Consider the following 121,896-nt stretch of genomic DNA (forward strand, 5'->3'; position numbering starts at 1 on the left):
TCCCACTAATCAATTAATTTTGACGCTTGAAATTTGATCCAACTACTATAAACAGGTAGCCTTTTTAAAAAGTATAATTTTAACCTTGAATTAAATTTCAAAAGTCTAGATTAATTTATTGGAGAACTTTGGTGGGAGATATTTGGATAAGATCTCTTCCCATATTCCTTTATAACCTACCTCATTGAATGACACGTAAAACATTTTGCGTGCAGAGGATTTGAACTCCTTATTTCTTACCACCACACATTGGTTTGGGAATGCTACATAAGTTGTGGATTTCGATGTCAATGGTGGTGTCCGTAGTGCAGTTGACCTACAAATTTTGTGCACGTCCGCAACGCAAGGATGTGGTTGGATTTTGCATTTGTTTACGTTCACAAACCCAGAATCCAAGAAAAGTGTGCGACTAATGCGTTGGGCTTTCTGTGGGCCGGAAAGCTGTAAGTTTCCTTCTTCTTCACACTGACTGATATTTGCTTGCTCGCCCTTCTGCTGCAAGCAAAGTTTTGAAGACTCATCAAGAAGTTTCAACAAGATAATCATGCACTAGCAAACGTTTTAACTTCTACACAAATTCATTTGTTATATACCAAATAATTTGATGTATTATTGTTCGATTCAATCCAACAAAAAAAAATAATATATATATATATATATGAATATAAGATTACCGAAAAGAAAAATAATTTTCGCAGTATTATTTTTTGCTCCTACGCTTCTTTTATTTTTATCCGTTGATTATTCAATTCAAGGACTATAAAGAAATGAGTGCATAAGAACATAAAAAGAGGATGCGGAAATCATTTTTTCGATGGAGTAAGTTTTCACACTTCATTGTTCTTAATAGACAACTTATATTTGAAGTAAAAAGTTATTAAGATAATAAGACGACCTAAATCTTGTTTAGTGAACAAGCATTGTAACTGCTCAGTGCTAACTTATATTTCAGCTTCTGTTGACTATTCTAATAATTTAGATCGAGAGGAACATCAGGCTCAGTTGTTCACCCGTCTACATAATTGAGATAAGTTAATGCATGTACTAACTAAAATATGTCGATGTGTGAATGTAATTGGGATGTCAACATTTCTTGATCCGTGTTTGAAACGTCACATTTTGGATTCGATTTTTGACACTGATGAATCACACTATGATAATTAAGGATAAGCTAAAATTCCTATATGAGTTTTCCAACCCCAAAAAATAAATTGCCGTGACAAAACAACCTTTGAATCCTTTTAAAAAATAAAAATAAACAGGCCTTACAACATAAATAACGTTTTATTATATGCATGCTGCTAAAATTGCCGTAAATTCCTATACGCATAGGATTCTTCTTCCTCTGTGACCCCTGCATCTCCATGCTAATTGCTTAGAAAAATTAAAAAAAAAAAATTAAAAAAAAATTCATGATACCATAAAATCCCAAAAAGGAGGTTTTTCCGGGGTTTCCATTTTTTTTTCCAATTTCCCATTCCTTTCTCAACTTCGCCGCCGCTCTCTCACTGACACACCACTTCCTTCTTCTGCCATGCACGCACTCTCAACTACCACCGCCTCCGCCCTCCTCCTCCAACTCTAAAAGAGCAATGAAACCCCAGACTCGCCGTCTATCCACCTGTCACCGTCACCCTACCAAACCCATCACCGGATTCTGCGCCCCCTGCCTAAGCGAACGCCTCGCCGGCCTCGACTCCGCCGCCGCCACCGCTCACCATGAACCCCCGACCCAGAACCCCCATTCCGGGTCTGAGCTCCGGAGAAGCAAGTCGTGTTCCGGAACGAGAACCGAATCGTCGTCGGACAACGCACTTGACCCGACCCGGCGCAAGTCCTGCGATGTAAGGGCCCGGAACACTCTGTCCGAGCTCTTCAACATCGACGACGACCGCAAGGGAGTGCCGAGAAAGTTCGATGTCGAAGTGAGAGATGAGGAGAAGAACGAAGGTGGAGACGAAGGTAATGTTTTGGATTTGGATGCGGATGCAGATGCGGAGTTCAAGACGATGAAGGAGTTGATAGATCTGGAATGGGAGAAGAAGAAGGGTGCGGGTAGGGATTTGAAGGACATTGCAGGGACATTTTGGGGAACGACGTCGGTTTTGTGCGGAAAGGTGAGGCAATGGCGGCGGAAGCAGAAGATGAAGAAGGTTGAGAACGAGGGTTTCGTGGCGGAGAAGCGGCGGGAGACCCAGTCGGAGGTTGGAGAGTACGCATTGGGGAGAAGATCGTGCGATACTGATCCGGATCCGGGTCGGATGTCAATGGACGAGCCTCGGGCTTCTTGGGACGGGTATTTGGGTCCGAGAGCCGCCCACCCGAGGCTGACCCGGATGGTTTCGGTTGTGGAAGAAAACTGGGAGCGGAGTCCAGGCGGGTCAGCTCAGACCAAAGACTATTACAATTCGCAGCGGCGGCGGAGCTTCGAACGGCCGAGTTTCGATCGATCCTTGGCGGCGGAGTTTGATGAGCTGAAGTTGGGATCAAATGCCAGAGTCTCCCCGGCCACTTCAGAGTTGTTCTATGGGGCCAAGCTGCTGATTACAGAGAAGGAATTGATGAGTTCGATGGGTTCGAATTCGAAGTTGAAACCTGTTGAAGATGATGAGCGCGCGGAAGAGAGCCGTGGCGGCGTTGGGATTGGCGGTGAACCTGTTTGTAAAAATGCAGCTTCGGAATCAACCAATGGGGTTGATGCTGACCACCAAAAGCTGAATAGGCGGCACAAGAAGTGGAGTTTTTGGGGTTTGATGCAGTGGAGAAGCGAGAAGAAATGCGTGGATGAAGAATCCGCGGATTCTTGGCAAAAGCTGAGGAGGGTTGCCAATGGAGAAGAAGCCAACGCGTCCGTGAGTCAGAAGCTGATTCGGAGTTACAGCGTCAGCTGCCAGAACCAGTGCAAAATGGTTGGCTTGTTAAGCAATGTGCATGGTGTTGGGGCGGAAAACAAATGTAATGAAGTGAAGACTCTGCAGAGGAACAAGAGTGCTCGGTATTCACCAAGCAATCTCGATCATGGGTTGCTGCGGTTTTACTTGACGCCGCTGAGGAGCTATAGGAGGAGCGAATCGGGGAAGAGCAGGCCAGGCAACAACTCACAATCTCTGCCCAAGAATGTCTTGTAGATGTATTTGTTATGTTGTAAAGCCGAATATAAATGCATTTTCTTCTTTTATGAGGAACACACACACTTCCCCCCTAACATGTTCTTACAATGCCAAAATTGCCAATAAGGCAATTTATCTTTGAAATCATTGGTTCACTCTAGTTCAATGAACGAGAAGCGGACGCGGACTCGGCATGTTGGTCAGAGCAGTGTGTTTGTGTTTGTCCCTTGTTTCTTTGCGAAGAGCTTTTGCTTGGTAGGGTTTTGTTAAAACAATAATGAGAATTCCGTAAAATTATTCAAGGTCTTGTACATTTATCTCACAACAATTCTTGAGCAAGCACTCACAAAGTGCTTTTATCCAAAAGCAATGTGGAACAGTAATCACTTTTACACACAAACGTCATAAACCCATAGCCATGCAAAACTTTTACAAATTTCACTCAGCGTCAACGACGTAGCCCTTCTCTTGAAGCTCCGAAATGACCTCAGTCTTCATCCTCACCCACAGCTTCTGAGCTTCCTGCTCCAGCTTCTTCTTCTGCAGCTCCTTCTGATAGTTAAATGCATCTTTGTCTGTCTCGACAAACCCTTTCGGGCCAATTGTCGTGCCGATCATTCCCCCCTTGGCAACAAACTCTTCCATGGCTTCCTCATCCCCAGGGTATGGGAACTCACGACGCTCATACAGGTGCGCTAGCTCTCTCTCTTCCTTGGGTCTAGGCTTCAGCGTCCACCACCCAAGTGGCGATTTCTCGTTGTAGAGCCAGGCCACGCCGAAGAGCGTGTATGTGCACACCAGTGCCTTGCCTATTTGCTTCCAGAAGTAGTAGTCTTCTTTGCCCAATCCCACTTTTTTCAAGTACTTCTCGGCATTGAACGATTTGGCCAATTGGTATCCTGAAATTAGCGCATTCAAAACGGAAGCAAGGGTTAGGGCATTTCACTGAGGCATTTGATCAAACACTTGGAGGGTTGTAAGAAAAATCGAAAGAGAAACACAAATTTTGGAAGCTGGAAGCTGCAACACATGAGGTTGATCAAACTATTACCTGCTTTAGCATCCTGATAGCGTTTGAGAACCATTTGCGATCGTTCAAATCGCTTAGTTTTCTGTAATCTTGCTCCGAGTCGAAACTAAATTTTCAGGGAGAATGACATGGTACACGTTAGATGAAGGGCCTCAAATGGCTTTTGTTTGAGGGTAAAGAGAGAATTGGGCTACGTCTTTAGTTATGACAACTGAGCCGGGTTTATATGACCCACCAACCAAGAAACCCAAAAATGAAAAAGGGCAAACAAGGCTTAACGCATACGTCACATGTTTACTTACTTAGAACAAGTACTGGAATAATTCTATAATTCCTTATTCTACATGGCACATGTTAAATGACAGGCCTCAAATGACATTCATGCGTTTACTTACACATACAAAATATAAAAACCATGCGACTCCCGCACTATAGTTAGTAATGCAATGCAATACCTAAAAAACTACGAATTAATTGATCTTATTCTCTATTCCTAACTTTTCTGATTGAGGGTTTCCCCTATTTCAAAACACAAATGTTTGGAGAGAATGGTTATTTTATAAACCAAAAAATCTACAATACTCCTAAATATTGAAGAAATTTTTCAGTGTGCTGAGAACACGACCTAGTATAAAAAGTATCATAATACAAGTCCAAGTCCAACCATTTGTATTTTGGTATACCAGGCTGTGTTCCAGCACACTAAAAAATCTCTCTAAAATTTGAATACAGTCACTTAGAACTTTTAGATCTAATCCAACGACAATCAAAGAAGATTGAATAGCCGTTGCCGGTGAACTGGATCAAAGGAGACTGAGTAGCCGTTGCCGACTGGCAAACTGTTTAATACTTCTAAGTATTGTAGCCCTACTCCCTTATGCACAAAAGTGTAAAGATTGACTTGTAATTCACTTCATTTTTAACAATTCTTGCTTCATTGAAAGTTTAACATCTCATAAGAACACTCACGTTTAACAGAATTGCATACACAAGACAAACTATATACAAGTGATTGAAGACCAAAGTAAAACCTAAAAATCACCATAGTACAGAAACAGCTTCGTATGGTATCACTTCTTTTCGCGATCAACGCAGAGTCCCGACGGTCTTTTTATACGTGTACCACTTGGCAATGAAGAGGTATACTCCTAGGTTAAGAACACTCAGCACAGCCAATAGCCAGAAGAAATAATCAAGGTGTCCGTAGTTCAAATTTTTCGGTATCCATCCAGGGTTGCCGTCCTTTTTAGTCGTTTTGGTAACGATGGTGATAAGAATAGAGTTGAAGTAGTTTCCTAGTGCAACGGTGGAGAGTGAGAGAGCAGAACACAGGCTCTTCATGGCGTCTGGGGCTTGATCATAGAATAACTCCAGCTGTCCTATGAATGTGAAAACTTCTGCAGCTCCTATGAGGAAATACTGAGGTACTTGCCAAAAGACTGACATGGGCATGTGGTCGCGTGTGTAATAGTTGTTCTGTCGAACACTTCGGAGTCTGATGAGTTCCAAAACTGCAGCACAGACCATGGAGAATATGGAGATGAAGAGGCCAATGCCCATCCTTTGGAGTGCAGTTAGGCCATTCTTGTGACCGGTGTATTTTCTAGCTGCTGGGACAATGATTCGATCGTATATTGGGACCCAAAAAATGACACTTAGGGTGTCAAAGATGGAAAGAGATGCTGCTGGGATTTCAAAGCTAGAGTGGCCAACACGAATATCCATGAGGGTGCCTTGAAACACAAAGAAGGTGCTCATCTGACTGTAGACTGCGGCAAAGATGATACCAGTGGCCCATATGGGAAGCAGCCTTATGATTGATTTTAGCTCCTCCACTTGGGTAACTGTACTGAGTCTCCATGGGCTTTTCGAGTCCTTTATCTGGTCACCTTGTACCTCCACCGCCGCTTTGTCAAAGAACCTGAGCAGTAAAATTTCAGGTCAACAGAACAGCAACAACAACGAAAGTAAAACTACAAAACCACTATTCGTTCGTTCCAATGCTAGAGAAAAAAGAACTCTCAATCTTATAGTTTGATTGCTCAACTGAAGTGAGCCTTACTCCCATCTTAGCAAAATTAACTATTACAAGTAACGAAGATTTTTCAGTTGAAAAACTAACCGGAATTCATTTGTGTGATCAAGCTTGTGGCTTCCTTGGATCGAAGATTCTGCATCTGCAGTCTCATACAAAAGGGACTTGTCTTCCGGTACTTTCAACTTGTAATTTCTAATGGATGCCACAATCACCTGAATTATGCGTGTCAAAGGACTACCTCCAGGCTTCTGATTCCTATACAACCGAGTCCCCGAAAAGAAACTCAGCACAGCAATTGCCATTGCCACTGCTGGAACGCCAAAACCCCATTCCCAACCCACGTTTTCTTGTATCCACACCAGCACAGAACTAGCAATCATAGCACCAACATTGATGGAAAAATAGAACCAGTTGAAGAAAGAACCCTTGTGCTTCTTCTCAACCTCATCGTCATCATCAAACTGGTCTGCTCCATAGGACGAGACACACGGCTTAATCCCACCCGTGCCCAGCGCTATTAGGTAAAGCGCTATGAAAGTTGCTGCAGTTTGTCCACCATTTGCATGGCAAACATCTTTGCTAACACAGGTTGGTTTCATGCCTGGGACCGATGCTGACATTGTCAAAAGTGTCATCCCCTATGAAAATTATCACACAATCCATAAATTTCTATTGATCGAGAAGATAAAAACGCAACAAAACCAAACAACAACAACAACCAGGGTCATATGTTTGGAAAAATTAAGGTAAAGGGTACGGTTGGAACCCTGCTGTAAGCTATGATTTGACTTAAGGGGCCACTTGCAAATCTCTTGGGATAAGCAAAATAGAAGTGTCGGCTTGATAATCATTTCATTTTTAGTTTTTAGTTTTCACTTTTATCTCTCGTTTCTCACGTATATTTTCCTTATATTTGTAACAAAAAACTCAATACGAAATAGTTATCAAACTGGCTAACGGCTTTTCCAAATTGAAATAAACTAAAGTAAGAATTTGAAGGCAGAAGAACTTACAATGACATAAATGATTGAGAAAGAGGCAATAGTCTTGTATCTTCCCAAATAGGCATCAGCCAGAAAAGCTCCAAGCAATGGAGTAAGGTAGCAAGTTCCACTCCAATTCGAGTTATTTTTCGCAGCAGCAGCATTCGTCTGGTTCAATTGAGTATTGAAATAAATCACCAGATTTGAGCTCATCCCATAATATGCCAACCTCTCACAGCATTCATTCCCTACTCACAAATCAAACCCAAAAACATCAATTAAAAAAAAAATTAGCATAATTAAAAATAAAAATAAAAACCCAATATTTGATACAATTTCCAGTACTAAAGTTCATGGGATGCTAGTTAGAGATCTTCAAAAAGTACCTAGAATAAAAGGGCAGGCTTTCCAGGTTCCTGTTGCATTTCTCTTTGCTGGGTTTCCACGAAAATCCACAGTCCCATCTTTGGTATACACATCATTTTCTTCTGCTACTGCTGCCTTGGTGGGCAAATCATCTTCTGCCATGGCTTCTGGACTCTCTTTTGCTCTTGCCCTTTTGGGGTACACCCAAAATTCACAAAGAATCAAGCTGCAAACCCAGCAACTGCATTAAACAAAAGGGTTAATCTTTTTCATCAATTTTTTGTCCAAATTATAGTAGAACATTACGTACCAGAGAAGCAAGGAGCAGGCTGGCAAAGATTCAGATGGATTTAATGAAGCCCTTTAAATGTAATTCTCTGTTATTGGCTAAAAGAGACGCTAAGGCAGTATAATGATGAGTACGGTGGTCCATTATATACGCTCCTATGGCGGAAAAGATTTTGCAAATGGCCAGTTGGTTGCATGGACTTGTCCCCAGAGGATGATGAGCAAATTCATCGGCTCATCAGTGCGGGTCCTACAGTGTGTGGACGTATATTTTGGATTTAAGGACAGATCCCTTGAACATAAAGCTGTGCCGTGGGGTTAGGGTGGAGATTCCAAGTTTTCGATAGCCGTTTGAAGTACAGTGGGTGAATATGTATACACCACAACCGTATAAGTTATTATTTAGCTATTTTCTTTTGGGAATGAGAACCTTCTCCGGATCCTCTTTGTGAGGATCTTAAGAATCTTCAAATCGTGTTTATTTATCATATATTGTGTGATCAGTTTTCGTCAGGTATTGTTTAGGTTTAATTTTAAATAAAAATATTTAAAATGATTTCTGATCGCACGATGTACGATAAACGAACATAATTTGAAGATCCCCAGGATCCTCATTCTTCTTTTGGCTTAGTGGTTGGGTTGGAGTTTCAAGCTTGTACTATTTTACACGGCATGTTTTGAGTTTGATTTTTGGCATCGATGAATCACATGATGATGGCCTAAAAATGCTGAAATATCTTTGTAAGTCTTTTCAACTTCCAAAAGAATGAACTACAATGTTGAAACCACTAACTGATCCACTTACTCGCACACTAGGTTGTGAGCGTTACATCCCATTTAAAGTGTGTCATGTGTTGGATGATTTACATCACTAAACTTAATTTTTATAAATAAAGTGTTTATTAATATGAGAGAAACAATGACTTTGTAAACAAATTTTGAGACGGATGCTCTTGTCTTCTGACAACTGGTCTTGGTGACATACCCTTCCTGTTGATGCTGTTGCTAGGGTGTGTTCTTACAGATGACAATGGACTTCATCCATATAATTTCCTTCTGCCGCTTGACAGACCTCCTCTTTAGATGGTAACTGAACATCCGTAAGTAAGTTCGACTCTACCATCAATGGAAAATTCAAGAAACACCTTAGTGCATAGAGTTCAGTTGCCAAAGAGGAAGAGCAAACTAGGTGCTTAATTTCATAGCTATGACTCTTTAAAATCTCCATAACAGTCTTGAACTACAACCCCACACCATTGTATATGTCTTTACTTATAAGTCGGAGGTCTTAGGTTCGAATCTCGTAATTAATAAGTTTGTAACCAATTCATTCTCCCATCTTTTAGTGAGTTAGTGTAAATGTACCGTTGTATTAAAAGAAAAAAGAGAAGGGACCAAGTTGACACTAAAGGAGAAACCAAGTTATATGCTACACTATTCTACACTAACGCAAGGAAAGAAGGTTTGAACCCAAAAACAGTGAGTTGAAATAAAAAGTATAACCACCAGAGCAATCCACCACTTGCAAATTTGAATTTCCTTTTTAATAAGACAGTTGTGTGACTTAATAGTTTTTATTTTATAAAATGCTACGATATTCATTAATGACTTAGTAAAATATGTACAAGAAGAAGATAAGATAAACCTCAATGGACTTTCTTTAAAAAATACTAACAGAGATTTCAACTTGATTGAAGAAAAAAGAATGCTGCACAGACAATTATACGACATTACACACCATTAATATCCTCTAATAAGAGATCCATAACCATTATCCATGCTCATGCAATAAAATGTACACTTTTAATGAAAAGTAATGGGCAGTGATATCTGCACACCTATTATTACTTCTCATACCTTTTTCAATTTTTGGTGATCAGGTTGAATGAATTGAAAAAAATTAATAATAAAAAATTAATAAAGATGTATCTGAGATAAATATGAATGTGTTAAAAACATTTTTCAAAATAATGTATTCATTTTTCCAAATAAGTGTACACGTGTGTGCTGTGATTTCTCACGTAGAGAAATATTACCCTTTTTAAGAAGCCGAGCAATATTGTTCCGCACTAATTAATACAAAATTGAATCTAGTACAAATCCTCGAGAGTTAATTATGGATTTTATATTGTGGCCTCTGACTCTGTTAGACGAGAGGAGGAGAGTGGAATGAAACGCTGAACTCAATGCAAGTAAAGTACTTTTATTCTTGCAAGTGGTCTTTTACCACAGTAAAGGAAAAATGTTGAGTCATTGCATAACGATGTAAATTCAAGCCCTGTCAATAACTAATCTAACATCTAATCTAACAAAGGAAAAATGTTGAGTCATTGCATAACGATGTAAATTCAAGCCCTGTCAATAACTAATCTAACATCTAATCTAACAAAATCTATTGTTTGACAAAAAAAAAAAAAAAAAAAAACTACTTTTATTCTTGTTCTTGATGGCTAATTAAACAGTTTTAATATTGTTTTAAGGAAGCGTATGAAACTATGCTATATCATTAATCTGTCACACTCATAAAAGAATAGGTTTACTCCGTGACGTTGTCTTCACAAATATAGTTGTAATAATATATAGGAAGAAACGGCCGTTGGGAGATAATTCAATGGAAATATATCTGTCACGCTTAAATACCTCTGTAAGTCTTTTAAGCCCTCCAAAATAGAAGGGTAGACTGTCGTGGAGAAGCTATCAGCTGATTCTCTTTATAAAAAAAGGAATAAAAATCATTTCTTTAAATCAATCCATCTTTCAAGCTAAAAAAACATGGGTTATAATGTTATAAAACAAAGTAGAGACGAAGAATTCAGAGTTAATCTAAATTCTATTGGCTAAGGAAAAACAATATGGACTCGTTTGAAAACACTTTTAAAATGACTGAAATCGCTTTTAAAGAAAACGTTTTTGGATTCCCAAAACACTGGAAGTGGTACATGGAAGAAGCACCAACTTTCATGAAGCATTTCAAGTACTTTTTCAAGATTCACTTGCGTTTTTACTAATAATTGATTCTAAAAATATTTTCACAAAAAATACTTTCAATCATTTTAAAGCACCTTCAAACTAGCCCTAAAATAATATAACAAATAAGTAGATACGCCTCATACTTCCAAGTCAAGTGTGAACAAAAAAATTGTGGCCAGCTTTGTACGTTGAAATCTAGCCCAAAATGACAAGAGATCATTGTCTAGTTGATGTTTTTGCATTATTCCTAGTTTCAAAGACAATATTAAAAAATAAGAAGTAGATACAAAGTAAATAAAGAGACTTATCTAGCTACAGGATATTTTGGAAGGGCTAGCTTGTCTCACTCCCACCCCTCTCTTTCGGTTATAATAATTTAGCATTGAATTCGTTACGTGTAATTCGTAACTTTCGATTAGCAGTCTTACACTTAATATCATAATTTTCGATTAGCAGTCTTACACGTAATATCGATCTAATAGTAGTTATCTTCTGATTGTATATTAAAAGAGAGAATTTTGAAGAAATAAGAGATTTTGTTATAAAACTAATTAGTAATATAAGGAGTAGTATAACTTGCTTATAAATTCTAAATTCTATTCCTATTTGTTAAAATAAATCAACTTCCCTCGTTATATACATATATTGTGTTTCATACATGCAAAACAAACACCTTGAAGTTGAGCTTGGCGAGACGACGACTACAGGTACAGGTTGCTTGCAGAGATACACACCAACCATCAACCAGCCAAATGCATGCCAACTTCCACCGATGCCCAAATCACTTGATCCACAAAGATTACCGGATCAAGTGATTTGGACTTTTAAAATTTCATCCAACGGTCCACCTGTTTTGATTCCTTAAAAGTTATAATAATTTTTTACCATTAGATGAAATTTCAAAAACCCAAATGACTTGATTCGGTAACCTTTGTGGAAGAGATTCGGAGAGAATTTCTTTCCTACCTCACAAAATTCGAGACAGAGGTTTTGGTCAGTTGAAAGATCTAAATGTTGATGGAGGGTCTGAATTGAAGTTTGAAAATATAGAGCACTGGAGAAAATACGAATTATTAGATAAACTGTAGATGTCATGTTGCTGCTCAAAAACTCCGGGCCTGGGCATATTTGTTCCAAACAGAACCCCGAACTTTACCCAAAAACAAAAAAAAAAAATCAAAAACAGAACCCCGAACAACTTTATGACATGACAATTTTTTTCGCTCCTCTACACCATTTTGTTGAGGAGTACACAGAGTAGACTTCTGATGAATTATTCCGCGATAATATCGTATGCCAAATCTTATTCATGCATACAAGTAGACCACGAAAGTGTGCAATATATACTAATGTTGTTTTTGTCAGACACATCCCGTACGGCATTTTCCATGACTAATCTCACAGTATTTCTTCCTGCTTAGGAACTTCTTTGGGGCTTCCATGACATATTACAGAATGCCGATCTTTGTTATGACCTTCGTTTTAAGGAATGCCAATTTGGAATGAAGAGGTAAGCAACTTCCTTCTTCGCTTTCATACCATTATCCCATCCAGGTCAACTGAGATTTTCCAAAATGCAGGTTTAAGGAGACACAGAGATGTGTTTGAACGGATGTCAGGAGGTTATACTAACATGCACACGGTAGTGCAGATGATACGGTGAATCGTCGGGGCACGCTAGTTACGGCTGCATGCATACCAGTTAATTGCTGCGCTGGAAATGCTGTATCAAGTTTTCTGTGCTACAGTGAATCGCAGACACAAGTGGAATTGCGGTATGTGTCTCTGCCGTAACTGCTGATGACGATTGTGAGAGTGGAAGTTATGGCAGAGACATTTCTATTAGGGGCTGTGCAAATACCACCCAAAGAATTGTTGTTGCTGGCAAAATGCCACTGAGGCTTCAAAATTGTTTAAATTCAACACCGAATTTGAAGCATTAAGGTGACTTTTAGTGATGTTCTTCTGCCACCATATGACGAGTGGGTTTATGTTAGTGTATATTCAAAATAAGAATTACTACAAAGGCCTTTTCTTTGAAAAGGTCTTGGGTGTGGCACCTGCAGATGATGGGTCATGGGGGCGGTGTGAAAGGAGGTGAGGTTATTATAAGGGGTAGTGGCAGGTTTCAAAGCAGGAGGTGGAGAACCATAAGAGATAGTTTTGTGTCTAGGATCACACGACATGTGGTCCGTAAGAGAAGAATTTGGTTAAGTCACACAATTGATCAATTATAATAATTTGGTATCAAATTTATTATTTATGAAATAAAATTAAGACATCTTATTTATAAGCAGAGAGAATACCACTAGATAATAATTTTACTTGAGAATTAGGCAACGTCAAACTAATTGTCTATACACTCAGTTGTTCTCTTCTCACCACTCATTAAAAGAGGTTTCAAGTTTGCATCTCAAACCCATCGACAAAAGGATCAATTAAGCCGGCCAAAATATATGGTGCGTTATCAATTTTTTGTGGCAACAATCGGGTAGGAGTTGTGGCGGCTGCCCCCTCATTGACCGCTGTACATGAGCCATGGAATGACTGCAGCTCCGCGACAAGTGATGATGGTGGCAGATCGATCCAACCCGGGAATTAGCGGGTGAAATCCAATATGCGGTTTCTCATGCAATAGTTGAACATCATAAATTGATCTTTTTTTTCATGTTATAACGTGTGTATCTATTTATTAATACTATATTTTAATTCTGTAACATGTCAATATTGCCGTCCACTCGTATTATACATAACGCCACATGATGAATTAGTAACACCGCCAAAGGTGTGATTGTACTATACTAAGAAATTTTTATAGGCCAACTCCAAGGGTTTGAAGCCAATTTGTCCTTCTTAGTTCCAGTTGTGGACATCCTGGATATATTTTCTTGGTGATTGTTTTGTCCTTTTTTGTCCTTAGATTCTTACTTTGAGAGACCAATGTCATAAATCATATTTTGTACACAACATAATGTAGTAATTGATGATTAGATTTTTTATTTAAATCATTAAAGAAGGTAATCGACTATTACTCGCCACATCAAGGTAATCAACCATCACCCGCCACATCATATAGTCTATAAAACATAGTCTAAAACATGATCTCTCTAGTATTTTCCTTTCATTCATCACCAGATATCCCATTCATCGTATCCTATATATTTGGAATTTGGATATGTTAAAATCTAATATTTTCCTGACATTTGACCGCGACCTAAGGAATAGTAGTCTGCAATTTTTACCTAATAATGGCATGCCCAAGAATCACCATCTAATTTGTGGATCACTGCCCTAAAAAGAAAAAACTTTGTCAATCACTAAAAGCTGTCACTGCAGTAACCCTTCTTAAATAAGGGAAGGGATCCTCCGGATCCCTTTCCACCTAATTCATGTAGATCAAGATCTGGACCGTTGGAATTTGATCCAACGGCTATAGTTATTATCACTATTAAAAAGACCTTATTTTTGTGGTCGTTTGATCAAATTTTAAGGGTCCGGATCCCAGACTACGTGGATTAGGTGAAAAGGGATCCAGAGAGGATCCCTTTCCCTTAATAAGCATACAAATATAAGACCCTCCAAATATACGTCACTTCCCTATACCCTCTATTACGCAACCCCTTTTTGGAGTTTTTTGTGGCAACATTTGGGTGGGAGTTATGGCGGCTGCCCCCGTCAATTACAGCCGTACACGAGCCATGGAACGTAAAGCAACTGCCCCTCCGCGGCGAGTAATGGTGGTGGCAGATCCAACCCGGGTATCAGCGGGTGCACACCGTGCACTCCAATTAATATGCGATTTCTCATGCAGTTCTTGAACACGATGAATTGATCCTTTTCTTTGCTGACAACCAAAATACCTGGCAAAACACATTCATGACAGTTACTCAAAATACCTAGCATTGCCTCCGCGGCCATCGCTACCATGTCCCTTGAAGGAACCTTAGAGGAGGACGTGAATTTTCTTGAAGAAATAAAGAATGTGTGCAACCAAAACTACGTGTGCGTGTAGAGAGGGTGGCAAGGGAGGAAGGCGGAGACAAAGCAAACACTATTCTACATCAAAGCGATGTCTTGGGTTTTCTTGAAATTTTGGTTTCAACTTGTTGTTATTTCTTATTAAACTGCTGCAACGGCAGCAGTGTTTTATACACATTTTACATACACGCATGCACACATACGCATGCAATAAACAAATGCAATACAGTGTGTTGTGCTTGCTGTCCATGATGCAGTGTTGTGCTTGCTGTCCATGATGCAGCAACTAGAGAAAAATAAGCAGCAAACCATGTGGTGTCTAGCTGTCAAGGAATATACAACATTCCTTTTCACGTGCAATATTCCTTTCCATACTGTCACTGTCAATACTCCCCCTCAAGCTGGATCAAGGGGGTTGATTGATCCAAGCTTGAACAATAACCGTTGAAACTGTGTAAAATCGAGAGCTTTCGTGAAAAGGTCCGCAAGTTGATCATGACTTTTGGTGTACACAGTTTCGATGACTTTGGATTGAACTTGAGTGCGGATGAAGTGGCAGTCAACTTCAATGTGTTTAGTCCGTTCATGGAAGACAGGATTGGATGCAATATGCATTGCAGCCTGGTTGTCACAGAATAAGGACATGGGTTCCTTGCTGGTGAAGCCAAGATCAAGAAGGAGACTCTTCAACCAGATGAGTTCAGAAGCTGTTGCTGCCATGGCCCGATATTCAGCTTCAGCACTGGACCATGCAACCACTGTTTGTTTTTTACTTTTCCAGGTGACAAGGTTTCCACCTACAAAGGTACAAAAACCTGTGGTGGATTTTCGATCAAGGGAATTACCAGCCCAGTCAGCATCGGTATAGGCCAGAATGTTATTAGACTCATTTTTCTGCATGAGTATGCCTCTGCCGATCGAACCCTTGAGATATCGGAGGATTTTCTTGACAATTTCCCAATGAACCAATGTAGGAGAATGCATAAACTGACTGATAAGGCTAACGGAGTAAGCAATATCAGGCCTTGTGATAGTGAGGTAAATGAGTTTCCCAACCATGCGTTGATACACATTAGGATTTGATAGGGGTTTACCTGGAGCATCCAATTGAAGTTTGCTAGCAAGTGGAGTGCGAGCAGGTTTGCAGTTGACCATATGTGCTTCTTTAAGAAGGTCAAGAACATACCTCCTTTGATTCAAGAATAAACCCTTGGAAGAGGTAGCCATCTCAATTCCCAGAAAATATTTCAAGGTTCCCAAGTCTTTAATGGCAAACTGTTGGTGAAGCGACCTTTTAAGAGCCTCGAGTTCATCCATGTTGTCCCCCGTGATGATAAGGTCGTCAACATATATAAGAACTATGAGCTTCCCTTGGACACCACTTCGAACAAAGAGAGAGGAGTCAGCATGACTCCTTTTGAACCCTGCCACTTCAAGAACGAAGCTCAGTTTGGCGTACCAAGCTCGAGGAGATTGTTTAAGTCCATATATAGCTTTATGAAGCTTGCAAACTTTGGTAGGTTCTTGTTCTTGAGGGTGTCCTGGAGGTAGCTTCATGTACACCTCTTCTTGAAGCTCACCGTGAAGAAATGCGTTTTTAACATCCATTTGAAACAAGGGCCAGTCGTGGTTGACTGCTACTGATAACAACACCCTTACTGTGTTCATTTTGGCGACGGGAGCAAAAGTCTCCTTGTAATCAATACCGTAGGTTTGAGTGAACCCCCGTGCAACCAATCGTGCCTTGTGTCTTTCAATGGTACCATTGGAATTGAATTTGGTCTTGTAAATCCATCTACTCCCTACGGCTTTCTTCCCTTTGGGAAGGTCTACCACACTCCAGGTTTGATTTTCGTTCAGTGCTTTGAGCTCATTATGCATGGCTTCTCTCCACACGGGCATACATACTGCTTCTTGAAAGTTTTTAGGCTCAACATTATTTGTCACCTGACTTAGGAAGGATGCATGAGATGCTGACAGTTTGTGATAAGTAAGAGCTTCAGAAATGGGATGCCTTGCACTGTAAGTGATGTACTCTTGCAGCCGTAGGGGAGGATTGCGATCGCGAGTTGGGTTCCTTTTTGGTGCTGCTACAATTGGTTGTGTGGCAACAACTGGTGCTGGGGCACGAGGTATATCTTCACTGACCGTCTCATCAACTGGGGAATCACTTATAGGGTGGTATGGGGGGGGTGTCTGTATGGATTTCAGCAAGAGTTGGTAGTGGAAAAATATCCATTAGACTCTCCTCCTGAGAACTATTCGGGGAGTGATTGTTGAAGAAAGGAACGAGTTCATCAAACCGTACATCCCTAGAAACAACCAGTTTCCCAGTGTGTGGGTTATAACATTTGTATCCCTTTTGAGAACTCGAGTACCCCATAAACACACACTTGATAGCTCGAGGTTCGAGTTTATCACGATGATTTGCTTGAACGTGAACATAACAAGTGCATCCAAAAATCCTGAAATGAGTTAAATCAGCAGTTCTTCCCTTCATAACTTCAAAAGGTGATTTGGAATTCAGGACACGAGTGGGAAGTCTGTTAATGATATAGGCTGCAGTGAGGAGTGCTTGGGACCAGAATCTCTTGGGAACTTGCATCTGAAACATAAGAGACCTAGTTTTCTCCAATAAATCCCTATTCTTGCGTTCGGCAACACCATTTTGTTGTGGTGTACCCACACAACTAGTTTGATGCAAGATACCATGACTGCTCAAGTAGTTTGACAGATTATTGGAGGTATACTCGGTGCCATTATCTGACCGTAAGGTATATATTTTTTAGGAGAATTGGTTGGTTATTAGCTTATGAAAGTCTTGAAAAGCTGTAAAAAATTCACTTTTAGACTTTAAGAGATATAACCAGGTAACCCTAGAGTAGTCATCTATGAATGTAACAAAATACTTGTACCCATCAAATGACTCAACACGGGTAGGTCCCCAAATATCTGAGTGTACAACTTCAAAGAGTTTACTGGTTCTAGATTTAAAGGGTACAAAAGGTAGCCTAGTGGCTTTTGACATTTGACAGATCTCACACTCATGTGTGTTGGTACAATAATTTGGAAATAATTTAGACATTACTGGTTCGAAGGGATGAGCGAGGCGTTGGTGCCAAAGTTGATGCTTCTGGACATGGCTTAGGGTGGCAATGGGTTCCTTAATTTGATTGAACTCCTTTGAGATGTAGTACAGACCATTTAAGAAAAAACCCTCACCAATCTTCTTCTGAGTGACTCGATCCTGAAACACAACTGTGTGAGGAGAAAAAATAGCAAGACAGTTCAAAGTATGTGTGATGTTTCCTATGGACAGAAGCTGAAATGGAAATGAGGGTACATATAGTGCCGTAGACTCTACATCACTCCCCATCAATTTAATTTTTCCTTTTCCTAGGACTGGTTCCCCTTTCCCATTCGCTACAGACACATGAGTAGGATTAGGTAATTTTTGAAACTCATGTAGACAAGCTTGGTTATTGGGTTATATGGTCAGTGGCACCTGAGTCTACAATCCAAAAATCGTGTGTGAGATTGAGAGCCGTGGAAAGTGCACAAATGATACCTGGGATATTGCCGGATGTAGTGGTGTTTGAATTTGCCAAAAAACCAGCAAATTTTCCAAGCATTTATGTGGAATTTTCCGTGGTGACATTGTTACCCTCAGCGATATCACTCTTCTTTTGGAGAAAGGCGGCAAACTCATTGATCAGGGAGAAAGGGCTTGAGGTGAAGTTTGACATCTCTTTAGATTGGAAAGCTTTAGGCGTAAACCCTTTCCCATCCCTGATCATTTTTCCTTCCTTGTTAAACTTAGGTTTTAACTCAGGGTGTAAAATCCAGCATTTTTCCCGTACGTGCCCCTTGGTGTTGCAGTATGTGCATTTCCAGTCAGCTTTCTTTCCATTAAAAAACCTTTCACTAGTGAAGTTGTGGTTACTGGTGAAAGCCCTAGCTTCTGGGCTAGACCGAGGCTCAACATGCATTACTTTCCTTCGAGTTTCCTCTCTTTGGACTGCATGACACACGTTGACGAACGATGGTAGCTCAGGAGTCATTAGTAAGTGGCTACGCAAGTCTTCATACTCAACTCCCAAGCTTGCCAATAGTTGGAACACTTTATCTTCATTAGCCCTTTTCAAGAGTGCAGCGGATTCAGTGGTGTGTGGACGGTATAGATCAAGTTCATTCCACATAGATTTCATGCTTCCAAGATGCTGAATGAAAGTTTGATTACCTTGCTTAAGTCCAGCGAGGCTTTTCTTCAGTTCAAACACACGGGCAGCATTGTGTTGACTGCCGTACATTTCCTTGATCGATTCCCATAAGATGTGTGAAGAATCTGAGTAGCTGAAGATCTCGGACAACTTGGGCTCCATCGAGTTAAGTATCCAGGACATAACAAGCTGGTCATTTGAGTGCCATGCATCAAAGTTAGCTGAGGAAGAATCTGGAGGCTTGATGGTTCCATTTACGTACCCTAGTTTCGATCTTCCTCCTAGAGCAAGAGATATAGCTCGTGACCATGGCAAGTAGTTGAACTCATTCAACAACACGGAGCACAGTCGTGGGTTGCTCTCCCCGTGTATCATGTTGGCTGGTTTTAGGGTTGAGGAACTTGTAGCCTCAGAACTAAGTGAGATATCTTCTGCCATCACAACAAATGATGAACAGAGGAAGAAGAACAGGCTAGAAGGATAAACAACAGAGGCAGGACCCTATGGTTCCTGCTCTGATACCATCTTGAAATTTTGGTTTCAACTTGTTGTTATTTCTTATTAAACTGCTGCAACGGCAGCAGTGTTTTATACACATTTTACATACACGCATGCACACATACGCATGCAATAAACAAATGCAATACAGTGTGTTGTGCTTGCTGTCCATGATGCAGTGTTGTGCTTGCTGTCCATGATGCAGTGTTGTGCTTGTTGTCCATGATGCAGCAACTAGAGAAAAATAAGCAGCAAACCATGTGGTGTCTAGCTGTCAAGGAATATACAACATTCCTTTTCACGTGCAATATTCCTTTCCATACTGTCACTGTCAATAGGTTTGATATCATAGTTATAGGGCGGCGAAGGAAAACTTCGATGGATATTTTACGGTGAGTTTTCTTTCTCTGTAGATGTTCTAGTTACAATACTTCTGTTTATATATACACATTTAAAATGGAGAAAGATTAGGCGAGATTCTCTTATGTAATCTATGTATATCAACATCATGCATAATGTGAGACTATATCTTCGACCAGTCGTTCGCATAAAAATTTTAAGTAAACCCTAACTGTTGACCGTCTTCGCCCTACCGATTGAATTATTTGTAGGGCAAGCCCTTTTTTTTTTTTTTGGTAGTGAAGTGATTGAAAACCAAAGTAAAACCTAAAAATCATCAAAGTACAGAAACAACCTCTTATGGTAACAATTCTTTTCAATATCAATCCAAGAGTCCCGACAGTTTTTTTATACGTATACCTCTTGGAAATGAAGAGGTATACTCCTAGGTTGAAAACACTCAGCACTGCCAATAGCCAGAAGAAATAATCCAGGTGTCCGTAGTTCAAATTGTTTGGTATCCATCCAGGGTTGCCGTTCTTTGTAGTCGCTTTGGTAACGATGGTGACAAGAATAGAGTTGAAGTAGTTTCCTAGTGAAACAGTGGAGAGTGCGAGAGCAGAACACAAGCTCCTCATGGCATCCGACGCTTGATCATAGAAAAACTCCAGCTGTCCTATGAACGTGAAAACTTCTGCAGCTCCCATGAGGAAATACTGAGGTACTTGCCAAAAGACTGACATGGGCATATGCTCGTATTCGTAATAGTTGTTCTGTCGAACACTTCGGAGTCTGATGAGTTCCAAAACTGCAGCACAGACCATGGAGAATATGGAGATGAAGAGGCCAATGCCCATCCTCTGGAGTGTAGTTAGGCCATTCTTGTGACCGGTGTATTTTCTAGCTGCTGGGACAATGATTCGATCGTATATTGGGACCCAAAAAATTACACTTAGGGTGTCAAAGATGGAAAGAGATGCTGCTGGGATTTCCAAGCTAGAGCTTCCAACACGAATATCCATGAGGGTGCCTTGCAACACAAACAAGTTGCTCATCTGATTGTAGACTGCAGCAAAGATGATACCAGTGGCCCATATGGGAAGCAGCCTCATGATTGATTTTAGCTCCTCTACTTGGGTAACTGTACTGAGTCTCCATGGGCTTTTCGAGTCCTTTAAATGGTCATCTTGTACCTCCACTGCTGCTTTGTCAAAGAACCAGAGCAGTAAAATTTCAGGTCAATTAACAGAACAGCAACAACAACGAAAGTAAAACTACAAAACCACTATTCTCTCTAATGCTATAGAAAAAAGACCTCTCAATTTTGTAGTTCGATTATTCAGCTGAACTGAGCCTTAATCCCATCTTAGCAAAATTAACTTTAATGAGGAAGATTTTTCCGTTTAAAAACTAACCTAAATTCATTTCTGTGATCAAGCTTGCGGCTTCCTTGGATGGAAGATTCTGCATCTGCAGTCTCATACAAAAGGGAAATGTCTTCGGGTACTTTCACCTTGCATTTTCTAATGGACGCCACAACCACCTGAATTATGCGCGTCAGAGGACTACCTCCAGGCTTCTGATTCCTATACAACCGAGTCCCAGCAAAGAAACTCAGCACAGCAATTGCCATTGCCACTGTTGGAATGCCGAAACCCAATCCCCAACCCACGTTGTCTTGTATCCACACCAGCAGAGAACTAGCAATCAAAGCACCAACATTGATGGAAAAATAGAACCAATTGAAGAAAGAACCCTTGTGCTTCTTTTCAACCTCATCGTCATCATCAAACTGGTCTGCACCATAGGACGAGACACACGGCTTAATCCCACCCGTTCCCAGTGCTATTAGGTAAAGCGCTATGAAAGTTGCTCCGGTTTGTCCACCATTTGCATGGCAACTATCTTTGCTAACACAGGTTGGTTTCATGCCCGGGACTGATGCTGACATTGTCAAAAGTGTCATCCCCGAGGAAAATTATCACAGAATCCGTAAGTTTCTATTGATGGAGGAGATAACAACCCAACAAAACCGAACTCCAACAGCAACCAGGGATTGTAAGCCTGCGGTAAACTATGATTTGACTTAGAGGGCCACTTGAAAATCAATTGGGATAAGCAAAATAGAAGTGACGGTTTTTAGTTTTCACATTTATTTCTTGTTTTTTCCATATATTTTCGAATAATTTTGGGTACTCACTAATGAATATTCACTTTGTTATTTTATCCAATAATATTTTAACACATGTATTATTGTTTTAAAAAATAAGTCAAATAAGAAAGTGAGTACTTAAGTATTATCCTATATTTTCTTTATATCTTTAACGAAAAACTCAAAACGAAATAGTTATCAAACTGGTTAAAAACTTTCTCAAATTGAAATAAACAAAGTAAGAATTTGAAGGCAAGAGAACTTACAATGATATAAATGATTGAGAAAGAGGCAATAGTCTTGTATCTTCCCAATTAGGCATCAGCCAGAAAAGCTCCAAGCAATGGAGTAAGGTAGCAAGTTCCACTCCAATTCGAGTTATTTTTCGTAGCAGCAGCACTCGTCTGGTTCAGTTGAGTCTTGAAATAAATCACCAGATTTGAACTTATCCCATAATTAGCCAACCTCTCACAGCATTCAGTCCCTACTCACAAATCCAACCCAAAAACATTAATTAATTAAAAACAATTAGTGTCAGTAGAAATAAAATAAAATCCCAATCCTTGATACAATTTCCAGGACTAAAATTCATTGCATGCAAGTTAGAGATCTTCAAAATGTACCTAGAATAAAAGGGCAGGCTTTCCAGGTTCCTGTTGCATTTCTCTTTGCTGGATTTCCACGAAAATCCACGGTCCCATCTTCGGTATGCACATCATTTCTGATGAGAGAACATTCTGCCATATATGGCTTCTGGACTCTCTTTTGCTCTTGCCTGCACCCAAAATTCACAAAGAATCAAGCTGCAAACCCAGCAACCGCATCAAACAAAAGGGTTAATCTTTTTCATCAACTTTTTGCCCAAATTTCAATAGAAAATTACATACTGATGAGTTTGGTGGTCCATTATATAGGCTCCCATGGCGGAAAAGAATTTTCAAATGGTAAGTTCATTGCATTGACTTGTCTCCTGTGGGTGATGAACAAAGTCATCAGTGTAGGTCCTACAGTGTGTGTATGTATGTGGCCGGGGAAGTGTAAAATATCTGCCTTCATGCATGTATAAAAGAGGTTTCAAGTTTGCATCTCAAACCCATTGACAAAAGGAGAAAAAAGGTCCATTAAGCGGCCAAAATATATGGTACGTTGTCAATTTTTTGTGGCAACATTTGGGTAGGAGTTGTGGCGGCTGCCCCGTCAATGACCGCTGTAAATGAGCCATGGAATGTAAAGCAACTGCACCTCCATGGCGAGTGATGATGGTGGCAGATCGATCCAACCCGGGAATCAGCGGGTGCACTCCAATACGCGCCTTCTCATGCAGTACCTTAAACATCATAAGTTGATCATTTTGTTCATATTATAACATGTGTATCTATTTATTAATACTATATCTTAGTTTCATAACATGTCAACAATGTCGTCCACTCAAATTGTAACACATGATGAATTATTAACACCATCAAAGGTGTGACTATATTATACTAAGAAATTTTTAGAGGCTAATTACTGCAAGGGTTTGAAGCCAATTCGCCTTTTTTTGGTTCCAATTGTGGACATCCTGGATATAATTTCTTTGTGGTTGTTTTGTCCCTTGTCGTCCTTAGATTCTTAGTCCGAGAGACCATCGTAATCATATTTTGCAGACAATATGATGGCAATTAGTATTTTCTTCCATTTATCACCAAATATCCCATTCATCGTATCCTATATATTTGGAATTTGGATATGTTAAAATCTAATATTTTGCTGACATTTGACCGCGTCCTAAGGAATATTAGTCTGCAATTTTTACCTAATAATGGCATGCCCAAGAATCACTAGCTAATTTGTGGATCACTGCCCTAAAAAGAAAAAACTTTGTGAATCAAAGCTGTCAATGCAGTAATCCTTCTTAATAAACACACAAAAATGAGACCCTCCAAATATACGTCACTTCCCCTATACCCCTCTATTACGCAACCCCTTTTGGAGTTCTTTGTGGCAACATTTGGGTAGGAGTTGTGGCGGCTGCCCCATCAATTACAGCCGCAGACGAGCCATGGAACGTAAAGCAACTGCACCTCCGCGGCGAGTAATGGTGGTGGCAGATCCAACCCGGGAATCAGCGGGTGCACTCCAATATGCGCTTTCTCATGCAGTTCTTGAACACGATGAATTGATCCTTTTCTTTGTTGAGAACCAAAATACCTGGCGAAACACATTCACGACGTTACTCAAAATACCTAGCATCGCCTCCGCGGCCATTGCTACCATGTCCTTTGAAGGAACCTTTGAGGAGGACGTGGATTTTCTTGAAGAAATGAAGAATGTATGCGAACGTGTACAACCAAAACTGCGTGTGCGTGTGGAGAGGGTGGCAATGGAGGAAGGCAGAGACAAAGCAAACACTATTCTACATCAAAGCGATGTTCTTGGGGTTGATATCATAATTATAGGGCAACGAAGGAAAATTTCGATGGATATTTTAGGGTGAGTTTTCTTTCTCTGTAGATGTTCTAGTTACAATACTTCTGTTTATATATATATATATATATATATTTTTTTTAAAGTGGAGAAATTAAGATTACGCGGGATTCTCTTATGTGATCTATGTATATCAACATCATGCATAACATAAGATTTCTATGTATATTAATATCATGCATAACATGAGACTATATATCTTCGACTTTGACTTTTCATAATATCGTTCCACTTTTAATTTTTAACGTCATATCTCAAGAACTACTAGGTATCTTAATTTGATTTTTATTAAAAGTTAAGAAAAATGAGAAACGAAAACAAACGGAAATTCATGCAAAAAGGCGATGATATATTGAAAGTGGCATGAGTTCGAGTCATTTGGCTAGCCCAAGGGGTCAGAGAGGATGACAAAATTAAATTTAAATTCGAATTTAATTCCTTCCAATGTAATTGTTCGCTAATTCTAATTTCTGATATTGTGTGAAACAGATCCTATACGTGGCCTGGAGGGCGAGGGGCAAAGGCGATAGACACAGCGGACTACTTGATCGAACATAGCAAACGCACTTGTGTTGCAGTACAAAAAAAGGGGTTAGATGGAGGCTACCTTCTCAACTCAAGAACCCTAAAGAATTTCTGGCTTCTGGCTTAACCTCGCTTGGTAAATGACCATCTTAACCTGGCCGGGACCATGGTTAATTAGTAATTCATCATGTTTAATTTCTCTTGGTTAAGGAGTGACTTCCATTTGCACAAGCGCACCGATTTGGAAATGCTGCTGCCTCTGGGAGAACCTTGGACATATATTTGGAAATGCTGCTGGCTCTGGGGACATATATATTTGACAATGCTAGGTCACAATTACAAACTGTACAAAGTAACCTCCTTGTTAATTCAAATGTGAAGCACACATTTTCAGAACTCTTTCTGCATGCATGAATCTTTCGGTTGGTTCCTCCATTTTATGAACACTATAAATTGTCATATATTTGGGCATGAACCATGCCATTTCTAGATAATTACTAAGTTGTCTAGCCGACTGAGTACGTGTACCTGCCGTTCCTATAACACACATCACGTGATAAACATCTGCTACTTTAGTAGGTCATGAATCGAACAACTATGAGTATCACAAGATCTAAATTTAAAAAAAAAAAACATTCAAATATTGTGGTACCTCTACTTCTAAGTTCTAAGTTCAAGATTAACTTGGCACATACGTAATATGAAATAAAATTTCGATCTGGGTTTGTTTGAAATAGGATATGTTAAAAGATTTTGATCCAAACCCTGGCCCAAAAACTGGGTTGGTCCATTTCGGTTCTATTTAAGTATTGACGCGGGCCAGTTCAAAATATATAGGAAAAAATGACAATGATCGTCCTTTAATCAACTAAAAGAGAGATTGGTTGTTCGCAAGGATAATTGAATTGTTGGAAGACTGAAGGCATGTTTTAGAACATTTAATTCCATATTTTATTTCTTCTTCTTAACCAGTCAAAAAATGCATTTACGTTTACGAATTTTATATCCAGGAAAAGAAGGAATAAATAAAGCCAATTAAACGGCCGATCCAAATATGTGGCCTGAAAGTGCTTGACTGTGGCAACGAGTAAAGTGAAATTCCTCAAAGTCTCTAAGATACGAAAGATGTGGATAATTGTGGTTTGCTACCATATAAAAATAAATAAATTGGTGGCCTGAAAGGGAAGTATATAATAAAAGGAGACAACACAAAGATAATGGATACCATCTCCGACAGAAGAAACTCTTATGCTCTGATGGCATAGGAATTAGGGTTCTTGTGAGTGTATGCGTGGAAAAAATATATATTAGGGTTTGTATTCCATATCAAACTAAATAGCAGATAATTGTTAGTATGACTTATCACTTACATCAGCTAAAGTATAACCAAAATGTTAACAAATCATTTTAGCTAGCCAATTTTTAAGTTGTTTCAGAAGTCTCTTTATATTTTTGTTTTAAGTTCTAATGAGCTAGTTTTTAGCTTGGATAATACTTGGTTCTTTATGTAAAAAGTCATTTCTCATTATATGACGACAATGACATCACTTTACATTACAAACTTTATAATCTGAATTATCCATTTTTTACAATCATCTAAAGATCATTAGTAGAAAATTTAATTAATTTGGAGACTATATATGTCGAACAATTCGACAGTGATGTTAACAAGTAATATCCTCATAATTAACCGTCAACCGTCAACTTGTTAGTTTTCTAGATGATCTTTAGATGATGATAAGCGAAATAAATGGTTCAAATTATGACATTTGTATGGTAATTTGGTCAAATAATGTCACATTGTCATATAAGGATAAATGATACTGTTAAAATATTGAAAAACTGTTTTGTAAAAATGGGAAACGACAGGAATTCGTTAATTAATTTGTTCTTTTCCTTGTAATGTTTAGTGCAGAGAGAGAGTTCATAAATAGGGCTTGACGGCGACAAAGATTAATTTCAAGTGTCAAATTAACTCAACCTATCATGCAAAGGTTAGATGAGCTGTTGCCACCCACCCCAACCCCCTCTCAAAACTTTAGCTTTCAGGAAACAGACTTTCTGATCGATCGATTTGGCAATCCAATGAAAACTATTGCTCAACTATAAAATAATAGTACTGGTTTCTGTTAACATCCCTGTATGCTTGTTTCTATTGTCTACCCACCACTTTCAATTTCAACTTCCACATTCACATTCTTCCCCCGATGATCAAATGCATGGAAAATTATCCATCAATCTTATTTAATTAGTTGTTATCATAACGACAGCAACCCTAATTAATTTATTTGTTTGAAAACATCAATTAGAAATATAAAAAGCAGATTGTTAGTTTTGAAAAGCATAGTATATATGCTAAGGTTGTTGGCATTAATTTGAAAATGATTTATAGTTTCAAAAATAATTAATGAAACTAAATAACTTGATCCTCATTGATTCATAAAAAGGGATCCAAGGAGTCGTCCTAAGGACACCAGGCAACTCCTTAAGAGTTCAAAAACCTTTTATTTGTCAATAGTCTATCGCTCATAAGATTTGTACTCAATACGTCCTTCAACAAAAAGGAGATTGAGTGCAGCTAGACAAAAAATGAATAAGCTCAAACCCATTGAAGCATGTCTCACATTACGAATTCAATGAAGTTAAATTCTCTTTACATTGATGGTTGCACTACTAATTGCGTTGAGCCCTTTTTGTGTAAAACTCAATACATAAGAGTTTGCACAACGATTGAACCCAAGTTGGGACCATGAATTGAAAATCCCAAAGTCTTGATTTGGGAAGCCAGAATTGAGTCCCTGAAATCTAAGTAAAAAAGAGTTAAGTACCACTGTGGAGTTGTCTTTACATGTGCCTCGCTAAAGAGTGGACCCAATTGAGAGGGGTGTGACCCACTAAAGAGTGATCCCACGTGAGGGGGTGTGTTAAGCATGTCCCCACATCAGATCTTCTGGGCCGAACTAAACCTTGCATCGATGCCCTTTTGGATAAAACCCCCCATTTATTAGTTTACACATGTAGTGAAGTTAAACTATATCAATATTGATTAGTAATTAACAGCCCTCCATCTTTCGAACTTTAATAAAACTTCTTTGATTTCTATTGCATTTGAATAATGTGGAACTTTTTCTCCAAGAGTGAAACTGGCGTCGCTGAGGTACAAATTAATTTAGTTTAAATTTTGAATTTCTCGTGAGAGTATAAACAATGAAGTCTATATAATATATGGAAGCTTTTTCTGTTATGTTCTGTTGCCAACTTAATTGATGTAACTGTCTCTATCTAATATATATAGATCTTATTAATTAATTAGTCAATAACAATATAAAGTGGTATTATAAAGCTAAAATATCATAAAGAAATCAAGTGGTTAATTTCTGTTGAGCTTAATTGTGGTTTGTTGTCTATGTCATTTCCTTGACCTTTAGAGATTTCCATGGTTGGAGAAGCAATCCATCCACTTTTTCGTTTGTTAGCTGGGGTTTGGGTGTACTTTACCCCATACGGCGGTTCACCAAACCAGTGGCTGCTGACCACCTTGCCCTTCAGGTAACAGTAGTGTTTTAGTTGACATGTAAGATATAACTACTTCAAGAAGTTTCTTGGCCTTCAGCTACACGTACATTCTAATATATTTATACGTATAGAGAGCTCCATGCTTAAGTATTAATTCATTAATCTACACCTACCAAACTATAAGCAAAAACGACATGGCAACAGAGACTGAGATCCTCTCTCTTTATAAGTAAGGCTTGGTCGTATAAATTTTATTGTAAGAGAGAGAACTAAAGATCAAGAGCAATAATTAAGAGTCAAAGAGAGAGGGAAAGAGAGAGAGAGAGAGAGAGAGAGAGAGAGAGAGAGAGAGAGAGAGAAATAAAGCTCGAGAGAAAATGGCAATGGTGCAGTGGATTCGAGTCGTGCTTCTGGTGGCGTGTTTGTGTTTTCCGGCATCTGTAGAATGTATGGTTCGACATTACAAGTTTAATGTAAGTACACGTTTTCAGTTAATATCTTTTAAATGTTTTCGCATCCTGCAGCAAGCTAGGGTTCATTAGTTGCCACCCCATGCAGCAGACATTTATGGTACCAAATATGTTAGCCATACGATTAGGACTTTTCCACATTTTGGTGTCTAGTTGGGGAAGGGGAGGGCTGTCAATAGTTCAGCGGGGCCGATAAAGATGCTAAAACTACAATAGTAAAAGAACACAAACTATTTAACGGGGTTCACTCAAAATTGGACTGCGTCTAGAAAGTGTTCTTTATTAATTTGTAATTTTGTACGTAGGTCACATATTTCAACTGTATACATGGCTTAAGGGTTTTGGAACCATGCAGTACTAGTACTCTTGGTTACTGGGAATTTGCAAGTTGCCAAATCTGCAGCGCAGTATATATGCTTATATATATATATATATATATATATATATGTATATATATATATATATGTATATAGTATAAATCTGGTGTTTGGTTTTATTTTCTCATTCAAAAGAAGCAATTAATATTAGTTTATTGGTGTCTGTCTTGTAAATTTTATCTTTTGAATTGCTGATAGTCACCGTACCTGTTGATCTCAAATTAAGAATAATATTTTGTATGCATTATCCATACAAAATATAAAACATACGGCCACTATTAGCAATTCATAATATAAAGCCATAAAGGTGACTAGCTTGCTTGTCTGCATGCATGTTCTTGTCGCTGTTTTTCTTGCTAAATTAATCCTAGCTTAATTAATTGACTAAATATCGAGCTGACTAGCCAACTTACAAAATTGAAATATAATTGTGGACAGTACATCATTAGGCATTCTTCTCTTTCTTGTTCTTGACATTTATATAAACAAAATTTGATTCAGCTCTCACCTCAATGCGGGACATGATATATATACACGTTATACAGGTTTAAATTTGAATCGTTAAATAAATAGAAAAAAATAAAACTGATGATTTCGTCACGACAATTTACTCTTTTGGGAGCCATAAAATTGTCTGCAGTTAAAGTTATAAAACATCTAAGGATTTTTTTTTTTTTTTTTTAAAAAGACATATATGTGACACCACTTCTTTTACACAACTTTTGACACATGCTTTTGTAGGGCTCACTTTGTACTGTATTTCAAGATCCAAACCGTCTATCTTTTAGCCCTTCCCTAAAAACTCATGTCTACTTAAATCACCCAAATCTGAAATCATATCAATGTTGGATTAAGGAATTAGGGTTTCTTTGTAGAATAGTATTTGTCTATTTTCTTCACTACACATGAATGTCTAAATGGTTTTGGATTTGTCGAATTTTTTTCCAATGATAATCTATGAAAGATGTTCTAAAAGATAGATAGTTCGGATCGTTAAAATACATTACAGAGTAAGCCCCACAAAAACTTTGTTAAAAAGTAATGTTATGAATCCGCTATCTTTAAAAAAAAATGACAGATAAACATAAGTGGCTAATGTAACATGTAATATAAACAAGATTAATCAATTTAAAAACCCCAAATCTTTATCAAACAGCAAAGTGGGAGGGTATAGTTGAGAAAGCCACCAACCTTGTGTGAGATTGGGCTGTGTATGCCTAATCCTACCTAGTGTTCCAGTTGGCTTGTTTAAAAACATGTGTGCTAGCGCTACTGTGCTACAATCGTACTAACGACTTCCACTATTAACTGCTACACGTCGTTTTTGTAGGTGGTGCAGAAGAACATCTCAAGATTGTGTTCAAGCAAGCCCATTGTCACTGTCAATGGAAGGTATCCTGGTCCCACCATTTATGCTAGGGAAGATGATACAGTGCTAGTCAAGGTGGTCAACCATGCCAAATACAATGTTAGCATCCATTGGTAATGTCCCAAATTTGTCCCGTTGAATTTATTTTATTGAAGATGCGATTAGTAATATGGTTAATAAGTATATAAATATGTCGTAATATTGTTTCCTGTTGATGGAAAGGCACGGGATCCGACAACTTCGGACGGGCTGGGCCGATGGGCCGGCATACATAACCCAATGTCCTATTCAACCGGGCCAACAATATGTATACAACTTCACCATCATTGGGCAAAGGGGCACACTTTGGTGGCACGCACACATCCTCTGGCTCAGGGCTACAATCCATGGTGCCTTGGTCGTCTTACCCAAGCTCGGTGTCCCGTATCCATTTCCTGCACCCCAAAAGGAAGTGGTTGTAATTTTGGGTGAGTCCAAGATCACTACCCTCATATTTCCAGAATCTATATTCTTTGTTCGAATCTTCCTCCCCTACTATCGCTTAGTATAAAAAAAAAAACAAAAAAACAAAAAAAAAAATTATTTTGAAAGAGTCTTTTTCCTTATGATTGTTATAATTTAACTTGCAGGTGAATGGTGGAAATCAGATACGGAACGTGTCATCAGACAGGCTTTGAAATCTGGCTTAGCCCCAAATGTCTCTGATGCTCACACAATCAATGGTCATACAGGGCCGATCTCAACTTGTCAATCACAAGGTAAATATTAGCGCATCTCATTAACTGATCACGTGATGTGATAGTTAATGTGTATTTATTACGTAGATTACATAGATATTATGATCAATTATTTTAATTCATACATAAACTCACATTATCTTTACAGTTTTGCTCGGTTTCTAATCATCAAATTTATAAATGATGTATATCCAGGAGGAATAAAATTACCAGTAAGACCTGGGAAGACATACATGCTAAGAATCATCAATGCTGCACTAAACGAAGAGCTCTTCTTTAAGATTGCTAACCACAAATTAACAGTAGTTGAAGTGGATGCTGTGTACACAAAACCTTTCAAAATCGACACCATTCTCATAGCTCCGGGGCAAACAACAAATGTTCTTGTATCAACAAACCATGGCTCAGGAAAATACTTGGTTGCAGCCTCACCATTCATGGACAATCCGACCCTCGTCGTGGACAACAAGACCGCCACCGCTACATTGCACTACATAGGCACCCTCGAAAGCACGACGACTATTCTCACATTCCCACCTCCTCAGAATGCCACACTTGTGGCAACAAATTTTACAAACTCCCTCAGAAGTCTAAACTCAATCCAGTTTCCAGCTAGGGTTCCATTGAAAATTGACCACTCCCTTTTGTTCACTGTTGGTTTAGGGCTTCACACTTGTGCTTCATGTGCCAATGGTAATAGGGTGGTGGCAGATATCAACAATGTCACATTTGTGATGCCTAAAATTGGACTTCTTCAAGCACATTTCTTCAACATAAGTGGAGTTTTTACCGATGATTTTCCCGGAAACCCTCTGAATCCTTATAATTACACCGGGACACAGCCAACGAATATGCAGACCAAGAAGGGGACTAGGCTTTATAGACTTGCTTACAACACCACAGTGCAACTTGTGTTGCAAGGCACTGGGATGCTTGCCCCTGAAACCCATCCAGTTCATCTTCATGGGTTTAATTTCTTTGAGGTTGGGAGGGGACTGGGGAATTTCAACCCGAAGACAGATCCCAAAAGATTCAACCTTGTTGATCCTGTTGAGAGGAACACAATTGGAGTGCCATCTAATGGATGGACTGCTATCAGATTCAGGGCTGATAATCCAGGTATCTCTTCCTTAATTATGTGTTTAGTTTGTGTTAGAAAAATAATTGGAAGATGATAATTTCATATTACTTCTCGAGTTGCAAAGAACCAGATTTAAACTAACATATTGCACTCCAGAAATAAATAAACAAAAACAATTTCAAAGCTCAAACTGGTTAAAAGCATTTATCCTTCTTAGTCTGATTCCCCTACTCCAATATTGTAAAAACAAACATAAATTATAATCAACAGAAAAAATTAAAGCATGAATAAAGCTGTCGGAGGTAACTAGATACGTGAAATGAGCATAATTAGAAGACAACATATAAGATTTCACATTAGTAGTATGGATTAATAGTCTAATAACATAACGTAGAAGACTTTATCCAGTAGAATATTTTCAATAAAACCATCTCCTTTGTTTTTGTATGCAGGGGTTTGGTTTATGCATTGCCATCTTGAAGTGCACACAACATGGGGGTTGAAGATGGCATTTGTGGTGGACAATGGCAAAGGTCCAAATGAATCTGTTCTTCCACCTCCAAGTGACCTTCCCAAGTGCTAGTTAATTACATCTAAACAATATTTCCACCACAAATTGTTGCCAATTCAATTCTCAATACTCATAGCAATAACAAAGAACAAGCAAAGAGGGCTAAAATTCTGAGATAGGAAGAATTCTTTGGAGCAAGCTAAAGGAAGCTGCTGCTGCATGTTGAATAAAACTTGTTCTAAGACTAGGTCTCTTCTTCTTTTTTTATTTTATTTTTTTGGGGGTTATTTTTTGTCCTGAGACTTTATGTAAGTGTTCCTATACTGCTAATGGAAACAATAAAGATGGCATGTTCTATTTTGGAGTGTGATTGGATTTTAGAAGCTTTTAGGGTGAATTTTTTTGTAAAATATATCCTAACTTCATTTTTGAGTTAAAGAGAGAGTAGAGATGTTGGGTTCGTTTGAAAGTTCCTTTAAAATGACTGAAAGCTCTTTTAGTAAAAAAAAATTTGAAACTAATCTTTAATAAAAATGCAAGTGAATCCTAAAAATGTACTTAAAGTCTCAACTCTATGTCTGGTATATTGTAAATTATAAAGTAACTTACCATAAGGCAAGTTTTTGGTGTAATCGGGGTTTGGGGATGTAACACTTTCTCTCGGTTTCTTTTATTACATGACATGATTAAGTCATGTGATGAAAAAGATAGAGATAGAAAGATAACAAAATCTCTTATGCTAAAGTGTCGGTGATAAGCCTAAAAAGATCAATTCTTACCCAAAAAGGAAATGAAACTGTTATTAGCACTCCAAAAATCTTATTATACACTCTTCAGAAGTGTATTTTTCTTTTTAATTATAGAATTTTAGATTGCAAAATGAGATTTTTAAATTGTAAATAACAATTTCCAAAAGAAAAAGAGAATACAAACCTGTATATGCATTTTGCACCAATTGTTGTTAACAGTGAACCATGTCATTCTTGGCCCAATTGCTACTAACAAATAAGCCCAGCATGTGATGACATCAAGAAGTTCGTGTCTGGGCTTCGCTGGCAAATGGCTCACATTGAAAGCATTTCACAAAAAAGGTTGTTGTAACAATGCGAGTTAGATTAGTTAGTTAGGAGAAGAACACGTATGTTTGAATATTTTTCATGTAAATTAGAAAAATTCAATAATTATTGTCTTCTTTTTTTTTTTTTTTTTTTTTTTTAACAAACAATATTATCTACACTAAGGGGTGACGGAGGTTGGCTTAGTCTCACAATGAGCTAACAATAATGTGATTTAAATTCCTCTTTGGCGAGAATCAAACCTAAGACTTCTCACTTACAAGTGCAGAGAAATATCACTATAATGTAGTACTAAGTGACAATAAATATTGTCTTCTTAGAATAAGTCATTTTTATCAACAAAATAGTTGACTTAGACCTAAAATCTTTTAAATTATTATATAGAAATACGACTTGATTAAGAGCTAGTTTGTCGCATCAATTTCTTACATTGCCAAAAAAAAAAAAGGGATTCAAATTGCATATGGTACAACCAATTTCTTATATAAATAGAGTTTGGGAATTATTATTTCTTTGTTTTAATGGAAAAAATATTATTCCTTTGTTGTTATTGTATTTAAATAGGGCTAGTACTTCAGGCAAAAGAAATTAATTAAAAAAATATATACGTTAAATTCTAAAGAGAGAAATGCTAAGAAGACTCTTTCTTGTATGGGATTCGTTGGCAAATGTATCACATTGAAATCATTTCACAAAATGATTGTTGCACGGATGCGAGTTAGACTAGTTAGTTAGGAGCAAAACACTTATGTTCGAAATTTTCCATGTAAATTAGGATAATTGCAATATATATTGTCTTCTTAGAAAAAACCACTTTTAACATTTCTATCAATGGAAAATTTTTATTGTAATCGGAATATAGGTGGTATACCACGTGTTTTTATATAAGTGATGAAAATTTTTATTTTTAAGTTATTAATTTTTTAACACATATATTCCATTATTTATATAATAACACATGATATAACATCTTATGTACTGATACTGAAAAATTTCTCGAGATGAAGAGCACATGATGCGCATGCAAGCCAGAGAAGTCGCAATATGTCTGACTTTTTGACTTTTATTTGGGGGTGGTGGGGGGAGGGAAGGATCCTTGCGGAATTATTTTTCTGGAGATCCTAGGGATTCCATGATTATGATCGTTCATCATATATCGTACGGTTAGTTTTTATTAAGTACTATTTATATTTAATTTTAAATTTTAAAATAATTTCTGACTACATGATATACGATGAATGATCATAATCACATGATCTCTAGAATTTTAGAACGAGGATTCTTTTCAAGGTGGGGGGCAACACTTTGAAAAGGGAATCTTTCCTTTAATGGTAACAAATTCGTGTTGGTGGCCCTACCTGCCCCAAAACCCCTATTTAATTCAATTATTGGGCTGTACCTTTTCTTTACTAGTTTTTTTTAATAGTTTTTATTTATTTATTTATTTTCATGCATATACAATTTTCCATCATTTTCAAGTTGCATTAGCCAATTTAGAATTAGAAGGACTCCAAATTGAAGAGGTGTTAGGGCAATTAGAAATACTTGAATTTTGGTAAATCTAAATAGAATAATTATTCTTTCTATTTTTCGTTTCAAGCTACTTGACTTTATTTTTCGTTTCTATTTTTTTCTTTCTATCTTGTGATACAATTAGATTAAATGTTCACTGAAAAAAAAAACTTGGAAATTTAGATACATTTTTTATTTGAAGGGGTACCTAACATCTTTCATTATTAATGGTATTATTGGTATAAAAAAAAATGTTATTATTGGTATTAAATTGGACAATATTTTAACAAGTAGAAACAAGTCTCCAATTGTTTTTGTGTTGTTTCCTGCTCCCCACGCTTTGCCTGCATGCGCACAGGAGCAGCCTCCCATATGCATATATGCGGAGAACCCAACTTGTGAAAATGATATACTAACAAAGGTTTAATATATAAATAAAACCTTAATGGTGAATGCTATCCCACCACACAGACACACACACACACTTATTAAGAATCTTAAGGTCATATTTCCAATGTAAGATCACAGGTAAGAAATATTTTTGTTCACCACCTCTTAAGCGATTGTGAGCATTACCAATGCATTGATTGTCTGAGTATAAAACTTGAACTTTCTTACAAAAAAATTGTGAACATTGTTTTAATCATAATCTTGCGTCCATTGAGTTTTATGGGCTAAACTCCCCCTTGCATTTGTTGGTCAATACTAGATTGTGTAAGTGATTAAGTTAAAATATTATCGTGTTGAACCAATCACTAATGGATCGTTGAACCGCTTTTTTGAAATCTGAACAAGTTAACCGTGTTTACTTAAGCACACTTGTAATTTTTTTAATTTTTTTTTCTTTCTACAAAATAGATGTTGGTTCTAGTTGAATTATTTGTTGAAGAAAGGAATTATTTATCATGGCTACATATTGGAACCTTTTCTGTTCATTATTGTATATGTCATTATTGTTAGGTATGGTGTAGCTTCTATCTAATTGTAACCTTTGTATCGACATGCATTTTGATATGAAAAACTTGTCACGTACATTGGCTATGTGTATTTATAATTGTTAGCAATAAAACTCATTCCTATTATTGGGTTTTATTTTATTTAATTTTTAATTTTTTAATTTTATTTTTTTAGAATTTCTTGATTTATAACGTTCATATTATTTTGACAGACACTTTTTTAAGCTTTTTAGCTAAATCTATTGTTTCAATAGACTATACATAAGAAAATCCAAGAAAACAAACGATACGTTAGTTAACTTGTCTTAATTATTATTTTTTAGTTTCACTTTATCCTATGAAATTTGTTTTCCTCCAACTGGCCCTCTAAAACACGTATATGTGTCTCACTTTATTCTTTGTTGTTATCTCCGTTCATACCCCTGATGTGACACTCACGTGGCAAAAAACATAGAACATTTTCGCTTAAGAGAAAAATAAGAAAATAGTTTCAAAGGCAATAAGTCCAATCCAATTCATTTTGAAAATCGAGAATCCATCCCTCCATCAAAACAAACACATGATTGTATCGTCTAATTGGTTAAAAAAATAATTGGCCAATTTTTTTTTAACCAATTATGTTATATAACATTTAGTATATCAAATTATGTTATTTTTTAGGAGATTATATTCACATATCTTAAATTATTTATTCTACATCCTTTTAATTTTTTAATATTTTTCTATCAAATGTTAGTAATGTGTAAAAAATATTAAAAAATTAAAAAAAATGTAGAAGATGTAATTTAAAATGTATGAATATAATATCTCTATTTTTTTCGACATATTGAGAAATATCTCTAAACAAATGATGACACAAGTCTTATGCGAGGGCAAGTGTGAGACAGCGACCTTGGCTCATTGATAGCCACGTGGCCCTATTGATTAAAAATTGCGAGATTCGAGGTACTCTTAAAGGATGATGGTGGGCCCCTACACCAGCGAACAATACAACATGTTTTCCACCAATGAAAAACATGTGCACGTGGCAACAAAGGCATCTCCGTCCTTGGGCTACTCTATTTACACAAGATAGTCCAAGCCCAATCTCAAAGTTAATCACGGCCCAAGTAATTAGACATGTGTAACAAACATTTTTATATATTGAATATTAGGTGCTAAGGAGAATTATGACTAGTTTGGAAGTACTTTTACATTGTTGAAAACGGTTTTAGTGAAAATATTAATTGAACCCATCATTTTTAGTAAAAATGCAAGTGAATTATAAAGAAGCATGTTTGCAAAAAACAAATATTTTCTTTAAAATCGCTTTCAATTAATAGAAAAACATTTTCAAACGAGCTTATGTACGACGACTTATTAGTTATAATGATCTTAAATTTGAAGGCTCCAAATGTACGACGACATATTTTTCTGGGTTAAACATGTAAGATATTTATATGGAGAAAATGTGTACAGGATTCTTGTCACGTGGTAATGTAGAGTAGCAAAATAATTTGGAAATGTGTTTATATTTGGTGATCAATTTTTTTTTGGACGATTGTTCACGTGTTTGTGCGGTAAATATTAACGGATGATTAATGCAAAGTCTACTTCGAGACCCAAATCTATTAATGGTTAGTTTCTTTACGCAAACATAAACAACTCCAATGATTCAAATTTACTTTGGACATTCGTTGAGATGCACATAAGTAACTGTTGGTTATTGGTTAATCTTTATTCGCCAACGATTAATAATCCGTCACATATGTTGATAGTGGCCTGAAATCAAACATAATAGTTCATGTTCAAAGTCGCAATGTACAATCTGAAAAGATCTTATGTTGTCAAACAGTATGCATGAAAACATCTTCAAATGATTGTACTTTATTATTCTAGTAACATATGTCACATAATATTACAGTTTTAATAATAGTTTTATGCACTTATAAGTATAGATCTTAGATTCTAATCTCATGAATAATGAGATTAAAACTAATTTATTTCTCTTACTTCTTAATCGTTGTAGTGAAAGAAATTCTAAATCAATCAACGGTCGAGAGTTATCTAGATAATTAAAACCTTGGAAAGAGATTAATGGTTGAACTCAAACCACATCAAACTTTAACGATCTAAATTGCATATTTTTCAACTTGCACTTATAAGTATTGGTTTGGTACTGAAGTGCTTTTATAAAAAGTGAGTATCAAAAAAAGTTAAGCTAAAAAAGGTGTTTGGTAAATACTTAAAAACAACGCTTATTTTCATAGTTTTGAATAAAAAAAATTAAAAACGTGAAACAATAAAAATGAATTTATTCTCACATCACAACAGAAACTGTTTTTTTTCTTCAAAGCAACGCAAAGTAATATCAAACCAGCCTTGCATCATTCTTGCAAAGGTGGTAGACATAGCGGTGGAGCGGTTGGTCACATCTGCAGGGGACCGCCTGGTTGTATTGGTTGTATTACAGAGCAACAACAGCACAAAGAACCAACTGCATACATAACGCGTGCCCCCACGCTCCAATAGATTAGTCCTGTTTTCTGGTGTTAAAGGCTACAGAAATGAGAGTGAAAGGCACGCGCGTTCAAGAGAGTAGATATTACATCATTTTTAACATTTGAGAGACGAAGGAAAGAATAAGTGAGCCTAGAGGGCGGTGGCGGTTGGCTAAATTATCAGAAGGAAACCAGCAACACTCGGGTCCACGATTTGTATTCCTACGTGGTTCCAGCTCATTGGCGGACGCAGCTCCTTGAGATCATAACTTTTGCAATAATAAAGGAGGCTGACCAATTAGCCCGGAGGAAAACCACATGAGGCCCCCCCACTCCCTCAAGTTGCAACTTTACAAAGAGTTTGAAAAGGATTTCTTATCTCAGCAGTGGAAATTGGCTTAGTTAGTAACCCCATCCTCACTTGTGTGTCGCTTCACTGAAGTTTGAGTCTATCGGCCGTTCTTGTTGATATGCGATACATAAATTTTTTTGTAAATTCATATCGATAGGAGACTGCAGTCACGTGCAAGTCTTTCCGATTCAATTGTAGGTATACCTTAGCGCTTATAGTGAAAGTAATCAATCTCCTTCTAAACTTTCTGTTACCAAAAAATGAAAAAAAAAATTGACCATTTTATCAAATTTCAATTAATCATGCATTAGAATTCCTTACGGTTTTTCTATATCATTTAGAATAAACATATATGTCTTTTTAAAATTTGATTAAAGTGCTTTAACTAATAATCACCCCTATTTTTTAAAATTAAAATAATTTTTGAATTTATCATTTTATCTGCATTATGCATTTTTACTTATTTAGTGAAGTGTAATTAAACTATATTTTCTCTTCTTCCAAATATGTTTTCTTTTATCATAGTTTTTTTTTTTTTTTGGTTATGCAAACATTTAATATTATTTCTTTTTCAAATAGTTGGTGATCAACATGAGAGCTCCGTGTAATTTTTTTAATTTTTTTTGTGAATTATATTTTTTTTGTTAATTTTTTTAAGTATAATTGTTGACGAATTATTGTTAGGTACAATACATTACGTAATATGTTTTTTTTTTTATCACAATTTTTTTTTTGTTATGCAAAAATTTAATATTATTTCTTTTTCCAAATGGTTTTTTCATTTTCAAATAGTTGGTGATCAACATAAAAGCTCCGTGTATTTTTTTCAATTTTTTTGTGAAATTATATATATATTTTTTGGCTGTTTTTTTAAGTATAATTGTTGACGAATTATTATTAGGTACAATACATTACGTATATATTATCTGCGGGTACGTTTGAATTTACCAAAATCATTAATTGGTACGTTTATTTGCAATTTTGGTACGTTTGATTTGATACATATTGTTAATATTGGTACATTATTTTTATTTTGGTAAGTTTTATTTTGTACACATTGTGTATTGGTACATTTATATTATTCTCAATCCTATTTTCTCTTAACGTATTAAAACAAAAACTTATTTCGGTACATTTGATTTTGGGGGATTTAAAAATATTTTAAACTATTTTGGAAAGAAAATATTTTAAATCGTAGATAATTATTGCTAAATTGTAGCATTAGTGTGAAAATAAATTAAATCTAACCAACTTTTTTTTGTTTTTTTTTTACAATTATCTCTAACGGAGGAGAGTGTAATCAAAATGTTAGATTATAGGAAATTTATTACAATATAATGTGCACATAGCACCAAAATTATGACAAAAAAAAAAAAAGTTTAATCAAATCACTAAAAGACATGGATGTTTGATCTAAAAAATTCAAAACTGAGGCGCCTATATATCAAAAGATTTTTTTTTTTCTTTTTTTTTCAAAAGAATAAAAAAGTCTTGCTCTTAAGGTTGGTTTTGAAGAAGCGATTGGGATTAAATTGGCTGCTTTTGTTGACATCCAGCATGGTGGAAAATTCGTTAGGGCTGTTAGACAATGTCAATTTTCACGAGAATATTGTGGAGTCTGATAAGACCTAAATACAAGGGTCGCGTGCTTTTTGCGAAGGACTTGCCTATAATTTTTGTATGCTATGGTCACATTCCAAAACGGAATTTCGTGTTTTACTTTCAAAGATACGATACTAGCCTACATGCTAGTGGTGAGTCCAATAGGCAAACATGATTTTCCTAGCCATTTAGAGTATTCTCCACTAGTTGGTGGAAGGCAAGAAAAAAGGTAACAATATTGCCCTTCAACTCCAACCCAACAAACCTTCCCCACAGTCCAATAAGCAAAGGCAAGTGGTGGTCAACCACTGCCAGCCCAATTGCCCAACCTTCTCAAGCCCGGCCTACAGCTTTCGGGTAAGCTGACGTCAGTGCACAATTTTTTTTAATTTTTTTTTTCTGTCAGGTACGTGTAACACAACCACCCAAAAAAGAGAGCGGTCGACAAAAATTGCAACGGTGAGCCCTGCTGCTGCATAAATTAGACCAACAGGATCCTCTTCAGATTCTTTTGATGAGGATCTTGGGGATCCGTGAATCGTGTCCGTTCATCGTATATCGTGTGGTCAGTTTTTATCAAGTACTATTTATGTTTATTTTTAAATAAAAATATTTAAAATGATTTTTGACCACACGATATACGATGAACATACATGATTCACAGATCTCCAAGATCCTCACAAAGAGGATCCGGCAAGGATACGGATTCGAAATCAGAGACCTTTCCAACAGCTAGCTAACATGGCGCTTTGTGGACTATTGGATTTCCAACGGTTAGATGATGGGCCATTGGATTTCCAACTGTAAAACAAATTAAAAATAATACCTTTGCGACATGTGGCACAATATGGTGCCTTCGATTTCAAATCAATTTGAAAATCAACGGCAACAATTAATCCAAAGTTAAAAAATAAAATAAAAAATCAGAAAAATCGAAACAAATTATAAAAAATAAAAATATGGAAAATGAAAAAAATTAGAATTTTTTATATTGTTGTTCTATAAATACTCAATCTTCTTCTTCAGTTCTTCATCACAACTCAATATTCATTTTTACTACACTCTTCCATATTTGTTTTCCACTTTCAAATTTAAGGCACATCCGGATCGAGCAATCTCTGCCGAGTAGGTATAAACATCTACATAAAGATTTGAAAGCTTGGGAATAAGCCATTGAAAAAGCAGAAGGAGTTTATGCTAGTGGCACTAAGAGCATCTCTATAAAAATTTGAAGGCTTGGGAATAAGCTATTTGACATTTGTAGCAGAAGATAAGGAAATTCCACACACTCCAAGGGAAGACGAACCGAACCACACTGATTTTATCTCCTAGGTTATGCTATGCTTTTGCCTTGTATTTGGAATCATTCATTAGAATTAAACACTCGTTTAAATGTCAAAGCTTTAAAAAAAAAAAAAATTGTGAATAGTACTTGCCTACACCCTTGTTGTTACCCTTGTCAAATGGGTGGAGTTGCATAAGGGTAAGTACTATTCAAAGTGAATTGTAAGGGCAACTTACATGTGCTTGCCCTTGCTCAAAGGGACTGAGCAAAGAAGTAGGCAATTATAGCACTCTCCCAAGAAAGAACATACCACATAGATTCCTATAACACAATTTTGCTAATTTAATTTGCACACTCCCCTAGTAATGTTTTAAGAATTCTCATCAAAAGTGTCACCATCTGCTCTCACAAAACCGTATTAAAGTTGTGTTTCTAAAAATGTGCTAGACAGTTTTATCAAAGTTTTCTTGCAATAGACAAGTTAGTACAGGGTGAACTTCCATCAATCATCATCAGTTGCCAACCTATTGTTTCCTCACAACTCAAAATTAAGAAGGAAATTTGACCTTCAAACCAATAAAAAAAACCCAAAAAACAGAGTGAGTGTGTATTATAATAAGAGGGAACTTTTTCATAATTTGAAGTATCTACAATCACCTTACCCTCCAATCACAGCTACCCACCTTCTTACTCTCTCTCCTCACCCCCCACCACCACCACCCCACCCCCCCCCCCAACATAAAAAACACTCTCATGATCTTATATTCATTTCTTGAAGCTTTGCTTTTATCTGAGCTCCCTATGGTTTTCTTTTTCCATTCATAGCTCAAACACTACACTTTAGTTTTTTTTCTTTCTTCTCTTTTCTTTGTTGCTGAGAGGGCCTCAGAGAAAAAAGGAAGAAAGAAGAAACCTTTCCCTACTTTTCCTTCTCACTCCTACTCTAAAATTCAGAGCCCCTCTCACTCCACTCCACTCCCCAATTGGGTTTTCTCCATTCTCTTCAGTTTCTGTCTTTTCTAATTGGGGTGTGTTAGAATTGGAAGAAGAAGAAGAAAAAACAAGAACTTGCAGATACAAGTGAGCTTTCCTCTTTTTAAATCCTGCTCAAGATTCCAACTTCCATTTTCTGAAAACGGTTTCAGTTTGGTTCTCTGTCTATGATCTTTGAAGCTTCCATGGGTTCAGATCCCATTAGGGCTTCTGGGGTTTTTGGATTTGGAGCAAGTTAAACTAATTTGGTTTTCAAGATTTCGTTTTCGATTTTGAAAAGTTGGGTTCTTTTCTGGATTCCTCAGAGAAAAGGTATTCTGATTCCCTTCAGAATGCCCCTTGATTTAACACTCATTGCACCACTCTGAAATCTCCACCTCTCTCTCTCTCTCTCTGCATTTCCTCTTAAGGGTTCTCCTTCTCTTGCTCTGTTTCTCCAAATTCTTTGAGTTTTTCGTTATGTTAGTGTGAATTGGAGCTCTTTAATTCGATCGTATGAAGTTTGAGATGGAGATTCTGTCCCCTTCGTCCTACTCTTCGACTTCGAATTGGCTTGTCGAAGAGAGCAAGAGCGCGAGATGGACTTCGGCGGAGAACAAAATGTTCGAAAACGCCCTGGCGGTGTACGACAGGGACACGCCTGACCGGTGGCACCAGGTGGCCGCGATGATACCGGGGAAGACGGCGAGAGACGTGAAGAAGCAGTACGAGGAATTGGAAGCTGATGTTGGCCAGATAGAAGCAGGGTTAGTTCCGATTCCGGGATACAGCACCTCTCCATTCACATTGGAGTGGGTGAACAGACATGGCGGCTATGAGGGGTTCAAACAGCAGGCTTGCGGGATTGGTGGCAAGAGATCTTCGCTGAATCGCCCTTCAGATCACGAAAGAAAGAAGGGGGTTCCGTGGACTGAGGAAGAACACAAGTAAGTTTTCCAATGTACATTTAATATAAAACATTTTGATCTGTTGAAATAAATTGGATTGAAGTTTTAACTTTTTCGAGTATATGATCAACAAAAAAGCGCGAAATTTCGGTATAAGTTTGGTATTGCCTATGAAGCGCTGCTAAGATGTCAAAATTTCTGATGAAAATTATATCGGTCGAGAATTTTTTACAGCAATTTGTTTTTCAGACATTGTTTTGACATGATATTTTGATGATTCTGCACAGGCTGTTCCTAATGGGGCTGAAGAAGTATGGCAAGGGGGACTGGAGGAACATCTCGCGGAATTTTGTGGTGACACGAACACCTACTCAGGTGGCTAGTCACGCACAGAAGTACTTCATCAGGCAGATTTCCGGGGGCAAGGATAAGCGAAGAGCCAGCATCCATGACATAACAACTGTCAATCTCAACGACATGAGAACTCCGTCTCCAGACAACAAAAGTCCTCTCTCTCCAGAGCTGCCTCCGCATCCGAATTCTGCTGCCACCGCAAGGGTTCCATTTCAGTGGCATCAGCCGCAAGGCGGTGGAGTAAACATGGGTTTTAATCAAGGGCATGGAAATATGTTCATGTCTTCCCATCCTTATGGCATTAGTTCGTATGGACTAAAAATGCAGGGGCAGGACCTGCTCAAAGGTGCTGCTAATAATTCGTACTATGGACCGCAAAATTTGAGTTTCCAGATGCAATCCTCGCAGCACTACCCGCACGGATGATCTAGCAGCGGCAGCTCTCCTGTCCTCAATCCTCTGCAGCTTCACATGCCATCATATGGTCTTTTAGTTCATTAGTTGAGCTTGATCTGAGCTCTATTTTCATGGTTTAATGTAAATATGTTATTCAGAACTTTGAGTTAGCCAAGCAGTATTTGAGGGGAACAGGATCCAAGTTTTTTCTTGGAATTTCAAATTATGAAAGTTGAAGCATCTCAAACCCTATGGATTTGATGTTCTTGCCCCACTCTGGATTTCATATTCTGTTATGTGATAAGGTAGTGGTGAATTATTGCAGAAGGCATCTAAAAGATGAACAAGAGCATGAATGAGAGAGAGAGAGAGATTGATTATACTTTCTGGAATCCGGTTTGCGAGAAAAACTTAGGTAGGGCAATTTGATCAGCACCACGTGAGTCAAACAGTCTCAAAGGGACGAGGCCGAGGCCCACATCGAATCCCACATAGGTTATACTTCCAATGTACACCGGTCTTTTGTGAGAGTGGCCGAATCAACTTACCGATTAGGTTGCCTTACTGAATATTTTCTTCCGGCTTAAGGATCTTAAAGCAAGATGCTAAGCTGAACGGTTTGACTGTTCTTTATCTGAGACCTTAAAAATGGTTCCTCTAGTGAAGAATGGAATGCAGGAGGGTATCTATACATCAGATCAGATAGCATCTCAGTGAAGATAAAGCATCTTTAATCAAATAGTGAAAGCATAATTAGTACGTCTTAGCATCTCACCTGCATATTAATTATGAATCTTATGACCAGGATTAGTTACTAATCATGATTAACTTAATACACACGGGGATCTTCCAAGCTTTTGGTTTTCTCTACCCTTTGAATTTTAGTCAAATGTCTAGTACTTCTATTTTTGCCACAAAGGCTCAAACTTTGCCACTTAACAGAATACGGGAAAAATTAAAATTGCTGAAAAATCTATGAGCATCTCACATCGTGCTTTGTCTGCTTGGAATAATTTAGAAAGAATGATTCCCGCTTACTCAATTTCTCCTTTTGCACAATTTCGTTTATTTTTTCCATTGATTCTCCTTTGAGTTATGCAATCAAATAATCTATGAGCATCTCACATTGTGCTTTATCTGTTCGGGGAAGAAAAGACGTTGCGGAAATCACTTCCCTAATCTAAATCTTCCCTAACTAGTCTTTAGACTATGCAGTCAGACTAGTTGCTTTCCACCAGGAAAAAACAAAAGGTAAAGAAAGGCACTGGATGCTGGGTTTTGAATTCAAATAGACCAAGTCATAGAGCACTTATGTTTGGAATTCGATGGTATTTGGTAAGTAAGACTGCCTACTTTTAGACTGTCTCACTACTTTGGTTCAAAAAATGGGCAAGTTGACTAGCCAACACCTTCAAAGTCGCAAAAACTTTGATTAAATGCTGACTCTTCCCTGCACTAACTCAAGCATCTTATGCTTCTTCAATCACTTTTATGGCATTGTTTCTATGAGATCCTCTTCTAATTAGGAAAGAAGATCCCCTTCTAGTAGTCTAGGAGTGACGATTAATAATTTAATTAAGCTCGAAAAATACTCAACTCATTTCAGGGAAGGATTTTATTTATTTATATAACAAACAAATAACAGTTTGAAACGTGAATATAAACTTTTCTTTTTAATAAGTCAGTTTATTATATGTATCAGCTGATAACTTACTATTATTGATGAATGACTCATTAATTGAAAGGAACCAATATTAGTGGTCCATTATATAATAATATGCAGCACAGAACAGGATACAGAACAGATTTGGTCTGGTAAGTTTCTATAAATTTGTGGTTCATGTTTTCAGTGCTGGATTTGGAATTTTGACGATGGTGGTTTTGTGATTCCAAGTGTACGGCACCTAACAACTAAATAATCTTAAAAGAGATTTAATTGTTCTCTAATCAGGTCTTAGACTAAACTTGTGATCATGATACATATTTTGGAGACAAATTAAGTAGCCTTTTATTGGCAGAAAGATTTCTTTACCCTTTTTTCTGAGACTGTATTATTATTATAATTTCATACACACATACACACATGCATACGACGACGAATAATTTGCGACACCATTTTTTTAACAAATTTTTTTTTACTCGATTTTGTATAGTTCACTTCATAATTTGAGATTCTCTTTTGATGGGGATAAATGACTTGTATATATTTCCTTTTTGACTTTCTTCTTTTATTTATTTGGAAGAAGAATCTTGCTTCTAATTAAGTACTACTTTGAACTAGTGATATGCAATGCCATATAGTAAGACAACCTAGCAATTATTACCTACTATTTAGCTGCATAAAGTTCAATGACAGTACAACCATATTTTGGAAGATGAGTATGCATCACACGTGCAAAATATGAGTGTAGTGGAGATGATAATACTTCGTTGAATGTGTGTCCACATAAGAAATGATAGAATTAAGAATGAGGATATCTGAGGTAAAGTAAAAGTGACTACAATTAAAGATAAAATAAGAGATGATCGGTTAAGGTGGTTTGGACATGTGAACAGAAGACCTGCAGATACTCCGGTTAGAAAATGTGATTATGGAGATAGGGGCTCATGAAAAAAGGGATGGAGGAAGACTTTAGAAGACTTGGAAAGAGATTTTAAGAAAAGACATGGAGCACTTAGAGCTAATGGAACATTTGGTGCAAAACCAAATGTAATGGCGGTATAGGATTCATACAATCAACCTCAATTAGTAGGATAAAACTTTGTTGTCATTGTATTCTTAGAATGAGGGAGTATTCAATAAGGCTGCCGCACTACTACGGTACAATGGCAGAGCAAGGGGTTTGGGACACGTTCATTGGTTGAGAGTTAAAATATCGATGACGGGTCACGTGATCTGGACGCTCGTATTGAAGTTTTTTCTCCCACTCAACAAGGTTTTTGTGGACTAATTTCCTCATTGGCCTAATGATCCATAACTATACAAAGGTAATGTCATGGCATGGATGTTTGCCACCCAAACCCAAAAAGATCAACTTGTTAGGTGATACTATTTTCCTACCCTTGTGAACCCATGAATTAATCGAACTCATTCCTATCTGGTGTAGGGTTCCAGTCCGTAACATTCACCCGTAATCGAACATGAAACATTTGCTCTTCATCGTTGAACACCCTGCCTATCCATGTGTGATCTCTCAGCAGATTTCTAGTATCGATCTGCACATCATATAGTAGACATTCCAAAGTGTTGCTTTTCTCCAACAAATGGTCAAAGAAAAAGGATGAGAGAATTGAGGGAGAGAAAACAAGAAAAACTAAAAACAACTTCAAGGTATTTACTACGTGAAACTTCAACTTTATATGAAAGGATACAGTTAAACAAAATGGCAAAACAATAAACAAATGGCTCTAGTTGCATTGTGCTGTTTTTCATTTGTTCCATTTTCGAGATAGGCATACTAGGGTTAAACCATAGTGGCAGGGCAAAATCTTGGGTGTAACAGGAAATATACCACTTCTATCTATCTTACTTATTGTGTGATTGTGCCAAATATATTTTTCTTGGTCAATGAGATACTGTTCTACTTAATCCTGCGTATGAAGTAAAGAATCCAGACCAACATGGGCAATATAGTCATTGACAATTGGGTTTCTCCACAGTAAAATGACAAACTAATCACCATCTTTTTCCGACCCTTTCTGCAACTTGGAGAGGAAAGCACCCTATACCACTTTATTCCTAGTTTGATTAACATCTCAAAAACTAATTCTAACCACATACATATAGTATCTCACTATCCGTACTTCTACTTTCGGCCATCTTGTTTTCTCTCCATTTTCTCAACTTATATTCCGATTCTTCTCTCTCAAATTGCTTGTAGCTAAAATGCACTCCAGAATTCCCTATGGGCCCTAGGTCCGGTTTTTTGCTACAGTAAAACGGGATCCCTGCTAAGAAAGGGCTAGATATTCATATATCAAAAGAAAAGATATGAGAGGACTTTTTGTAGGGTTTGATTCTCTATGATGCTTCACTTCAGTGGCCCCCCGGAGATATCTGGGAATAATCTCTTGTGGGGGACATATTTCTACATATCAAAGTAAAGAATATTGAAGGTCGGAAAGCAGAAGATGCATCATATCTGAACAACATTAGTTAATGTAATCACAGATTAAAAGGTTTCATTTCCGTGTGAGTAATAAGAATCGGAGAAACAGTTGAATAGATTAAAGAGTAGAAGTTGAGGCATACCTGGACAAGAAAAACAGGATAATAGATAAAGACATACCATTGTCAATAATATCAGTTGGGATCCGAAGCTTAAGTTGGGATATATGAGACTGGAAACCTTGTCCTTCTATCTCTTTATTGTAATGAACCGAATTTCAAATTGACATTGTACATTGATCTGATAGTATGACTTGTATCCGCTCTAAGAAAACATCCCAGGGTCAACCCTTCATGCCAGCTGACTATAATGACAAGGAACAAGCGGCACGGTAATAAGGTAACATAAGAAAAGAACAGGATAAATTCATACATTCAATTAATTATAGAGACATTTGACATTTAGGTGGAAATTATTCTTGAACGGTTGTTCTGCTCAAATAGACTCAGGAAACTCAGCCCTAGTTTGGTAATGAGGTGATTTTGAAAAAAGTGATTATCAAAAATGTTGCCGTGAGTGATTTAAAAAAGGGCATGTATATATATTGTAAATATTAGGAATCCTTTATGAGCAGGGATATGTGTGTCCTTTATTGTTTCCTTATAGAATAAGGATTGTATCTTGTATCTATTTTCCTCTATGCAATACAATAAAAATCAAGCCGTAAAATTCAATTTGGCATCAGAACCAACCGTAACCCTAGGACTCCCATCGTGTCGCTGCTATCGTGAAACCAGGAAAAAAAAAAGGATCCAGCAGTCTGTGGTCTCTACTGCATCCCTGCAGCAAGTCAAGACTGTCCATAATTCAACAAAGATTGCTGTCGTGTATTGTTGTCGTAGGGGAACAGAAATCATTGTAGTTTTTTTTTTTTCAGTGGTGTCGTTGCATCCCTGCAACAAATTTGTTCGTGTTCTGTGTACGTGTGTGTGGTGTGTATCGTGAACAATGGCGAGTGACTAGGGAGAGGCGGTGCTGAAATTGGAAGGTAGGGCATCTGGCTCTACTCATAGGTCAATTGTTAATCCCGTGGTTATTCAAAGTGATGCTTCAAACGTACCAAATATTGTAAAACTCAATAGATCAAATTACCTTCTTTGGTCCAAAGTATTAGATATGCATATTGCTAGGCGTGGAAAGAAAGGGTTTGTGACAGGGAGTATTAAGGAACCTCAAAAAGATAGTGCCGAGTATGATGCTTGGGAGATTGAGAATGCAATTGTGAAAGGATGGTTGATTAATTCCATGGATTCGACTATCATGGGTTTTTTCATTCATCTTCGTACTGCTAAAGAGGTGTGGGAAGAAGTTGCCAGGACGTATTATGATGGGTCTGATATCTCTTAGATTTATGAGTTGAAGGTGAAGTCATTCTGACTTCGCCAAGAAGGGCAACCTATTGGTGTATACTATGCCAATCTTAAAGCAGTCTGGCAAGAACTCGATCAGAGAAGACCAATTAAGATGGCGTGTGCTTTTGACTTGAAGACACTTTGGGAGGAAGTTCAACTAGACCGCGTGTATGCTTTTTTAGCAGGCCTCGATGATGTTTTTGACAAGGTCCGTAGTGATATTTTGAGAACTGAACCTCTACCATCTGTGGAGGAAGTGTTTTCAGTAGTTAGGAGCGAAGCTCAACGCCATGTTACTATGATGGGAGGTAGTGCCGCTGGGAACCAAGGAGGAATTCCCCCCGTGGCTGTGGTGACACGACCTTCTTCTTCTGGCCGGCTCTATGGACAGTCTTCATCAACTGATTCTCGCCCTTTCACTATAGAGAATAAAGATGATTTGAAGTGTACTTTTTGTGGGAAAACCTGTCATACGAAAGATACATGTTTCAAAAGCATGGAGTACCTGAATGGTTCCTTGAATTGAAGAAGAAATTGCGTGCGAAAGAGCGGGCCTCTAATGGAGCTAGTGGAAAGCGTTCCCCTATGGCTGCCGCAACAACTGGATACAAAGATGTTGTGCTTACTCAAGGGGATCTAAGTCAAGCTTTGTTGACCCGGTTCACTCCTAATGAGTCTTCGTCCAATACAGGTACTAATGGACGTGTTCTTTTAGCCTCTGGTACTGAACATCATACAGGTTGGATTCTGGACTCTGAAGCAACTGATCATATGACATTCAATAAAAGATTGTTTAAGCATATGACAACGACACATCAAAAATGTGTTGCCACGGCAAATGGCACTACTGCCATAGTGACTGGGGCCGGCACAGTGGACCTCACGCCATCTCTTTCTCTCCACCACTGTTTGCTTGTTTCGTTATTGTCTCACCATTTATTATCTATTCCCCAAGTTACTGAGCAATTGGATTGTGTTGTACTTATGTATCCATTTTTCTGTTTGCTTCAGGATATTCAGACCAAAGAGATAATTAGGCGTGGCACTAAGAGAGAGGGGTTGTACTATATGGATGATGTCGTTCCTTGCAGAGCTAATGCAGTTCGAGCATCCCGTACTAGTAATTTGCAAGAAGTTTGGTTGTTACATTGTCGGTTAAGACATGTTTCTTTTGGTTATTTAAGGCGTATGTTGCCTAGTATGTTTCATGAAATAAAGGAATCAGACTTACATTGTGAAGTATGTATTCTTGCTAAGAGCCATCGTGCTTCGTTTCCTTCTAGTATGAATAAAAGATTGCTTCCGTTTGAGCTTGTCCATTCAGATGTTTGGGGGCATTCGCTCGTTACTATAGTTTTAGGAGTTAAGTGGTTTGTTACGTTTGTGGATGATTGCACTCGTATGACATGGGTGTATTTGTTGAAACATAAAAGTGATGTAAGTACCATTATTCGGTCTTTCTCTCAGATGGTGGCTGTTTAATATTCCTCTGTTATTAAAGTTCTTCGTACTGATAATGGGAGAGAATATGTTAACTCTGCGCTCTCTAATTTTTTTCGTGACCAAGGAATCTTCCATGAGACCACTTGCTTGTACACCCCACAACAAAATGGGGTGGCTGAGAGGAAAAATCAACATATTTTGGAAACGGCTCGTGCATTGCTTATTGGTGGGTCAGTGCCCTAGAGTTTTTGGCCCGACCCCATCACCTATGCCGTGTATGTTATCAATCGCATGCCATCCCGGGTTGTAGAATTTCGTACTCTACTCCAATTTTTGACGGAGCTTGTTCCAGTTGTTTCCACCAATACTCTCACTCCTCGAGTATTTGGATGCGTGGCTTATGTTCACATTCACAAGATTCATCGTAGTAAATTGGATCCTTGTGCTCTTCGGTGTGTCTTTGTGGGTTTTGCTTCCCACCAGAAAGGTTACAAGTGTTACCACCCTGCCACTTGTCACATGTATATCACCATGGATATGACCTTTTTCTGAGTCTAAATATTTTTATACTCCCATATCACCACCCTGCGATCACAAGGGGGAGAGTTCTAGTTGTGATCTTGATGGTGATTTCGAATGGTTGGATGTACAAGAGGCAAGGTCTTCAAGTGAAGTGCATGGTGTGCCGAATGATGCAGGTGATGATACTCGGTCTCCTCATGCCGAGCCTGTTGTGAGTAGACAACATGTTCTCACCAAACCTGCTCCAAATATTCCGCAGCTTCTTGCTGAGGAAGAAACTGCCAATCCGTGTGTTGGTGCTGCCGAAGGGGAGTGCTGCACTGATGATCAGCCCATTATGGCCGCAGCTTCCCCCTCTCTCTAGTTCAACGATGCCGTTGTCCAATGCATCTTCTCTGGATATCCCTGAGGTAAGCACTAGTGATACTCATGTAAATAATGATATTATAAGTACATATAAATTGCCACCAAGGCAAAATCGTGGTGTACCTCCTGACATGTTCTCTTCAGAAGGAAAAGTGAAGTATCATATAGCCAATTATGTGTCCTGTAAAAACCTTTCATCCGAACGTCAAGCGTGGGTACATAATGTGGATTCCATTCCGGTACCAACTCGGGTAGAAGACGCTTTGAAGAGTTGAGAATGGACTGAAGCGATGGATGAAGAGATGATGGCATTGCAAAAGAATAATACATAGGAAGTGGTTGACCTGCCGAAAGGAAAAAAACCAGTTGGGTGCCGATGGGTGTTTACAATTAAATACAAGGCTGATGGATCACTTGACAGTTATAAAGCAAGGTTGGTGGCGAAAAGGTACACTCAAACATACGAAGTTGATTACCAGGAAACTTTCTCTCCCGTGGCTAAGATGAATACGGTACAAGTCCTTATCTCACTAGCTGCAAATTTGAATTGGCCACTGAAACAATTTGATGTAAAAAATATGTTCCTTCATGGACATCTAGAGGAAGAAGTGTACATGGATTTCCTTACAGGGTATGGCAACAGAGGAAAAATAGGAGTGTGTCGATTGCGGAAGTCCCTTTATGGGCTTAAGTAGTCACTACGGGCATGGTTTGGGAGGTTCACTCAGGCCATAAGAAAGAATGGGTATTATCAGAGTCATTCTGATCATACTTTGTTTGTGAAGCGGAGAAACGGTAAAGTAATAACCTTGATTATTTATGTAGATGATATGATAATAACAGGTGATGATTCAGATCAAATTATCAAACTGGAGAAGAACCTTTCTGCTAAGTTTGAGATGAAGAGTTTAGGTGACTTAAAGTATTTTCTTGGTGTTGAAGTTGCTCGTTCATCCAAAGGTATTTTCTTGTCTCAACGAAAATATGTTTTGGATTTATTGAAGGAAACATGTATGCTTGGGTGTAAACCCGTGGATACTCCCATTGTGGAGAAACATTACTTGGGGGTTTACCCGGATCAAGAACCAGTGGATAAAGGTAGATATCAAAGACTGGTAGGAAGACTAATTTATTTAGCTCATACCCGTCCGGATATAGCCTATGCAGTAAGTGTGGTGAGTCAATTTATGCACTCGCCAAGTGTGGATCATATGGCAACTGTTATGCGGATTCTAGCTTATTTGAAGTCAGCTCCAAGAAAAGGAATTTTGTATAAAAATTCCGGTCATCTGAGGATTGAGGGATTTACTGATGTTGATTGGGCAGGTGATGTGACTGTTAGACGCTCTACTTCTGGATACTTTACATTCGTTGGTGGAAATCTAGTTACTTGGATAAGCAAAAAGCAAAATGTGGTGTCAAGGTCTTCAGCTGAGGTCGAATTCAGAGGTATGGCGCATGGAATATGTGAAGTTCTTTGGTTACGTAAATTGCTTGGTGGTCTAGGTTTCAAAGTAAAGGAGGCAATAAGCTTGTATTGTTATAATAAATCTGCACGGGAGATTGCAGAGAACCCGATAGAACATGACAGAACAAAGCATGTGGAGGTTGACCGTTATTTTATGAAGGAAAAACTTGAGAAAAAAATAGTGTCAATACCGTTTGTGAACTCGGAAGAGCAACTTGCGGATATCCTCACTCATGCCGTGTGTAGTAGAGTTTTTGGTGACTCACTTGTCAAGTTGGGCATGTGTGATATCTATGCTCCAACTTGAGGGGGAGTGTTGCCGTGAGTGATTTAAAAAAGGGCATGTATATATATTGTAAATATTAGGAATCCTTTATTAGGAAGGATATGTGTGTCCTTTATTGTTTCCTTATAGAATAAGGGTTGTATCTTGTATATATTTTCCTCTATGCAATACAATAAAAATCAAGCCGTAAAATTCAATTAAAAAAAGTTGGGAGCTTTTTAATGTTTGGTAAACATTCAGCTTCGGCTTTTTTTCACAGTTTTAAATGGAAAAAAGCCAAAAACACAAAGCTGCAAAACCTAACTTTGAAAAACCAGTTGTTTTTCACATCTGTTTTACATAAAAGTTTATCAAACACTATAATACTGCTTTTTTCTTTCAAAAGCATTTTTACAAAAAAGTTACCAAACGCTCTACTGTTTTATTTCACAGCTGCTTATTCTTAATCCAGAGCAGAAGCAGCTTTTTTTTTTTCAAAACACAACAATACCAAACCAACCATTAGTCTACTTTTGAGAATGGTCTCAGTCATCGAATGATTTTAGTGCAAGGACCTTTCCTTATTGTAAGTCAACCCAAAGCCAAGAGGATATAAAGGGTCATATGAGTTGTCTCTGGCGTTCATGGGAAGCTGTTCAACACTTTTAAACCATGAAACTGGTAGTCTGCCCTCGAAGTCATAATCTCCGAAGATAACATCTGTAATTCCCTCTCCTTCGCTACCAGGCAACCAAGCAGCGACAAGAGCATCCATCTTTTCCAAGAGTTGGGGCTCTAAAGTTAAGGGCCTTCCGGATATCAGAATCACCAGCGTAGGGAATCTGTCAGCAACTGAGCTTATAACATCAACTCCATTAAAGGGGATCACAAGCGTTGAATTGTCACCCTTGAATTCTGCATATGGACCTTCACCAACAGCTACGACTGCAAGAGAGATATCTTGGCGTGCTAAGGTCTCTGTCGACGGACATAGCTCATAAATAATTTCTGTATCATCTCCAACGGCCTTCTCGATAGCTTCCAAGACGGTTGTGCCTTCACATGTAAATCACTTATTAGTTAAGTGTGTCTGTGCAATCAAGGCGAGAGTATACAATATTAACATGAAAATATACAATCTAAGAATTCCTTGTTCTCTACAAAATTTCAGCATAAGATTTAACTACGTTGTTGAAAAACAATAGAACATAACTAGGGAGCAGAGGAAAGTTTTCATTGTTTCTTCACCCCCGAAGAAAACTGTGGGCCAAGACCGTGGGCGCATACAATGATTTAGGAGTAATACATTACCAGATTCCCCAGTGACAAGAAAAGAGAATGCCTCTACTTTGCATTAGTTATTCAAGAAGCAGATTTTCAGTTCAATAACTCAAAACAGAAAACTTATCGAAAACTAACTGTATGAAAGTTAAAATCCAACTGTCCTCGTCTAGTGATGTTATACATAATGTCACATTAATCAACCTATAGCCTTTCAATTATTCAAACGGTGGGCATATAACATTTCATACCAATTGTGATCCTGCCACTATGACCATCCCAAGTTGCTGTCCATCCTCCACACTGATATCCAAGATCATCGGAATGTGTTCCAGTAACAAGTATTCTTTTTACTTTTCTATCTAATGGGAGAAAAGGTTTGCTTGGGTCCTTTCCATTCTTCAACATAACCAAGGACTTGCGAACCGCTTCCCGTGCTAGATCTCTATGCAGCTGTTCAAAAACATTAACAGTAAAAACTGCATCTCAGGTATCAAATCGATCGGTACAAGGTCCAAAATGCCTCAAATAAGAGTAATATTTTTAAAATAGAATATGCTCAATGAGCAACGCAAAGCATGTGATTTTCTATGAGGTGAATATAAGACACTACGAACTTACCTTGCAACCAACTATGTCTAGCAAGGATCTATCAGAGAAAGGATGCTCAAAAATACCGGCAACAAACTTGACTCTCAGTATTCTTTCAACTGCATCATCTATCCTGGACATCGGTATCTCCCCATGTTCCACCAGATATACCAAATCCTCCACAAACTGTTCATATCTGAGAGGCACCATTACCTGCATACCTTGTCAATCAGACAAAATATGTGCAAATCAAGGATTGAAACAAACAAATTGAACTTAAAGTTCAATGTCTACCATGTCAACTCCTGCATTAATGGAAGATGAAATGCAGAAACGATAGTCTGAACCTTCAGGTTCGCAAAGTTTGTCAAGTGCTTCCCAGTCAGAAAGCACAAAACCCTGCAGCAGGAAAAACACTGTTATTTATCTGACATCCCGCCTTTTAATGTTAGAGAAACCACTTTAAAAAAAAAACCACGCAAAATCTGACAGTCACATCTAATAACAATAAAAATGTGCCTCTTTTAATTAGTTTGAATTTCACTATATCATTCTAATGTTAGCAAAGTTGCATCAAATTGATCAGTAGGAAGCATATCAAGAGCCCAGAAAGCTAGCAATGAGCAAGCAAAATGTGCAGTGTCACATTTCTTTATAGAATCTATGATTATAACAGAAGCTCTTACAAGGGGTAAAAACATTGAATACCAATAAAATTGTAATTTGCGCGGAAAGAGAACTAAGTCGAGAATAGGCTAACAAATGAGCATTGTTTACTTGCGCTTTACCTAATAGCGCAATTTTGGGTTCATCTTTCCCACCAAGAAAAAGGAGCATGTTATATGGGTTCTTTACCTTAAATCCTAGCTTATCTTTCAATACTTCTGTCAGGAGAAAACGATGAGCATGTAATTTACTTCCATTCCAGCTGGAATAGGATGCCATAACAGTAGAAACTCCCTGAGAAATACAGTCCAGATATGGTGCCATATGAATCCTCTCTAAGTCCTCGTAAGATGATATGGTATTCCCCTCGTTTAGACCTTTATGTGTACCCCCATCTCCGACAAAATGCTTGGCACATGCAATAGTTTTGTTTCTGGAATAAAAAGAACACGGAATTTAAAAAATAATTTATAATCTTTAAGAGCAAGTTATATCTGACTTAGTAATGGAATACAAAATCAAGGTATGAATATGTTAACAAGAAATATGAGAAAGTGAGTACAATAATTTAGATGCCTCATTTGATATTTTTCTAAATTAAACGTATGTTACTTTTCAACTTTTGATTAAAGTCCTTTTACTTTTAATTAAACTTTATATTCCAGGTATATTCTTAATTTAAGTATTTTATAAATTCTTTTAAATCCATTTCTATGTAAAAAAAAAAAAATGCACTCAATAATATTCATTAATTTATTGCTATTTTTATGGAATATCATCCCTTCCTCCATTTAAGGATTCAATTATACCTACTGGGGTTCAAGATTAATTGGATGAAATATAGTTTTTCCAATTTCCAACTCAACATTTAAAAAAAATAAGAGTTCGTTTATAATTAAAATTGAGATGTAGACTAGATTGCGTAATTTCATGCAATTGAAAATAAATTTGAATTTTTTAACAACTACTTACAGTAGAAATGTGAACTAAGAGTTTTCACATTTTTATTTTTATTTAAAATGAGTCCTTATTCCAATAATTATCACATCCCGGCCTGGGACGAATCACTTCCCGGGCCCGCTCCACCACCGTAGCACGATATTGTCCGCTTTGGGTTTACCATTCCCTCACGGTTTTGTTTTTGGGAACTCACGAGAAACTTCCCAGTGGGTCACCCATCATGGAATTGCTCAAGCCCTCTTCTCGCTTAACTTCGGAGTTCCTACGGAACCCGAAGCCAGTGAGCTCCCAAAAGGCCTCATGCTAGGTAGGGATGAGAATATACATTTAAGGATCACTCCCCTGGGCGATCTAGGATATTACAATCCACCCCCCTTAGGGGCCCAACGTCCTCGTCAGCACACACGCGGCCAGGGTTAGGCTCTGATACCAATTGTCACATCCCGGCCCGGGACGAATCATTTCCCGGGCCCGCTCCACCACCGTAGCACGATATTGTCCGCTTTGGGCTTACCATTCCCTCATGGTTTTGTTTTTGGGAACTCACGAGCAACTTCCCAGTGGGTCACCTATCATGGGATTGCTCAAGCCCTCTTCTCGCTTAACTTCGGAGTTCCTACAGAACCCGAAGCCAGTGAGCTCCCAAAAGGCCTCATGTTAGGTAGGGATGGGAATATACATTTAAGGATCACTCCCATGGGCGATGTGGGATGTTACAATAATTAATTATTAAGAGTTGACAAAATATTTTTTAGTGCAATGTTTTCATGTGAAAAGTTATCATTTTTTTTTGTTTACACAACTTACACATAACGTACCATAAGTTTTGTACATACCAAAATAAGGATAATACAACGTACTAATAAGTTGGTACGTACTAAATAAAGAATTGCATAATGTACCAAAAACAATATTTTATAACGTACCAAAATACTAATACGCACCCAGATTAAATTTATATAACGTACCAAATGATTGGTACGTTATATTTAATATATATGTTTGGTACGTTATATTTAATATATGTGCATGTTATATTTCATAATTGTATGTTAATAGAATGTTTATATGTTTTTAGAATTTAAAACAGCAAATTATTTGAATAAGAAAAATTCATTTTAAACGAATTATGATAAGATAAGATAGGATGTTTGTGGTGATTTTAGAATATTTGTGATATTATTTTCTGAACTAGTTGGTTAATTAAATACAATAAAAATCATAATTTTTAATTAAAAATTAGTAGAAGAATGTTTGATCAAAAGTTTAAAAGTTATAGATGTTTGATTAAAAAAATTCAAATTTGAGGTATCTATATCAAAATGCCCCTTAAAAATATCTAAGATAATTGAACTATGTGAAAGCATCTTGACATAACTTCAGATACAATTAATACACAGAACAAAGGAGATGAGTTTTCAGGAAACGATCTCATCAATGTCTATATGTGAATCTCCAGCAAGTATTCTTTTTTCCTTTTCTTCTTCCCTCTTGAATTCAGGCAAAGATGCAACATGTTTGATGAAAGACGTATACATGGAAATTTATTAACGACGACTTCTACTTACCTTCCCATTACAAAAGGGTAGCCCTTTGGATGTCCTTCGGGTGGCTGCCCCTGCAAGCCTGTCACAATGGTAGTCATCTTTCTAACAATTTCAGTGTCTTCACTGAAACTCTCATAGCATCTTCCCCATCTGGGATCTTTACAAACCTGTCAGAACCCATTCAAGTGAATTGCATGACTAATCCATTTAATTTCATCAGTCTTATTGTAATAACAAACATACGTCCCTCGTGACATACAGCAACACAGGGAGCTAAATTATAGTGAATGCCACTGGCCCTGACTTCAAGAGCAGTTGCAGCACCAATCCTTTCAGCCAAATCAGCATCTCTGTCACACAGTTCATATAAGATGAGGGGAAATACAGGACTAAAACAGAACTTGCATCTATAATTTAGTAATTTAACTCCACTTTTTCCTTCGGGGTTTCTTTTTTTCTTTCTTTATATCATTCTTTCTCACTGAATGGCAACACGAATATCAACCACTACAAGGAAATCAAATTAAAGGGACAAAGAGAACATAGAAATAGCCACCAACCAATTGGTGGTTACACTCTACAAGCTATTAGAATGTGAGCATTCCATTCAAAACCAATTGGCAAGACTTCTATTCTCTGATGTGGGAATCGTATTCTCAACACTCCCCCTCATGTGTGTAGGGTCACTCCAACCAAATACCTAAAACGTAGCCTGCTCTAATCCCATACGAGCATCCAACGCAAAACCAATTGGCGGGCGGAGAGACCCAAGATCTTTTAAACTGTTATGCAAGGCTTTATTTCTCCGATGTGGGATTCACAATCTCAGTTTGAGCAGCATTATAAATATATGACTAAATTGCTGTTCCAGAAAAGATGAAATCCTGGGTCCATGTTCTTGCCATTCAACTTCCAGTAATTAACGTAACTGTAACCTTTTGAGTAATGAGTAGGGATTCAAAACATAAATGATAAATTTCAATTCTTTTCCAACATTTTCTTAGTAACCAAACAAAGCAGCAACAAGAAGTAAAAAATTGGATCAATTACAACTTTGAACTTAAAAACCAGTGAAGGAAGTTAACCTGGATGCCCCAAGACCAACGTTGTGAGGGAATATGGTGGCACCATATACATTGTTGTTCCCATGAACCGCATCAATCCCGTATATCATCGGTATTCCGAGCCGGTTTTCAAGTGCGGACCTCTGAAACCCGTCGACCATATCTGCCCAGTCCTTTGATAATTCATTCTCAAAGGGCACACTGTCTCCAGAACTGAGTATACTCCCTGCATGATAGAAACGCAGATATTGCACTCCAGATTTTTTATGAAACGCGTGAAAGAAAGTAAAGACATGCATGTTAAAGTTCAAGCCATGGGGTACCGATGGAGAAGTCTCTGATGGCTTCTGGGGTGGAGACCCGGCGCTCGATTTGGGTCATCTGGCCGGCCTTCTCTCTCAAAGTCATGCGTGCAAGGAGGTCCTTCACTCGAGCTTCAATGGGTTCATTCGGGTTTCTGTATATGCAATTCAAGTCGTTGACTTTGTCCATCTTTGAGCAAGCTTAAGCTCTTCTTCTTCTTCCTAGCTTCAGCTGAACAGATCAGGTATGCAACTCTGAGTGTTACAAGTAAATTTGACCAATTTTAGCCAGTAGAGTTGCATTGCAGCATATTATTATATAAATTATCATCACTTGTCTGGAAGCCAGCATATTATTACATAAATTATCATCGCTTGTCTGGAAGCCGGCATATTATTACATAAATTATTATCGCTTGTTTGGAAGCCACCAATTTTCCATTACCGACGCGTATGACAGTATCTCAAATCAATCGTACATTTTAAATGTTTGTGTATCTAAAATAGTTTTTGAAATTAACCTAACATCTTATTTTGATTCCTGAAATTTGAAATCAGCACTCTGGTCTTTAAGATTTGAAACCAATAGAAGTAGTTCTTAAGTTGTCAAACATCAATCATTTTGCTCATTCTGTAAAAAGTATTTGTTGATGCACAAAATCGGCGAGGACTTTGGTACAACAGAAAGTGTCAAGTTTTTGACTTTAGTTAGATTGCTCTGGTCATTAGTGTGGATAAGTATGTAAATGAATAGAGACAGGGAAGCAAATAACACAAGATGTACGTGGTTCACCCAGATTGGCTACGTCCACGGAGTAGAGGAGTTCTCATTAGTTATGAAGGGTTTACACAAATACATAGGTTCAAGCTCTCTTTTAGTGAGTTCTAGTGAATAGTTTAGTACAAATGACATTAGGGATTATTGTGGGAGAATGATCCCCTTTTATAGGAAAGAGTTTCTAGCTTTGTTCTGACATTGACACGTGTCATGTTGTGATTGGCCTCTGATATCGACATGTGTTGCGCTGTGACTGGTCTCTGATACCGACACGTGTCGCGTTGTGATTGGCCTCCTGGTTGGAGGAAAAGTCTTGTGGGTCCTTGACGGTATACTGTTGATCGGTGCTTAATAGTTTCGGGATTGGTCAAGTATGATACAAACAGTGCTCCTTTAAGTTCCCGAGTGAGGGAAGCTCCTCGGTTGGGGACTTGCGAGATCCAAGCCATTGAGTAATCACGAAACTTCCAAGTACCGAAGTGTGGTGTCACCTTTACTTGCCTTCTCTGTCCTGTAAGTAGATGTGGCATCTTCTCTTGGAAGTACTTTTCCTTCATCCAGGAGTGGTATCTTTAGTTGGCATTGACGCACAAGGTAATGTATCATTTTCATTTGAAGCTTAGTTGTAGTTTCGGGTTTGGTCAAGTGCGATACAAACCATATAGTAGGAGTCCCCCAAGTCTCTAAGCGAGGAGATCTGCCGAAGGAGGTGACAGACAAGGTAAGCAATCAAGGTTCCAAGCAATCAGTCTCAGATTGGTAGGTTGATCTTGGGTTCCGGCTGATTGTACTCATTCTCCCTGTCTCTCATTCAGCAACAAGGATAAAGAGAAGAAACAGGGAGAAGAGATGATATGAGGTATTCTTGTTTTTGGAGAAGACGGACGAATCGGCACATGCTTTGTTGTACTTGACTTTCCATAAGTGTATTCTTGAACTGGGCTGGAGGGTTTTCTGGTTTCTTCCAAGCCAAAACAGATCCGTCAAACCTGGAGTATGTTCAATCCTGATGATATGAGATACTTTTGCTGTTTGACAAAGTAGTAGATGTGGTATGGCGAAGCTTTGTTCTTCGACGACGGTGCTAGCAAAAGGCTGTTGAGGCTTCTCGATCTCTTCAATTAGAGTAATGATGTCGAACTTGGATTTGACTTAGACTCTTCCGTCTGGATTGTGCGGTTCTACAAGAAGGGCATCGTGCTATAGTGATATGTTCTAGCTCGCCGTTGAACCTTCTGCTTCAATCTTTTGTATAGCAGAAATGGTGTGCAACCTTTGCATTTAAATGGTCCTTCAGAGCACTACTTCTCAGTGACTCATCCATGCTTGACAGCTTCAGTGTAAAGAGCCAATATCGTACCAACTGTTCTGAGGTATTTGCCGAAGGAATTCATGACCTTGACAACAGTTGAGGATGAGTACTTGAGAGCAATGCTAGGCAAACGACCAGGCAAAGGTTCCGGGCAATTAGTTCTAGATCGGAAGTTTGATTTCAGGTTCCGACTGATTGCATTCTTTCTCCTTGTCTTGCACGTAAGAGCAAGGGCAAAGGAAAAGACAGGGAAAAAGCATGATATGGGATACTCTTGCTTTCAACCCTGATGATATGAGATATTCTTGCTCTGATGTAGCTGGTTGGCATGGGTATTATCGAATGAGAAGAAAACAGAGTATTTCGAGAGGCTAGATTGGAAGTGCCATTTTGGATGTGAGGAAGGGTTGAGCATTATTTATTTATTTATTTGGCAGGTCTGCCTGGCTGTGGAGGATGGAGGTCGACATATATAGGAATTGTCCCAATAGCGAGTGGTAATGCTGTTTCTTTACCCTTCTCGGTCAAAGCAATGTAGTGGTCGCTGCAAGGTTCACGTGTTTTAACTTTGTTAGAGCACTTTGAAAAAATGGTCTGTGGTATGCAGAAAGCTGATGTTGCGTGTTAGGATTGTGGACAAATTTTATCCAAGGAAATCCGACTCTCAAAGTTCGGGAAGCGGTGCCTCTTCGATTTCTGAGCAGGCAATCTTGTTGGGGATATGGTTCTCGAGATTCGGAGAGCGGTGCCTCTTCGATTTCTGGGCAAGCAATCTTGTTGGGAGTGTTTTCTTAGATGTGAAGAAAGGTTGGGCATTTTTGCAAGTCTGTTTTGCCATGGAACACAGAGGTTGACACACATAAGGATTTTCTAATAATCAAGCAGTGGTGCTGTTCCTTTATCGTTGTGGGTAATAGTAAGGTAACTGGGCCTTCAACATTTACCTGTCTTAACTTTGTCAGAGTTCTTTGGCAAAGTTGTCCTTGGTATCCGAGGAACTAATGTCGCGTGTAAAGATTGCTAATAAATTTTAACTCAGGAAATCCGCTTCTCGAAATTTGGAGAGTGGTGCCTCTTTGATTTTTGAACAAGCAGCCCTATTGAAGATCTGACTCTTTCTTTTATAGGAGCACCAATTAAGTTCAAGGAGTCCGTTCTGAAAGTTATTGCTTGTAGGAATTTTTCCCTTATTTTCGTACTTATGAGATTTACTGTACCTCGTTTTTTCTTCACCTTTTATGAGAATGTCTGGCCCGTCCGACCGTCATTTGGACTTGAATGTTGTAGAAGAGGTAGCCATGTCTCCTCAAGATAACATATGGCGCCCATCATTCTTATCTCCTACTGGTCCCCTTACTATTGGGGACTCTGTGATGAAGAATGATATGACTGCTGCGGTGGTGGCCAAGAATCTTCTTAATCCCAAAGACAACAGACTACTTTCCAAACGATCCGATGAGTTGGTTGTTAAGGATTCTCTGGCTTTCAGTGTTCAATGTGCAGGTTCTGTGTCTAATATAGCCCAACGCCTATTTGCTCGAACCCTCCAAGTTGAATCGTTGGCGGTTGAAGTGATAAGTCTCAAACAGGAGATCAGAGGGCTTAAGCACGAGAATAGACAGTTGCACATGCTCGCACATAGCTATGCTATAACCATGAAGAGAAAGTTTGACCAGTTACAGGAATCCGAGGGTCAGATTTTAAATAATCATCAGAGGTTTGTGAGTTTGTTCGAAAGGCATTTACTGCCTTCGTCCTCTGGGGATGTACCACATACTGAAGCTCCAAATGATCAACCTCTGGTGCCTCCTCTTTCTGGGGTTCAGCCTAGTACTGAGGCTCTAAATAATCACCCTCCGGTGCCTCCTATTTCTGGGGCTTTGCCGAGTGTTGAGACTTCTCCTGAGCAACCTTTGTAAAGGCGCCCTTTTGTTTGTTTATTTTGATTCATGTGTATGCACGTATTTGTAATTTATCGAAGATATCAATAAATAAGCTTTACTTCATTCAACGTGTTGTGTTAAATACACTAAGGTATCTTTCACTAAGTTCTTTGAATTTTTTATTTTGTTGAAGTTTGCATGTTGAAACTTCGTGGGTGAATCCTGTAGGTTGAAGCAGTGCTCCCTTAATTTCTTGAGTGAGGAAAACTTCTCGGTTGGGGACTTGAAAAATTCAAGGCACTGAGTAGTCGCGAAATTTCTGAGTACCAAGGTGTAGTGATATATGGTAGGAGTCCTCCAAGTCTCCGGTCGAGGGAGTTGACGAGGGAGGTGTCTTGCTAGTAGGCAATTTTCCAAACAAAATTTCACCATTTTTCTTTTTAAGTGGTTGCCCAAAACTCCTCCTTCATATATATTTGATATGAAAGTTGTTAGGCCCAAAGAAAGAGAGGCCTAGGCTCATTTCTTTCTTTCTTTCTTTCTTTCCTTTTTTTTTTTTTTTTTTTTTTTTTTTTTTTTTTTTTTTGGGTGAAGCTTTGATGTTGAAGTTTTGTAGGTGAAGTTTTGGTGTTGAAGCTTTTGTGTTGAAGCTTTGTAGGTGAAACTTTTGTATTAAAGTTTTGTAGGTGAAGCTCTTGTGTTGAAACTTTGTAGGTGAAGCTTCGGTACAACAGACGGCACCAAATGTTGATGCACAAAATCGGCGAGGACTTTGGTACAACAGAAAGTGTGAAGTTTATGACTTTCGCTAGATTACTCGGGTCATTAGTGTGGATAAGTATGTAAATGGATAGAGACAGGGAAACAAACAACACAACATGTATCGTGGTTCACCTCAAGTTGAGGCTACGTCCACACTGGTGTTGATTCTATTTCACTATGTAAATGAATGTTGAATATACATGGAGGCTATAAAGGCAGTGTTTGCTCTCTTTGCTATTCTGTTTGCCCTCATGTTTCCCCTCTGTCTATTTCCCCTTCTCTCGTCGATTCTCCTCTTCCTCTTAAATGAGTGTAAAGGAGCCCTTTTATAGAATAAGGGTTTCCTCCCCTCTTACATGAATCATGGGCTAAGTAATGAAGCCCAAATACTGAAGCCCAATATATGGTACAACAGGAGTCCCCCAAGTCTTCAGTCAAGAGAGTCTTTTGGCTGGAGACTTCAAATTCAATCCATGTGCGGGCCGAAATGACTAGATGTCGTCTAGAACTAGTACTCGACCTGAGACGGTGCTTAACATGAAGCAATACTCAGCTAGAGGTAGCACACGTTGCAAAGCTGCTCGTCTAGAGGCAATGCTCGCGGCGAGGTGGTTGCTTAGCTGGAGGCGATGCTCGTTGCGAAGCGGCTCGGCTTGTGGCGTTCTTCATTGTGAGTATGCACTCGACGTCAACGTGAGCTCATTATGAGTTAACTCTTGACATGACTCGGGTCCGCTTGTCGGGTTCGCATATTGGGTCTATGTGTCGGATCCGCGAATCGGGTCCATAAGTCGGGTCTTTGAGTCGGGGCCATACGTAGGGTCTTTGAGTTAGGTCCATAAGTTGGGTCCGTGAGTCGGGGTTCGAGCTCAAGGGTGTCCAAGTTTAACGGTGTCTAATCTCATAAGTGCCCGAACGAATGGGTATCCAAGCACATAGGTGTCCAAATGAGTGAGTGTCCGAGGAAGTGGGTGTTCGGTCAGACAAGAGATTACTGTTCAGACTAAATCTTTGTCACCATAAGAATGTGGCTCATCAATCTATAAGTTGGTAGGCTTCTTTAAACAGCAACAATGTTGATCAATAGAGCTAGTTGCTCAATAATTCCGTGCCCTAACATTCAAAGAGAGAAAATACGTCATATGTCAGACTTCCCACGTAGTGGAATAGTCATGTGGAACAATCATAATAGAGTCTTATTATAATGCTAAGCACGGTCCATATAGTGGAATAATCATGATGTTAGCAGCAGACGGCATAGTAATTGTGATGTAATAAAACAATTAAATAATGTAAATGGTGTAGTGGGTGTACAAACTATACACGTGTCACAGTAATGGTCATATAGTGATCAAAGTAATGATAAACATCACAAACAATAATAATAATAAAATAGTAAAAGTCATAATCTAAGGCAATGTGACCCGACATAATAAGCACATAAAAGTTATCATATAACCTTAATATAATGACAATGGGGCACGTAACCAATATATATATATATATATTAGTGAAAGTTTTTTGAGTGCCGCACTCATGTAACAAACGTAATAATAAAATATTAAATAATAAACAAGTTGGTGAATTAGAAGAAGGCTTAGCTTCTTTGTTGGTTTTCCAGGCAGTGGTTATGCGGCAGTTTCAGAGGAATGCCTCCGGCCAGCTTTCAGTGCCGGCGCCTCTAGGTTGAGTGGTGATGATAGTTCGAGTCCCCTGATTCCACTCATGGTAGCAACGTTTCGAGTAGACGAAGGGAACAGCTCGTCGACGACGTCGACATTGAAGTAAATGAGGCCGGAGCTTGGTACATCGACTCTGATCCCCTTCACAGGAAACCAGAGGAAGAGCAGCTGGTTCTCGAACTTGTTGTGGCAGGGCTGCTCTAGCAACACTCGGAATTCGCCGGTGGTGCTGTTGAGAGAATAATCGGTTATGCCTTTGGGGAGAACCGGTGGTTCTCAAACTTGGAATTCGCCAGTGGTTGTCGAACTTGTCTTGGCCTGCTTAACGATGGAGATCGACCTCGTGCTGTGATCCCGGGTGAGACTATGAGAGAGAGAAGAGAGCGAGTTTCTGTCGTGTTTCCATCGCTGCTGTCGTGACCGGGAGTTGGAGTGGAAGACATGCGTTTTGCAGTGACTGTGCAGGTGTTTGGTTATTGGGTTTCTGCAGATTCACAGTGGAGGTTGTGAGGGTTTCACGGTAGTGAGACGGAAAAGTAGAGAGGACCGACATAGTTTTTTTTGTATCGTTTCCCATAGACGGCGCCAAATGTTGATGCACAAAATCGGCGAGGACTTTGGTACAACATAAAGTGTCAAGTTTGTGACCTTCGCTAGATTGCTCTGGTCATTAGTGTGGATAAATATGTAAATGAATAGAGACAGGGAAGCAAATAACACAAGATGTACGTGGTTTACCCAGATTGGCTACATCCACGAAGTAGAGGAGTTCTCATTAGTTGTGAAGGGTTTACACAAATACATAGGTTCAAGCTCTCTTTTAGTGAGTTCTAGTGAATAGTTTAGTATAAATGACATTAGGGATTATTATGGGAGAATGATCCCCTTTTATAGGAGAGAGTTTCTAGCTTTGTTCTGACATTAACACATGTCATGTTGTGATTGGCCTCTGATATCGACACGTGTTGCGCTGTGATTGGTCTCTGATACCGACACGTGTCGCGCTGTGATTGGCCTTCTGGTTGGAGGAAAAGTCTTGTGGGTCCTTGACAGTATACTGTTGACCGGTGCTTAGGAGTTTCGGGATTGGTCAAGTATGGTACAAACAGTATTCATTAAATAAAGATAAAATCTAAAAATACTCTTAAGTTTGTCATCTATTAAATAAGGATAAAATGACAAAAATATAAAGGATAATATTGTAACTACACTATCTAGAGATATTATTTAGTGGTTAAGATTTCTGTTTGATAGTTACTTTCTGTTTGTCTAGAGGTTACAATATACTTGTACATAAATACTCAAAGTGTAAGATTATTTTCTGATGAATGAAAACATATTTTATCTAATATGGTATCACCCGCCTACCTATCTCACGACTTTTCTTTCTTCGATCCCAAACGTCGCGCTTCATTCTGCGATCTTCATCTCTGATTTCTTGATTGCAGCGCTATCTTCATCTTTGATTTCTTGATCATCATTCGTGTTCTTCGATCCTCCTTCATTGCTCTTTGTCAATGGCGACCTCTGCATCTCCTTCGTCGGAATCGGTTTCTCCAGTTCATCCTCTTCTGATTGCACCCTCCAACCCTAATTCTTCCGTTTCTTCCTCTATTACGATCCAAAACATTGGATCCATGGTGCCAATCAAGCTCACCACCACCAATTACTTGACCTGGAGTGCTCTCTTTGCTCCAATTTTTCGCCGGTATAATATGACTGGTCTCATTGATGGATCCATGACGGCACCGCCTCAGTTCAATCTCGATTCTTTAGGAAATCGCATCCTTAATCCTGCCTATGTTTCTTGGTATGAGAATGATCAGAATATTCTCATTTTGATCAACTCTACGCTATCTGAATCTCTCATTCCTTATACTATCGGTGTGAATTCGGCTCGCGAACTTTGGGCGAAATTGGAATCAAGACTTGCTACGGCTTCTCAATCTCACATTCATGAGCTTCGATCTCGCCTTCGTAATCTTACCAAAGGTGAATCCATTGCTGCTCATTATCTTCAACAAATTGAGGCTATTGCTGATGCCCTTGCTAGTGCTGGTTCTTCGGTTGAAGATTCTGATTTGATCTCGGTCACTCTTCATGATCTTCCTCCTGAGTATGATTCGTTTGTTGATACTATTCAATTTCACCTTGGATCCACCACAATTGATGAATTACATGGTCTGCTTCTTAGCAAAGAGATACAGTTGGCCAATCGCAAGAAGAGTGGATGTGCATTATCATCATTTCAAGCTCTACACACCTCTGCTGGTATTCTTCCACTTCCTGCATCATATCTTAACTCTTAGGAATTTGTTGCTCAGTCTTCTACCTTTCCTAATCAAGGTCATGGACTCGATCGTAATCACAATCGTGGCAGCTTCAATCGTGGCTTTCCCAGATTTTTTTTAACAATCAAAGGTCAAGTAATTTCAATTGTTTCAACAATAACAATCACCGTTCTAATCGTGGAGGTCGAAATACTTTCTCTCACAACAAGAAGAACTCTTGTCAAATCTGTCATCAATTTGATCATGAAGCTTGTGATTGTCCTCATCGCATGAATATGGCCTATGGTGGGAAATCTTCTCATTCAGCAATGGTGGCAAACTCATCTTCCTCCACTCCTACTTGGATTGTGGATTCTGGAGCCACCTCACACATGACCAATTCTTATCCTAATCTCCAAAACCCTGAAGCTTACATTGGTCCTGAACAAGTGTACATTGGTGATGGCAAAGGTTTGCCTATTACTCACTCTGGTTCTACTGTTTTGCATACTCCCAATAGTGTGTTTAATCTAAATAAAGTCTTATATGTTCCTGATTTAAAACACGATCTTTTATCTACAAATCAGTTTCTGATTGACAATCATTGTTCATTGCATCTTTATCCTTCTCACTTCACTGTGAAGGATCTTTCTTCGAGGATGATGCGTTTTAAAGGACCTATTCAGCATGGTTTCTATCCATTTCTTTTCTCATCATCACCAACTAATCTTCCTAAAGCTCTTACAGCCTCTGTGAAAGCCTTATGAGATATCTGGCACAACAGATTGGGTCACCCCTCTGTGAAGATTGTCAATAAACTAGTCTCTCAATCTTGTATTTCAATTTTACCTAATGCTACTAAGTTTTTCTGCTTAGATTGTGCGTTAGGCAAATGCTCTCGGCTTCCTTTTGTATCTACTGTTTCTACAACTAGCAAGCTTTTATAACTCATTCATACTGATGTTTGGGGCCCCTCACTCGTCACATCTTATCAAGGTTTCAAGTACTATGTCATTTTTGTGGATGACTATACAATATATTGCTGGTTCTATCCATTGAAATACAAGTCTGATGTACTGTCCACTTTTATTCAATACAAATCTATGGTTGAAAATGCTTTGTGTACAAAGATCATTGCCTTAAGGTCTAACTCTGGTGGTGAATTTTTTAGTACCACACACCTGCCACAACTTTCCCTTCTAGCTCCGTATCCTCTATTCCTTCTACTTTAACCTTTACTTTTCATTCTTCACCTACCACTTCCTCTATCACTTCCCCATTACAATTTTCAACTTCCCATTTACCTACCATTTTACCTTCCTCTTCATCCTTACGCTATGTCCCTCTCATCCCTCCCGTAGCAGTCTCAGAACTTATTACCACCAACCTCACCCAACCCATTTGTCACATCCCGGCCTGGGGGGACCACTTCCTGGGCCCGCTCCACCACCGTAGCACGATATTGTCCGCTTTGGGCTCCGACCACGCCCTCATGATTTTGTTTCTGGGAACTCACACGAGCACTTCCCAATGGGTCACCCATCCTGGGAGTGCTCTCATGCGCTACTCGCTTAACTTCGAAGTTCCCATGGAACCCGAAGCCAGTGAGCTCCCAAAAGGCCTCATGTTAGGTACGGATGGGAATATACATATAAGGATCACTCCCCTGGGCGATATGGGATCTTACAATCCACCCCCTTAGGGGCCCGACGTCCTCGTCAGCACACTCGCGGCCAGGGTTAGGCTCTGATACCAATTTGTCACATCCCGGCCCAGGGCGACCACTTTCCGAGCCCGCTCCACCACCGTAGCACGATATTGTCCGCTTTGGGCCCCGACCACGCCCTCACGGTTTTGTTTCTAGGAACTCACACGAGAACTTCCCAATGGGTCACCTATCCTGGGAGTGCTCTCGTGCGCTACTCGCTTAACTTCGGAGTTCCCATGGAACCCGAAGCCAGTGAGTTCCCAAAATGCCTCGTGTTAGGTAGGGATGAGAATATACATATAAGGATCACTCCCCTGGGTGATGTGGGATCTTATACCATTAACACTCACTCAATGCAAACAAGGTCCAAATATGGAATTTTCAAGCCTAAAGCCCTCACTACTACTAAACACCCCTTACCTTCTCATCTTTCAGTGGATTATCTACCTACAACCTATCTTTAAGCTTCCAAGTATCCTCATTGGTGCCAAGCAATGCAGGAAGAAGTCACTGCACTTCTCACCACTGGAAATTGGTCTCTTGTTCCTCAATCTTCTTCCCAGAATGTTGTAGGATGCAAATGGGTGTTTCGCATTAAAAGGAAACCTGATGGTACTGTCAATAGATATAAAGCTCGGTTAGTTGTAAAGGGTTTCAACCAACATGAAGGCCTTGACTATACAGAAACCTTTAGTCCTGTTGCCAAACCAGTGACTATTCGGCTTCTCCTTACTCTAGCAGCTCACTATGATTGGTTCTTAAACCAACTTGATGTTAATAATGCATTTTTACATGGTAGCCTATCTGAATCAGTGTTCATGCACTAGCCTCCTGGCTTTGAAGATTCTACTAAGCCTTCTCATGTGTGTCACTTGCACAAATCATTGTACGGCTTAAAACAAACTCCGCGAGCTTGGTATGAGAAGCTCCATGGGGCTCTTCACTCTCTTGGTTTTGTAGGATCCCCTAATGATCATTCTTTGTTTATTAAAAAGGCTTCCGATTTGGTTTTCAATCTCATCTATGTGGATGACATTTTGGTCACTGGTCATAATGCTGCCGTATGTACAAAAGTGATTCAACAGCTCAGTTCTTTATTTCCTATCAAAGATCTTGGAGCTCTCCATTACTTTCTTGGCATTGAAGTCAAAAGATCTTCTTCATGAATCTTTATATCTTAGACCAAGTATATCTTGGATTTGTTATCCAAAGCAAATATGGCCGGGGTTAAACCATGCAGCACACCCCTTAGCACCTCTAAACTTAATCATGAGTCTCCCTCACTTGATAATGTTACTGAGTATCGTTCTTTAGTTGGTGTTCTTTAGTATCTTACCTGGACAAGACCAGATCTTAGTTTTGCAGTCAATCTTGTCTGCCAATTCATGCATAGCCCCATGCTTTCTCATTTTCAGGCTGTTAAGTGCATTCTCAGGTATCTTAAGGGTTTCTGTGACATCCCACATCGCCCAGGAGAATGATTTTTATATGTATATTCTCATCCCTACCTAGCACGAGGCATTTTGGGAGCTCACTGGCTTCGGGTTCCGTAGGAACTCCGAAGTTAAGCGAGAAGGGGGCTAGAGCAATCCCATGATGGGTGACCCACTGGGAAGTTGCTCGTGAGTTCCCAAAAACAAAACCATGAGGGAATGGTAAGCCCAAAGCGGACAATATCGTACTACGGTGGTGGAGCGGGCTTGGGGAGTGGTCTTCCCTGGGTCGGGATGTGACAGTTCCATCAATCATGGTTTATGGTTCTCCAAGTGTTCTACTCCTCCAACTATTACTGCGTTCTTTGATGCTGATTGGGCCAGTTGTGCCCTTGACAGAATATCCACTGGAGGTTATTATTTTTTTCTGGGCAACTCCTTAATTAGTTGGAGTGCTAAGAAGCAACCAACGGTCGCTTGCTCCTCCACTGAGGCCGAATACAGATCACTTGCAAATACTGCTTCTGAACTTATCTGGATTTGTAAATTGCTTGTTGACATTGGTTATTCCTTGCCTAACTTTCCTCAACTATGGTGCGATAACGTTTCTGCTATCTCTCTTGCTAAAAATCCCGTCTTTCATGCTCGGACCAAGCACATGGAAATCGACTACCATTACATTCGGGAAAAAGTTTTGGCCAAGCAGATTTCTGTGCATTTCATTTGCACTCAAGATCAGGTGGTAGACATTTGTACCAAATCTCTTTCCAAGTCCAGGTTTTTGTATCTCCGTGACAAACTACAGCTTCGAGTACCTCAGCTTCGTTTAAGGGGAGATATAAAGGATAATATTGTAACTACACTATCTAGAGATATTACTTAGTGGTTAAGATTTCTGTTTGATAGTTACTTTCTATTTTTCTAAAGGTTACAATATACTTGTATATAAATACTCAAAGTGTAAGATTATTCTCTTATGAATGAAAACACATTTTATCTAATAAAAAATACCTTTAATTTTTGTCAATTTAATTTGTCTCATTGTTTTGTAAATTGATGATATTTTTGTCATTATGGATCTTTTTAAAATATTTTTTCACAGAATGACCAAAATGATGATGGTGGACAAACTCAAGGACCACTTATATCGATTTCAAATTTCAAGGATCAAAAAGAGAAGTTATGTCAACTTCAAAGACTATTTTAGCTAAAAGAAACTTCTTAAATTTTGCACGCAATAGTACGTGACATCCCGTTACATAAAAGTCTTTTTAACTTTTGAGACAATACTCTACGTTACTATATTACTACCTACTTATTTGAATAGGAGTGGCTTTTTGTTGTGTGGAGGATGTCACCAGCTTTCTTGCTTTGTCTCAATCTAACTTTCTTGTGATTGTGGATGTTGCTTACTATATTAAGCTTATTAGTCAATTGTTTGTCAACAAATTTTTGGGGGTAACTGGCGCATCTACCATTCATAATTAGTCAATTGTTTGTCAACAAATTTTGGTTGTAACTTGCTCATCTACCATTCATAATAGATATTGGCTAGTGATTTTAGCACGTTTTTTGCATACATCGGCGTAATCAAGTTAGTTAGGACAATGTACCTCATTAGCATGCATGCTTGAATTTCTCTCCTGGTATTTTGGACTACATATTAGAATATCTATCCAAAAAACACGTACACATCTCTTAACCTCTACTTCTTGAGGTTTCAAAAAAAGGTTTTTGTTCTACAATGTATAAGTTTTCTTGTGTGATCAAATATGAGGTATAAATTTATCCGAATTCAACAAAGTAGAAGGGGAAGACAAAAAAAAATTGATATTGACACACCCCGACCGAGATCAGGGCATGCTGGCCGTCACGTGGAAGTGGCGTAACCATGTGCACAGTGCGGAAGCTAATAAATAATAATAAAAGTACGAATAAATAAAAACCAGCTATACACAACGTAAGAACATACATGTGCAAGCGTAAGTGAAAAACAAATTCAGAGCATGGAAGACCTAATGCAGTCCGGGAGAAACAATACTACATAAACACACCCAAAGGTGGTCCTACATTGGTGATAATTTGTCAGATATGCCGGGGAAATCCTCTGGGGAGCCACCAAAAGTGCTAGCCAACTAGAACCTGGAGGGGCGCAAAACAGAAAGCGTGAGTGGGTAAAAACAAAGCTTTTAAAAAACCATTTCATAAACAAAGTTCTAACCCCTCGCCGTAAAACCTGTATACTTCCCAGAAAATAGCATATACATATATGTAAATCATGCTCGGAAATATGCCATGTCAAATGCCTCTAAATAGAATGCAAGTGCTCAGGAAATGTCAAATCAATGCCATGTAATCTGTCAGCCGGAGTCACCTAATGTGACCTGTACAGCTGAATCTAAAGCTCAAATCCTCCATCTCACTAACTATACATGCACACGAGTCAGAACCACCTAAAGTGGTCTGCACAATAGGACTGGGTGTAATATAAGTATGCTCAAGTGCTACGATCACGTGAAGGCTGGGCGAATAATCGCGGGTTACCTACGAGTCGGAACCACCTAAAGTGGTCTCTACGACAGGACTGTGCACCTAACTTGGATTAAAGATGAGCGTGTGGTGCGGGAGGTGAACATCATGTGAAGGACTGTGCCCAACTCTGGGCGGGAGCACTAACACCGGGGATGCAGGTTATGAGCTCTCTATGCATCTCAAATCACTACTGAACATACGCATAAACCATACTCACCTGCCACTTAACTGTGCGCCCGCAGCACCAACATACAAATATATATATGGTACTAATAATGCATAAACAAACGGCAAACATAATGCATGGCATATAAATGTATAAACGTTTCCATTCACTTTCTGGGAAAAACGTAAGTATATAGGTATATACTGACACGCCCCGACCCCGAGGTCCTAGGGACATCGAGATGGTCACGTGCTGGCCGACACCCGAAGGGTGACGAAAGCCATTTAGTTTAAACAAAAACTGAGAATTAATCTAAAGTACGCAATAAAGGCTAAACACACAAATAAAAGTTCAACTTCTATGTAATGAAATTAGGTAATACACAACACGTCCAGAGCATAAGTCTAACACAGAGTACAAGCAGAACTAAGATAGAGAAATGTTATTACAATAGATGGCGAAACAGAGCGAATATAACACAATATCACTGATAGGGGAATGCCTCGTAGCTCAGGTTGTAATCCTCGTTCATAGGTCCTGAAGGGGGCGCAAAACAAACATGAGTGGACCAAGTTGATATATATATAATAAAACAGTTATCAACGTACTAACCCCCAGGTTTTATGAAAACACATATATATAATGATAAATATAGGTTTTCCGAACCCTAGCATGTCGTGCAATGTTTCAAATCATAAATCGCATAATAATAAACACTAGTGAATGTCCGATATAACTCTTCAGGCCCCGTGCCGGCTCCCCGTCTCTGAACCAACAGTTAGAGGAAAATACACTTTAGGCCCCGTGCCGGCTCCCCGTCTCTGAGCAGACAGTCAGAGGAAAACACACTCCAGGCCCTATGCCAACACCCAACCATCGCCCGGGACGGACCAGATCTATCCCTACGTCCCGTAGCGGAAAGGACCACTAGGTAAGTACAAAACCAGTGAATATACGTATATTGAAAATCAACTTCATAGTATAAAGTCATCTATCGTCTATACTATAAAGAGGTGTTCTAACCATGTTCTAAATATCATATCGTCATCCATCAGATATTATATAAGAACATGGGTTATAGGAAAAATAGTAATCATTCAAACTAGCCTCAGTAAGCATGTTATCTCAAAACGTTTCATAAACCATAATTGTGAAGTCATGCTTTTCTATGTATGCAATTCTAACATTAAAACATGCATTTTTAGAAAGGGTCCACTCACCATACACCGATGGTGCAAGCCGTACCAACCAGGAATAACGGAATCACTGCTAAGAATCGCACCTAAACACATAAATGGGTACTTTCAGTCAAACTCTACTCAAACGATTGAATTTGGAAAAACGGACATCGGAAGCGGGTTTAGAACGTCGAAATTAGCCTAGGAGGGGTCCCGCACGAAAACCCAAAAAGTCAACGGTCAAAGTCAACGTTGACCATTGACTGGTCAAATTGTCACATCCCGGCCCGGGGGGACCACTTCCCGGGCCCGCTCCACCACCATAGCACGATATTGTCCGCTTTGGGCCCCGACTACGCCCTCACGGTTTTGTTTCTGGAAACTCACACGAGAACTTCCCGATGGATCACCCATCCTGGGAGTGCTCTCGTGCGCTACTCACTTAACTTCGGAGTTCCCATGAAACCCGAAGCCAGTGAGCTCCCAAAAGGCCTCGTGCTAGGTAGGGATGGGAATATACATATAAGGATCACTCCCCTGGGCGATGTGGGATGTCACAATCCACCCCCCTTAGGGGCCCGACGTCCTCGTCGGCACACACGCGACCAGGGTTAGGCTCTGATATATACGGAAAACCAAAAGCCCACTCACTGGTATGTAGAAGGGTCGTAACCCCCTTGCCTCGAGTGACCGCGCTCGTCCTCGGGATAAGTCTCACCTATATGCGAAACAACTATAAAAACGTTAATTTTAAAGTACATAACCAACAACACGAAATAACTTCTCATACAATGCTCAAATGGGGTGTATGAATACACCAACGTGATCTACTCAACCTCAGGAACATCCCCATATTTTTAGAAAAAGTTTCCGACGCCGCACGCGCAGGCACGTCCTGGCACACTGACGGCGTCAGTTAACGCCGTCAGGAATATTCCGTTAAATCTAACTGATGCCGTTAACGCCGTTAGGAATATTCCGTCCAAACTGACGGAATATTCCGTCATCTTCTCTGGCTAAACTCCGGCGCCGTCGCCGACGCCGGAAAACAGGGAAATTTTTAAAACCTTGTATCTTCTTTGTTTTTCAACCAAATTTCACAAAATTGGTACCAAAATGAAGCTTACAACAAGAGGAACAAATCCATACCACTTTCAATCATTAAAACCCACGGAATCTCGCTAGGAAAACACCACCAACTCTGGCCAAACTTGTAACTCACGATCCTGATGTCCAAAACCTTCAAACGAACCACCCCGAGCCTGTTAAGGACCTCACCAAGCTTCCTACAAGCTTGAAATTCTCAAAAACACAAGAATTAACGTGTGCATGAACAGTGACCAAATCGGGGGATCCCGAGTTCGACGTGAAAACGAAGGTATCCTTACCTGAAATGGGTATGGTTGAACTCCTAAGGACCTCACGAGCACAAATATGTAATTTGTTTCCTCGATCTGTGAAGGTTTCAAGGGTTTTGGTTGTCGTCCGTACAAAAAGAATAGGAAAGGGAGAGAGAGAGAGAGAAAGCTCGGGACAGGGCAGAGAGAGAGAGGAATGTGTGTGGATGTGTGTGTGGTCCAAAATCCACCAACCAAAAACCAAAAACGACCTCACAACGAAAAACCATGCTAGGGGCAAAACCATCATTTCAGCCCTACGGTACGAAAAGTCCGGGACGGGCTGTCACATATATGTTTCAAATATTTGAAACACACAAATGTTTCCTACTCTAATCGTTTGGAGAGCCAAATGAATCTAGTCAACTGTTATTGAACATCTTATAATTTTTTTATGCTACAGCTGTTACGCGAATCATTACATTACTTTTTAATATTTTTTTTAGAAAAAAAAAAGAGGAACAACGGGTGGCAAGCCACGGTTATTCACCTCTTCTACAGACTAACTTCTTCTAATTTGTTCTGGAATTCCTTGTCACGACTACTCGATCATCAAATTCATTAGTACCTGTTCAATTTAACAAGTTTTGCGTTTGTCAGTCTCGAAAACACAATGAATATAAGATCCCTCTCTTCAAGCTTTTAGAGAGAACAAAATTAATGTTGTGAAAATGTGAGTTATATTTATAATAATATTTGCTTATATATGAGGTTTGTAGAATAACCAGGTTTGTAAAATGTTTGCTTATTCACCAAGAAGAAGAAAAATATATTTTTCGTGGAATGTCTACTTTGCTTACCTTGGTTTCTGTTGGTGATACATTTTCCATATCTTCACTAGAGTTTTTGTCAAGTTTTGATCTCTTCAACTGGTTTTTTCAATTCTGCAGTAGCCTCAGTAGTTGGTTTCTTTTTAATTCAGGAGCAGCCTCCGTTGCTTTTGTTGCCACATTTACAATTTTTTCAATCGGCTTTTTCACCTCAATAACTCCCTCATTTGCCTTATGTGCTACATCAGCACCGGCCCTAAGATTTCAGGGCCCTGTGCGAAAGTAAATTGACCTGAATGTGATAAAATCGTAAAATCTTTTCAGTTGTACTAAATTGTAATAGGACTAAGAATTTCATACAAACAACTGATGGTGTGGTGTATAAGTGTTTTTCATTAATTTTAAGAGGTCAAGGGTTCGAATACAAAGTAAGGCAATGCCCTGTGCGGTGACACCATTTGCACTCCCTCAAGGCCAGCTTTGTGCAACATTATCAATTTTTTCATCTGAAGAAACCCCAATCGCTTTCTGCGAAACATTTCCATTTTCTTCGGCTGGTTTTTTCAAACTTGCATCAGGTTCCGATGCTTTTTGTGACGTGTCTTCACTTGCTTTAGCTTGTTTTTTTTAAATCTGTAGCAGGCTCTAAAGCTTTTTGTGACGCATCTTCGCTTTCTTAAGCTAGTTTTTTCAATTCTGCTGCAGACTCTATTGATTTTTCCAATCTAAGTCCTATTTCTTCAGCTGGCCTTTTGAGTTCTCTCGAAATCTCTACTTGCTTTTGCGATGTTGCTTCACTTTCTTTAGCCGTTTGCTTCAATTCTGTTGCAGACAATTAATTTTTATGATCCAATTCCTGTTTCTTTAGCTGACCTTTTAAGTTATCTCGGAATCTCTACTGTTTTTTTGTGATGCTGTTTCTCTCTCTTTAGCTGGTTTTTTCAACTCTATTGATTTTTTTTTGGTCCAATTCCTGTTGCTTCAGCAAACTCCTTCATTCTTGCGGACGTTTCTGTTTCTGTTTGAGAGACATTTTGAACTTCTTCAGGCGGTTTTTTCAACTCTTTACTATCGTCTGCTGTTTTCCCCAGTACATTTTCAAAATTTTCGGCTTGTTTTTTTTTATTCTGCAGCAACCTCTGATGCTTTTTGTGGTAGATTTTCAGTTTCTTTAGCTGGTGGTAATTCTAGCCCAGCCATTGTTGCTTCTTGTAATACATTACCTAATTCTTCAACTGGATGTTTTATTTTTTCTGGAGCCTCTGTCATTTTTTGTGATCCACTTTCGATTTCTTCAGATGATTTTTTCGAAGCTACACGAGTCTCCGTCACTTTTTGTGATGCACTTCCAACTTCTTCAGCCGACCCTTTCAGTTCTACAGTAGCCTCAGTTGCTCTTTGTGATTCTCTCCCAACTTTAACTGGTTTTTCCACTTCTACAGCTACCCCAATTGAAACGTTTCCATTTTCCTCTGCTGGGCTTTTCAACTCTGCAACTACCTCTATTTTTTTTCTTGGTACATTTTTAACTTTTTTAGATAAATCTCCTGATTCTGTGGCTGCCTTTGATGCTTTTTGCGATACGCTTTCAATTTCTTCAGCCGGTTTTTTCAGTTCTGTAGGAGTCTTGCTTGCTTTTTGTGATACATTTTCAATTTCTTCGGATGGATGCTTCAATATTGCAGGAGCCTCACTTGCTTTCTGTGATATTATTCCAAGTTCTTCAGATGGTATTTTTAGTACCACCGGAGCCTCTGTTGCCTTACATAACACACTTCCAATTTCTTTGGCTGGTTTTTTCACCTTTGCAGTAGCCTCGACTTCTTTTGTTGATACACTTCCAATTTCATCACCCTGTTTTTTCAATTCTGAAGCTGCTTCTATTGTTTTTTGCGATATATTTCCTGTTTGTTCTGCTGGTTTCGTTATTTCTGCTTCAACCTTTGTTGTCTTTGCCGATGCATCTTCAATTTTCTCAATTGGTATTTTTGACCGTGCAGCAGTTTCTGTTGCCTTTTGTGATACATTTGATGCTGCTTTTACTGATTGCTTCAGTTCTGCATCAACCTTTGTAGTTTTTTCTGGTACCTCTTTGATTGCTTCGCCTGATTTTATCAAATTTGTAGGAGCCACAATTGCGTTTTGTGTTGCACTCGCTATTTCTTCAATCGGTTTTTTAGATTCTACTGTAGGCTGTGTTGCTTTCTGTGATACACTTTCTATTTCTTCAGCTGGTTTTTTCAACTTTACAGTTTCTGCTGCCTTTTTTGATACGTTTACAATTTCTTCCCTAACTAGTCTTTAGACTATGCAGTCAGACTAGTTGCCTTCCACCAGGAAAAAAAAAAAAGGTAAAGAAAGGCACTGGATGCTGGGTTTTGAATTCAAATAGACCAAGTCATAGAGCACTTGTGTTTGGAATTCGATGGTAATTGGTAAGTAAGACTGCCTACTTTTAACTCTTTTTAGACTGTCTCGCTACTTTGGTTCAAAAAATGGGCAAGTTGACTAGCCAACACCTTCAAAGTCGCAAAAACTTTGATTAAATACTGACTCTTCCCTGCACTAACTCAAGCATCTTATGCTTCATCAATCACTTTTCTGGCATTGTTTCTATGAGATCCTCTTCTAATTAGGAAAGAAGATCCCCTTCTAGTAGTCTAGGAGTGATGATTAATGATTTAATTAAGCTCGGAAAATACTCGACTCGTTTCAGGGAGGGAATTTTTTTTTCTTTTTACAAACAAATCACAGTTGAACACGTGAATATAAACTTTTCTTTTTAATAAGTCAGTTTATTATATGTGTCAGCCGATAACTTAGTGTTATTGATGAATGATATAATAATATACGTGAAAGGAGCTAATATTAGTGGTCCATTATATAAGTGGTCCATTATATAATAATATACGGCACAGAGCAAGATACAGAACAGATTTGGTCCGGTAAGTTTCTATAAATTTGTGGTTCATGTTTTCAGTGCTGGATTTGGAATTTTGACGATGGTGGTTTTATGATTCCAAGTGTACGGCACCTACCAACTAAATAATGTTAAAAGAGATTTAATTGTTCTCTAATCAGGTCTTAGACTAAACTTGTGATCATGATACAGATTTTGGAGACAAATTAAGAAGCCCTTTATTGGCAGAAAGACTTCTTTACCCTTTTTTCTGAGTCTGTATTATTATTATAATTTCATATACACACACATGCATATGATGACGAAGAATTTGTGAAACCACTTTTTTTACAATTTTTTTTACTTGATTTTGTATAATTCACTCCGTAATTTGAGATTCCCTTTTGGTGGGGATATAAATGACTTGTATATATTTCGTTTTTGACTTTCTTCTCTTATAGATTTGGAAGAAGAATCTTGCTTCTAATTAAGTGCTACTGTGACCTAGTGATATGCAATGCCATATAGTAAGACAACCTAGCAATTATTACCTACTATTTAGCTGCATAAAGTTCATTGACAGTACAAGCATATTTTGGAAGCTGAGTATGCATCACACGTGCAAACGTGCAAATTATGAGTGTAGTGGAGATGATAATACTTCGTTGAATGTATGCTCACATAAGAAATGATAGAATTAAGAATGAAGATATCTGAGGTAAAGTAGGAGTGGCTACAATTGAAGATAAGATGAGAGATAATTGGTTAACGTGGTTTGGACATGTGAACAGAAGATCTGCAGATACTCGGGTTAGAAAATGCAATTATGGAGATAGGGGCTCACGGAAAAAAGGATGGAGGAAGACTTTAGAAGACTTGGAAAGAGATTTAAAAAAAATACATGGAGCACATAGAGCTAATGGAATATTTAGCGCAAAACCAAACGCAATGGTTGTATAGGATTCATACAATCAACCCTAATTAGTAGGATAAAGCTTTGTTGTCGTTGTATTCTTAGAACGAGGGAGTATTCAATAAGGCTGCCGCACTACTACAGTACAATGGCAGAGCAAGGGGTTCGGGACACGTTCATTGGGTGAAAGTTAAAATATAGATGACAGGTCACGTGATCTGGATAGTATTGAAGTTTTTTCTCCCACGTAACAAGGTTTTTGTGGAACTAATTTCCGCATTGGACTAATGATCCATAACCATACAAAGGTAATGTCATGGCATGGATGTTTGCCACCCAAACCCAAAAAGATCAACTTGTTAGGTGATACTATTTTCCTACCCTTGTGAACCCATGAATTGATCGATCTCATTCCTATCCGGTGTAGGGTTCCAGTCCGTAACATTGACCCCTAATCGAACATGAAACATCTCTTCTTCATCGTTGAACACCCTGCCTATCTATGTGTGTATCTCTCAGCAGATTTCTAATATCGATGTGCACATCATATAGTATACATTCCGAAGCATTACTTTTGTCCAACAGATGGTTAAAGAAAAAGGATGAGAGAATCAAGGGAGAGGAAACAAGAAAAACTAAAAACAACTTTAGCGAATTTACTACGTGACACTTCAAATTTATACGAAGGGAAACTCGCTATTGCAGAGCATATAGTTAAACAATATGGCAAAACAATAAACAAATGGCTCTAGTTGCACTGTGCTGTTTTTCATTTTGTTCCATTTTCGAGATAGGCATACTAGGGTGACACCCTCGTGTCTGGGCAAAATCTTGGGTGCAACATGACATATGCCCCTTCTATCTATCTTACTTATTGCATGACCGTGCCAAATATATTTTTCTCGGTCAATGAGATACTGTTCTACTCAACCCTGCATATGAAGTAAAGAATCCAAACCAACATCGGCAATATAGTCATTGACAATTGGGTTTCTCCACAGTAAAATGACAAACTAATCACCATCCTTTTCCAACCCTTTCTGCAACTTGGAAAGAAAAGCACCCTATACCACTTTATTCCTAGTTTGATTAACATCTCAAAAACTAATTCTAACCACATACATATAGTATCTCACTATCCGTACTTCTACTTTCGGCCATCTTGTTTTCTCTCCATTTTCTCAACTTATATTCTGATTCTTCTCTGTCAAATTGCTAGTAGCTAAAATGCACTCCAGAATTCCCTATGGGGCCTAGGTCCCCTTTTTTGCTACAGTAAAACGGGATCCCTGCTAAGAAAGGGCTAGATATTCATACATCAAAAGAAAAGATATGAGAGGACATTTTGTAGGGTTTGATTCTCTATGATGCTTCACTTCAGTGGCCCCCCGGAGATATCTGGGAATAATCTCTTGTGGGGGACATATTTCTACATATCAAAGTAAAGAATATTGAAGGTCGGAAAGCAGAAGATGCATCATATCTGAACAACATTAGTTAATGTAATCACAGATTAAACGGTTTCATTTCCGTGTGAGTAATAAGAATCGGAGAAACAGTTGAACAGATTAAAGAGTAGAAGTTGAGGCATACCTGGACAAGAAAAAGAGTATAACAGATAAAGACATACCATTGTCAATAATATCAGTTGGGATCCGAAGCTTTAGTTGCGATATATGAGACTGGAAACCTTGTCCTTCTATCTCTTTATTGTAAAGAACCGATTTTCAAATTGACATTGTACATCGATCCGATAGTATGACTTGTATCCGATCTACGAAAACATCCCACAGTCGACCCTTCATGCCAGCTGACTATAATGACAAGGAACAAGCGGCACGGTAATAAGGTAACATAAGAAAAGAACAGGATAAATTCATACATTCAATTAAGTACAGAGACATTTAACATCTAGGTGGAAATTATTCCTGAACGGTGGCTCTGCTCAAATAGACTCAGGAAACTCAGTCTACTCTTGAGAACGGTCTCAGTCATCGAATGATTTTAGCGCAAGGACCTTCCCTTATTGTAAGTCAACCCGAAGCCAAGAGGATATAAAGGGTCATATGAGTTGTCTCTGGCGTTCATGGGAAGCTGTTCAACACTTTTAAACCATGAAACTGGTAGTCTTCCCTCGAAGTCATAATCTCCGAAGATAACATCTGTAATTCCCTCTCCTTCGCTACCAGGCAACCAAGCAGCGACAAGAGCATCCATCTTTTCCAAGAGTTGGGGCTCTAAAGTTAAGGGCCTTCCAGATATAAGAATCACCAGCGTAGGGAATCTGTCAGCAACTGAGCTTATAACATCAGCTCCATTAAAGGGGATCACAAGTGTTGAATTGTCACCCCTGAATTCCGCATATGGACCTTCACCAACAGCTACGACTGCAAAAGAGATATCTTGGCGTGCTAAGGTCTCTGTTGACGGACATAGCTCATAAATAATTTCTGTATCATCTCCAACAGCCATCTCGATAGCTTCCAAGACAGTTGTGCCTTCACATGTAAATCACTTATTAGTTAAGTGTGTCTGTGCAATCAAGGCGAGAGTATACAATATTAACATGAAAATATACAATCTAAGAATTCCTTGTTCTCTACAAAATTTCAGCATAAGATTTAACTACGTTGTTGAAAAACAATAGAACCTAACTAGGGAGCAGAGGAAAGTTTTCGTTGTTTCTTCACCCCCGAAGAAAACTGTGGGCCAAGACCGTGGGAGCATACAATGATTTAGGAGTAATACATTACCAGATTCCCCATTGACAAGAAGAGAATGTCTCTACTTTGCATTAGTTATTCAAGAAGCAGATTTTCAGTTCAATAACTCAAAACAGAAAACTTATCGAAAACTATCTGTATGAAAGTTAAAATCCAACTGTCCTCGTCTAGTGAAGTTATACATAATGTCACATTAATAATTGATTATAACAATCAACCTATAGCCTTTCAATTATTCAAACGGTGGGCAAATAACATTTCATACCAATTGTGATCCTGCCACTGCGACCATCCCAAGTTGCTGTCCATCCTCCACACTGATATCCAAGATCATCGGCATGTGTTCCAGTAACAAGTATTCTTTTTACTTTTCTATCTAATGGGAGAAAAGGTTTGCTTGGGTCCTTTCCATTCTTCAACATAACCAAGGACTTGCGAACCGCTTCCCGTGCTAGATCTCTATGCAGCTGTACAAAAACATTAACAGTAAAAACTGCATCTCAGGTATCAAACCGATTGGTACAAGGTCCAAAATGCCTCAAATAAGAGTAATATTTTTAAAATAGAATATGCTCAATGAGCAATGCAAAGCATGTGATTTTCTATGAGGTGAATATAAGACACTACGAACTTACCTTGCAACCAACTATGTCTAGCAAGGATCTATCAGAGAAAGGTTGCTCAAAAATACCGGCAACAAACTTCACTCTCAGTATTCTTTCAACAGCATCATCTATCCTGGACATCGGTATCTCCCCATGTTCCACCAGATATACCAAATCCTCCACAAACTGTTCATATCTGAAAGGCACCATCACCTGCATGCCTTGTCAATCAGACAAAATATGTGCAAATCAAGGATTGAAACAAACAAATTGAACTTAAAGTTCAATGTCTACCATGTCAACTCCTGCATTAACAGAAGATGAAATGCAGAAACGATAGTCTGAACCTTCAGGTTCGCAAAGTTTGTCAAGTGCTTCCCAGTCAGAAATCACAAAACCCTGCAGCAGAAAAAAACATTGTTATTTATCTGACATCCCGCCTTTTAATGTTAGAGAAACTACTTTAAAAAAAACCACACAAAATCTGACAGTCACATCTAATTACAATAAAAATGTGCCTCTTTTAATTAATTTGAATTTCACTATATCATTCTAATGTTAGCAAAGTTGCATCAAATTGATCAGTAGGAAGCATATCAAGAGCCCAGAAAGCTAGCAATGAGCAAGCAAAATGTGCAGTGTCACATTTCTTTATAGAATCTATGATTATAACAAAAGCTCTTACAAGGGGTAAAAACATTGAATACCAATAAAATTGTAATTTGCGCAGAAATAGAACTAAGTGGAGAATAGGCTAACAAATACCCATTGTTTACTTGCTCTTTACCTAATAGCGCAATTTTGGGTTCATCTTTCCCACTAAGAAAAAGTAGCATGTTATATGGGTTCTTTACCTTAAATCCTAGCTTATCTTTCAATACTTCTGTCAGGAGAAAACGATCAGCATGTAATTTACTTCCATTCCAGCTGGAATAGGATGCCATAACAGTGGAAACTCCCTGAGAAATACAGTCCAGATATGGTGCCATATGAATCCTCTCTAAGTCCTCGTAAGATGATATGGCATTTCCCTCGTTTAGACCTTTATGTGTACCCCCATCTCCGACAAAATGCTTGGCACATGCAATAGTTTTGCTTCTGGAATAAAAAGAACATGGAATTTTAAAAATAATTTATAATCTTTAAGAGCAAGTTATATCTGACTTAGTAATGGAATACAAAATCAAGGTATGAATATGTTGACAAGAAGGATGAGAACGTGAGTACAATTTATAAATATCTAAGATAATTGAACTATGTGAAAGCATCTTGACATAACTTCAGATACAATTAATACATAGAAAAAAGGAGATGAGTTTTCAGGAAACGATCTCATCAGTGTCTATGTGAATCTCCAGCAAGTATTCTTTTTTCCATTTCTTCTTCCCTCTTGAATTCAGGCAAAGATGCAACATGTTTGATGAAAGATGTATACATGGAAATTTATTAACAGAGACTTCTACTTACCTTCCCATTACAAAAGGGTAGCCCTTTGGGTGTCCTTTGGGTGGCTGCCCCTGCAAGCCTGTCACAACGGTAGTCATCTTTCTAACAATTTCAGTGTCTTCACTGAAACTCTCATAGCATCTTCCCCATCTGGGATCTTTGCAAACCTGTCAGAACCCATTTAAGTGAATTGCATGACTAATCCATTTAATTTCATCAGTCTTATTGTAATAACAAACATATGTCCCTCGTGACATACAGCAACACAGGGAGCAAAAGTATAGTGAATGCCACTGGCCCTGACTTCAAGAGCAGTTGCAGCACCAATCCTTTCAGCCAAATCAGCATCTCTGTCACACAGTTCATATAAGATGAGGGGAAATACAGGACTAAAACCGAACTTGTATCTATAAATTAGTAATTTAACTCCACTTTTTCCTTCTGGGTTTCTTTTTTTCTTTCTTTATATCATTCTTTTTAACTGAATGGCAACACAAATATATCAACCACTACAAGGAAATCAAATTAAAGGGACAAAGAGAACATAGAAATAGCCACCAACCAATTGGTGGTTACGCTCTACAAGCTATTAGAATGTGAGCATTCCATTCAAAACCAATTGGCAAGACTTCTATTCTCTGATGTGGGAATCGTATTCTCAACACTCCCCCTCATGTGTAGCGTCACTCCAACCAAATACCTAACACGTAGCCTGCTCTAATCCCATAAGAGTATCCAACGCAAAACCAATTGGCAGTTGGAGAGACCGAAGATCTTTTAAACTGTTATGCAAGGCTTTATTTCTCCGACGTGGGATTCACAATCTCAGTTTGAGTAGCATTATAAATATATGACTAAATTGCTGTTCCAGAAAAGATGAAATCTTGGGTCCATGTTCTTGCCATTCAACTTCCAGTTTGAGTAATGAGTAAGGGTGGAATTTTTTGCCAAATCACCAAACCAACCGTACCATACCAAAGTTGTGCCAAAAAATTTGTATCATTGGTAATGGTACGGTAATGGTATTCAAAACCATTACCAGTGGTATACCGTACCGTACCACTACTATTAATATTATATCATTTATTTATTCATTTCTATATAATTAGGTATTATTATCATTATATATGCACTTTATATTTTTTTCCTAGTCATTTATCCAATCATCTCACCCTCTAACTTCTACTTTCCCAATAAAAAAACCCAAGCCTTCTTACACTGCAACTCTTCATCTTTTCACTCTTCTAGCCACTGACTTCATCTCTGCTGATCCAGTTCCGGTGACTCTCTCTCTCCAGAGTCCATCTCATCTTCTCCTTCATCAAATTGAGATGTCTTTCTCCCTGACTTCGTCTATCAAGTTAATGTTCGTACAATTTTAAAGAATATAGGGATGGAATATAGAAATCTTTATACTATTTTTTTTTAGGGATATTGGTTCTTTCAGCAATTCTTCCATCTATTTACTTCTTGTTTCTTAAATGAATATCTACAAAATTCTTATAATTAAATAAAAAAAAGTTTTAGAAACCCAAAGGAAGTAGCCAAAACACGTTTGGGCCTTGAATTGGGTTGAAAAAAAAAACTCAAATTTTGGCCCAAAACAAAGGGGTAATTACTATTATCATACCATGTCAACCAAACTATTTGGCACGTCGAAATTCGGTATACTGAAAGTTTGTCACGATAATGGTAATAGATTTTATCATACCAAAAATTTGGTATGGTAATTGGTACATGGGTTTTGGTATGGTAATTGTACCAATATCACCCCTAGTAATGAGGAGGGATTCAAAACATAAATGATAAATTTCAATTCTTTTACAACATTTTCTTAGTAACCAAACAAAGCAGCAACAAGAAGTAAAAAATTGGATCAATTACAACTTTGAACTTAAAAACCAGTGAATGAAGCTAACCTGGATGCCCCAAGACCAACATTGTGAGGGAATATGGTGGCACCATATACACTGTTGTTCCCATGAACCGCATCAATCCCATATATCATCGGTATTCCGAGCCGGCTTTCAAGTGCCGACCTCTGAAACCCGTCGACCATATCTGCCCAGTCCTTTGATAAGGCATTCTCAAAGGGCACACTGCCTCCAGCACTGAGTATACTCCCTGCATGATAGAAACGCAGATATTGCCCTCCAGATTCTTTATGAAACGCGTGAAAGAAAGTAAAGACATGCATGTTAAAGTTCAAGCCATGGGGTACCGATTGAGAAGTCTCTGATGGCTTCTGGGGTGGAGACCCGGCGCTCGATTTGGGTCATCTGGCCGGCCTTCTCTCTCAAAGTCATGCGCGGAAGGAGGTCCTTGACTCGAGCTTCAATGGGTTCATTCGGGTTTCTGTATATGCAATTCAAGTCGTTGACTTTGTCCATCTTTGAGCAAGCTTAAGCTCTTCTTCTTCTTCCTTCTTCTTCCTAGCTTCAGCTGAACAGATCAGGTATGCAACTCTGAGTGTTACAAGTAAATTTGACCAATTTTAGCCGGCAGAGTTGCATTGCAGCATATTATTACATAAATTATCATCGCTTGCCTGGAAGCCGGCATATTATTACATAAATTATCATCGCTTGTCTGGAAGCCACCAATTTTCCACTTATGACGCGGATAACAGCATCTCAAATCAATGTACATTTTAAATGTCTTTTTATCTAAAATAGTCTTTCAAATTAACCTAATCCTTCAAATTTGAAATCAGCACTTTGATCTTTAAGATTTGAAACTAATAGAAGTAGTTTTTAAGTTGTCAAACATCAATCATTTTGCTCATTATGTGAAAAGTATCTATTAAATAAAGATAAAATGATAAAAATACTATTAAGTTTGTCATCTATTAAATAAGGATAAAATGACAAAAATACCTTTAATTTTTGTCAATTTAATTTGGCTCCTTGTTTATTAAATTGATGATATTTTTTTCATTATGATTTAACATATTTTTTCACGGAATGACCAAAATGATGGACAAACTCATGAACCACTTATATCAATTTCAAAATTCAAGAGTTAAAATGAGAAGTTATGTCAACTTTAAAGACTATTTTAACTAAAAAAAAACTTAAATTTTGCACGCAATAGTACGTGACATCGTGTTACATAAAAGTCTTTTTAACTTTTGAGACAATACTCTACATTACTATATTACTACCGACCTTTTGTTGTGTGGAGGATGTCACCAGCCTTCTTGCTTTGTCTAAATCTAACTTTCTTGTGATTGTGGATGTCGCTTACTATATTAAGCTTATTAATCAATTGTTTGTCAACAAATTTTTGGGGGTAACTGGAGCATCTACCATTCATAATTAGTCAATTGTTTGTCAACAAATTTTAGGGATAATTTGCGCATTTACCATTCATAATAGATATTGGCTAGTGATTTTAGCACGCCTTTTTCATACATTGGCGTAATCAAGTTAGCTAACACAATGTACCTCATTAGCACTCAAGCTTGAATTTCTCTCCTGGTATTTTGGACTACATATTAGAATATCTATCCAAAAAGCACGTACACATCTCTTAACCTCTACCCTCCCTCTTGAGGTTTCAAAAAAAGGTTTTTGTTTTACAATGTATAAGTTTTCTTGTGTGATCAAAGATGAGGTATAAATTTATCCGAATTCATCAAAGTAGATACATTTACATTGAATTCTCATAAAAAATGGGGAAGAAAAAAGAAAATTGATATGTTTCAAATATTTGAAACACACAAAGGTTTCCTACTCTAATCGTTTGGAGAACCAAATGAATCTGGTCAACTGTTATTCAACATCATATTATTTTTTTATGCCACAGCGGTTACGCAAATCATTACATTACTTTTTAATATTTTTTTTTTAAAAAAAGAGGAACAATGGATGACAAGCCACGGTTATTCACCACTTCTACAAACTAACTTCTAATTTGTTCTGGAATCCTTGTCACGACTACTCGATCATCAAATTCATTAGTACCTGTTCAATTTAACAAGTTTTGCGTTTGTTAGTCTCGAAAACACAATGAATATAAGATCCCTCTCTGCAAGCTTTTAGTGAGAACAAAATTAATGTTGTGAAAATGTGAGTTATATTTATAATAATATTTGCTTATATATGAGGTTTGTAGAATAACGAGGTTTGTAAAATGTTTGCTTATTCACCAAGAAGAAGAAAAATATATTTTTCGTGGAATGTATACTTTGCTTACCTTGGTTTCTGTTCGTGATACATTTTCCATATCTTCGGTAAAGTTTTTGTCAAGTTTTGATCTCTTCAACTGGCTTTTTCAATTCTGCAGTAGCCTCAGTAGTTGGTTTCTTTTTAATTCAGGAGCAGCCTCCGTTGCTTTTGTTGCCACATTTACAATTTCTTCAATCGGCTTTTTCACCTCAATAGCTCCCTCATTTGCCTTATGTGCTACATCAGCACCGGCCCTAAGATTTCAGGGCCCTGTGCGAAAGTAAATTGACCTGAATATGCTAAGATCGTAAAATCTTTTCAGTTGTACTAAATTGTAATAGGACTAAGAATTTCATACAAACAACTGATGGTGTGGTGTATTCATGTTTTTCATTAATTTTAAGAGGTCAAGTGTTCGAATACAAAGTTGGGCAATGCCCTGTGCGGTGACACCACTTGCACTCCCTCAGGGCTGGCTTTGTGTAACATTATCAATTTTTTCATTTGAAGAAACTCCAATTGCTTTCTGCAAAATATTTCCACTTTCTTCGGCTGTTTTTTTCAAACTTGCATCAGGTTCCGATGATTTTTGACGTTGCTTTAGCTCGTTTTTTTAAATCTGTAGCAGGCTCTAATGCTTTTTGTGAAGCATCTTCGCTTTCTTTAGCTAGTTTTTTCTATTCTGCTGCAGACTCTATTGATTTTTCCGATCTAAGTCCTATTTCTTCAGCTGGCCTTTTCAGTTCTCTCGAAATCTCTACTTGTTTTTGCGATGTTGCTTCGCTTTCTTTAGCTGTTTGTTTCAATTCTGTCGCAGACTATTAATTTTTCTGATCCAATTCCTATTGCTTTAGCTGACCTTTTAAGTTCTCTCAGAATCTCTACTGTTTTTTGTGATGCTATTTCGCTTTCTTTAGCTGGTTTTTTCAACTCTGTTGTAGACTATTGATTTTTTTGGTCCAGTTCCTGTTTCTTCAGCAGACTTTTTCAGTTCTCTAGGAATCTCTACTGCTTTTGTGATGCAGCAGCAATTCTTTCAGTTTGCCCTTTTAAATTTGTTGGGACCTCTGTTTCTTTTGTCGATACACTCTCGGTTTCTTCAGCAAATTTTTTCATTTCTGTAGCAGCTTCAGTTGCTTTTGTTGGTACACTTTCGGTCTTTTCATCAGTTTCTTTCATTCTTGCGGACGCTTCTGTTTCTGTTTGAGAGACTTTTTGAACTTCTTCAGGCAGTTTTTTCAACTCTTTACTATCGTCTGCTGTTTTCCCCAATACATTTTCAAAATTTTCGGTTTGTTTTTTTTGATTCTGCAGCAACCTCTGATGCTTTTTGTGGTAGATTTTCAGTTTCTTTAGCTGGTGGTAATTCTAGCCCAGCCATTGTTGCTTGTTGTAATACATTACCTAATTCTTCAACTGGATGTTTTATTTTTTCTGGAGCCTCTATCATTTTTTGTGATCCACTTTTGATTTCTTCAGATGATTTTTTCGAAGCTACACGAGCCTCTGTCTCTTTTTGTGATGCACTTCCAACTTCTTCAGCCGACTTTTTCAGTTCTATAGTAGCCTCAGTTGCTCTTTGTGATTCACTCCCAACTTTAACTGGTTTTTCCACTTCTACAGCTACCCCAATTGAAACGTTTCCATTTTCCTCTGCTGGGCTTTTCAACTCTGCAACTACCTCTATTTTTTTTCTTGGTACATTTTCAACTTTTTTAGATAAATCTCCTGATTCTGTGGCTGCCCTTGATGCTTTTTGCGATACACTTTCAATTTCTTCAGCCGGTTTTTTCAGTTCTGTAGGAGTCTTGCTTGCTTTTTGTGATACATTTTCAATTTCTTCGGATGGATGCTTCAATATTGCAGGAGCCTCACTTGCTTTCTGTGATATTATTCCTGATAAAATATGAACTTGCTAAGGTTTCGTGGGTTCTAGGGTTGAAGCCATGAGAGAGAAGTGTTGAAGATGGTTTTGTATTGACTTAATGAAACAATTACAAGATGAAACATATATATAGGGAAGAAAAAGAACATAAACCTAATTTTGCCTAACTTACCTAACTTGCTTGACTATGGTAACTTGCCTAACTTTGAACAAGAAAATTGACTAGCCTACCATTATTCCAACATGTTTATTTCATGCATTTTAATTGCTTAATACTCCCCCTCAAGGTGGAATGTGAATGTCAATCACACCCATCTTGCCAAGTAATGAGTGAAACATCCCTTGTCCAAGTGGCTTGGTAAATATATCAGCCAACTGTGCTCCAGTACGAACGTAGGCTGTCGTGATAACCCCTGATTGAATACGTTCACGAACAACATGACAATCGATTTCTATGTGTTTGGTACGCTCGTGGAACACAGGATTGGCTGCTATATGAAGAGCCGCTTGATTGTCACAATGCAGTTTTGCTGGCACATGATGATCAACTCGTAAGTCAGCTAACAAGTATTTCATCCATGTGAGCTCACACGTCGCAGAGGCCATGGCACGATACTCTACTTCTGCTGAAGATCGAGAAACGGTGGTTTGTTTCTTAGTCTTCCAAGATACCAATGCTCCTCCAAGGAATATGCAATAACCCGTGACAGATCTCCTTGTAATTAAACATCGAGCCCAATCGGCATCACAATATCCAGCCAAGATTAGGTCCCCCTTTGAAGGAAATAGAAGTCCTTGTCCAGGTGCCCCTTTCAAGTATCGCAAGAGACGATGGACTGCATCTAAATGTGGTTTTCTTGGTTGTTGCATGTATTGGCTGAGTACATGAACTGCATATGAAATTTCCGGTCTAGTGATAGTAAGGTAAATAAGTTTACCAACAAGTCTCCTATACTTCGAGGCATCATGAAGAACTTGCCCTTCCGTTGGAGATAACTTCAAATTTTCTTCCATGGGAAATTTTGCAGGTTTGACACCCAGTAAGCCGGCTTCATCAAGAATGTCAAGCGTGTATTTCCGTTGTGAGATAGAAATACCTTGAGAGGACCTAGCCACCTCTACGCCGAGAAAGTATTTTAATGGTCCCAGATCCTTGATTCGAAACTGAGTGTGAAGAAACTGTTTGAGATCACGAATGGCCTCTTCATCATTGCCTGTGATGATCATGTCATCAACGTAGATTAGTATAGCTGTGAATGAGTGATCACGTACCTTGGTGAACAAGGAATAGTCGGCCTTGGATTGTTGATACCCAGCTTGGTGTATAGCAGTGGAAAATTTGTGAAACCAGCTTCGAGAGGCTTGTTTAAGCCCATAAAGTGACTTGTTGAGTCGGCATACATTGTGCTCCCCCTGACGACGAAGACCAGGAGGCAGTTGCATATAGACTTCTTCCTCAAGATCTCCATGGAGGAAGGCATTTTGAACATCCATGTGGTGAAGAGACCAATGACGAACAGAAGCGACGGCCAAAAGACATCGGACGGTAATAAGTTTGGCAACTGGGGCGAAAGTCTCTTTGTAATCGATACCTTCACGTTGTGTAAAACCCTTGGCAACAAGGCGAGCTTTATAACGCTCGACAGACCCATCTGAATGATACTTGACTTTGTAAACCCATTTACAACCAATAGCTCGATGCCCGGGAGGGAGACGAGTGAGAGTCCAAGTCTGATTTTGTTCCAAGGCTAGGAGTTCAGCTTGCATGGCGGCTTGCCATGCAGGATCACTATTAGCTTGCTCAAAGGTAGTGGGTTCAACAATGTTGGAAATAGCACAAGCAAAAGAACGGTGTGAAGAAGAAAGATGAGCATAAGAAACATAGTGAGATAAAGGGTAACGTGTACCTGACATGGAAGAGGAGGTGGCACTGGGAGCAAGAGAGTGTACATGATATAAATGATAGCCCTGAAGTCGTACGGAGGGTTGTGGAGGACGGTTGGAGTGGCGAATGGCAAGGGGAAGAGGGGAGGGAGCAGGCTCGGTGATGAGAGGGTCCGAGGAAGGGTTGGTGGCATGGATAGGGGGTGTGACTTGTGGTGGGTCGTGCGGTGGGTCGTGTGGTGTGTCGTGGGATGGAAGGGGGATGGGAGTGGTGGTAGGGGCAGGTGAGTCGATGGTAGTATCAAGGGGAAGAGGGAGAACAACACTGTCAAGTTGGTGATCTGGGGGTTGAGAAAGAAAGGGAAAGGTGTCCTCATGAAAGATCACATCACGGGAGGTGGAGAATTTGTGGGTAGTGAGATCATAAACACGGTACCCCTTTTGACCAAGAGGATATCCAACAAATATGCATTTCCGAGCACGTTGATCAAACTTGTGTGTGGGAGTGAGATTTGTGGCATAGCATAAGCAACCAAACACACGCAAGTGATGAAAATCTGGAGGTGTACAATGTAAAAGCTCAAATGGGGTTTTGTGATGGAGGAGTGGTGTTGGTAAGCGATTGATTAAATAACATGCCGTTTGAACACTTTCCCCCCAAAAAATTAAAGGTAAATTGGCTTGAAAACGAAGTGCTCGCCCAACATTTAAAAGATGGCGATGTTTTCTTTCAACGACCCCATTTTGTTGGGGAGTAGAAGGACAAGAAGTGTGAAACACAATACCCTTGCTATCAAAAAAGGGACGTAAAGAAATGAATTCAGCCCCATTATCTGCCCTAATCGTCTTGATCATGCGATTGAATTGTGTTTGAACCCAAGCAATAAAAGAACGTAACAACCCTTGTGTTTCAGATTTTAAACGCATAAGATGGATCCAAGTAAATCGTGAATAATCATCAACAATAGTCAAAAAATATCTAGCCCCTGAATGAGAATTGACTCGATGAGGTCCCCAAATATCACAATGTATTAAATCAAAAGGTGCTTGAGATGAAATAAAGCTTGACGGAAAAGACAAACGAGTTTGTTTAGCAAGGGGACAAATGTCACACAAATGGCTAGAATCAAACATAATAGTTGGAACTTGCTTGGTCAAAAGTTGTAAGGGACCGGTGGAGGGATGTCCTAACCGTCGGTGCCAAAGGTTTGAATGATGGTTGACATTGTGAGCTAAATGAGGATTTTGTGTTGACGACAAGTAATAGAGCCCATTATATCGCTTGCCCAGGCCAATCGTCCTCCTCGTAGCCATGTCCATCCAAGTTGTTTTTCTTGAGCATGGCCATGATTTGGTTGTACTCTTCAGGAGTGAACTTGGGGCTGTCACCGTTGGTTTTATGATGGTGCTGATCCATGACTGTGGCGACTTCACTGCCACTCTTTATTTGATTAGCCGCAGGTTTCTTCTTGTTAGGAGGAATCATCTTTTTGCCATGGTATTTGTGCCCCGGTGGAAAGCCATTGAGATAGAAACACCGATCTACGGTATGATATTTTTGATCACAATATGAGCATTTAATAGAGGAGTTACCTCGTTGTGCAGCAGATTCCCTATGGCTTGTCAAATGCATCGCATGCAAACTGTTGTTATGACGAGTGAGAGATACCTCCACTTGTTTCTCTTGTTGTAAAACAAGAGAGTATGCCTTCCGAGTGTCGGGAAGTGGCTGCATCAACAAGATTTGCCCACGTACTGCGGCATAGGATTCGTTTAATCCCATGAGAAACTGCATCACTCTTTCCTTTTCATCACGTTCATTGATCTTCTTCAAACCCCCACAAGTGCATGTTGAGGGCTCATGATAGGACGTCAATTCATCCCACAATGCCTTTAGTTTGGTGTAGTAGACTGAGATCGATTGTTGCTCCTGTCTGTGCTCAACAATTTCTCTCTTAATTTGGTAAACACGTGAATCGTTCCCTTGAGAGAAACGATCACGCAAGTCAGCCCACACATCTGCTGCTGAAGTGTAGTAGGAAACGCTGCTTGCAATGTCTTCATGTACAGAATTCAGGATCCATGCGAGAACCATGTCATTGCATCGTTGCCACAATGCAAATTGTTTATCTGTTTCAGCAGGTGCGTCAATGGTTCCATCGACCAAACCTAGCTTGTTCTTAGCACTTAGACTGATGCGCATAGCACGGCTCCATGTGTTGTAGTTGTCTCCTTGAAGGGTTTTGGAGACCAAGATGTTCCCAGGTTGATCAGAGGGGTGTAATAAAAACGGGTTCGAGAGATCAGTAGCCATTTCTAATGGTTTTGTGTTGGTTCCTGAATCACTCATGATGACGATGTTGTTGGTTGTGGTGCGGAAGCGTTGAAGATAGGTGGGGTATTCAGAGTCACCAGAAACGGTGCTCTGATACCATGATAAAATATGAACTTGCTAAGGTTTCGTGGGTTCTAGGGTTGAAGCCATGAGAGAGAAGTGTTGAAGATGGTTTTGTATTGACTTAATGAAACAATTACAAGATGAAACATATATATAGGGAAGAAAAAGAACATAAACCTAATTTTGCCTAACTTACCTAACTTGCTTGACTATGGTAACTTGCCTAACTTTGAACAAGAAAATTGACTAGCCTACCATTATTCCAACATGTTTATTTCATGCATTTTAATTGCTTAATAATTCCAACTTCTTCAGATGGTATTTTTAGTACCACCGGAGCCTCTGTTGCCTTACATAACACACTTCCAATTTCTTCGGCTGGTTTTTTCACCTTTGCAGTAGCCTCGACTTCTTTTGTTGATACACTTCCAATTTCGTCACCCTGTTTTTTCAATTCTGAAGCTGCTTCTATTGTTTTTTGCGATATATTTCCTGTTTGTTCTGCTGGTTTCGTTATTTCTGCTTCAACCTTTGTTGTCTTTGCCGATGCATCTTCAATTTTCTCAATTGGTATTTTTGACCGTGCGGCAGTTTCTGTTGCCTTTTGTGATACATTTGACGCTGCTTTTACTGATTGCTTCAGTTCTGCATCAACCTTTGTAGTTTTTTCTGGTACCTCTTTGATTGCTTCGCCTGGTTTTGTCAATTTTGTAGAAGCCACAGTTGCTTTTTGTGTTGCACTTTCAATTTCTTCTATCGGTTTTTTAGGTTCTACTGTAGGCTGTGTTGCTTTCTGTGATACACTTTCTATTTCTTCAGCTGGTTTTTTCAACTCTACAGTTTCTGCTGCCTTTTTTGATACGTTTACAATTTCTTCAGCCGGAATTTTCATCTCAGCAGCAACCTCTCTCGCTTTTTGTGACATGCTCTCAATTTCTTCTGCAGACTTTTTTAATTCTAAAATAGTCTCGGTTGCTTGTTGCGAAAAGTTTCCTGTTTCTTCAGTTGGTTTTTTCAGTTCGGCAGCAGCTTCTTTTGCTTTTCCCGATATTTTTTCAATTTCCGCAGCTTGTTTTTTTAATTCTGAAGCAGCTTCTCTTGTTTTTTGTGATAGATCTCCAATTTCTTCAGCTTGTTCAGCCAGTATGATGTTGGCTTCCTCGGATTTTTCTGTAGGCTTACATTGTTCCTGTTATGTGAAATGTAAGTATTAGTCAAACCTTACAATTTTGATTCCGAAAATCATGAGAGAACATTTTACTAGAGAAACAAAAAGTATAAAATTTGATTGAAAGTATGTATCTTTAGTTGCTAGGAGTTACAAACCTGTGATTTTTTTGAATAACTCGTATTTGAACGGTCACTTGTTGATTCCTCAACAGGTTGCACTGCAGTTTGAGGTGTCAAAAATGTGCTGTCATGTGGCTTCATTGTGGATGAATCGCTTTTCACCTTGCCTCCCACCTTAGATTCTGAGACACCAATGTGTCTTTCGGGGTTGGAATTTGATGATGAAGCTTGATCCCTTGGGATATCTTCTAGTAACACAGATGTCAGAGATGATGATAATGATGATAAATAATTGGATTCAACAACAACGTCTTCATTCACCAGATCTTTCTGCACAACTGATGGAATACGATCACTATAAACTCTGCTTTCTGCAGTACGTTGGTCATCCTTTCTGCCTTTAATTGGGTTCGAGTTCGTTTTTGCATCCAGTTCTTTTTCGTCTTCATTTTCAGTTTCCTGTTGAAAATCTCCCTCGGTATAATTTGAATTCTTATTGTCCTTGATTAGTTGCTTAGTGTCCAAGGAAACACCGCGTTTATCAGAATTCGCAAAAATTTCCTCTGAATGCCTACTGGATGCTAAAATAGTCACCTCCTTTGGCTTTGACGACTCTCCCCCAGTCTCTTGCTTAATCAATATCTGGTCTCCACCATCTCTGTCTGCATTTGTCCTCTCATCTTTCAAATTAGTGGCATTGATTGCTGGCGTATTCACCTTTGTCGTCTCATCGAGGGGATTCAATGATTCCTGTTCAATATATATCCAAGAAGTTCAGAGAGAAAGAAACAGATGTCTGCATATAAAACATTAATTGAAAGTCTTTTAGCAGATAGATTAGAAGTACATTTTTTTACAATACGATATTTTCTCGAGTATACGAGAATAGGGACTCAAACTTGGGTGATTTCTATTGGTTGAAATTTGAACTACTCATTGCTTGAATTCTATTAGAATTCTTCAACCACATTGCAACATAAAATAATTTACCTCTAGTTTTGCAGGAGAATGAGTCACCAAGTTTTCATTTGATTTCGTTGTTTCGTCTTGGTTTTCGAGTGAAAGTACAGTGCACGAGCTGGAGGTCCTTAGCTTTCCAACTTTTTCGACAGCTTGCCTGACATCGTCATAGCTGTTTCCATTATAACCCATTGAATGGGTTTGGATGTCTCCATATAAGTCTGTTATAGAAGATGACAACGAGCACACATCATCTAGTTCATCTAGGTGCTGCATGTGCATAGATGATGATTCAGAAGAATCCTTGATGATCTTATTGTTACCCGAAAATCTTATACTTGCAAGGTATTTCTCGCTGAGTCCACATGCGTCCCAAAGTTTTGATTCATTTTCTTCTGTTCTTGATGATTGAGACGATGCTGTCCACATGTACTCTTTTTCGAAGTTTCCATCCAATGTCTCAGATTCCTTATCTGAAGGTGAATTGGCCGTGTTATCTGTCAGCGAAGGTGAACCAGCCTCCGAAACCTCCACCTGCAGGTCAGAAGCTATAGAGTATGTAGGAGTATGACAAGTGCCCCTTTCAGAATAAAACAAGCGTTCTTCTAATCCACTCCTTTTGTTAGCAGACGGACTAGAATCATACAACTCCTTCACAGATTTGCTCATAGGAATTGAACAATTTAGGGGTTTTGGTGGAAAATGCCTCACTTTTGATCCTGCATTTTGTGAGGGCCCAGGTCTAGTAGAATGAAAGCTCTGTTCATCGTCTTCAGAATATGATGTTGAGCTTGACTCATCGTTACTGTCATCAGCGTGTGACTCCATCTCTACACTTCTACTTTCCATCTTGTTCGTTGCTTTTGTGTCAGTCACCCTCTGAGTTTCGCTTTTTCCTTCATCTTTCGGTTTCACTGAACTTATTGCCGGAATGGGGGATTCAATAAGATGGGACTCGGTTCTGCTTTCAGCGGTATCAGCATTGCTGCCAATGTCGGACATGTTGTTGCGTGCCTTTGACAGCAGAGCTTCAATAACTTCGTCATGCTTACCCGACAACATTCTTTCGATATGCTTATCATGAGCTCCTGTCTCTACAGAAGAAAAAGAAATATGGATGCATTTAAGACTTACGAATCATAACTTGAACTACAAGCAACAAAAAACTTTCTAAAGCGGGAAACACGAAAAGTTCGTCTCACCTGATAGGTTTTTAAACCCGGAAAACCCCAATCCATCCAATGATTTTCTCTTGGGTTCCAATGGATATGAAGCAGCTCCCGAAGAGAAGCTCTCGTGCCGGCAAAATAACATTTCCTTCTGGTGAACAGTCGTGAATTCTTGTTGGAAACTATCCACCATAAGGTTCGGTTTCTCTTCATGTGGATCGTACGGAAGATCAAATGGATTTTGCATTGGTAACAAAATGGAAGGGGCTGAACCAGGTGTGTCCAGACTGCTTGAAAATAATTTCGCGTAATCAAATCGGGTGTTTTTTTCAACAAAAATTGGAGCAATCTGGCCTGGTATGATAGTATCCAGGTCAAGTAGACCTTTCTCAACTTGCATTTTGAATAACTTTCTTGCTCTTCTCCTGGCGATCAAACTTTCCAGCCTTTTGTTCCTTTCCATCTCCGAAAGCCCGAGATCCATAAGATTCCTTTGATCATCATCTGTCCACTGCACCGCCTTGTTCCCATCCTCTTGCTTCTCTTCTCCATTAGTTCCACCACCTTTAGATTTGTCAGGCTGCTCGTCCGAGTCATCAGAAGATAACAGTTGAGATTCTGAAATGTCGGACTCTAGGACCGAATGGTGTTGCTTAACAAGAGCCTGAATATTTTCTTCTGCTGATGCTTTCGCCGTGGAGCTCTCTCCCTTATCAAAAGCACATTTCATTTTCTCCTCCATGACTGCTTTCTTGCTTCTGTCAATCAATGCAGTTCCACCAACCAAACTATCTTTCGGAGTTTTGGAAATAGAAATGCCTTTTCCTACATTGTAATAATCTTGCCCACTCGCTTCTATGCACCTTCTCGAGACATTTGTTCGTCTGCTTTTCTGTTTCATTAAGGTGCACCCATCTCGGTTGACAACACCATCACCTCCAACAGGATGGTCGGGTTTTTTACACGAAACTTGATCATTAGTACTTCGTTTTTCATCTCGTTTGGCCTCTTCTAAGATAGCGAGTCCTCCGGAAGTGTAAAATAATCTAACAAGAACAACAATGCAGACCAGAAATGGAAACCAGAAGACGAAAATGTTGAAAAATACATAAAAGAGGTAGAAGAACAACATAGTGGCGGAAATAAATGGATGCCTACGTACACATAGGCTACTAGTTTTCATGGAAAGTTTAAGCAATCTCCATACACAAACTAGTAAAGTCTCTGCTCCAACAGACATATCTACCTCTTTGAACAATCTCGAAAAATACAGAACCCGAAAAAATTACCAAACTAAGCGAACAATTGCTACATTAAAACCTAGCACAATTTGAGCAGTACTAGGACTAGAAATGGAGAAATGTACATTCACGCAGTTCTCGGACTAGAAACAGAGGAACGAAAGCAAACCCGCATTTTAAAAATTGTCGAAAATCGGGTTTTGAAGAAGGAAAACAAGATAAAGAACTTTTGAGATGGATGACGATTTCGATACAATAAAACCTTGTAAAACCGTAAGAAAATGTGAGGCAGAAAGGAAGAGCAAATGAGGGACGAAGAGGGGTCAAATTTGTTGCCTACGAAAAAGGATGAAAGTATCTCACAATCTTTTGCTTTGTGTGTATGTTTCTCTGCAGCTCCTCCGGATTTAGCAAACTTGTTTTTCTCTTGGCTCCTAGTTTTTGTAAGACGATCCTTCGTTTCAGGACATTAGTACAAGCCTCCATCGCACAAACCTCGGCAGGACAAAATAGAAAACAGGTGGCGGTCGTTATTTGACTCTTTGCATTACTCATAGTCAAGGCCCAATCCTTGCATACACATGTCGTCGAAACTAACATCAAGGTGCATATTCTCGTTAAATAAACTTTTAATCGAGTTGCTCACAACTTTATGAGCAAAACATACTCAAACTCAAACTCAAATATTTCTATTGAGTCAAACTTGAACTGATTTGTTTTTATTCCTAACCGATGAGCCAAGTTTGTGCCAAGTTGATATGAACTCGAGCCGTATTAATCCGCTTTACAACCCTCATGTGTTGCGAGGTACTATTCAAATGTAGCATAAATGCGGTTAGACCATTATCAATCTAAATGTGTGTAATTATTAAACGTAATACAAAGATTCTAAAAAACATTAGAAGCTAGTCGGGTAGCGCCTTAGGGTCTAGCGCTTAGGCAGCTAGTGGGCGTCTAGGCAGATTAGATGGATTTAAGTAAATCTATTATATTTCGTATAAATAAATGTTTGTTTATACTTAAAATATATATAATTTTATTATGAACTGCAAAATAGAATGACATATATATTATGAAGTAATATAATATAATGAAAACATGGGAAACAAACATATAATGCGTGTTCATTTAAGTATTCAACAAATTTATTACAATTTATTAAAAGAAAAAAATGTAAAATGAAAATTATTTGTTTTCTTTCTAAGTGAGTCCCAAACCTAGGTGAGTCTAGACGGGCTAAGCATGCACCTCAACAAGTCTAAGCGTCATTTCTTAGTTTTTAAATATCTAAACAATAATTAAAATAATGACCAGCTACCTAGAACTTAGACGGAACCTAAATGTCACTAGATGAAGATCTTTAGAACAGTGCATACGACTTCACTCATATTATAATAACATGTAATACCTACTGTTTGTGACAGTATAACAATCATACACCATTGTTGATACGCAGACAACCACGGCCCTAGATATCTTCTTGAACGTATTACGGGATAAAACTGAGGATAACGATAAGTCTCTTGGAGAGTTTAAAAGCCGAAAGGGGGAAGTTGACGGTTAAGATCTCCAACTCCTACTTCATCCGACGGTTCGCATCCCAAGTTCAACCTGTACTTTTATCATCTCTCTTTCTCTCTCTTCTGTGTCCCAAAAAGTTCCAACCTTTTGCCTCACAGCGCGATTGACGAAGCTCAAGAATTTCTATTTTTTTTATCGGATTGGGGGAATATAAAAACATGTTGTGTATATATATATGAACTTTTGAATTGGGAATTTTGAATTTCTAGGGTTTTTATTGGGATGTCGTCGGTCGAGTATTTACGTCCAACAATCCACAATAGGTTTTGCTTGAATTTGAATTTGAATGCGTATTACTCCCGCCATGGATTGGGATTCCTCCGCAGTCAATCGAGGGTTTTCAACCAGGAAGCGAGACGGTGCGTTTCGAACACGGCGGTGTTCCCTCTGGTCACGTTGTACGGACAGGGCGGCAGAGCTGTGCCAGTTTCGGACAGGTTCGGCGGCCTCTGGAGGAGCCATGGGGGGTTTCGGACGGTTAGGGCTTCGGCGAGCGGTCAGGACACAGATTCCGGGGAGAAGAGCGAGGCGAATGCGACGGAGAGCCAGGCGGTGAACAATAACCCGCCGAATTCGAACTCGCCGGCTTCTAATCGGCGGCGAGATAGTCATAAGAAAGAGAAATGGTGGTGGTCGAAAGGAGGGAAGTGGCGGTGGCAGCCGATAGTTCAGGCACAAGAAATTGGAATCTTGCTGTTACAATTGGGTATTGTTATTTTCGTTATGCGGTTGCTCCGGCCCGGAATTCCGTTACCCGGGTCGGAGCCAAGGACACCGACTACGTTCATTACCGTGCCGTACAGTGATTTTTTGAGCAAGATTAATAGTAACCAGGTGCAGAAGGTTGAGGTTGATGGGGTTCATGTTATGTTTAAGTTGAAGTCTGCTCAGGGTGAGCAAGAAAGTGAAGTGAGTGGTGGTGGGGCGAGCAAGTTTCAGGAATCCGAGGCTTTGGTAAGAAGCGTGGCTCCGACGAAGAGGGTGGTTTACACGACGACAAGGCCAACTGATATCAAGACGCCATATGAGAAGATGCTTGAGAATGAGGTGGAGTTCGGGTCGCCAGATAAGCGGTCTGGTGGATTCTTGAACTCTGCAATGGTGAGTTTTTTTATCATTAGATACTGTGTGGTTTTTCTGCTGAAAAGATTATACTCACAAAAACAAGAAAAGATCAATTCTTGTGAACTAAGTAACCATTATTGGAAGTTAATTACTTAAGCTAATACGTGAATTATATTCGATTTTTTATATGTAGGAGGACTGAGTGTAGTATTATGTTAATCCCAATGCATTAACTATTATAACCCGCAACCCCTATGTTTTAACATGTATTCTATTCGTAATACATTTCCTTTTCTGTTCATGGGTGTGTTTTTTGGATAGAAGTTAAAGATGTTTCATGCAATCAAGTTTTAATCTGTTGACTTGGCTATGCTCCTTGCAGATATCTTTGTTTTATGTTGCTGTGCTTGCATGGCTTCTCCACAGGTTCCCTGTAAACTTTACTCAGGTGCGAGCCAGCAGTGCTTTTTTCTTTCAACCCTTTGCCTCTTTCTTTTTTGTTTTTTGAAACTTGTTCTAGATGGTTCTCATTGAGTACATTCTTATGTACAGCAAACAGCCGGTCAGATTAGGAACAGGAAATCTGGGGGCTCTGCTGGTGCTAAAGCATCTGAACAAGGAGAAGCAATAACCTTTGCTGATGTTGCTGGCGTGGATGAGGCTAAAGAGGAGTTGGAAGAAATTGTGGTATGTTGGATGCTCCTCAGTTTACTTTGACATCACCAATGAATCATCAGAGTCTTTTAGAGGACCCTAAAGGCCTCCTACTGTTTTCTGAATTTTTATTTCAATTTTAATTATGCCAATGTTTACTGTCCAGGAATTTCTTCGGAATCCAGACAAATATATACGCCTTGGTGCTCGTCCTCCACGTGGAGTTCTCCTGGTGAGTTTTACCAAAGACCAGTTTATCTATGATGAATTAGACTTCGGAAACCAGGGAGTGGGAAGTCATAATGGTCTTAATTCAAATCTTAAGCATTTATTGTTGAAAGATGTGCCAACTATGGTGGGTCTTTCTCTTGGATATCTCCCATGCCACAAGTTTTTTTTAGCATGGCTGCAGAACCGATAGGGAATTGACTCCACGTGTAGATAGGGTAACATAGAGCGCTACTACTCACGTATGGGTACTCTCTGTAGTATCCTTTTGACACTTGATTGCACTTGGTCTACTGTTAGGGTGTATTGTATCAATCGCCACCTGGAGAATCATATAGTTTTACCCTTGAATGGTCCCATTCACTGGTTGTAATTCAGTGCATTTCTGGAGGATTTGTAGAAGATGGCTTTGTTCTTTGTTTGTGTAATAACTAGTAAGCATGGCTTGTTTATCTTGCAGGTGGGTCTTCCTGGGACAGGTAAGACTCTTCTTGCCAAGGCTGTGGCTGGGGAAGCTGACGTGCCCTTTATAAGTTGCTCTGCTAGTGAGTTTGTAGAGTTGTATGTTGGCATGGGTGCCTCTCGTGTAAGGGATCTATTTGCACGGGCAAAAAAGGAGTCGCCATCTATAATATTTATTGATGAGGTACGGATATGGATAATGTAATTCTGTTGTGTAACTATCTTGATTCTTGGCCCATATATTTTTTAGTGGATTAGTTTCAGTATTTCTTCTTTTGCACAGATAGATGCTGTGGCAAAAAGCCGTGATGGAAAATTCCGTATTGTCAGCAATGATGAGCGAGAACAAACCTTGAATCAGTTGCTCACTGTAAGCTTTTGTCTGCACTTAGTTTTGAGTGTTTGGGTGATTTTGGCTACATGCCACTGACATTCATGTGTATGAATTCAAATGCAGGAGATGGATGGATTTGACAGCAGCTCTGCAGTTATTGTTCTTGGAGCAACTAATCGCGCAGATGTCTTAGACCCAGCACTTCGTCGACCAGGGAGATTTGATCGTGTGGTTATGGTTCGTAGTCCTTGTTTCTAGTATCTTTCTGAGTTTTAAATGATATGAAACCAAGCTTCACTTGGAAACATTGTGTTCCGCATATGTTTGTATATATGAATTTATATGCGAATGTACATAATCTTATATCACATTAAATCCTGTCTTTTCTCGTTAGGTGGAAACACCAGATAGGAGAGGAAGAGAGGAGATTCTAAAGGTGCATGCTACCCAAAAAGAACTTCCTTTGGCAAAAGATGTCTACCTTGGTGACATTGCTTCTATGACTACTGGCTTTACTGGGTATATGTTATTATTTGCTCATTCTTTAGTCTGTTTAAGATCTGCACTGAGTAGTAAATAATTAAACAAATGAAGAAAAAGTTATGCTTCTGACCTGTGCATTGGGAATGACGTTTCTGATATATATTCTGCAGGGCAGATCTCGCAAATTTGGTGAATGAAGCTGCTTTATTGGCTGGAAGACAAAGCAAGTTGGTTGTGGAAAAAATTGATTTTATTCAAGCTGTGGAGAGATCAATAGCTGTAAGTCTCTCTTTCCCTTTGTTATTTAGTTACACCTATTCTTGAATTATGATAAAAAACTGTAATAAAATCATATATGACTATTTTTCAACCTTATTCATATGCTCCCAGCTGATTCCTGATATTAGAATTTCGTTTCTTGTCTTTCTTGAGCCGGTCTATGTTGTTGGTGCCTTAGGGTTTTTGTTTTATATTTGTACAACCCTTAGTCCACATTGTCTTCCTGATCCTCTGAAGTGTCTATACTTGTATGTTTCCTTTCCATAAATTCTTTAATGACCCAAGAGCTCCATTTCTTTGTTCTGGGTTTTTATTTTATTTATTTTCGTAAAACATGCTTCTTGGTGTATAATCTTGTTCATACCATTCAATGACAGCATTTTAAAATCAAAGGTGTTCTTTTAATTAACTAGTAGAGAAACTTAGCGGAATTACTTGTTATAGGGTATAGAAAAGAAGACTGCCAAGTTGCAGGGAATTGAGAAGGCTGTTGTTGCACGACATGAAGCTGGTCATGCAGTAGTAGGGACTGCTGTTGCAAGTCTTCTTCCTGGACAGCCACGTGTTGAGGTGCATTTTTTAGAGATTTACTGAAAATACGTCTTATTTATTATTACGAATGAATCGATAAAAATAACTTGAAAATAATATGAGAAATTGTGAATAATTCAAGTCCTGCAGTAGCTCACTTATTAACTATCAATTTACATAAATATACTAATTATTTGCGTCTTTGTGTTATCAGAAATTGAGCATATTGCCAAGGTCGGGAGGGGCGTTGGGCTTTACTTATATTCCTCCAACAACTGAAGACAGATATTTACTCTTCATCGATGAGTTGCGTGGACGTTTGGTTACACTTCTTGGAGGACGTGCAGCAGAAGAATTTGTGTATTCAGGTCGTGTCTCAACGGGTGCACTCGATGATATACGACGAGCAACTGACATGGCATACAAAGCAGTAGCTGAGTATGGTCTCAATCAGAACATTGGCCCTGTGTCTATAGCAACACTTTCTGCTGGTGGAATGGATGAGTCTGGAGGAGGTGCTCCTTGGGGAAGGGATCAGGTCCAGTATATTTTTATTTTGTTTTTGTTTTTGAGTAAATTGATTGCTGTAAATACTGATCCTATAATGATAACAACAGGGGCGTCTTGTTGATCTTGTTCAAGGAGAGGTTAAAGCTTTGCTACAATCTGCCTTGGACATAGCTCTTTCGGTTGTACGTGCTAATCCTACTGTTTTGGAGGGTCTTGGTGCTCAGTTGGAAGGTGATATTTTGCTGCTTTGGTATTATTATATTGTTTCCTATGTTCTATAGTTTTATATAATTGAAGCCCTTTGCTATTCGGTTATGTGCACTAGTACTCTTGTGGTAGCGTCAAATTTGTGGAAACCAGCATGATACAAAAAGTGGCTATTAAATAAAATGAAGTTCGGCATGGTACAAAGAGTGGCCATTGAATAAAATGAAGTCCTGTTTCAGTTTAGTCTTTTGGCGTTTTGGACATTTAGCCGTGTTGAAATTAGCTGTAAAATCAATCATAATCACTTGCAAATTTGTCGTGCTGGGACTTACACCGTGTAGTTATTATAGGCCTTGTTGATGAAAGATGCAAGTTCACAGTTGTGTTTGTTAGATTTTCAGGTTTTGTGTATCTATTGAGCTTAGGGACTCTCACATACAATAATATGCTCATAGTATTGGCAAATCTTGATCTTAGTGTGCAGACTCTGTGGTTTTTATTATCAATGTAACTCTGCAGTTATCATGGTATTCTGATAGTGTTTCTTGTTCAGAAAAAGAAAAGGTAGAAGGCGAAGAGCTACGGAAGTGGTTAAAATTGGTGGTTGCACCAACGGAACTGTCAATCTTCATTAGTGGCAAGCAAGATTATCTTCCCCCGTTGCAGACCATCGAGTCTCTTCTCCCATTGCAGACCGGCTCTTACTAACTACCATATGTTGTTATACTTATTCTCCTTGGTTTGAACTATGGAGTAGCTTACTGCTCTTTGTGCCACTGTCCTGTCAGTGAATTCATCCTCTTTATTGGCAGCAGCTCCCAGTTACAACTTGTATATTTTGGGTTCCTTTTCTAACGAATGTGATCACGCTCTTTGTTTTACCTCACAATTCACCAGCCCAAGTTGCCCAACCAAAGAGAAGGGAAAGAAGCCGGAGAATAGTAACTGCACCCAAGCCTTCTCAAGTGTGTCGGTGTCACCCATATTAACTTCAGCACAACCGAGTTGGTGTCTGAAACTGTTGTACATTGACTGTTACTCAATTACACATGATCTGCCTATATGCAATGCTAATTGTTCATGAGTTGTATACGATAATTATTATACGAAAGATGTAATCTGCTCGTATATTGGTTCAAAAGTTCCGATGAATGCTGTGCATGTCATATTTTTGGTATTGGGATGGTACCCGCATTGTTGCCGGACAAAGAAAGTTTGCCCTAGGCTTGAACTCCGGTGGTGAGAAGCGGTACTGACCCAGGGGTATGCCAAAGTGGATTCGAATTCCAAGTACCGCAGGCATTGCGTCGGCAGTTTGATTTGTTGGTGGTTTCTGTTTTCGGTCATTGTTTTACCCTTGGGGTTAAGAAGTCTCTTTCAGTTTTTGATCTGACATCGAAGGAATTCTAGACACGGGAGAAGTCATTGTAATAGTATCTCAAGTCACTACGCACTGTCTCGTTGAATGGTTGTGCCAAGGGTAGAATACGGTCCAAATTATTTTGAGATGGGCAGAGATTGGTGATGGATATTATTGTCTGTAATCTTTATGCTTTGACATTTTGGAGTCCAAAAATATCAGCGTCCCTTTCTGAAAGAAACATAAGACTTTGGTGTTTATGGTTTTGGCCGAAGGAAGCAGAGGAACATCTTAACCTGCTGAAGGACCACTGTCCCCATATCTGTCTGTTTCCTTCCCGTAATTTGAGTGTCCTATTCATTCACTTGTAACTTCAACTTTTCTCCACTACCAGTCCACTTTATGACTAACGAAAATTCTTACTTTCGACTTTAGGCCATAGTTTATGAGCCATTTGTGTTGGTCAAATTTAAGGCGAGTCTTGACGCAACGGAAATGTTATTTTTTTGTGATCGAAAGGTCATGCTTCGAGTCTTGAAAACAATTGTAAGATTGCGTACTATAGACCTCTTTCACAATCTTTGTAAACCAGGGAGCCTTGCCCCTTATATATTGATCAAATTTGATGATTCAATCCACAAGAACCCTAATGCAAACTAATTTACTTTAGGGATAATTTATAATGGAAAATAATCGGTTTCTTTTACCTGTAAAAAGTCATATGACAGTTTGATATATGTGCCTATTGTTCATTTTAATAAATAATTTATATTTTCCAGATATGAAAGAATAACCTTTTACATATAAGAAAACAAAATGCTCGGTGAAGTAACATGAACACAAAGTTTTGTACTTTCAGATATTAGAAAGGGAAAAATATTTTTTGTGCCCTTGTCCAAGGGAAATTGAAGTAGCAACAATAATAGTCTCCATATGTGGTTTGTGGACGATTGTAGATGCACGATGAGTTCACTAATAGAAAACATGGCATCAAAACACATGCAGTTGGCTAAGTAGATAGAAACTCAGATAGAGAACATTGAATTGAGATCCACTCCAGATCTCTGTATCTGGAGCTCGCGAATCAAAGAATTTAATTTCAATCTTATTATGCCCCCATCCCATTAGTTCACTTAACAAAAACCTAAAAACTTGAACAGCTCGAATCTCTCTCTCTTTTGAAAGTTAGGATTTCTAGGTTTGCAAACTCTGGACACAGAGATCCAGAGTGAATCTCATTCTGCGAATATTGACCATACATTAATGGCTGCATGGTGACCATATAGATTAGACGCAAAAAAAAAGAATGTTGGTATTCTAAAAGACACTTGTGAAATCAGTGGGAATAGCCAAATTTTGTACTAGTCGTTCTATGTTATATTCAATGGTAATGTTGGTATTCTAAAAGACACTTGTGAAATCAGTGGGAATAGCCAAATTTTCTACTAGTCGTTCTATGTTATATTCAATGGTTAAGAGTTATCCGCGATAATACGTTAATGGTTAAAAGCGTAATGTTAATAAGTGGCTGAGAACAAGAGCTTACTATGCGGACGTACGTAGCACGATTGACGGCTTTTGCATGGCAATGGCATATAACATGCATAATTAGCAAGTTGCTTAATAAGTAATGACTATTTCTAAACTCCAGTAGCTACTCTTTTATGTTTGGAGGCAAATGCCAAATCTCTTTATGTACTCTCTGTCACCTTATGTTTTTGACACAATGTTTTATAATGTTTGCAGGAGAATTGACGTTAAACTGTGATGTAACAGAGAATCTATGAAAAATCTCACTTTGAGAGAGTCCCTTATAGCATTTCTCTTATCCTTATTAAGCAATTATTCTTCATAATAATCTGCAGAAATTACAAGTTTTGTTGTTCAGGCTTGACACATTTTCTACTTCAATCGTTGTAATTTCAGTTTCAACAATTGGTCTTGTAATTCTGTTTGGTTAGCAATCCAAGTCATGTAAATAAATCCAATATAATTAAGAAAATATACGAAATTGCTTATATTTTGGATTCATTGCAAACGTTTGGAGAGACAAAATTACGAAGTGATCTGCTTTCGTATACGGTGAGTTGTGTATTTCAATGAAATTTATGATTCTAACTTGATTGTAAACCAAACCAAAACATATATGATTGAAATTGCTAAAATTTGACAAGAACCAAACGAAGACACATAACCAAAGTTGAAGGACCTAAAGTAATTTGGAACATCTTACGTTGCCCCTTTCGAAAATTGAGAAGATCTCAATGTCGCACGTGAATGGTAAGGCCAAAAAATGGCAGTTACATATTCATATGACATGCCAAATTTGTCAAGATGTTAATGAAAGACAGTTAGCCATACGCTCCTCATGAACAACTCCAAAACATCCAACGAATCGTTGGAATAAAGTCACGATCAGCCATAACTTAATCATAAACTCACCAAACAGTTTTTAAATAATGTAACCACAAATTATATCGTCTTCTCATCCCGTGTAATTATAGGATAATCTTAAACCATACGATATTTCAAAGTTGTCACACAATTTCACATGTTAGCATAAGACAGTTAGCCACACGCACTTCGTGAACAATCGCAAAGCATCCAAATTATACGTAACTATGAATTTGTTCGAACGGAGTCACCATGAGTCATAAATCTTAAACTCACTAAATAATTTTGAAAGAACTCTAGAAATTGGAATATGTAACAATAAATATATCTTCGTCCCATCATGTGTGATCAAATTTTAAAATTGAAACAAAGTAAAGATCGAGTGCTACTAAATTAATAAGTCATGTGCTTTAATTTTTTATTGAATTAAGAAGAATTCAGAAAATATCTGGCTAGAAAAATCACCTGGAGCCACGTAGTGTTGGCTTTCTGGTTACCTTCTGGAGCAAACACGAGGACACTGCTTTTTAACTCCCTATAAAATGCTACAACGTAATCTTAGGCAAGTGCTCAGGTTGTCATTGAAATTTTCAGTTGTGAGAGAGAGAACAAGATAAGCCTGTGAGAAGCCTTCCTTCTTCTACCAGCCCCAGGTTCCAGGTTCTTCCTTTCTCTCTCCTCTCTCTCTCTCTCTCTCTTCAAAACCCAACATTTTCACTCCCATAATAATCCTTCTAGCTCACTTGTGCTGGTCTTAATTTTCTGTTTGGTTGCCTAGAAAGTTCAAGGTGCTTGTGAAATGAACACAAATTATCAAACTTTTAACGATCTTGGTTTCCTGCAAATTCAAACAATTTCTAATATCTGAGTGTTGAAGATAAATTGATTAAAGTCTGATGCTTTTGTTTTGTTTTTGCATGCCTCACTGAAATTGTTCATTTCCTGAAATGGATGTGAAATTGTGAATAAAAATAGGAAATTGGTTGCATCTTGCCATGTTTTAGTTGCTTGTGGATTGACCTTTGATGTCCCAATTGTTTGCTGATTTCAGAAATGGCATCGGTGCATAGTGCCCTGACATCGGTTGTGTGCAAGAATGGCAGTCATTCTTCGGCAGCAAAGTTCCCAGCTACTACCTTCTTGCCCGGGTTTGATGCCGTGGGGCGTCCTTCAAGTCCGTTCAAGAAGGAAGTGTGCCTTAGTTCCCTGAGCTCAGGTGCTAAAGCTACACTAACCTTTGATCCCCCAGCAACCAATTCCGAGAAACCCAAACTACCAAGGCATACAGCCGATCCCGCTTCTCCTGATTTTCTGCCTCTTCCGTCCTTTGAACAATGTTTTCCCAAGAGCACAAAAGAACACAGGTCTATCTCTCTCTCTTCTTCCACTGCTTCATATGAATTAATTGGTCCAGAACTGCATAACTTGTTGGAGGTACATTTGTGAATTGGATTGTGGCGTACTGATGCGTGATTGCCCCTGCAGGGAAGTTGTTCATGAAGAAACTGGTCATGTGCTCAAAGTTCCCTTTCGACGAGTCCACCTGGCTGGGGATGAACCTCCATTTGACAACTATGACACCAGCGGTCCACAAAACATAAGCCCGCGCGTTGGTAAGCACAATAATTTTGTTTCAACGTATTTTTTTTGGTAGTCTTCCTCACCCTATGGAACTGAAACTTTGATTGAAAATTGTTATAATGTTCAGTTTTTATTACAATAATGTGGTTTCCACTAAAATGTCTTTCTATTGTATTGTGTTTCGGGCTTAAATTGGATTTCTTCATCCATTTTCTTGGTTGATGTTGATAACTAGGACTCCCTAAACTGCGGAAAGATTGGATTGAGAGGCGAGACAAATTAGGTGCACCAAGATACACTCAGATGTACTATGCTAAGCAGGGAATTATAACTGAGGAGATGTTGTACTGTGCTGCTCGTGAGAAGCTTGACCCAGAGTTTGTGAGATCAGAGGTGGCTCGTGGGCGGGCAATTATCCCTTCCAATAAGAAGCACTTGGAGCTGGAGCCAATGATCGTTGGGAGAAAATTTCTGGTCAAGGTCAATGCAAACATAGGAAACTCTGCTGTTGCCAGCTCTATCGAAGAGGAAGTTTATAAGGTCCAATGGGCAACGATGTGGGGTGCTGACACTGTCATGGATCTCTCTACAGGACGCCACATCCATGAGACCCGTGAGTGGATACTACGTAACTCCCCTGTGCCAGTAGGGACAGTACCCATTTATCAAGCGCTTGAAAAAGTGGACGGAATTGCAGAAAACCTGAACTGGGAAGTGTTCAGAGAAACTCTTATTGAACAAGCCGAGCAGGGTGTAGATTACTTCACCATCCATGCCGGGGTTCTACTGCGGTACATCCCACTAACAGCAAAGCGTATGACAGGAATTGTTTCACGAGGAGGATCCATTCATGCAAAGTGGTGCTTAGCTTATCACAAAGAGAATTTTGCTTATGAGCACTGGGATGACATACTCGACATCTGCAATCAATATGATGTCGCCCTGTCAATTGGTGATGGGCTGAGACCTGGTTCAATTTATGATGCTAATGACACTGCACAGTTTGCAGAGCTCTTAACTCAGGGAGAACTGACCCGTAGGGCATGGGAAAAGGATGTGCAGGTAATGAATGAAGGACCTGGACATGTTCCAATGCACAAGATTCCTGAAAACATGAAAAAACAGCTTGAATGGTGTAATGAAGCGCCTTTCTACACTCTTGGTCCTCTAACAACTGATATTGCTCCTGGATACGATCACATCACCTCTGCCATTGGTGCTGCCAACATTGGGGCTCTAGGCACTGCCCTTCTCTGTTACGTAACCCCTAAGGAGCACCTGGGATTGCCAAACCGGGATGATGTGAAGGCTGGAGTTATAGCATATAAGATAGCTGCTCATGCCGCTGATCTAGCCAAAGGTCACCCACATGCTCAAGCCTGGGATGATGCATTGAGCAAGGCAAGATTTGAGTTCCGGTGGATGGACCAGTTCGCCTTGTCACTAGACCCTATGACTGCCATGTCATTCCATGATGAAACCCTGCCAGCAGACGGTGCCAAGGTGGCCCATTTTTGCTCCATGTGCGGTCCAAAGTTCTGTTCAATGAAGATAACGGAGGATGTGAGGAAGTACGCTGAAGAGCATGGTTACGGGAGTGCTGAGGAAGCTGTGATCCGTGGAATGGATGCTATGAGTGCTGAGTTTCTTGCTGCCAAGAAAACTGTCAGCGGGGAACAGCATGGTGAAGTTGGAGGTGAAATTTACTTACCAGAAAGTTATATAAAAGCTGCCGAGAGGTGAAGGTCAGTAATTTCTTTTTATTAAAGTTTATATTCTATAAAACTTGCGGAGAATTTAATTTACCATTGTAAAACCGTCAATTTCTGTACTTAAGCTGCATTCATAGGATGAATCGGTTTGAAGAAGAAATTTGCTATCGTGCATTCCATTATCTTCGTTTAGCAAATAGACCGCTCACATCTACGCTATTCTCATTATTTTGTTCATTTGTTCTACATCAGGAACAGTTGCAGGATCACGTGAATAACCAGAATCAGTTTGACGACTCTGGAGGCTTTCGTGCATGATTGGCTTGTGCGCGGCGAGGTTTTCATTTTCATGTTATGGTATAGACATAGTTTGGTGTGTGTGAAATAATTCTTAATGCTCATGACATTATTGTTTTCTTGCTTGAGCTTGTGTTTCTCCGTAATAAAATGCTTTCCGTTCATATTACATCGATATTGTGTATATATTGTTGGCATCGTATTGACATAAAGGACGCACCAGGGGTGCCTGTATCTGCTCTAGCACTGGCCTCGTGGTTAGTATGCGAGGAGCAGGTCAGGCTGAGATAGTCCCTTCGAACCTGAACAGGTTAATGCCTGCGTAGGGAGTGTGCATCTCTTTTTCCTGTTTCTGTGCTTGCACAGGGAGGGAGAGCTTTCGTCCATGGTTCGGGCTAGCTGATAGCTTCATGGCCGAGCCGATCAGTCTGCACGGCTGGGAGTAACTGAGTGGCAATTCTATGATACAAAGAGGAAAACAGTGCCTATAACTCACCAGCTTCGATTATTTTCTTCTCTCGTCTATTGCAACTGGTTTATTCCTCAACACTTAGTTTTAAATTCACTGTACTTCAATTCGCCAAACTCGGTGCTAGATTCAAAAGCACTTTTAAAGAAAATGTTTTTGAGTTTCAAGAGCATTCGGAGTGCTTCCTGCAAGAAGCAATCAGTCGTTTTAAAAGCATTTCCAAATCAGCCCTGACTCGAGTCTTTCATGTGTTATAAAAGGGTTAGTTTTCCGAATTTCCTGTTGACAAATTTGGTTCAAGATCATATCCTTCGATACAAAATACTGAGAGAAACACCAAATAAGAGAGCTTAGCACTTTGTCACACATACAAAAAACCACAGAGACGAAGATAAATGTGCAAGAACAATGCGTTGGTAACAGTAATTCATGGGTAGTAATTTCCGCACTCCTTTTCTCCTCGTGCACTCGTCTGTGTCTTTCTAGCCCTTCGATTGAAAAATCCAGTGGAGAATGAAGGGCAAAAGGAAGGACTGCATAAGGAGAACAAGGGTGTGAAATCACTGCCCTAATTTACTCACAAAAGGGGTAACTAAACCAAATAGACACATTTGTATTGGATTTCATTTGCGAGTTTTACGACAAACACAAAAATGATGGACAGTGTTTCGAAACCAGCCTGCAACATGACTCGGTTGCAATCCTAACAAGGCATGGATAGTTGATCACACTGTTAGGGATGAACTGAGATGAAACCTCCTCATAGGTTAATCTGGGGGCCGAAAATATGTTAACAAAAACAGCTCTTTATCCGTCTCGTCACTCGGCTGCATCAGAACTCTCATCTGCAGCCGTCCCTGCAATCCAAAGTCGAAAAATGAAACCAAATCAACACGAGGAAATTCGAAGAAAAGATCATCATCATCCTATACAACCTTTTCCTCTCCGTAAAATTACACAGAAAACCCATGACTGGTTCGATGTAAAAATGCGAGTAATGTTCGATACAAACTTGTTTCCGTAATCTAATCACCGATCATTTCCTACACGTCCCAGCCTGCAAGAATCAACAAATATGAGTTTGATAAAGAGAAACCACATTGCCCCCTGCACCAGAAATCCTGTATTCGCTTCCCCCGTCCATTAACATCGCACCCGAAATCCTGTATTCGATACATAAACAACCACATGTCACCTTGTCCTCGAGTTTCTATGTTCGTCTTCCCCCTCCCTAATATCGCTTGTTAGAAACAGAAAAACCACATTGCCCCGCAAACATTTTATCCTCCATGTCCGAAACTTGAACCAAATTAACCGCAGAATTGCTAACAATACGCATACATGGGTTGTGTTCTTAAGCTCAATTCAAGAAATTTCAATCAATGCTAAAAGACTGCAGCAAAAAACTAGTTCTACAAATGCAGATAAACGAAACAAACCCGAATCAAATCATATCAAACCAGCTTCAAAAAATGGCGTTAGAGACTTAACCTTCAACTTCAACTCCTCCTTCTTCTTCTTCTTCCTCCTCCTCGTCCTCCGTCTCGCCGTCGTAATCAACCCCGTACCTTGCATTCAGATAATCCACAATCTCCGGCGTCATGATCAACTTATCCGCATTCAAAATATCAAACAAATTCAAAGTCCTCGGCGTCAGCATCTTCAAAGTCCCAATATTTCTGCTCGAAAGCCTCACGTTGTTCGCCACTTCCGTCACCAGAAACGTCGTCTTCTCCTTCGGGTCCAAACCCCACCTCTTCATCGCCGCTATAAACTCCGTCGTCTTCGGCTTCTCAAGCTTCTCGAACTCGTCGCTGAAATCCTCCACCACGATCGTGTTCTCCGCGGCGCTCGCCACCGCCGTCGAAATCGCCAGCCGCTTCTCCTTCCGATTGATCTTGATGCTCCAATCCCTGGGCTTGGGTCCGAACACGACCCCTCCGCCGGGTCGTAGCGGGGTTCGAGTCGACCCCTGGCGGGCCCGACCCGTCTTCTTCTGCGGGTAAGGTTTTCTCCCTCCTCCGCTGACCTCCGCGCGGGTGAGGGTGGATGCTGTGCCGCGGCGCTTGTTCTGGAGGTCGGTGATGATGGCGCGGTGGACGACGGCGCGCGCGGTGTCGGGGAGCGCGGACTTGAGGTCGAGGAAAGTTTCCCCAACTTTGTCGCCGGTGAAAGAGAGGACCGGGAGGGTGGCGAGCTCGGCGGAGACGGAGAGGGGTTTAGAGGTTTTGAGAGAATTTTTCGGTGCGAGGGCAGAGAGGGGTTTTTGGGAGGAGGAGGGGAGGAAGATTGAGGAGTTGAAGAAGGAGAGCGATGAGGGCGCTGCGGAGGTCGCCATTGTTGGAGAGCTGGAGCTGGAGCTCGAGTGAGAGAGAGAGAGTTTGTGACTGTGAGTGATGGTGTTGAAATTTGCTATCCACTACCGCTGCGCCCGCTGCCTATCCGTTGGGTGCTAGGCGCGTCTTTGTATAAACGACGTGTCGTGGCAGTGCTTGGACCGGCCCACTTAAAAATCGAATCGTGCTTGGGCTGATCCGCTTGTACCTTCACTGAGTAAAGCAGTTACCCATGCGATATTCGAATTTCCTTCGCTATATATAACAGTTTCAGTTATTAGAGAAGAATTAACATGGAATAAGTTCACCATCATCTGGTCCTGATCAAATGTTGTATTATCGTGTGTAAGTTTTTTATATATAGAGAGATTTTTCAATGTATCGAAACACTGCCCGCTACACTAAATGTCATAATATAATTAGTTAAAATTTTCTTTTAAAGTTATAAATCAGCTATATTATTACATTTAATGTACTGGACTACATTACCGGCATACAGACAAATTTATCCTGAACTTTTGCACCGTCTTTCAAAACCGGCTTAGTTCGCCAGAAAACAATGGGCCATAACACCACCTCAGTAAAACAATGGGCCAGGAGGGCCACGACCCATTCTCCCCACTCTCCTTCGCATGACGCGTTAGTTAACTTCAAACAAATTTCAACTTCCTTGTCGACCTCGCAGTTCAGTTTCTGCACGGCCAAAGCTACAGCTTTTGCATTTGTCCTTCTTCAAATTATTCACTCTGGTTCCTCAAATCGTAAAATCGTCTGAAGAAAATAAAAAAGTTTCTGCCTTTCACACCCAGTCGGTGATTCGCCCTTTGGATTCATACGTTCTCTCAGTAAAAGAACTGGAATTTTGAGACATTGGAAATGGCGACCGACAGCAGCTCCCAAATCTACCACGAGCGGCAGAAGCTACAGTTTTGCCTCTTACATTCGCTCAACAATCTTTTCCAGGTAACCCTTTCAAAACCCATCTCTCTTTCCCTCTCTTTAATCTACTTCTTGTTTGAATTTTGTTTTTATTAGGAGAAAGGTAATAGAAGACTACCCCCTAATTATTTCTGCCCAAAACGATCATTCTGCTTTAATTTTATGATTTTAGACAACCTTAATGTGTATTTTTCGGTTTTAATTTGCTTATTTGATTTGAGTATTAAGTGGGTTTGATGCTAATTATCGAAAAAATGTTTGTAGAACAGAAAAAAGATGCATTTACTCGATCAAGCCTGAATGAGGTTGCTGAAAAACTTGTGCTTGAAGAACCCAACAAGGAAAAATGGACACCCTTTTCTGTGCTCTTTAAACCCCATCATAATTCACTCACCGGAAACTATGACATAAATGTGCTAATTGCTGCTTTAGAAGACAAGGGGAAGAATGTGGTTTGGCACGATCGGCGTAATGGGGCGTCTACGATTGATCTAGACGGGCCTGAAGATGCTAATTTGATGGGTGTTCTGCTTAATGTTCCGGTTAGAATGTTTGCCGGGTTATGGAAAAGTAGGCATTGGGTAACGTTGAGGAAGATTGGTGGGGTTTGGTACAATTTGGATAGTGATCTTGTTGCTCCTGAGGCCTTTGAAGATGCTGAAAAGGTTAGAGAATTCTTGGATTACATGATTGGACATGGTGGAGAAGTTTTGCTTGTTATGAATAATAAATAGTAATTTTCTTTTACTTGAATCAAAACATCCTTTTACTTGAATCAAAGTAATCTGATAGGATGTTCAAATGACTGTATATAAACTCTGCTTGTAACAAACTCAATTTTCAATCAGCTTAGAGAAGAAACAGTTTTGTTTCTTTTTCGTTTAGGTTTGTTCCTATGCCCTGTGTGTATTCTGTTTCAGTGCTTAAGATTATTGAGGATATGTTGGAATTAATAAGATGATGCATTGGGTCGTAAGGATGCTACTAAATGATTTCTGTGCTTGCATATCTGGTCTTGAAAGGGCTTCTCCATTAATCTTGACGCGTTTGGTGGCTTCTGAGTTGATTTTTTCTTTTCTTTTTTTCTGAGGTGAAATGTTAGTAGTTGAGGGCAATGTTCTCTTAGTAAACATCTGGATACTGATTTGAATAGACTGAGTTTGGTTTCAATGTGGATCATGTGCTGGACATGGTATAAGATATTTTTGCACAACATTTTGTGCGATATTGTACATATTTGATCAAGAAATTGATTTCAAGCTGTCGCTAATCAGTATCGTTTGATGCTTGACTGATGATAGATCTGAAAGGGAAAGTTTGGATGGATTGAGTGTGCTTTTTCCAAGTTTTGTTGACCACTTTCTTGCTCTGTAGAAAACAGAACTTAGTTTTGGATCTTGAAGGGGCTGTTTGTTAACCATTTCGTTTTTAGTTTCCATTTTTCGGTTAGAGATAGGGGTTAAATACTGGGAAGAAAGGCGGATACAGGAAATTGGTGGAAGGGATGCGCAAGAAATGTATACGGAATGGTACAGAATATAAAAATTAGAAACAATTATAGCTTTCACTTTCAAGTTTTTGTTTCAGATATTCTCTTTCATTTCTCTTTCCCAACACTCTCCGTCCACCGTTCTTCGCCCCTTTTCCCTTCATATCCTTCCCCTCGTCCTAGAACAAACAACGAAACTTTAACTTGTTGGGTTTTTTAGCCATGATGAGTTAGTCTATTAGGAATTATAGTCTTAAGTGGATTAAATTGTTTTCCTAATTGAATTAGTTTTTTTCCAATTGGAGTGATTTTCCAATCGGTGTTGGTTTCTCGGAGAAGGATTTATAACTAGGTTCCAATTAGGATTAGTATTCCTTATTGAAGAATACCTTTATTATATCTATATGAAGAAGCTATTGCACGAGTTTTGAATTGGAGCAAAATAATAAGTTGTATACCACTCAATAGGTTAGAGTGAGAGAATATTGTAAGGGCAAAGTGTGCGAGAGAAAAGAAAAGGATAAGAGTGTATTTTTTGTTCTTGTTATTTCAAGTTTTTCGTCAAGTCTTAATCTTAGAGGTTTGGCAAGATTATTCTTTTTACTCATTAGTGATATAG

At 38.9% G+C, this 121,896-nt stretch overlaps 14 protein-coding genes and 1 pseudogene across 15 annotated transcripts; 8 read left to right on the top strand and 7 right to left on the bottom strand.

The window, feature by feature from the left end:
* The first annotated feature begins 1,465 nt into the window (after window positions 1–1,465).
* On the top strand, window positions 1,466–3,205 carry LOC137742250 (protein OCTOPUS-like). The gene has a single exon (XM_068482068.1). It carries the CDS (start codon window positions 1,593–1,595, stop codon window positions 3,126–3,128), a length of 1,536 nt encoding a protein of 511 aa, XP_068338169.1. The 5' UTR covers window positions 1,466–1,592; the 3' UTR covers window positions 3,129–3,205.
* A 166-nt stretch (window positions 3,206–3,371) lies between these two features.
* On the bottom strand, window positions 3,372–4,321 carry LOC137742251 (uncharacterized). Its single transcript, XM_068482069.1, has 2 exons — window positions 4,162–4,321; window positions 3,372–4,009 (listed from the first exon to the last, which is right to left on the bottom strand). The coding sequence occupies exons 1-2, from the start codon at window positions 4,193–4,195 to the stop codon at window positions 3,549–3,551; spliced, it is 495 nt and encodes a 164-aa protein (XP_068338170.1). The 5' UTR covers window positions 4,196–4,321; the 3' UTR covers window positions 3,372–3,548.
* A 711-nt stretch (window positions 4,322–5,032) lies between these two features.
* Window positions 5,033–8,031, bottom strand: LOC137743430 (protein NRT1/ PTR FAMILY 8.2-like). Of its 2 annotated transcripts, none has more exons than XM_068483319.1 (5): window positions 7,838–8,031; window positions 7,548–7,753; window positions 7,192–7,409; window positions 6,263–6,816; window positions 5,033–6,061 (listed from the first exon to the last, which is right to left on the bottom strand). In XM_068483319.1, exons 2-5 carry the CDS (start codon window positions 7,687–7,689, stop codon window positions 5,227–5,229), a joined length of 1,749 nt encoding a protein of 582 aa, XP_068339420.1. In that variant the 5' UTR covers window positions 7,690–7,753; window positions 7,838–8,031; the 3' UTR covers window positions 5,033–5,226. The 2 variants fall into 2 exon arrangements, with proteins under 2 accessions (XP_068339420.1, XP_068339419.1); XM_068483318.1 differs by having other exon boundaries at window positions 7,548–7,768; window positions 7,838–8,029.
* Window positions 8,032–23,927: 15,896 nt separating this feature from the next.
* Window positions 23,928–25,364, top strand: LOC137741409 (uncharacterized). Its single transcript, XM_068481127.1, has 2 exons — window positions 23,928–24,444; window positions 24,928–25,364. Exons 1-2 carry the CDS (start codon window positions 24,014–24,016, stop codon window positions 25,088–25,090), a joined length of 594 nt encoding a protein of 197 aa, XP_068337228.1. The 5' UTR covers window positions 23,928–24,013; the 3' UTR covers window positions 25,091–25,364.
* A 3,470-nt stretch (window positions 25,365–28,834) lies between these two features.
* Window positions 28,835–33,393, top strand: LOC137743365 (laccase-4-like). The gene is made up of 6 exons (XM_068483248.1): window positions 28,835–28,952; window positions 30,657–30,808; window positions 30,918–31,162; window positions 31,325–31,453; window positions 31,628–32,551; window positions 32,966–33,393. The coding sequence occupies exons 1-6, from the start codon at window positions 28,857–28,859 to the stop codon at window positions 33,094–33,096; spliced, it is 1,677 nt and encodes a 558-aa protein (XP_068339349.1). The 5' UTR covers window positions 28,835–28,856; the 3' UTR covers window positions 33,097–33,393.
* A 9,675-nt stretch (window positions 33,394–43,068) lies between these two features.
* LOC137742355 (transcription factor DIVARICATA-like) lies at window positions 43,069–45,238 on the top strand. The gene is made up of 2 exons (XM_068482205.1): window positions 43,069–44,206; window positions 44,455–45,238. Exons 1-2 carry the CDS (start codon window positions 43,776–43,778, stop codon window positions 44,945–44,947), a joined length of 924 nt encoding a protein of 307 aa, XP_068338306.1. The 5' UTR covers window positions 43,069–43,775; the 3' UTR covers window positions 44,948–45,238.
* A 7,536-nt stretch (window positions 45,239–52,774) lies between these two features.
* LOC137743154 (uncharacterized mitochondrial protein AtMg00810-like) lies at window positions 52,775–54,544 on the top strand. The gene is made up of 2 exons (XM_068483050.1): window positions 52,775–52,952; window positions 53,613–54,544. The coding sequence occupies exons 1-2, from the start codon at window positions 52,775–52,777 to the stop codon at window positions 54,542–54,544; spliced, it is 1,110 nt and encodes a 369-aa protein (XP_068339151.1).
* Window positions 54,545–55,054: 510 nt separating this feature from the next.
* Window positions 55,055–59,768, bottom strand: LOC137743481 (uncharacterized). The gene is made up of 6 exons (XM_068483381.1): window positions 59,569–59,768; window positions 57,230–57,473; window positions 56,669–56,773; window positions 56,405–56,587; window positions 56,035–56,236; window positions 55,055–55,558 (listed from the first exon to the last, which is right to left on the bottom strand). Exons 1-6 carry the CDS (start codon window positions 59,643–59,645, stop codon window positions 55,065–55,067), a joined length of 1,305 nt encoding a protein of 434 aa, XP_068339482.1. The 5' UTR covers window positions 59,646–59,768; the 3' UTR covers window positions 55,055–55,064.
* Window positions 59,680–61,103, bottom strand: LOC137743155 (uncharacterized). Its single transcript, XM_068483051.1, has 4 exons — window positions 60,935–61,103; window positions 60,633–60,837; window positions 59,807–59,897; window positions 59,680–59,697 (listed from the first exon to the last, which is right to left on the bottom strand). The coding sequence occupies exons 1-4, from the start codon at window positions 61,101–61,103 to the stop codon at window positions 59,680–59,682; spliced, it is 483 nt and encodes a 160-aa protein (XP_068339152.1).
* Window positions 61,104–79,906: 18,803 nt separating this feature from the next.
* Window positions 79,907–83,757, bottom strand: LOC137743156 (uncharacterized). The gene is made up of 2 exons (XM_068483052.1): window positions 83,719–83,757; window positions 79,907–80,989 (listed from the first exon to the last, which is right to left on the bottom strand). The coding sequence occupies exons 1-2, from the start codon at window positions 83,755–83,757 to the stop codon at window positions 79,907–79,909; spliced, it is 1,122 nt and encodes a 373-aa protein (XP_068339153.1).
* Window positions 83,758–84,446: 689 nt separating this feature from the next.
* LOC137743504 (uncharacterized) lies at window positions 84,447–89,963 on the bottom strand. The gene is made up of 9 exons (XM_068483408.1): window positions 89,592–89,963; window positions 89,290–89,494; window positions 87,630–87,720; window positions 87,392–87,537; window positions 86,779–87,022; window positions 86,219–86,323; window positions 85,955–86,137; window positions 85,585–85,786; window positions 84,447–85,094 (listed from the first exon to the last, which is right to left on the bottom strand). Exons 1-9 carry the CDS (start codon window positions 89,758–89,760, stop codon window positions 84,601–84,603), a joined length of 1,839 nt encoding a protein of 612 aa, XP_068339509.1. The 5' UTR covers window positions 89,761–89,963; the 3' UTR covers window positions 84,447–84,600.
* Window positions 89,964–103,814: 13,851 nt separating this feature from the next.
* Window positions 103,815–109,845, top strand: LOC137742714 (ATP-dependent zinc metalloprotease FTSH 9, chloroplastic-like). The gene is made up of 13 exons (XM_068482653.1): window positions 103,815–105,048; window positions 105,395–105,460; window positions 105,565–105,699; window positions 105,833–105,898; window positions 106,355–106,540; window positions 106,640–106,726; window positions 106,814–106,927; window positions 107,085–107,209; window positions 107,344–107,452; window positions 107,897–108,022; window positions 108,198–108,521; window positions 108,601–108,724; window positions 109,254–109,845. The coding sequence occupies exons 1-13, from the start codon at window positions 104,170–104,172 to the stop codon at window positions 109,406–109,408; spliced, it is 2,496 nt and encodes an 831-aa protein (XP_068338754.1). The 5' UTR covers window positions 103,815–104,169; the 3' UTR covers window positions 109,409–109,845.
* A 3,151-nt stretch (window positions 109,846–112,996) lies between these two features.
* Window positions 112,997–116,213, top strand: LOC137742715 (phosphomethylpyrimidine synthase, chloroplastic-like; annotated as a pseudogene).
* Window positions 116,214–117,106: 893 nt separating this feature from the next.
* On the bottom strand, window positions 117,107–118,905 carry LOC137742716 (large ribosomal subunit protein uL4c-like). The gene is made up of 2 exons (XM_068482654.1): window positions 118,005–118,905; window positions 117,107–117,370 (listed from the first exon to the last, which is right to left on the bottom strand). Exons 1-2 carry the CDS (start codon window positions 118,849–118,851, stop codon window positions 117,333–117,335), a joined length of 885 nt encoding a protein of 294 aa, XP_068338755.1. The 5' UTR covers window positions 118,852–118,905; the 3' UTR covers window positions 117,107–117,332.
* A 683-nt stretch (window positions 118,906–119,588) lies between these two features.
* LOC137743617 (josephin-like protein) lies at window positions 119,589–120,667 on the top strand. The gene is made up of 2 exons (XM_068483542.1): window positions 119,589–119,812; window positions 120,058–120,667. Exons 1-2 carry the CDS (start codon window positions 119,726–119,728, stop codon window positions 120,520–120,522), a joined length of 552 nt encoding a protein of 183 aa, XP_068339643.1. The 5' UTR covers window positions 119,589–119,725; the 3' UTR covers window positions 120,523–120,667.
* The last annotated feature ends 1,229 nt before the right edge of the window (window positions 120,668–121,896 follow it).

The sequence above is a fragment of the Pyrus communis genome, chromosome 8, assembly GCF_963583255.1.
Source record: "Pyrus communis chromosome 8, drPyrComm1.1, whole genome shotgun sequence".
In the NCBI taxonomy this organism is placed as follows: domain Eukaryota; kingdom Viridiplantae; phylum Streptophyta; class Magnoliopsida; order Rosales; family Rosaceae; genus Pyrus; species Pyrus communis.

Bases quoted from the DNA above. Each gene is read 5' to 3' on its own strand.
- LOC137742714 (XM_068482653.1), top strand. From the start codon at position 104,170: ATGTCGTCGGTCGAGTATTTACGTCCAACAATCCACAATAGGTTTTGC. The intron at 107,453-107,896 runs GTAAGTCTCTCT...TACTTGTTATAG, and splicing joins CTGTGGAGAGATCAATAGCT to GGTATAGAAAAGAAGACTGC. The intron at 108,522-108,600 runs GTCCAGTATATT...TGATAACAACAG, and splicing joins CTCCTTGGGGAAGGGATCAG to GGGCGTCTTGTTGATCTTGT.
- LOC137742355 (XM_068482205.1), top strand. From the start codon at position 43,776: ATGAAGTTTGAGATGGAGATTCTGTCCCCTTCGTCCTACTCTTCGACT. The intron at 44,207-44,454 runs GTAAGTTTTCCA...GATTCTGCACAG, and splicing joins TGGACTGAGGAAGAACACAA to GCTGTTCCTAATGGGGCTGA.
- LOC137743617 (XM_068483542.1), top strand. From the start codon at position 119,726: ATGGCGACCGACAGCAGCTCCCAAATCTACCACGAGCGGCAGAAGCTA. The intron at 119,813-120,057 runs GTAACCCTTTCA...TTTGTAGAACAG, and splicing joins CGCTCAACAATCTTTTCCAG to AAAAAAGATGCATTTACTCG.
- LOC137742250 (XM_068482068.1), top strand. From the start codon at position 1,593: ATGAAACCCCAGACTCGCCGTCTATCCACCTGTCACCGTCACCCTACC.
- LOC137743504 (XM_068483408.1), bottom strand. From the start codon at position 89,760: ATGGACAAAGTCAACGACTTGAATTGCATATACAGAAACCCGAATGAA. The intron at 89,495-89,591 runs GTACCCCATGGC...TCTATCATGCAG, and splicing joins CATCAGAGACTTCTCAATCG to GGAGTATACTCAGTGCTGGA. The intron at 87,023-87,391 runs GTAAGTAGAAGT...TTTTTATTCCAG, and splicing joins TACCCTTTTGTAATGGGAAG to AAGCAAAACTATTGCATGTG.
- LOC137743154 (XM_068483050.1), top strand. From the start codon at position 52,775: ATGCCGTTGTCCAATGCATCTTCTCTGGATATCCCTGAGGTAAGCACT. The intron at 52,953-53,612 runs GTAAAAACCTTT...TGATAATAACAG, and splicing joins TATAGCCAATTATGTGTCCT to GTGATGATTCAGATCAAATT.
- LOC137743430 (XM_068483319.1), bottom strand. From the start codon at position 7,689: ATGGCAGAAGATGATTTGCCCACCAAGGCAGCAGTAGCAGAAGAAAAT. The intron at 6,817-7,191 runs GTAAGTTCTTCT...TAATTTTCATAG, and splicing joins TCTCAATCATTTATGTCATT to GGGATGACACTTTTGACAAT. The intron at 6,062-6,262 runs GTTAGTTTTTCA...TTTACTGCTCAG, and splicing joins GATCACACAAATGAATTCCG to GTTCTTTGACAAAGCGGCGG.
- LOC137743155 (XM_068483051.1), bottom strand. From the start codon at position 61,103: ATGGACAAAGTCAACGACTTGAATTGCATATACAGAAACCCGAATGAA. The intron at 60,838-60,934 runs GTACCCCATGGC...TCTATCATGCAG, and splicing joins CATCAGAGACTTCTCCATCG to GGAGTATACTCAGTTCTGGA. The intron at 59,898-60,632 runs GTTAACTTCCTT...ACTGTGTGACAG, and splicing joins GTTGGTCTTGGGGCATCCAG to AGATGCTGATTTGGCTGAAA.
- LOC137742251 (XM_068482069.1), bottom strand. From the start codon at position 4,195: ATGGTTCTCAAACGCTATCAGGATGCTAAAGCAG. The intron at 4,010-4,161 runs GTAATAGTTTGA...CGCTAATTTCAG, and splicing joins CTATCAGGATGCTAAAGCAG to GATACCAATTGGCCAAATCG.
- LOC137743481 (XM_068483381.1), bottom strand. From the start codon at position 59,645: ATGACTACCATTGTGACAGGCTTGCAGGGGCAGCCACCCGAAGGACAT. The intron at 57,474-59,568 runs GTAAGTAGAAGT...TTTTTATTCCAG, and splicing joins TACCCTTTTGTAATGGGAAG to AAACAAAACTATTGCATGTG. The intron at 55,559-56,034 runs GTATGAAATGTT...TTACATGTGAAG, and splicing joins TAGTGGCAGGATCACAATTG to GCACAACCGTCTTGGAAGCT.
- LOC137743156 (XM_068483052.1), bottom strand. From the start codon at position 83,757: ATGGCCGAAAGTAGAAGTACGGATAGTGAGATACTATAT. The intron at 80,990-83,718 runs GTATGTGGTTAG...AGTGTATCACAG, and splicing joins CGGATAGTGAGATACTATAT to AAAGCAACACAGCCTACAGT.
- LOC137743365 (XM_068483248.1), top strand. From the start codon at position 28,857: ATGGCAATGGTGCAGTGGATTCGAGTCGTGCTTCTGGTGGCGTGTTTG. The intron at 31,163-31,324 runs GTGAGTCCAAGA...TTTAACTTGCAG, and splicing joins GGAAGTGGTTGTAATTTTGG to GTGAATGGTGGAAATCAGAT. The intron at 32,552-32,965 runs GTATCTCTTCCT...TTTTGTATGCAG, and splicing joins ATTCAGGGCTGATAATCCAG to GGGTTTGGTTTATGCATTGC.
- LOC137742716 (XM_068482654.1), bottom strand. From the start codon at position 118,851: ATGGCGACCTCCGCAGCGCCCTCATCGCTCTCCTTCTTCAACTCCTCA. The intron at 117,371-118,004 runs GTTAAGTCTCTA...TTTGGATTGCAG, and splicing joins AGGAGGAGTTGAAGTTGAAG to GGACGGCTGCAGATGAGAGT.
- LOC137741409 (XM_068481127.1), top strand. From the start codon at position 24,014: ATGGAACGTAAAGCAACTGCACCTCCGCGGCGAGTAATGGTGGTGGCA. The intron at 24,445-24,927 runs GTGAGTTTTCTT...TGTGTGAAACAG, and splicing joins ATTTCGATGGATATTTTAGG to ATCCTATACGTGGCCTGGAG.